The 144,179-nt window shown below is 46.5% G+C and overlaps 1 protein-coding gene across 1 annotated transcript; it reads left to right on the top strand.

The window, feature by feature from the left end:
* The first annotated feature begins 47,578 nt into the window (after positions 1 to 47,578).
* On the top strand, positions 47,579 to 106,258 carry LOC120980679 (solute carrier family 22 member 6-B-like). Its single transcript, XM_040409923.1, has 5 exons — positions 47,579 to 48,056; positions 96,741 to 96,844; positions 101,889 to 102,043; positions 102,778 to 102,946; positions 106,102 to 106,258. Exons 1-5 carry the CDS (start codon positions 47,682 to 47,684, stop codon positions 106,241 to 106,243), a joined length of 945 nt encoding a protein of 314 aa, XP_040265857.1. The 5' UTR covers positions 47,579 to 47,681; the 3' UTR covers positions 106,244 to 106,258.
* Positions 106,259 to 144,179: the final 37,921 nt, after the last annotated feature.

Below are 144,179 nucleotides of genomic sequence, written 5' to 3'. Positions count from 1 at the left end.
ATTTTCTAAACATTTTATTATGAAATGCATTCCATATATATTATAAAATTGGGTGTCTCCATGATCAATCTGCAGAGTGGGGGTCCCACATGGGTTCTACACACTTCCAAAATAAAGTGGGGCGAATAGATGACAGATGATCTTCCTAGGAGCTGCTTTTGGGAGCTGCGGTTCATTTCTGAGACTTCTGTGTGGGAATCCGAAGACCATCTCCGTGCACCACAGGATGTCCTCCTCCTCCTGTGTTAGGAAAAATGAAATTTTTATTATAAAATGTATTAAACATTTTATTATTAAATGTATTAAATATAATAAGGATGCCCTCCTTTCCATTCCATAATGACTGGGAACCCCTGACGAAGAGACTGAGCCCTGGTTGGTTTGAATCTTGATTAAATTTGAAACTCTCCCGGGCTCAAAGCAATCTTCAAGCTTTGTCTTAATCTCATTGTCAGTCGCTAGTAGAGGCCTAAGCCTAGCAGGCAGGTTCCCCCAGAAGTATCATGCTGGATGAGCAGCCAATACTGCACTTGCATCAATCTTGACAGGATTCGGCTCCAGGTGGAGAGTCATTTTTTTGTTGGAATGCTTTCTCGATCGCAATACCACATCGTTCAATAAACAGAAGACTGTCCGATTCTCTCCTGTCTTACGCAACATTTAATTTTTATTATTAAATTTATTAAATATTTTAACATTAATTTTATTAAACCAAAACTTGATTAAAATATAAGAAAGTATACTTAAATTTGACAAACCTGGCCTAATAACTCAAGTATGAACTCTGCCTTATAGGTCGATGTTAGTGTCAAGAAGAAGTGCACTCCTTTTACACCCTTGTGAGCTGATTCCACATAGATGTCTACAGAACCTGTTCTATTACACGCTTATACAAGTAGAGCCCCCCTGACAGAGTGGAGAGGATGTCAGCAGTTAATTTGTGTTGACATCACTGATTAATTTGCCCTTCCTCTGATCCGTCAGAACAATAACACACAAAAAACGGATCCTGTTTTTGGAGCATACGCCTTCACCCGGTCAGCATTTGCTCAGTATTGGTAATGTCACCGCCAGTTCTGTGCGAAGGTCTGACAGACGTCCTTCTCTACCTCTTGCATGATGTTCTTTGTTTTGGTTTCACTTTCTCATCTCATTTCCTTCTCCCAGGTGTCATCTATTTAGACTAATCCTCTTTCCTTTATATTCCCTCCCATACTGCCTCACTTTGCGGTTTATACTACTTCCTGGATTGAAGTGTTCACTGCTGGAGGCTTCTGCTGCTGCTTGTTCAGATAAGTCCTTTAATGTATTTTGTTTCCTTGCTGGCTTGATTCTAGGTGACCCTGACTCCCTCCGTATTAAGTGCAGGGAGCCGGTGGTCGTGTCCCCTCACTATTATAAGGTTTTCAGGTGTCACACAGTCTTAGGTACGTGGGCATACAATCGTCTACCTTTGAGACCCTTGTATGTGCTTAGCAGACAGGGTGAGCTCTTAGGGTTTTATAGGGGTCATCTATATGCTCCTTAGTTTGAGATCAAGCCAGTCAGACGTTTATTCATAGCTTCCAGCTATCTGCAACATCATCCGTGACATTATAAACCGCCATTACCGTCTTAAGCATGGATCCGGTTTCAGCCTTGATTGACCGCATGCAAGGTCTTTCACTGGAGGTAGCAGATCTCCGTAAAACTGTGTCTCAGTTTCAGGTGACCGGTTCTGCTTGCGTTCATGGAGTTTGTTCCGAGCCTAAGATCTCGCTTCCGGATACGTTCTCTGGGGGTAGTGAGAATTTTGTTCGCTTTAGAGAGGCTTGAAAACTCCATTTTCGCCTACTTCACCATTCCTCTGGTGATGAGGAGCACAGGGTGGTGATCATCATCTCGCTTCTCAGGGATAACGCTCAGTCTTGGGCCTTTTCCCTGCCGGTGGGGGCACGGCCCCTCCGATCGGTGGATTAATTTTTTGTAGCCCTGGGGCAGATATATGATGACCCGGATCGTATTGCTCTGGCTGAATCTAAACTGTGTCTTTTATGCCAGGGTAAACAGTCCGCAGAGATATATTGTTCTGATTTTCGGTGATGGGCAGCTGATTCTGGTTGGAACGATGCTGCACTCCGAAGTCAATTTTGCCATTGTCTTTCGGAGGGATTGAAAGATGCATTTGCTTTTCATGAGAGACCTGCCTCGTTGGAGTCAGCCATGTCTCTAGCTGTTCGTATTGACAGGCGTCTTAGAGAAAGAGGAGAGACCACTCCTTCCTGTCATATTCAGCCCAAGGACAGTGGGGCTGTCTCATTCAGTACGCAGAGGTCTCAGTCTCTCTCAATCCCCTTTGAGCAGGAGGCCATGCAGCTGGGTTTGCTTGCCTCTGATAGTAGAGGATTCAGCTCTCAGAGGAGGGTTTGTTTCTGTTGTGGGGGTATAAATCATTTGGCTAATGTTTTCCCCTCTAGGAGATTCATGGAGTTTTCTGAGGGTAATAAAAAAGAAACAAAAAGAAAAAAAACCTCTAAAAACTTTCCATTTGCTACTATTGGCAAGGTTGATGCGGAAATTGAAGGTTTGCCGTTTGCTTGTAGTTCCCGTTTTCTCCTACCTGCCAGGGTGGCGCTAGACAGCAAGAGCATTGTTTGTGAGATTTTTGTAGATAGTGGAGCAGCTGTCAATCTCATTGATAATCAATTTGCTATAACGCATGGTTTCCATGCACTTTGGAAAAGGATATACCTGTTTTTGCTATCGATTCCGCTCCACTTTCTCAAAGATCGTTAAATGGCATAGTTCACAATATCCGTTTGACTGTGGGTGATGCTCATGTTGAGGATATGTCATGTTTCGTCCTAAGCGGATTACCTACTACTCTAGTGTTGGGGCTACCCTGGCTCACTAAACATAACCCCACCATTGATTGGCAAGCAAGGCAAATAAATGGTTGGAGTGACTTTTGCAGAGAGAATTGCCTCACGGCGTCTCTTTCAGAGGTTTCTACCAAGACTGTACCATCTTTTCTCTCTGAATTTTCGGATGTGTTTTCCGAGAGTGGTGTCCAGGAGTTGCCCCCTCACCGGGAGTACGATTGCCCTATTAATCTCATCCCAGGCGCCAAGCTGCCAAAATCACATTTATACAATCTCTCCCAACCTGAAAGAGTCGCTATGCGTACTTATATCTCTGAGAGCCTGAGAAAGAGACACATCCGACCCTCGAAGTCACCTGTTGCCGCAGTTTTTTTTGTTGTTAAGAAATAAGATGGTTCTTTAAGACCTTGTCTGGATTTCAGGGAGCTGAACCGTATCACAATTTGTGACCCATATCCGCCTCCTCTGATCCCGGACCTGTTTAACCAGATTGTTGGGGCTAAAGTTTTTTCTAAGTTGGATTTAAGAGGGGCATACAACCTAGTCAGGGTAAGGCAAGGCAATGGAATTCTCGAAATGACCCTCAGGGGTATTGAAGGCAATGGAAGACGGCCTTCAATACCCCTGAGGGTCATTTCGAGAATTTGGTTATGCCCTTTGGTTTGATGAATGCTCCGGCCGTCTTCAATCATTTTGAGAACAGCATTTTTTATCATTTAATGGGGAAATTTGTACTGGTGTATCTAGATGACATTTAGATTTTTTCTCCTGATTTCAAAACTCATAGGGACCACCTACGTCAGGTCTTACTCATTCTGCGGAAGAATAAATTGTACGCTAAACTGGAAAAATGTGTGTTTGTGGTTCCGGAGATTCAATTTCTTGGTTTTCTTCTCTCCTCTTCTGGTTTTCGTATGGACCCTGAGAAGGTCCGCGCTGTGCTTGATTGGGAGCTTCCTGAGAATCAGAAGGCGCTGATGCGGTTTTTGGGTTTTGCCAATTATTACAGAAAGTTAATTTTGAATTATTCCTCTGTTGTTAAGCCACTCACTTATATGACTAAAAAGGGGGTAGATTTTTCCTCCTGGTCGGTAGATGCGCTTAAGACCTTTTCTAGTATCAAAGAGAGTTTTGCTTCCGCTCCAATTTTGGTACAACCTGATGTCTCTCTACCTTTTATTGTTGAGGTGGACGCTTCTGAGGTGGGTGTGGGTGCGGTCTTATCTCAGGGTCCCTCTCCTGCCAAATGGCGACCGTGTGCCTTTTTCTCAAGGAAACTCTCCTCTGCAGAGATAAAATAAGGATGTGGGAGATAGGGAGTTTCTGGCCATCAAATTAGCTTTTGAGGAATGGCGCCATTGGTTAGAGGGAGCCAGACACCCTATTACCGTGTTTACCGACCATAAGAATCTGGCCTACTTGGAATCAGCCAAGTGTCTGAACCCGAGACAGGCCAGATGGTCTTTGTTCTTTTCTAGGTTTAATTTTGTTGTCACATTCCGCCCTGGGGTTAAAAATGTGAAGGCGGATGCCCTGACACGTTGTTTTCCGGGAGGGGGGAACTTTGAAGACCCGGGTCCCATTTTGGCTGAAGGGGTGGTCGTCCTGATTTGGAGGCAGAGGTTCAGGCAGCCCAGGCAGAGGCTCCTGATCTTTGTCCTTCTGGGAGGTTGTTTGTGCCTCTCGCTTTACGACACAAGGTTTTTAAGGAGCACCACGATACTGTCATTGCTGGGCACCCGTGGAGTAGAGCCACAGTAGATCTCATTGCTCGGAGATTCTGGTGGCCAGCTCTTCGTAATGGTTGAGGGTTTTGTGGCAGCCTGCGAGACCTGCGCTCGTGCCAAGGTCCCTCATTCACGGCCATCGAGTTCTCTCCTCCCGTTACCCATTCCTTTTAGAAAAATGGCGAATTTTTTAGAAAAATGGCGCATTTCATTCCCTTTCCTGGGTTACCCAATGCTAAGACGTTGGCGCAAGCGTTTGTTGATCACATTGTTAAATTGCATGGCATTCCTTTTAGACATTGTTTCTGATAGGGGCACGCAATTTGTTTCCAGATTCTGGAAGGCCTTCTGTTCTCGCTTGGGGATTCAGTTGTCATTTTCTTCTGCTTTTCATCCGCAGTCGAATGGTCAGACCGAACGCGTCAATCAGAATCTGGAGACATAAAAAAGATTTTTGCGCATATCAGTGCAGCGCCTAACGCAGAATACAAGTTTTTTTCTGAAGTGAACGGGACGTAGCGGAGGAAGTAAGTCCGCGCTGGAAGAGCGAGGCGCGGACCTCGTGCGGTTTCTGTGCTGCAGAAAAGTCCCTGTAGTGTCCAGTAAGCAATACTATAGATAGTTGCGGGCTGGTGTGAATTATTCAATTGTATTGGTGCGCCGCTCTTATGGACGTCGTAACGTAAGTGCGCAACTTATGAAATGTAAATTCAAAATTTTAAAGCAACGTAATTCAGTCCATACCGCAAAAAGGACTTTCCTCACATATAACTGCAGCGCTGAACTCTGAATATATCTTGATTTTTGTACAGAAATACGCCACTAAAAGCTTTACCTCATATAACTGCAACAGTGAAAGCTGAATATATTTTTATTTTTCTACTGATATACGTCAATAAATGTTTTTCAAAATATAAGTGCAGCAGCGAATGGCAATTGCATATTTCTTCTTCTACTGCTATATGCCAGTAAAGGCTTTACCAGATATAACTGCAACAGTGAACTGAGAATATATGCTTTCACCAGAAATAACTGCAGAAGTGACCTGAGAATATATATTTCTTGTTGGACTCAAATAGGCCACTATACACTTTCAACAGAAATAACTGCAGCAGTGAACTGAAAATGTATGTTTTTTGTTGGACTGAAATAGGCCACTTTACGCTTTCACCAGCAGTACGTATGTATTTTTATTTTTTTAATTAAATAAGCCCCTATACTCTTTCACCAGAAATTAATGCAACCATGCAGTGCGTTTAAATGTTTTGTGTATTACTGAAATACCGCCCTATACTCTTTTACAAGAAATGACTGCAAATGATTTTAGCGTAAATAACACCCCTGCTTCAATCAATTTTTTTTTGGGGGGGGGCAACTGGTAAATCACACTAGTAGAAATTATTTGTTCCAATGGCGTTTGTCACTCTGTGTAGCTGCAGTATCGCAGCAGAACCGCAAATAAATGCTGCACTACCTAAATGCACTATATAGAAAGTATATTATTAGTATATCACACCCCTGTTTCAATCAGTTTTTTGGGGTGGCAACTGGTAAATCACACCAGTAGAAATTATTTGTTCCAATAGCGTTTGTCACTCTGTGTAGATACGGTAACGCAGCAAAACCGCAGACAAATGCTGCACTACCTGAATGCACTATATAGAATGTATATTATTGGTATATCACACCCCTGCTTCAATCAGTATTTTTTTTGGGGGGAGGCGACTGGCTAATCACACCAGTAGTAATTATTTGTTCCAATAGCATTTGTGACTCTGTGTAGATGCGGTAAAGCAGCAAAACCGCAAAAAAATGCTGCACTACCTAAATGCACTATATAGAAAGTACTGTATATTATTGGTATATAACACCCCTGCTTCAATCAGTTTTTTTGGGGGGCAACTGGTATATCACACCAGTAGAAAATATTTGTTCCAATAGCGTTTGGCACTCTGTGTGGCTGCAGTATCGCAGCAGAAACGCACACAACTGTTGCACAATACAATTGCACTATAATATACTTTCTATGTTAGAAAGTATATTATAAGTATATTACACCCCTCAGTAAGTCACACCTATCGATAGCACACCTATACCAGTCCTTAGAAAGACTTTTGTGGCCCTATTAGCTAGCGTTTTGTGTCCCTAACATCTGTCCCTGCTCCACACAGCAACCTCTCCCTACATTGGCAAAAGACTGAATGTAAAATGGCGCCCAGATCAGGTTTATTTATAAGGTAGGGGGTATTTCCATGTGCTGAAACGTCTCAATTGGCTGTCCTGTACCACCTGATGGATGTGTCATGAGTCAAAGTTCTTCACAATGTAAAAGAATATGGCGGGCGCGAATATCGCCATATGTTCGCCCGTTCGACCGCTAACCGAACGCCGGGCAAACCGCAAGACCATCTCTAATGTCCAGTTTCGTCCACTTCAAAGGACAGAGGATCAATAAAGATCCTCTGCCCTTTGATAACATCTCTGGCAGCGCCGGAGATCTTATGCATGACAGGGACAGAAGAACAAAGAGCTTCCCTGCCCCTGTGTGCCGCGTACCTCCGGCGCTGTAATTACAGCACTGGGGGTATGCGATATCTCCACAGCCGGGAGGATCAAAGGATCCCCCCGCCTGGGAGCGCACGCCAGGATGCGCGGGCTGGTGCGGTGATGTCATATCGCCGCGCCAGACCACGTTGATCTGGCTGCAGGCGTGCATGCGCAAGCCTGCAGTGCTGGAAATAAGAGCGAGCGCCGCAGGGTTTAAATACCACTGCGCTTAAACTCAGAACCCCTACACCCCCATCCTGAAGAGGAGAGCACAGCCTGCGCTGCGCCAGAAAGGTGAACGCAGGCAGCGCTCAGGCTGCAGTCCCTAAGAGCCTGGACACACCCCTGGACGATGAGCATTTGACCGGAATAAGTATAGCTATACCACCAACCCTATTAACCCCTGCATTGCCCTGTGATCCCTGTGCACTGCATTCCCACTGCCACCAGTCCCTGCCCATCCCTGCCTTGCAGAGCATCCCCTGTCCTGCAGGCCATTAACCCCTGCATTCCCACTGCCCCCTGCCATTATCCCAGCATTCCCTATCTTACCAACAGCCCCTGCATTAACCCTTGCATTGCTGGTATTGAATTTACCCCTTTACTGCTCCCTGCACCCCTTGACAGTGTGGGACAGTGTGTAGATAGGTTGGGTGGGTTGCTGATATGTGTAAGTGTAATGTTTAGGTAGATTTGTGGGGTGGAATTGTGTATTATATTGTACTGTGTGTAGTGTAGCTAGGTGTTTATTGTAGTGCTATTACTGTACTGTGGTGTGTGCGTCTATATGTATATATATTTATAACCATTTTATAACCATTGATATATAAATATATATACTGTATATAGTAGTAATTCGCACGTAGTTTAGTTCAGTGTAGAGACAACAGAGATAGTTTCTTTTAAGGTATAAATAGGCGGTGTCATCACTAGACGACTCACGCCTATTTATGAATATTAATCATTGAGATTAACCAAAATATCATAAATTAATATTTCCTTTTACAGCCACAATCTGCACCAGAAATACGCCTAATTTAGGCGTATTTCTGTTTATTAAATGACCCCATTAGACTTTGCCTCTGTGTATCTCAGAGATTGAATGTATAAGTATTCCATAATAAGGCCGAATGCACACGGCCGTGTTCCGCGGCTGAGAGCGGTCCGTGGTATGGCGGGCTGGATTCCTGTTCAGAGCAGGAGCGCACAGCGTCATTGGTTGCTATGACGCCGTGCGCTTCATGCCGCCACTGCTGTACAGTAATACACTATACGAGTGTATTACTGTACAGCAGCGGTGGCATGAAGCGTATGGCATCATAGCAACCAATGACGCTGTGCGCTCCTGCTCTGAACAGGAATCCAGCCCGCCATACCACGGACCGCTCTCGGCCGCGGAACACGGCCGTGTGCATTAGGCCTAAGGTATGTGATGGAACATGCAATGTTTCAGATGTATTTTACAATAGACGCACTACTTCTAGAGGGGAATACTGGGTTTAACGGAGGCACCATCATTAGGCACTGGAAGAATATATGTGTCCAGAACACTGATCTACAGTGATGAGCGGCAGGGGCAATTTTCGAATTTGCAATATTTCGCGAATATTTGGGCGAATATTTGTCATATATGAATTCGTGATCCTCAGTCATTATTTTCCTGATTGCTAAAATCGTCAATCGGAAAATTTGCGATAAAAATTCGCAATACGATAATTCGCAATCAACACTACTCCTAAAGTCAATGATATTGCAGACTTCTCATTGGCCTACAAGCAAGAAGCGGTGAGGAATTATGGATACTGATGAAAAAAAATGTAGAATATTCGCGATTACGAAGATATAGCACTATAGTCTAGATATTTGCGAATTCTCGAAGTGCCAATATTCGCTATAAAAATTTGCGACTAGAATAATCGCGATCAACACTAATGATGATGACAAGGGTATTTTACTGCTTGTGGATGTGGTGCTACACAGAAGACTAAGATAAGGATTTCTGCCCAGTTTTATTTTCCCACTGGATCTGGTGGTGACACCTCATGATACTGCAATAGAGCCATGGTGCCTATGTCTATGTTTGAATGCCCACAGCTTATTTTCATCCTGCAAATTTTGCACACGGCAGTGATTTTATCTTCCAGCACTCTGGAGAAAAAATGCCATATAGGGGATACTTGCACACAGTTAGTAGCATCCGAGCTTGGCCTAGATCTGGCATATTTTGATCCTGTGCCCATTGTATCAGCAGCATCACCAGTTCTGAGCTGACCACAATGAAAACAAATCTGGCCCTGGCAATTTTTTGGGAGATTCTGGCCATACATTGCCTCTGCTCCTATTAATGCCATCGCCACCATCCTCCTCCTCTGATGTAACCTCCTTCTGGGATCCCCTGTCGTGCTCCGAACTTGTGCTTAACACATCATAGTCCTTACCCTACCCTCCACTTTTATCACACTGTGATATGTCATCATGGTCTCCTCCTCTCAAGTCCCCCCTCTGTATTTGCCCCAAGTTTCACTGTCACCATTGGTATCACTGCTCCTATCATCACCACCGTGTCTATAAGTGGCACTACTACTGCTACCACCACCAACACAGCTATGGGTCCACCATCTCCGCCTGAACCTCCTCATGCGAGTCCAAACACTGACTGTTCTCACACAACTTATCAACAGGAAGACTATCTTTAATATGTTTGATAGCACATGATGTGTTGCCTCTTGCTAGGAAAAAGAAGGTGCCCCACTAGGATTGGGAACACATATATTATGCTAGTGAAAGGCTTTTTCTGGGCCGCAAGGAGGAAGAGCAGGAGGAATGCACTTACCCCTGGCTCAAATGGTGTCGGACTCAGAGGTGACATCGACATCATCCTGCTGTGAGAGCATGAGTGAGCCATCCAGTCCACAATATCATCCTCTTTGTCCTCAATCTGTAGTCTACCAGAAGGGAGGGAGAACTGTGGCCAGCTGGTCGGACAGGTGTTGCCTACTGTGCTGCTACTGCTGTTTGCACCATCACAGCCATCCACATTGTCACTAGATGAGAAGACACAGGCCTTTTGTTTTCCATTCTGCAAGAAAATGTAGACTAGCACATCCATAAAGCCAACATGCAGACATGGTAGGCACTACAGGCACAATTAAATGTACTCTGCAATGAACACACTGTACACTGCTATCAACAACCTAATCTGTGCTAAATTGCATAAGTACAGGTTTTAGGAAATAATATGCAGCAAAATTTACAGTTTCTCACAAAATTGAGTACACCCCTCACGTTTTTATAAATATTTTATTTTAGCTTTTCATTATACAACACTGAAGATATGACCCTTTGATGCAATGTAAAGTAGTCAGTGTACAGCTTGTATAACAGTGTAAATTTGGTGTACCCTCAAAATTACTTAGCACACAGCCATTAATGTCTAAACCGCTGACAACAAAAGTAAGTACACCCCTAAGTGAAAATGGCAAAATTGTGCTCAATTAGCCATTTTCCCTCCGTGGTGTCATGTGACTTGTTAGTGTTACAAGGTCTCAGGTGTGAATGAGGAGCAGGTGTGTTAAATTTGGTGTTATCGCTCTCATACTCTTTCATACTGGTCACTGGAAGTTCAACATGGCACCTCATGGCAAAGAACTCTCTGAGGATTTGAAAAAAAAAAGAATTGTTGCTCTACATAAAGATGGCCTAGGCCAGTGGTCGGCAAAGTGCGGCTCGCGAGCCACAAGCGGCTCTTTAGACCCTTGAATGTGGCTCTTTGGTGCGGGCTCCCAGGAAACCAACCCATCCTGCACTACAGAGGAATCTTGCCTGTGGGACGCATTTGCGTTCCACAAAGCAAGAGAGGGCGTGTTGCTCCTGCATTGGGTCCAGAGTCCTGCACTTGCACCTCTGTCACTGACCTGACATCAGTGACATTGCTCCGCCTCTCCCTCTCCTCAGTTGGACAGTGACCAGCAACCGGACGCACCGGCATGGGCGGAGCTATAATAGACCCGCCACCTTTTCTACCCGCGATTACTGCAGCCTGATTGAACCTTCCAATCTTCCATGCCCAGCAAGCTGAATATCAGGTGTATTGCCACAACTGCACCATTGATGTGAGTAGCAGGGGAATTACTGCGGTTATATTCAGCTTTCCCAGACTGTGCACATGTGACCTGCAGTACAGTAGGAAAGCTGGGTGAATTATATCATGAAATGTCATCCAGCTTCCCTGCTATCCTGCATGGCACAAGTGCAGAGGCATTAGAGTATGGGGGAGAGGCACAGCAGGAAAGCTGGGTGTCTATATATGTGTATTGTATATGTGTGTGTCCATGTATGTGGTGACTGTGTGTATGAGTGCGCCCTTGTATGTGAAGAGTATGTGTATGAGTGCGTCCATGTATATGGTGAGCACATGTATGAATGCATCCATGTATATGGTGAGTGCATGTATGAGTGCGTCCATGTATGTGTGGAGAGTGTGTGTATGAATGCATCTACAGTATGTAACATAACATAGTAACATAGTAACATAGTACATAAGGCCGAAAAAAGACATTTGTCCATCCAGTTCGGCCTGTTATCCAGCAAGTTGATCCAGAGGAAGGCAAAAAACCCTGTGAGGTAGAAGCCAATTTTCTCCACTTTAGGGGAATAAAAAATTCCTTCCCGACTCCAATCATGCAATCAGAATAACTCCCTGGATCAACGACCCCTCTCTAGTAGCTATAGCCTGTAATATTATTACGCTCTAGAAACACATCCAGGCCCCTCTTGAATTCCTTTATTGTACTCACCATCACCACCTCCTCAGGCAGAGAGTTCCATATTCTCACTGCTCTTACCGTAAAGAATCCTCTTCTATGTTTGTGTACAAACCTTCTTTCCTCCAGACGCAGAGGATGTCCCCTCGTCACAGTCACAGTCCTGGGGATAAATAGCTGATGGGATAGATCTCTGTACTGACCCCTGATATATTTATACATATTAATTAGATCTCCCCTCAGTAGTCTTTTTTCTAAAGTGAATAACCCTAATTTTGATAATCTTTCAGGGTACTGTAGTTGCCCCATTCCAGTTATTACTTTAGTTGCCCTCCTCTGAACCCTCTCTAGCTCTGCTATGTCTGCCTTGTTTACAGGAGCCCAGAACTGTACACAGTACTCCATGTGTGGTCTGACTAGCGATTTGTAAAGTGGTAGGACTATGTTCATATCACGGGAATCTATGCCCCTTTTGATGCAACCCATTATCTTGTTGGCCTTGGCAGCAGCTGCCTGACACTGGTTTTTGCTGCTTAGTTTGCTATTTATTAAAATTCCTAGATCCTTTTCCATGTCAGTGTTACCGAGTGTTTTACCATTTAGTATGTACGGGTGACTTGCATTTTTCCTTCCCATGTGCATAACCTTACATTTATCAGTGTTAAACCTCATCTGCCACTTATCTGCCCAAGCCTCCAATCTATCCAGATCCCTCTGTAGTAGTATACTGTCCTCATCAGTGTAAATTACTTTACACAGTTTAGTGTCATCTGCGAAAATTGATACTTTACTATGCAAGCCTTCTACAAGATCATTAATAAATATATTGAAGAGAATAGGGCCCAATACTGACCCCTGAGGTACTCCGCTAGTGACAGTGACCCAATCTGAGTGTGTACCGTTAATAACCACCCTCTGTTTTCTATCACTCAGCCAGTTACTTACCCACATACAGATGTTTTCTCCCAGTCCGAGCATTCTCATTTTATATACTAACCTTTTATGCGGTACATTGTCAAATGCTTTGGAGAAGTCCAGATATACGACATCCATTGATTCGCCGCTGTCAAGTCTAGAACTTACCTCCTCATAGAAACTGATTAAATTAGTTTGACATGACCGATCCCTCACGAAGCCATGCTGATATGGCGTTATTTGCTTATTTCCGTTGAGATGCTCTAATATAGCATCTCTCAGAAAACCTTCAAACAGTTTACCCACAACAGATGTTAAACTTACCGGCCTATAGTTTCCAGGCTCTGTTTTTGGCCCCTTTTTGAATATTGGCACCACATATGCCACGCGCCAATCCTGTGGGACATTCCCTGTCAGTATAGAGTCTGCAAATATCAGAAATAAGGGTCTGGCTATGACATTACTTAATTCCTTTAGGATACGGGGGTGTATGCCATCCGGTCCTGGCGATTTGTCTATTTTAATCTTTTTAAGCCGCTGATGTACTTCTTCCTGGGTCAGACAGGACACTTTTAATGGGGAATTTATTTTTGCATTCTGCATGTCATCTGACAATTTATTTTCCTCAGTGAATACATTGGAGAAAAAAATATTTAACAGCTTTGCTTTCTCCTCGTCGCTCTCTGCGACTCCCCCCTCATTACTCTTTAAAGGGCCAACACCTTCAGCTTTATACTTTTTAACATTTATATAATTGAAGAACATTTTAGGGTTAGTTTTACTCTCTTTGGCAATTAATCTCTCGGTCTCTAGTTTGGCCGCTTTTATTTGTTTTTTACATGTTCTATTTTTTTCCTTATAGTTTTTCAGTGCTTCCGTGCAACCCTCCTGTTTTAGTGTTTTATATGCTTTCTTTTTGTCATTTATTGCTTTCTTTACAGTTCTGTTTATCCACATTGGTTTCTTTTTGTTCCTTAACCTTTTATTACCATACGGTATGTACCTCTCACAATGAGTTTTTAGGATGTTTTTAAAGATATCCCATTTTGTGTCTGTATTTGTGAGGACTTTGTCCCAGTTAGTTTGGCCTATGGCCTCTCTTAGTTGGCTAAATTTAGCTTTTTTGAAGTTTGGTATTTTTGTTCCTCCCTGTAGAAACGCTCTTTTGAATGATAATTGGAAGGTTATTACTTTATGGTCACTATTTCCCAGGTGTCCCCCGACCTGCACGTCTGTTGTTCTGTCAGGTCTATTGGTTAATACTAAGTCCAGTATGGCCGTCCCTCTATTCGGGTCCTGAACCAGTTGGGAGAGGTAATTGTCTTTGGTTATAGCCACGAACCTGTTTCCCTTATGAGATATACAAGTTTCAGTTTCCCAGTCTATATCTGGGTAGTTGAAGTCCCCCATAATAACCACCTCATTATGATTTGCCGCCTCGTCTATCTCGTTTAGTAGTAGATTTTCTGTGGACTCTGGTATATTAGGTGGTTTATAGTAAACTCCTATTAGTAATTTATTGTTGTTTTTAGCTCCATGTATCTCTACCCATGTATCTCCCTCACTTATATCTTCTCGGACTGTGGGCTTTAGACAGGACTTTATATAAAGGCAGACCCCTCCCCCTCTCCGGTTTTGACGATCCTTTCTAAACAGACTGTAACCTTGTACATTAACTGCCTAGTCATAGCTATCATCCAGCCATGTCTCAGTTATTCCCACTATATCATAGTCCTCCTCACACATCACTAATTCCAGTTCACCAGTTTTATTAGTCAGGCTTCTGGCATTAGTATACATACATTTGAGAGGTTTATGTATATTTTTTACCCTACACCTTTCCTTCTGAATTGTTCTAGTCCCTCCTTCCATTCCTCCCCCATTCTTATTACCTTGCCCCCGGTCTCTATCTGCACTATCTTCCCCTCCTATAACGTAATTACCCTCCCCCCCAGTCCCTAGTTTAAACACTCCTCCAACCTTCTAGCCATCTTTCTCCCCAGCACAGCTGCCCCTTCCCCATTGAGGTGCAGCCCGTCCCTACGATAGAGCCTGTTGCCGATAGAAAAATCGGCCCAGTTCTCCAGGAACCCAAACCCCTCCTTCCTACACCAGTTCTTGAGCCACTTGTTAATCTCCCTAATCTGTATATGGTGAGTGCATGTATGAGTGCGTCCATGTATGTGGAGAGTGCGTGTATGAGTGCATCTATGTATATGGTGAGCACATGTATGAATGCATTTATGTATATGTTGAGTGTGTGTATGAATGCATCTATGTATGTGGAGAGTGGGTGTATGACTGCGTCCATATATGTGGAGAATGCGTGTATGACTGCGTCCATGTATGTGGAGAGTGGGTGTATGACTGCGTCCATGTATGTGGAGAGTGCGTGTATGACTGCGTCCATGTATGTGGAGAGTGCGTGTATGACCGCGTCCATGTATGTGGAGAGTGCGTGTATGACTGCGTCCATGTATGTGGAGAGTGCGTGTATGACCGCGTCCATGTATGTGGAGAGTGCGTTTATGACTGCATCCATGTATGTGGAGAGTGTGTGTATGACCACGTCCATGTATGTGGAGAGTGCGTGTATGACTGCGTCCATGTATGTGGAGAGTGTGTGTATGACCGCGTCCATGTATGTGGAGAGTGCGTGTATGACCGCGTCCATGTATGTGGAGAGTGCGTGTATGACTGCATCCATGTATGTGGAGAGTGCGTGTATGACCGCGTCCATGGCTGCAGTATGAAAGGTACAGAGGCTAAAATACTTGTGGATATGTAGAGGTAAATCAGACATGTCTATTACAATTGCAGCGCATGCACTGCTTTTTTGCGGTACAGAGGCACAGCCAGATGCACCACGGAAGCACTCTGTAGCACTCATATCCCGGATCCTGGACCCATTGAAGTGAATGGGTCCATGATGCGGGCTGCACATGGCCGTGTGCACCCAGCATCATAGACCCATTCACTTCAGCATGCGCTTCCTTCCTATATATTTTAGGTTTTAAAAATGTGTCTCTCCAAAAAAATTTCAATCGTGGTTTTGGCGATATTTGGCTCAGTTGACAAAAAAGTTTGCCCACCACTAGCCTAGGCTATAAGAATATTGCCAACACCCTGAAAATGAGCTGTAGAACGGTGGCCAAGACCATACAGCAGTTTAACAAGACGGATTCCACTCAGAACAGGCCTCGCCCAGTGGCGTCGCCAGGGGGGGGCCAGAGGGGGCCACGGCCCCCCTACATCATGCTGTGCCCCCCCAACTAAAATGCCCGTGCCCCCCCAAGTTAGCCGCCGCAGTCGGGCACAGCCAGGGAGATGAGCGCTTCCATTGCGCTCATCTCCATATTCATCTGCCGGCCTCTGTGCTGAGGCAGGGGAGGGAGAGGCGTGTCCCTTCCCCTTTCTCTGATAGGCTGCAGGCACTAGGCCGGCAGCCTATCAGAGGCCGCCGGCCGGCGCAGGCGGCGCGATGACGTCATCGCGCCGCCTGAGCCATACAGCGCGGGACACAGGCCGGAAGAAGAGGCCTGCATCGCATCGCTGACATGGAGGTAAGTGAGATTTTTATTTTTTATTTTTTTTACAACAGTGTTACTGGCACATTGGGGGGGGCAGCTTATTACTGGCACATTGGAGGGGGGGGGCAGCTTATTACTGGCACATTGGGGGGGCAGCTTATTACTGGCACATTGGGGGGGCAGCTTATTACTGGCACATTGGGGGGGGCAGCTTATTACTGGCACATTGGGGGGGGGCAGCTTATTACTGGCACATTGGGGGGGGCAGCTTATTACTGGCACATTGGGGGGGGGCAGCTTATTACTGGCACATTGGGGGGGCAGCTTATTACTGGCACATTGGGGGGGCAGCTTATTACTGGCACATTGGGGGGCAGCTTATTACTGGCACGTGATGGGGCTCTTGTTACTGGCACGTGATAGGGGACTCTTGTTACTGGAACGTGATGGGGGGCTCTTGTTACTGGCACGTGATGGGGGCTCTTGTTACTGGCACGTGATGGGGGCTCTTGTTACTGGCACGTGATGGGGGCTCTTGTTACTGGCACGTGATGGGGGGCTCTTGTTACTGGCACGTGATGGGGGGCTCTTGTTACTGGCACGTTATTGGTGGGCACTATAGGGGCATCTACTGAGGCCACAAAGAAGGGGTATTTTATATGGGGGGCTCTGTACAGTAGCATTTTATACTGGGACACATTATGGTGGGTACTATGGGGAAGGGGGGAGAGGAGTACTATGGAGTCATCTACGGGGGCACTAAGAAAGGGTATTTTATACTTGCAAATTATGGGGGACACTGAGGGCATCTACTGGGGCACTATATATGGGGCATTTTATACTGGTACTTTATGGGGGGCACTAGGAGGGAAGGGGGAGAGGAGCACTATGGGGGCATTTACTGGGGGCACTATATAGGGGTATTTTACACTGGCACATTATGGGGGACATTAGCTCAACTTGGGGCATTACAAGGGGGTATTTTTTGCACTGTCACATTATAAGGAGAATTATTTCTACTGGGGGGGCATTATGGTGGGCTTTATTACTCCCCCATGGTATGACCCCCTAGTAGCAGCACCAGTCTCTCCCTGCTCTGCTATCCCTCTGCCCCTTCTCCAAATCCTTATTATGAAATCTTTCTCATTAGGATGAAACAGAACATCTGCTCCGCTGAGCCCCCGGCCAATGTGGTGAAGTGGCGTCCGGGATCCCCACGGGCCAAGCCAAGTAATTGTAAGTTTTCATGTGAAATATGTTTGTTATACACATATAGCCTACACTGTGCCCCACAATATACAATATACCGCTACACTGTGCCACACAATGTACAGTATACCGCTACACTGTGCCACACAATGTACAGTATACCTCTACACTGTGCCACACAATATACAGTATACCTCTACACTGTGCCACACAATATACCATATACCTCTACACTGTGCCACACAATATACAACATACCTCTACACTGTGTAGTCTGTTCTATAAGCACCCTTGTTCTGTGGCGGTGGACAGAAAATAATCTGGAAGTGCTGCTCCCGAGACCAGGCTCTGGATCCGCCACTGGACCGCTCACAGGAGTGTACATTTCTTCTAAACTGTAATCCGTATCCTCTGACCTGCAGACATCAGCACTCGCTCAGTAACAACTAACAGGCAGTACCTGAAGGCTGTAGCCTGGCCCTGTTACCGAAGCTAGCCGAGTGGTCTAAGGTTAAGGTACTAGTAGAGATAAGGGGCCCTTGAATCCCGATTTAAAGTTAGTTACTGCAGGATATGGATTACAGTTTAGAAATGTCAAATGTACACTCCTGTGAGCGGCGGGGAGGGAGATCTGTGGATGACACTGTTATAGAGAGGGGGATCTGTGGATGACACTGTTATAGAGGGGGAAATGGGGATGACACTGTCATGGGGTGGATCTGTGGATGACACATATAGCATAAGATGCTATATACGGTATGTGTCATCCACAGATCCCCCCCATAGCAGTGTCATCCACAGATCCCCCTCCCTATAAAAGTGTCATCCACAGGCAGCTAGGACATGTTGAAATCTGAGTGATTTTTTATTTATTTATTTTTTAAACCACAGACAGCAGGACTTTTCTTCCCTGTTGCGGTTTTAGGTATTGGGTAAAGTATCGCAGCATTTCTAAGCATACTTGTGTAAATATATCGTTGTTATAGCTGCCCCCCTACTTTTGTCCTGGCCCCCAGTGTGCCCCCCCAAAATTTGAAAGCTAGAGACGCCACTGGCCTCCCCATGGTCAACCAAAGAAGTTGAGTGCATGTGCTCAGCGTCATATCTAGAGGATGTCTTTTCAAAATAGACAATAGATGAGTGCTGCCAGCATTGCTGCCGAGGTTAAAGGGGTGGCGGGTCAGACTGTCAGTGCTCAACCCATACCCCGCACATTGCATCAAATTGGTCTGCATGGCTGTCGTCTCAGAAGGAGGCCTCTTCTAAAGATGATGCACAAGAAAGTCCGCAGTTTGCTGAAGACAAGGAGACTAAGGAAATGGATTACTGGAACCATGTCCTGTGGTCTTATGAGACCAAAATAATCTAATTTGGTTCAGCCACAACCAAGTGAGGATTACAAAGACAAGTGTGTCTTGCCTACAGTCAAGCATCGTGGTTTCGGGCTGCATGAGTTCTGGCACCTGTGGTGAGCTACAGTTTATTGAGGAAACCATGAATGCCAACATGTACTGTGACATACTGATCCCTGCCCTGTAATGATCACCTCTGTGTATAGATAAGACAGGACTCACCATTCATAATAAGCGATTGTCAAAGCTTATCTATTCTTTCCTTGTACAATGATCTCTGCGCAGGGCACAGAGTATGCCCAGAAAACTCTCATATAGAAGTCAATGAGGTCCCCTCCAGACCATTGAGTCTATGGCTCGTGTGGCTGCCACTGGGGTAGATTGGGAACTAAAAGAGGCCCTGGGAGAAAAAAAAACATAATAGTGGCTCCCATGTTATAGGTAGGTCCAAACTGACAGAAGGCAACATAATTAGGCAGGGCCAGCAATACTTTAGTGTAGAGCAATATACCACCCCAGCTGAACCAAATACCACAGTGCAACACAAATTACACCCAGCTCAGGCAAGATGGCAGCTCCCATACTAATGTTCAGGAAATAGAATAAATAAATCTACAATCAGAAAATAAAAAAAGATTATTAAAAAATTAGATGTATCGTTAACTGGCAATAACATTTTGGTGACAAATTTCATTTAAATCTACTTAACTAAATATACCCCAACACTGTACCTGCAAGAGCTTAAGATTACTGGCTTGTGTCTGTAATGTTTCTGTCAGGTACATGGCAGATTTATCCTTTCACATTAGGGGCTATGCTCACAATGGCATCTGTGCTCAGGAGCTAGCACAAAGCCTAATAGAGCCTGATGGACCACCCAATATCCTCCCTCCTGGTTGTCTGTCAGGCTGCCCGCAAAGATTCGCTGGCAAGCCCACCAGCCATGGCCTTGCCCAGTGTCATGTGATCCTCTGTCTTCATCCTCCATTGCCATGTTTTCCTTGCTAGTGTACTGAATTTAAAAAATAAAATTGTGGGTGCCATTGTGACTGTTTCGTCATAAGCGAAATCTTTGGATTCATTTGGAAGAAGATTTTTTTGTGAAATTCCTGATGAATCAGATTCGTTTAGAGGGGGCGGAGACGGATGCGGAGCTAAGTGGAAGCAGCATAGCTGATCTCCAGCAGCCACATCCGAGTACAGCATTATAAAGCGCCCCAGAGGCACCCAAACTGTGTTGGAGCAGACCCCTCTCCACCCACTCACTCCTACGAAGACACTGGAGATGACGAGGATGAAGAAAAACCCCGGTTTCCCCACAAAACTTACCTCTTTCTTCACAGCATCACCAATCCAAGATGGCCCCCGGCATATGCAGAAGGAAGCACAGACACCAATGAACTCCAGCAACAAGCACACCACGAGGCAGAAGGTCCATGAGAAGCTGGTAGGACATATCTCTCCTGCAAATAAAACTAGTCATGTGAGTGGAGGGTCTGCCCAAAGCTCTCCAGAAGGGCCAAAGTCTGACTTTAACATGAGCCCCAATACAAGCTCTGAACATGATAGGATCACCCTGTTTGCTATGCAAGATTTAATGGCAGACCTGAAAACTTCTATACACTCAGATATTCAGTCAGCCTTAAACACTATAAGGGCAGACATCACGGCCATTGGGGATCGCAATGTGCACCTTGAGGAAAAGATGGAGGAATTTAAGGAAGCACACAACTCCCTAGTGGATTCCTGAAATTAGACACAGGATGAGGTTGTGTAACATCCCAGAGTATGTCACTAAAACTCTGGTCCCCTGCTTCATAATGTCAAGTGTTAAAGTGTTTCCATCTGATGTAATATAACTGTGCATTGCCATTTCTATGTCTGTATTGTATATATTTGCTGTGATTCCATGTACACCAGCAGGTGGCAGCAATATGAAGGCAAACCATGGTTAAAGTTAGACCTAGACTGGAATATACCATTCCAGGCTAGCTTCCCCCTATCTGAGGAGGAGTGGAATGTTCCCACATCCTACTTCAGAGGGAGGATAGAAAGTTCTAGCAGTGTACCAGCCACCCCCTGTTGGGGTAGGCTGTGTGAATAGGAGCTCCCAGAAACAGGGACCCCAACCCAGGGATCCAAGCCTCTGCTGAGGCCCAAGATCAACCTTCCCAGCCTGAGTCCCTTACCTCAGCTGGATGACCAAGGAAGCAGCCAACTTCAGAACTATCAGATCTCCAGGAAGAAACCACCATACCCTGCGAGCAGTCCTGTAAGTACAGATCCCAATACAAGGAGAATATAAGTACCTCCACAGTTAGTCAGGCCCGAATCAAGCAGACCTCAGACAGAGCAGAAGACAGATACCTTCCAGATTCTTAACCACCTCAGCCCCCAGAGCTTAAACACCCTTAAAGACCAGGCCACTTTTTACACTTCTGACCTACCCTACTTTCACCGTTTATTGCTCGGTCATGCAACTTACCACCCAAATGAATTTTACCTCCTTTTCTTCTCACTAATAGAGCTTTCATTTGGTGGTATTTCATTGCTGCTGACATTTTTACTTTTTTTGTTATTAATCGAAATTTAACGATTTTTTTGCAAAAAAATGACATTTTTCACTTTCGGTTGTAAAATTTTGCAAAAAAAAACGACATCCATATATAAATTTTGCTCTAAATTTGTTGTTCTACATGTCTTGGGTAAAAAAAAAAAATGGTTTGGGTAAAAGTTATAGCGTTTACAAACTATGGTACAAAAATGTGAATTTCCGCTTTTTGAAGCAGCTCTGACTTTCTGAGCACCTGTCATGTTTCCTGAGGTTCTACAATGGCCAGACAGTACAAACACCCCACAAATGACCCCATTTCGGAAAGTAGACACCCTAAGGTATTCGCTGATGGGCATAGTGAGTTCATAGAACTTTTTATTTTTTGTCACAAGTTAGCGGAAAATGATGATTTTTTTTTTTTTTTCTTACAAAGTCTCATATTCCGCTAATTTGTGACAAAAAATAAAAACTTCTATGAACTAACTATGCCCATCAGCGAATACCTTTGGGTGTCTTCTTTCCAAAATGGGGTCACTTGTGGGGTAGTTATACTGCCCTGGCATTCTAGGGGCCCAAATGCGTGGTAAGGAGTTTGAAATCAAATTCTGTAAAAAATGGCCGGTGAAATCCGAAAGGTGCTCTTTGGAATGTGGGCCCCTTTGCCCACCTAGGCTGCAAAAAAGTGTCACACATGTGGTATCTCCGTATTCAGGAGAAGTTGGGGAATGTGTTTTGGGGTGTCATTTTACATATACCCATGCTGGGTGAGATAAATATCTTGGTCAAATGCCAACTTTGTATAAAAAAATGGGAAAAGTTGTCTTTTGCCAAGATATTTCTCTCACCCAGCATGGGTATATGTAAAATGACACCCCAAAACACATTCCCCAACTTCTCCTGAATACGGAGATACCACATGTGTGACACTTTTTTGCAGCCTAGGTGGGCAAAGGGGCCCACATTCCAAAGAGAACCTTTCGGATTTCACCGGCCATTTTTTACAGAATTAGATTTCAAACTCCTTACCACACATTTGGGCCCCTAGAATGCCAGGGCAGTATAACTACCCCACAAGTGACCCCATTTTGGAAAGAAGACACCCCAAGGTATTCCGTGAGGGGCATGGTGAGTTCCTAGAATTTTTTATTTTTTGTCACAAGTTAGTGGAAAATGATGATTTTCTTTTTTTTTCTTACAAAGTCTCATATTCCACTAACTTGTGACAAAAAATAAAAACTTCCATGAACTTACTATGCCCATCAGCGAATACCTTGGGGTGTCTTCTTTCCAAAATGGGGTCACTTGTGGGGTAGTTAAACTGCCCTGGCATTCTAGGGGCCCAAATGTGTGGTAAGGAGTTTGAAATCAAATTCTGTAAAAAATGACCTGTGAAATCCGAAAGGTTCTCTTTGGAATGTGGGCCCCTTTGCCCACCTAAGCTGCAAAAAAGTGTCACACATGTGGTATCTCCGTATTCAGGAGAAGTTGGGGAATGTGTTTTGGGGTGTCATTTTACATATACCCATGCTGGGTGAGAGAAATATCTTGGCAAAAGACAACTTTTCCCATTTTTTTTATACAAAGTTGGCATTTGACCAAGATATTTCTCTCACCCAGCATGGGTATATGTAAAATGACACCCCAAAACACATTCCTCAACTTCTCCTGAGTACGGAGATACCACATGTGTGACACTTTTTTACAGCCTAGGTGGGCAAAGGGGCCCACATTCCAAAGAGCACCTTTCGGATTTCACCGGCCATTTTTTACAGAATTTGATTTCAAACTCCTTACCACACATTTGGGCCCCTAGAATGCCAGGGCAGTATAACTACCCCACAAGTGACCCCATTTTGGAAAGAAGACACCCCAAGGTATTCGCTGATGGGCATAGTGAGTTCATGGAAGTTTTTATTTTTTGTCACAAGTTAGTGGAATATGAGGTGAGAGAAATATCTTGGCAAAAGACAACTTTTCCCATTTTTTTATACAAAGTTGGCATTTGACCAAGATATTTATCTCACCCAGCATGGGTATATGTAAAATGACACCCCAAAACACATTCCCCAACTTCTCCTAAGTACGGCGATACCACATGTGTGACACTTTTTTGCAGCGTAGATGCGCAAAGGTGCCCAAATTCCTTTTAGGAGGGCATTTTTAGACATTTGGATACCAGACTTCTTCTCACGCTTTGGGGCCCCTAAAATGCCAGGGCAGTATAAATGCCCCACATGTGACCCCATTTTGGATAGAAGACACCCCAAGGTATTCAATGAGGGGCATGGCGAGTTCATAGAAAAAAAATTTTTTGGGCACAAGTTAGCGGAAATTGATTTTTTTGATTTTTTTCTCACAAAGTCTCCCTTTCCGCTAACTTGGGACAAAAATTTCAATCTTTCATGGACTCAATATGCCCCTCAGCGAATACCTTGGGGTGTCTTCTTTCCAAAATGGTGTTATTTGTGGGGTGTTTGTACTGCCCTGGCATTTGAAGGTCTCCGCAATCATTACATGTATGGCCAGCATTAGGAGTTTCTGCTATTCTCCTTATATTGAGCATACGGGTAATGAGATTTTTTTTTCCGTTCAGCCTCTGGGCTGAAAGAAAAAAATGTACGGCACAGATTTCTTCATTCGCATCGATCAATGTGGATGAAAAAATCTCTGCCAAAAAAAGAAAAAGGAGGGGAAAGGCGTCTGCCAGGACATAGGAGCTCCGCCTAACATCCATACCCACTTAGCTCGTATGCCCTGGCAAACCAGATTTCTCCATTCACATCAATCGATGTGGATGAATAAATCCTCAGCTCATATGCCTCGGCAAACGTATCTTTTACTGCAGAGGAGAAATCTCGTCTTGCAGCGCCGCATACACCGACTTGCGTGTAATCTGACAGCAGCGCAATGCTTCTGTCAGAATGCACATCAGTGCTGCAGCTAGTCGATCGGTTGGTCCTCCTGGAAGGTAAAAAAAAAAAAAAAAAAAATCAGGCCGCAACGCAATAAATTTATTAACTTTTGAACAGAACATAGAAACTTTTTTTTTACTTTTTTAACTGAACTTTAACTTTTTTACTTACCGGTAATTTTTTTTTTGTTTATTTTTTTTTTACCTTTATAGAACAAACCTCTCCTTCCCCATGGGACAATGTGCAAAGCGCAAATCGCCCAAAGATGTGGCGAAGTACGTTATGCACTTTATCCCAGGTGAAAGGAGAGGTTTGCAGCAGCTGTGAGTAAAAGGGCCCTAATAGCCCTGTGTGTTGTCCTGTCCTGTGAAATGCAATCCCTATGCTAAGTGTACCTGTGTGTGGTACTTCCGGAAACACTCTCCATAGCATAGGGCAGGGTGGTCAGGACAGTCAGGACAGAAATAGCGGGTGTCACGCCTTATTCCACTCCTGCTACAGACACGACATTTTTTTCGGGGTGGCGGTTGGGTTGAGGTACCAGCAACGACACTGGGGAAATGTCGCTCGTGTAGACGGCTAACTACACTGGTGGATGGGGCCACGGAACCTCCTGGATAAAAGAGGTTCTCGATGATCTCTTCCTGGAATTTGAGGAAGGATCCTGTTCTCCTAGCCTTACTGTAGAGAACAAAACTATTATAGGCAGCCAATTGAATTAAATATACAGATACCTTCTTATACCAGCGTCTGGTGCGTCGGGAAACTAAATAGGGAGCCAACATCTGGTCATTGAAGTCAACCCCTCCCATGAGCGCATTATAGTCGTGGACTGAGAGGGGCTATTCAATGACACGGGTTGCCCTTTCAATTTGGATTGTCGTGTCTGCGTGAATGGAGGAGAGCATGTAAACGTCACGCTTGTCTCTCCATTTCACCGCGAGCAGTTCTTCGTTACACAAGGCAGCCCTCTCCCCCCTTGCAAGACGGGTGGTAATGAGCCGTTGGGGGAAGCCCACGCGACTAGTTCGCACGGTGCCACAGGCGCAAATCCGTTCTAGAAACAAATGCCTAAAGAGGGCCACACTTGTGTAAAAATTGTCCACATAAAGATGGTACCCCTTGCCGAATAAGGGTGACACCAAGTCCCAGACTGTCTTCCCACTGCTCCCCAGGTAGTCAGGGCAACCGACCGGCTCCAGGGTCTGATCTTTTCCCTTATAGATCCTAAATTTGTGGGTATAGCCTGTGGCCCTTTCACAGAGCTTATACAATTTGACCCCATACCGGGCACGCTTGCTTGGGATGTATTGTTTGAAGCCAAGGCGCCCGGTAAAATGTATTAGGGACTCGTCTATGCAGATGTTTTGCTCGGGGGTATACAAATCTGCAAATTTCTGGTTGAAATGGTCTATGAGGGGCCGAATTTTGTGGAGCCGGTCAAAAGCTGGGTGGCCTCTGGGACGGGAGGTGGTGTTGTCGCTAAAATGCAGGAAACGCAGGATGGTCTCAAATCGTGTCCTGGACATAGCAGCAGAGAACATGGGCATGTGATGAATCGGGTTCGTGGACCAATATGACCGCAATTCATGCTTTTTAGTTAGACCCATGTTGAGGAGAAGGCCCAGAAAAAATGTAAGTTCGGAAACTTGGACTGGTTTCCACCGGAAAGACTGGGCATAAAAGCTTCCCGGGTTGGCGGATATAAATTGAGTGGCATACCGATTTGTTTCTGCCACGACTAAGTCCAAGAGCTCCGCAGTCAAGAACAGCTCAAAAAATCCCAGGGCCGAACCGATCTGAGCCGTCTCAACCCGAACTCCAGACTGGGCGGTGAAAGGGGGAACTAATGGTGCGGCTGAAGTTGGTGACTGCCAATCAGGGTTTGCCAGCACCTCAGGGATTCTAGGGGCTCTACGGGCCTGTCTGCACGGTGGCTGCGACAGGGTAACTACTGCACGTGCCACCGTACCAGCTTCAACTGCCCTTCTGGTGCTCGCCACGTCACCATGTTGTACGGCAGTGCTGGTACTAGGTCCAGGAAGGGCTGCGCTGCTGGTGTATGCCTCACCACGTGATCCGGCAGCGCCAGCCCCACTCTGCTGCTCTTGAAACGGATCCTGCACAACCTGTGGTCTAGCGACACGGGGCCGGGTATGCCTGGTTCTATCAGGGACCTCCACCTCCTCGTCCGAACTTTGGGTCAGAGAGCCACTGCTTTCTACAGGTTCATATTCTGACCCGCTAGATTCGTCAGATGAGGGTTCCCATTCCTCATCCGACTGGGTCAGAATCCTGTAGGCCTCTTCAGAAGAATACCCCCTGTTTGACATTTTGGACTACTAAATTTAGGGGTATTCCCTGAGACTACCCAAGAAAAAAAGCAAGCCTGTCTTACAAAGGGGAGGCTAGCGAAGTACCGGAGGCCGCTGCGGTTGATAAAAAATATCAAAACTGATTTTTTTATCGCCGCAGTGCGTGTAAAGTGATTGTGCAGTGATCAAAAAACTAAATTTTTTTGGTCACTGCGGCGGGGCGGGTGTGGGTGAATGCACGTGTGGGCCACCGATCAGGCCTGATCGGGCAAACACTGCGTTTTGGGTGGAGGGCGAACTAAAGTGACACTAATACTATTATAGATCTGACCGTGATCAGTTTTGATCACTTACAGATACTATAAAAGTACAAATGCTGATTAGCGATACGCTAATCAGCGAATCAGTGACTGCGGTGCGGTGGGCTGGGCGCTAACCGATCGCTAACTACCTAACCAAGGGGCCTAAACTATCCTAAAACCTAACAGCCAATACTAGTGAAAAAAATAAGTGACAGTTTACACTGATCACTTTTTGTCTTTCACTAAGTGATTGACAGGGGGCGATCAAGGGGTTAATTTGGATGATGGGGGTGATGGAGGGTGATCTGGGGCTAAGGGTAGTGTTTGGTGGGTACTCACAGTGATGTCTGCTCCTCTGCTGGAACCAACCGACGAAAAGGACCAGCAGAGGAGCAGACAAGCCATTTAACACATCATATTTACTAATATGATGCGTTATCTGGCTTTTGATTTGATTTTTTGAAAATCGCCAGCCTGCCAGCCACGATCATTGGCTGGCAGGCTGGTGACGAAATACTTCTTTAACTTTTGCCGGCCCGCGATGCGCATGCGCGGGCCGGCAATGCCCGAAATCTCGCGTCTTGCGAGAGGACGCACCGGCGAGTCCACCCAGAGAAACAGGACCGCCGCAAAGACGCAATCCTGCGTACGGCGGTCACGAGGAGGTTAAAGGCGTATGTACTAGATGCAGAATATATATATATAATTCCTGCCACATATTGCCAACACCTGCTGGGATCCTAGACTAAAGCTGTAACATTGTATGGATCAAGAGCTGCATTTATATAATAACATCAAGTAAAGACAAGTTGGACCCTATTTTCTGTGTGGAAATCCCATCATTCCTCAGTTACTCCTATTGACAACACTCAATTTTGATGCATGTGAGCCAGGATACAGGAGTCCAGCCGTACTACAGGTAGGAGACACCGTTGACACAATACAGAGACAATCTCCCCCTCTGGCATTCCTAACCTAGTACGTGTGCTCATACCATCTTAAAGGGCCCTTCTACAGTACCTGCGCAAGCTGCAACTGGCGTCACAAACTTATTTACATCTAAATCTGACCCACTGCATAGCAGCCCTAACTGACCCCGTGTCCTGCTCATTGCATCAAGTGGCGTCACGAACAGGATCGGATTGTATTGTGTGTCCATCCCTAACAACAGAACCGCATCTAATTGTGTGCAAAAACGGACTTTAAAAAAACGCATGTTTCATAGTATTGCAAGCGCTTGTACAAAAATCACTAGAAAAAGTGACTTTATTACTCATGTTGCTGTGCCAAGAAAGCGCTAGACGTGCGCTGCAGCACTTGAAGAGTTAATTTGATATTGTGGAGATTCGCCATATTTGTTTCAAGATGGTGCTGCATCTTCATGCCAAAGAACAAAGAAGTCAAGAAACGCCCTCCCAGGAGCGCGAAAATGCTGTCTACGCCCCCCAGAAGCAGTAAAATCTAGCGACACCCCCTCAAGAAAGGCGCGAAGATGTCGAATACGCCCCTTCAGTAGCGGGTAAAATAGAGAACGCCCTCCATGGACTTGTTACTGAACTGGCCCGAGGTGATAAAAGCTCCACCCTCTGCGGCCCTCCTCTAGTATTAGCAATCAGTGTATGCCGGACAGCAGCGAGAATGGCGCACCCGCGTCCAAAGTGGAACCAGATGGCCGTCGATGGAGAGGATGTTTACCCCGATCAGCCACTGAAGATCCGAGTCTCCCAACTCACACAAAGACGCGGCCCATCAAATTTTGGTACCGTATCAGAGGCTGTGGATACCTCTGCGCACAAAAGCTCTGCCGTATCTACCCTGTCTAACATACCGGAGATGCCAGAGAGGATGGCTGACGAAGTCCCGGTTCCAGCTATCGGTGTTCCGGGTCTGGTGATCAAGTTCGAGGAGGCTGCGGATCCCTCCGCCTCGTACGGTGCACCAGCGGAAGGCGACGTACCTACCCAGATGGAGGTGGATGAAGTGCCTGCTCCCACGGAGGACGCCGTTGATGTCACTGCACCAGCTGAGAAGAAGGCCGTGAACCAGATAGCGCTCAAATCCAGAGAGGACCAGGAGAGGACACCGGAACTGGCCGCCCGGCCGCGACAGCAGGTAGGAGCAACCCCGCTCCCTGAGGCCCAGGCCCGGTCCGTGTCCGTCCCTCCGCCACGTCCAGAGACCCCATCACCGGTCATCAACCTCAGGCCTACCAAGCCACAACCGCCTACTGGTGCGGTGGAGGCGGCTGGAGATTCCACTCCACCACCCAGCTATAGCCAGTTGAGCAGCCTAAACCCTGAAGTACCCCACGAAATCACAGAATTTGCCCAGACGGCCTGGGAATACAAGTCGGCTGTAGAGGAGTGGGTCAAGCAGGTTATTGACAGCCCCCAGTCCGGAGAACCTATCCTGACCCGGCGTACAGGAACTGTACTATGGTTTTCTGTGGAGCGCGGTTGTCACGAGGGTATCAAGAGCCACGTCTGACTCCGTTATACCCGGGGTCAGGAAGTCGCAGCGGGTGGCTGCGCGCTCTATATCTAAAGATCACGTTGTTTCTCAGTGATTGTTTTCTGTGTTTGCCTTGCTATTCTTTTTGTCTCTCTCAGGGATCCGTAGCTTCTCCTCCTCAGCTGTTTCTTGTCTGCCACTCCCTACCTTCTTATATTCTCCCCTCACACTTCTCTAGTTGCCAGTTATAGAGCTTCCTGCCTGGACATCTATACTGACCCACTGGAGTGGTTAATCCTGGTTGTCGTTCCTGAGTGCTACCCTCCGGATCCCTGTTGGGCTTATTGTTGTCTCCTGTTGTCGCCCACCTGGGAATATATGTTGAGTCTGTGTTGTCTGTCCTCCCCTTGGTGTTTTCCCTTAGAGTTAGTGGTGCGGACTAGTGTTCCCATCGCCCTGTTCACTACCTAGGGCTCAGCTCAGGGAAAGCCAGGGCTTTAGGCATGTGATCGGCGTACGGGTGAGGAACCCGTCTAGGGACGTCAGGGCAGCCAGGTGCCAGCCGCCAGGTGAGTCAGGGGTCACCATCTTCCCTCTCACTTGGGCAGGGCCTTCCTCGTTCCCTCCCTCTGTGTCACGTATGTGATAGCCACGCCGACCGTGATATTATAACTGGCCCTTACTTTTTGAGAAAAATAAAATAAAAATTTATATAATTTTTTGTTTGTTGTTTTTTTTTTTTCTCTCTCTACTTAGAATCCAATATGGATCCTATTGATGCCTTGGCAGAACAGCTTCAAAGCCTGTCTTTGGAGGTGGCAGGATTGAAGGCGTCTGTTCTCCAACAACAGCAGCAAATGCAGCAGACCGCACCCCCAGCGGTTGCTATGGGTAACCAGGTTGTCACTGAACCCAAGGTTGCTCTTCCCGACAGATTTTCTGGGGGAAGGGACAAATTTGCGACGTTCCGTGAGGCCTGCAAATTATATTTTAAGTTGCGCCCTTACTCCTCAGGTCATGAAGAACAGCGGGTAGGGATTGTCATTTCCCTGCTTCAGGGGGATCCGCAATCCTGGGCGTTCTCGTTACCCCCTGGTTCTCAGGCTCTTCGGTCAGTGGAGGGATTTTTTGGGGCTTTGGGTCTCATATATGATGACCCTGACCGAGTCGCCCTGGCTGAGTCGAAGTTACGGAGACTCCTACAGGGAGATCGGTCAGCAGAGGAATATTGCTCAGAGTTCCGTAGGTGGGCTACAGATACTCAGTGGAACGACCCGGCTCTCAGGAGTCAGTTCTGCTCTGGGTTATCTGAAAGGGTTAAGGATGCACTGGCGCTGTATGAGACCCCCCTTTCCCTTGATGCTGTTATGTCCCTCTCTATCAGAATAGATAGGCGTCTTAGGGAGAGATCGAAAATTCCGGAGCAATTGGTTACCTCTCCCAAGCAACAGTCAGCCTGTACTGACTTAGATGAGCCTATGCAGCTAGGCGGAACTTCTCGTCAGGTCCGTCCTCCCGAGGTTCGCCGTAGGGGGGGGGCTTGTTTTTTCTGTGGGGGAAGGGGTCATTTCATTAATGTCTGTCCCTCCTTTCTCAAAAACAAAAGACCGTCGGAAAACTACTAACCCCGGGCTGTGCGGAGGATGTCAGCCGGGGGGTTTACGTTTCCTCCATACGAACATCTCAATTTGTGTTACCAGCGGTCATTGTTTTTGGTGTTAAGACGGAGTCTATTTCTGTTTTTCTAGACAGTGGAGCAGGGGTAAACTTGATTGATGCCCATTTTGCCCGCACTATGGGTTTGTCTCTCTGTACGCTGCAGAGACCTATTCCCGTATTCGCTATAGATTCTGCTCCTCTGTCTCAGAGAAACCTCACCCACATTGTTCATAATTTACACCTTCGGGTAGGGGACCACCATAATGAGTGTCTTTCATGTTACGTTCTGGAGGGCCTTCCCTCTCCGGTGGTATTGGGTCTTCCCTGGTTGGTAGCGCACAATCCAGTGGTGGATTGGCAGGCCAGGGAGATATTGGAGTGGAGTGAGCATTGCAGAGAGAATTGCTTAAATAACAATTGCTTAATCGCCTCCATAGCTTCCCTACCTACATTTATTTCGGACATTGAGGACGTTTTTTCTGAAAAGGGTTGTCAGAAACTACCACCTCATCGTCCTTATGATTGCCCGGTTAACCTGATTCCCGGGGCAAAATTACCCAAGTCCAGGTTGTATAATCTTTCGGGTCCCGAGAGACAAGCCATGAAAGATTATATCTCCGAGAGTCTGGCTAAGGGACACATCAGACCCTCTTCTTCACCCGTGGCTGCAGGGTTTTTCTTTGTTAAAAAGAAAGATGGGGGCCTACGTCCTTGCTTAGATTTCCGTGAGTTAAACCAGATAACCATCCGTGACCCATACTCTCTTCCTCTCATTCCTGACCTTTTTAATCAGATTGCGGGTGCTAAGTGGTTCTCCAAACTTGATCTTAGGGGGGCCTACAATCTGATTCGTATCAGGGAAGGGGATGAGTGGAAGACAGCTTTTAACACCCCTGAGGGGCATTATGAAAATCTAGTTATGCCTTTCGGTCTGACCAATGCCCCTGCTGTCTTCCAACATTTCGTTAATGATATTTTTAGTCATCTCATCGGCAGGTTTGTAGTCATATACCTAGATGATATCTTAATTTATTCGGCTGATCTGAAAACACATGAGGTGCATGTCAGGCAAGTACAGCAGGTCCTACGGACGAATAAATTATATGCGAAAATTGAAAAATGTGTCTTCGCTGTTCAGGAATTACAGTTCCTGGGATATCTATTATCTGCTTCAGGTTTCCGCATGGATCCTGGGAAGGTCCAGGCAATTTTAGATTGGGATCTTCCTGAGAACCTTAAAGCCCTACAACGGTTTTTGGGTTTCGCTAATTTCTATAGAAAGTTCATTAAAAATTATTCAGTGATCGTTAAACCCCTTACCGACATGACTAGGAAGGGGACGGATTTTTCCAAATGGTCTGACGCCGCTAAAGATGCATTTTCCACCTGTTCTAATTCAACCTGATGTCTCCCAGCCTTTTATTGTCGAGGTAGATGCGTCAGAGGTGGGAGTGGGAGCTGTATTGTCTCAGGGTCCGTCTCCTGGCAAATGGCGTCCTTGCACTTTCTTTTCCAAAAAATTATCTTCTGCGGAGAAGAATTATGATATTGGAAATAGGGAACTGTTGGCGATTAAACTGGCGCTTGAAGAGTGGCGTCACTTCTTAGAGGGAGCAATCCACCTCGTCACGGTGATTACGGATCACAAGAACCTTCTGTACCTAGAATCGGCTAAGCGTCTCACCCCTAGACAAGCTAGGTGGTCGCTATTCTTTACCAGATTTAACTTTGTAATCACCTATCGTCCTGGGGCAAAAAATACCAAGGCAGATGCATTATCTCGTAGTTTCCCTGAAGGGGGTAATGTTTGTGATCCGGTACCTATTTTACAAAGAGGAGTGGTTGTCTCTGCTGTACACTCTGTTCTAGAGGGAAAGGTGTTAGAGGCTCAGGGGGACGCCCCGGCCTCTTGCCCCTCAGAGAAATTGTTTGTACCGTTAAACCTGCGTCTTGAATTATTAAAAGAACATCATAATTCGGCACTTGCTGGACACCCGGGTAGTAAAGCAACCTTGGAGCTTTTATCTCGTCGTTTTTGGTGGCCAAGGTTGCGTCAGGATGTAATGGATTTCGTGTCTACTTGTTCTACTTGTGCACGCGCGAAAGTCTCTCATACACGTCCAGCAGGGTCTTTATTGCCACTTTTCATCCCCAATAGGCCATGGACACATCTGTCAATGGATTTCATCACTGACTTACCGTTGTCGGCGGGTAAAACTGTTATCTTGGTAGTAGTAGACAGGTTTAGCAAAATGGTACACTTTATTGCGCTACCCGCACTTCCTAATGCTAAAACTCTCGCTCAGGTGTTTATCAGTGAAATCGTGAAGCTTCACGGGGTCCCTTCCGATGTGGTTTCGGATCGGGGAACCCAGTTTATTTCTAAGTTTTGGAAAGCTTTTTGTTCCCGTTTGGGGGTTCACTTGTCCTTTTCCTCAGCTTTCCATCCTCAGTCGAATGGACAGACTGAGCGTACCAACCAAAACCTAGAAACATATTTAAGGTGTTTTGTGTCTGAAAAGCAAGAGTTGTGGTCATCATATTTACCGTTAGCTGAGTTTGCCATAAATAATCATTATCGGGAGTCCACTGGCAAGTCACCATTCCTTGGTGCATACGGTTTTCATCCCCAATTTTGTACTTTCAAAGAGGGGGGGTCTTCTGGGGTTCCCGAAGAGGAAAGGTTTTCTTCATCTCTTTCATCGGTATGGCAGATGAGTGGTAAATATAAATGCATGGCCGATAAGAAACGGTCGCCAGGTCCGGACCTAGGAGTGAATGACTATGTGTGGTTGTCTACTAGGAATATTAAGTTGAAGGTTCCTTCTTGGAAACTGGGTCCTAGGTTCATTGGTCCCTATAAAATAGTAGCCGTCATTAACCCTGTGGCTTTTCGCCTGGAGCTACCTCAGACTTTTAAGATCCATAACGTCTTCCATAAATCGTTACTCAAGAAGTATGTTCCACCTCTAGAACCATCGCCGCTGCCACCTCCTCCTGTCATTGTGGCTGGTAATCTGGAGTTTCAAATAGCCAGAATTGTTGATTCTCGTCGGGTCCGCCGCTCTCTTCAGTATCTGGTGCATTGGAGGGGTTACGGTCCCAAGGAAAGAATGTGGGTTCCAGCGTCAGAGGTAAACGCCAACAGGTTAATTCAGACTTTCCATGACTCTCATCCGCAGAGACCTGGTCCTGAGTGTCCGGAGGCCCCTCATGAAAGGGGGGGTACTGTCACGAGGGTATCAAGAGCCACGTCTGACTCCGTTATACCCGGGGTCAGGAAGTCGCAGCGGGTGGCTGCGCGCTCTATATCTAAAGATCACGTTGTTTCTCAGTGATTGTTTTCTGTGTTTGCCTTGCTATCCTTTTTGTCTCTCTCGGTGATCCGTAGCTTCTCCTCCTCAGCTGTTTCTTGTCTGCCACTCCCTACCTCCTTATATTCTCCCCTCACACTTCTCTAGTTGCCAGTTATAGAGCTTCCTGCCTGGACATCTATACTGACCCACTGGAGTGGTTAATCCTGGTTGTCGTTCCTGAGTGCTACCCTCCGGATCCCTGTTGGGCTTATTGTTGTCTCCTGTTGTCGCCCACCTGGGAATATATGTTGAGTCTGTGTTGTCTGTCCTCCCCTTGGTGTTTTCCCTTAGAGTTAGTGGTGCGGACTAGTGTTCCCATCGCCCTGTTCACTACCTAGGGCTCAGCTCAGGGAAAGCCAGGGCTTTAGGCACGTGATCGGCGTACGGGTGAGGAACCCGTGTAGGGACGTCAGGGCAGCCAGGTGCCAGCCGCCAGGTGAGTCAGGGGTCACCATCTTCCCTCTCACTTGGGCAGGGCCTTCCTCGTTCCCTCACTCTGTGTCACGTATGTGATAGCCACGCCGACCGTGATAGCGGTGTGGGATTCCTCCAGGATAACCATTCAGGCACTGAAGTGTTCGTAGGCCGCAGGTCGGTAAAACGCCACTACTTGCCCCAGGAGAGGCACAACCTATACATTGGAGATCAGGTGGAATACACACCTATGCGGTCAATGCAAGGACTCTTTGTGGCTGGAGTCACCCTGCTGCAGAAACCACTCTCCCCTGCCATCACCCCAGAAACCTGGCAGGAGGATCCAGGCTCTGCGGCTAGGACCAGATGCCTGCAGGAAACTCCAGATGGCTGACTGGTTTTCAAAGAAAAGGCACAACCAGCCCCTGCACCTCTCATTCCTGACCTATCACCGCCACCAACCCTGAGGGTAGGACAAATTAACAATAGTGTCTTGACCTTCAACCCTAAGGTCCAGCCATGTTTCCTGCCTTCTTATATGCTCCCCTGGAAGCAGTCTGCACAATCTGCTCCAGCTCTCCCTGCACCAATGCAGCCAGAAGTTCTGCCCCTTCCTGGACCGGCTGTGGATCCCGGTCTGCAGCAAGCAACAGCCACATTCTCCAGGTTGGCTGTACAGCCAATACCTACTGTAACCGGTAGAGGGCGCTGACGCACCACCACCAACACCACCCTAAGCTACCAGCAGAGGCAGGAATTACCTCTCATGCATTTTAGTAGTTCCAGTAGTGATGAGGAGCTGGATACCTACCTGTAAGGTGTCCCCACTACAAGAAAAACCAACAAATGACATTGTTTGGGAGCCACGCCATGGACTGATTACCTGACGGGTGAGGACCTGTTGGCATTGTTGTGTGTTTTAACCCTTTTGTTCCAGGTTGCCATTGTTTGTCCTCATCCAGATGGTCATGTCAGTAAGGACTCCCCCCATCAGCACTTAACCCCTTATGTCCAAGTTAACCGTTTTATCCCCTTTCTCAGGTTACTTGATAGCCTGCTGCTATTCTTATAGGACATTTGACTTTTGCCCTGTGGATTGCAAAGGACTTTTCTGCAACTTCAAGCACTTCCAGGAATACGGACTCAAGGTATTGTTAAGCCTATCCTTGCACTTATAAAATTTGCACTAATTTATAAAATGTTCTATTGCAACATAAAAGCTTGCACTCAATTGTCATGCTATTTAATAATTGATGTCATTGTAACCAGTTTACAACCGTTTAGATATCCTGCCCATTGTGTGTATTATCCTTCTAGGTGCCACAATGTGAATTTATGCACTGTTCAAAATGATTGCACTTAACCATTGCACTTAACAAAAATGTCGCAATTTACTTAAAGTGTGCCTTTTTTACAGCTCTTGTTCTCTCCCCCTTCATACGGACTGTCATCATAGGGACGCTGAATACTAATGGCCTACACCCGGTGATATATACCTATAGGTACCCAGGGTAGGACCAAGTGGTAAGTCCTGACAGGTCTAGTAGTTACACAGGTACCCCTGCTGCTTCGGGAATCGTTAGAAGCCCTAGGCTGCTCCTTCCCGCTTGTTTTATGTTCCGGATTGTTCCCATCCGGAGGTGTCTCATTTCCAGGAGATCCATGGGACCGTACTGCCCTCCTCCTGTGACTTGCCAGAAGACACAGAGACGATAAATACCTCCCCTTCTGAGCTTTTGCCTAAGGTAAGGCACCTCAAACCTTAGCGCCATATATATTCTAGCTTCCTCATAGACATCATAGTGATCGTGCTACAAGCCAAATTTCTTCAGGCTATGATGCAGGGAAGGGAATACAGGATAAAGCCACCCTTTCATTTGCGGGCTTTGCATTACACAATGGTGGGATTACGGAGTAAAGACACCCCCATGCTCTCTTTGATGTTCATGGCTAGAACATACAAAGTCAGTCAGCGATGCATGCTTTATGCAGTTATAGGTTACCTGGTTTATACCAAGATAAGGAAACTGTGTGTTGGACACCTTATGCTAGCGGGCAGGAACCTCGAGGAAACCGTTATATGTTTTGTCTTTGTACGTCATTTTATGTGTAATTCATGCAGCACTTTGTATTAATTGGGTACCCAGAGCTGATTCTTTCTCACCCTCCTAAGCATACGCCGAGGACGGCTTCACTTAAAGTAAGCGGGTATGTAACATCCCAGAGTATGTCACTAAAACTCTGGTCCCCTGCTTCATAATGTCAAGTGTTAATGTGTTTCCATCTGATGTAATATAACTGTGCATTGCCATTTCTATGTCTGTATTGTATATATTTGCTGTGATTCCATGTACACCAGCAGGTGGCAGCAATATGAAGGCAAACCATGGTTAAAGTTAGACCTAGACTGGAATATACCATTCCAGGCTATCTTCCCCCTATCTAATGAGGAGTGGAATGTTCCAATATCCTACTTCAGAGGGAGGACAGAAAGTTCTAGCAGTGTACCAGAAGCTCCCAGAAACAGGGACCCCAACCAGGGATCCAAGCCTCTGCTGAGGCCCAAGATCAACCTTCCCAGCCTGAGTCCCTTACCTCAGCTGGATGACCAAGGAAGCAGCCAACTTCAGAACTATCAGATCTCCAGGAAGAAACCACCATACCCTGCGAGCAGTCCTGTAAGTACAGATCCCAATACAAGGAGAAGATAAGTACCTCCACAGTTAGTCAGGCCTGAATCAAGCAGACCTCAGACAGAACAGAAGACAGATACCTGCCAGATTCTTAAAGGCGTATGTACTAGATGCAAAATATATATATATATATATATATATATATATATAATTCCTGCCACATATTGCCAACACCTGCTGGGATCCTAGACTAAAGCTGTAACATTGTATGGATCAAGAGCTGCATATATATAATAACATCAAGTAAAGACAAGTTGGACCCTATTTTCTGTGTGGAAATCCCATCATTCCTCAGTTACTCCTATTGACAACACTCAATTTTGTTGCATGTGAGCCAGGATACAGGAGTCCAGCCGTACTACAGGTAGGAGACACCGTTGACACAATACAGAGACAATCTCCCCCTCTGCCATTCCTAACCTAGTACGTGTGCTCATACCATCTTAAAGGGCCCTTCTACAGTACCTACGCAAGCTGCAACTGGCGTCACAAACTTATTTACATCTAAATCTGACCCACTGCATAGCAGCCCCAACTGCTCATTGCAGTTGCTGCCATGAAACTGAAATTAGCAGACCTTGAGGATAGGTCTAGAAGGAATAACATCAGAATCAGAAGTATCCCTGAAGATATTACAGAGGACTTTCTCCAGGATTATCTGATAGAGCTCTTTACATCAATCCTGCCAGACACCCCAGAGGGGGATTTAGATAGGGTGCACAGGGTCCCTAAAGCCAAATCTATGCCGGCCAGCACGTCAAGGGATGTACTAGCTCGCCTTTACTTCTTCCATTTTAAAAACAAGCTTCTCAGGGAAGCAGGAAGAAAAAAAGTCATTCCTGAGCGTTTTAAACAAGTTTCTTTCTAAGCTGATCTCTCTCCAGCAACTCTAGACAGGAGGAGGGAGTTTGCTAAATATACCACAATCCTAAGAGAGAATGGAATCCCATATCGCTGGGGTTTACCAGTGAAACTTGTCAGTAGAAATGGCTCTAACTTTATTTTACTTTCTCCATCTCAAGCTTCAAACCTTCTGGAGAGGTGGTTCTTACTCCAGCCACAAGAGGGAACCAGATCTCTAGGGAAACAGAAGCCACCTACGCTGACCCAAGAATGGACTGTGGTGAAATCCACAAAGTGATAACCTCCATAGGTGCCAACCATGTAAGGTACCCCACCTGCCTGCATCATTCTACATTGGGTCTGCTTTCCTCCACTCTTGACCCATCTATATATCTCAAAACACACAAATGTATTGTTATAGTTCTTGACTTTCTCATCTACTTCAGAGACTCCCCCATATACGAGCTGTTGGTTGCCTGTTGGGACATTCAAAAAGGTATGTCTTGGCGGTGGCTGTTAGATAAAATTCAGATTTTTCTCCACATATTATTATTATTATTTTTTTTGCTGTTTTTGTTCTTTTTCTCAGCTGATGTAGTTGTTTTAACATCGCAAACTGGATCCCCCCCCTCTCTCTTCAACCCTACACATGGCAATTGTGACTGGGTTTGGCGATCTACTATAGACTGTATGGTTTCTTAAAAGTTTTACTTTCGTGTGTGCCCGAAGCTGTGTCACCTTTGTCCTTGTTAGGCTTCACCATATTAGGGGATAAAGTCGCCCGTTATGCCGAGAAATCAGCTGCGTCTGTGAGGAGCTCTGAGATCAGGCATCCATCTCGGCTCGCGGCTAGCTCCGCCCCCCGGGGAGGCCGTTCGCAAGGTCCTACAGGGCCACAACTCATCCATTACTTCTGCTCTTCTACATTTGGAAGATCAGGAGAATAGGAGTAGGCGGAAGAATGTCCGCATAAGAGGTGTACCTGAGGACGTTCCCCCTGGGGAAATCACAAATGCGGTCATCGCCATTTTTGCCTCGTTAGTGGGTGAAGTTAAAGCCTCCCAGATTATAATTGAGAGGGCCCATAGAGCCTTGAGGCCAAAACCATCTGGAAATAGTCCTCCTAGGGACATAATATGTGGTCTTTTGAATTACTTGGACACAGCCGCCATCTTAAAAGCAGCGAGGGAAACCAAGGAGGTCACATATAACGGGGCCCGCCTGCAATTTTACCAGGACTTAGCATCTAGCACTCTGGCAAAGAGACGTGCACTGAAACCCGTTACAGAAGCACTTAGAGCACATAATCTACCAGTTAGATGGCTTTTTCCTTTTGGCCTGGCCACTTCCAAAGCTGGCCAGCAGATTGTCATTAGATCACCACAGGACCTGGCGGATGCTTGGGATAAGCTGGGAATCGCTCCTGTGGAGGTCCAGCCATGGATGCCATTACCTGAGGATCTGGGTATACCTAACTTACCTGAAATACCAACATGGCAGGTGGTCAAGAAACCAAAATCTCCAAAGAATCGGAAGACCTGAAGATACTGGAGGACTTATCTGATACCTCCATAGAAGGGTCTATGAGTCAACTGATGATGCAGACCACAAAGGGTCATTTTATGACCATCTTTATGTAACTGTTCTATCCGTTCCAGCTTATCAGTTATATATACATACTCCACGCCATTGATATGTTCTCTTTTCAGGTTTCTTCTGTTGGCGTGCATTGCTTCCTGGATCGCTGGCCATCCACATTGATGGTGGGGATCCAGGGACCACATATGCGTCTTCCCTTGACGATATTCAATCTTATCTACCAGAGGCTGATAAGTATACATATTGCTTTTTTCCTTGAGGGTTTTACCTGTACTCACCTTCTTGTTCTCCTCGTCCGTTATGCAATGAGGTGTAATAATTGATTTATACAATATGCCTCCAGTCTTGATGCTAAAGGTTCTCCTTCTCCCCCGTAGGGGGTGTGGTGTTTCTGCGGGACGGGCATGCTCTTCTCCCTATTTTGTTGGGGGGGGCATGGTCGAACCCGGTGAGGCGCCAGCACATCATTTATTAATCATATCTTATGATAATGCAAACTCCTGTTTCTTTGTATTAGTTTTCTGTAAAAACTGTTTTTTCCCTGTTCTTAAGTTCTATAAGGCCTATGGTAAGGATATGTCCCCACTGGTCCTGATGAAGTATGGCTAATTTAAAGATATTATCTCATAATGTGAATGGGCTGAATGCCCCTCAGAAAAGAAGACAGATTCTAAATATGTTATACAAACAAAAGGCGGATATTGTCTTGTGGCAGGAGACACATTTTCGCCATAACCACATCCCCTCTTTACCCACAAACAAATACTCCCAATGGTTCCACGCTACACACTCTTCTGCCTCTAGGGGGGTATCCATTGCTATTAGTCCCTCGATTCCCTTCCGTTTGGTTAAATCCCACATTGATCCAGATGGTCGCTTTCTTATAATTCAGGGTACTATTTTTAATTTCAAGATCACTATTGCAAATATTTATGCCCCCAATTCTCGCCAAATCCCATGGTTGATTAAAACACTCAAAAGGATTAAGGACTTCTCTGAGGGTATGTTGATAGTAGGTGGTGATTTTAACATCTCATTGGACGTCTCCTCACACAAATCCACTAAAATAGCTAGAAAACAGATGGTGAGACTAATGCTGGCTATGGCAGAGTCACGCCTGATTGACGTTTGGAGGACTATACATCCCTCAGAGAAGGACTTCACATTCTTCTCACAGGTCCATAACACGTATAGCAGGATAGATTATTTATTCTTACCAGATTCCCACATACAATGTGTGAAAAGTGCAGAGATAGGAAACTTGGTAATATCAGATCATGCTCCCATCATGATGACTTTCTCCCTCCAATGCCTTCCGCATAAGGCCTGGTCATGGAGATTGAACACTACACTTTTGGAATGTCAGGGCCATATAGATTCAATTGGAGAAAAACTAGAGAATTACTTTAGGTTCAATACCAATCCTGAAACTACGAATCCAATAATTTGGGAGGCTCATAAGGCCTATATTATGGGTGAGCTGATAGCATTGGGCTCATATGTTAAAAAGAAATCTACTAAAGAGCTGATGTCGTTACTAGCCCAGATACAAACACAAGAAAAATTGCATAAACTATCACATGCTGAAGTCCATCAAGAAGCTCTGCTGGTTCTGAGACGTAAGGTTAAGGACCTCCTCAATCTTAAAGAGGCCAAATCCCTTTTACGCTTGAAGAGTAAGATCTATGAACATGGGGATAAGGGTAACAAAATGATGGCACGTCTAATTAAAAAGAGGAGGGAGAAAACCTTTATTTCCTCCATCAAACCTGAACCCTCCTTGAGAGTAACCTCCACTCCCCTCATTGCCAAAGCCTTCCAGTCATTCTATTCTAATCTCTATAACCTTCCTTCACCAGAGGCTGATTTAGATTCCCCAGGGAAGTCCAAGCTAGACCTCATTGAGGACTTTCTGTCCTCCATTAAGTCCCCTTCTCTTTCAGATGAGGATAGAAAGCTGCTCCTTAAGCCCTTTTCCATTTTAGAGGTAGACAAAGTTCTTAATACAATCCCCATAGGGAAAAGTCCAGGACCTGACGGTCTACCTATCATCTATTATAAGAAATTTAAAAAGCAATTACTTCCTCATTTCACTAACTTGTGCAATTCATTGCTGGAGGGATTGCCTTTGGCCCCCCAGGCCTTGAGGGCACATATTACTATCTTACATAAAGAAGGTAAGGACCCTGAGGATTGTGGGAGTTACAGGCCCATCTCATTACTTAATTGCGATTTAAAATGGTGGTCCAAATTATTAGCATATAGGATATCCCCATTGCTTAATAAATTAATTGACCCTGAACAAGTGGGGTTTGTCCCGGGAAGAGAGGGGAAACACAATATTTGGAGGATAATACACCTAATTCATCATGCACAAATTACAAACACGCCCATGTTATTATTAGGAACTGATGCGGAGAAGGCATTCGACAGAGTCAGCTGGGATTTTATGAAGGCCACTTTATTGAAGTTTGGTTTACCACCAGTATTTGTTTCAGCCATCTTCTCACTGTATTCTTGTCCGACAGCACAGGTTTTGGTGAATGGAACTCTGTCGGATGCCTTCCCCATCAGGAATGGGACTAGACAGGGATGCCCCCTCTCCCCCTCCCTTTTTATTTTGTGTCTAGAAATGTTTCTACTCAAAATTAGCCAATCTGACAAGATCAGAGGGGTTTCCCTGGGTAAATATCAGCATCGATCTGCAGCATTTGCTGATGATCTTTTAATTGTTATCTCCAACCCTGAAGAAGCCTTACCCACCATCATGTCCTTGTTATGATAAATATAGTAAAGTGTCCAACTTCAAGATCAATTTTTCCAAATCAGAGGCCCTCCCGATCAATGTCCCCAAAAAGGTCCTAGCCACTCTTAAAAGATCCTCTGCGTTTAAATGGCCTGACACCTCAATTACATTTTTAGGTGTTAATGTCTCTGCTAACCTAAACCTCTTGTTTAGACTCAACTATATTCCCCTATTAACTAAAATTAGGTCTTTTATCTCCTCTTTAAAAGTCCCCTATATGTCCTGGTTTGGGAGGAAGAATCTACTATCCACGTTTGTACTACCCCAACTGCTATATTTATTTCAGGCCCTCCCGATACATATACCTAATTCCTTCTATACTCAGATCAGAAGCATATTCACATCATTCCTATGGAATACTAAAAGGCCAAGATTAGCCTACTCACTCCTCTCTCAGAAAAAACATAATGGTGGTATATCCTTACCGGATATGGCATTATAGTAGAGCTATTCAACTAGCTAAATGGGCACTTCTAACAAATGACAAAATAGATGCTCCTTATTTGGATATAGAAAGGACCCTATTGGGAATTCATAGGAAAGCTATCCTGTGGTCCCAGGAGGCTCCTCTTTCTCTTTGTCCAGAGATGAGCTTGCTGACCAAAAGCATGCTTGTCAGTCACCGCAATTCTCCAGTGGCCCCACCCAAAGGGTTTAATGTATCTAAACTGGCCCCTTTAGATGTTCTCCCCTATCTCTTCAATGGGATTGGAGGGAGGGACGAGAGCTGGTGGCATTCCTTAAGAGGCATTAGAATAGGTGAGGTAATAGAGCTAAACCGTTTTCTTCCTCTGGAAGATATTCATGCCAAACTAGGTAAAAATCCTCCTACCCCAATTCAAATATGGGATTTCAGAAACATATGCAAAAAACTTGAAAAAAAACAGGAGTGTAAGTTTTCTGAACCCACGTGGCTAGAAAATATTTCTATATTACCGAAACCCTTGAAAAAGTCACTTTCTGTTTCATACAATAACCTTCTAAATAAGGCTAGTAACCCCAAACCTTATTTCCTACGACAATGGGAAAAAGAGATAGGAAGGGGCTTCTCTGATACTGAGACTTCTTATATTTTATCACATGCAGCTGGGTTCTCCACTTGTGTTCGCTTTCAGGAGAACTCTTTTAAAACTATCACGAGGTGGTATAGGACCCCAGAATATCTATTTTTCATAGGTCTTTCTCCCAATAACAAATGTTGGAGGTGTCAAGCAGAAGTGGGATCTATGATTCACATTTGGTGGTCATGCCCCCTATTAATACAATTTTGGAAAGATGTTGAGAAAACTATCAACTCAATATGCAACACTTCTATAACACTTACTCCGGAACTGGTATTGCTTTGGATCCCTACCGCTAATTTCCGTCCTTCAAAGATTAACCTCCCCACACACATGATAGCCATGGCAAAAATTCTAATCCCCACAAAATGGAGAGACTCTACTCCCCCTGACCTAAACATGTGGTATAACAAAATGCATCAACTTCATAGATTGGAGGAGGTGGTAGGATGGATCCATGGTAATAGAAATAAATACTTGGAGGTATGGTCTCCTTGGAAAAAAGCGCAAGGGGTAAGAGATGAAGGGATCCTAGATCAACTTGAGAATTAACAAGAAGATTGTATGTGATCAAAGATTAGACAACAGATTCATATATAATGGATAATGTCTTCCCCCTTCTCCTCCCCCCCCCCCCTCTCTCCTTAGTCATAATTAAGGGTATAATATTCCCGTCACATTTTGTGGATTTTCAGACGCAGACTTACTTTAGTTATACAACATTATACATTCTTCAAGGGATCTTTTATAATATCATGCCCTTACAGGGTTAACATTGTCTCTTTCACATAGTGCCTTATGTGTTTCTTCCCCCTTAGTGTTCACTTTCCTTCATGTTGTTCCCCCCCTCTTTCCTTTGTTTATCTAAATGTGACTTGGATACTTATTATGACTATGTTCATATGCGATTATTTTTGTACTCATTACACTGTACTATCATTGTAAGTCTTATGACAAAAATCGTATTATGGACTTCTTATGTGCCTTATTTGAAACAATAAAAAGAGATTTACAAAAAAAAAAAAAAAAGTTTTTACTTTCCTTATTGTTCATTTTTTATTTTATTTTTTAGGGTGACATGTCATTTCCAGCTTCTGATTTACTGACACATCTTTGCACTCTATTGTTCTATGTAGCACTGCACATTTTATATGGCATTACAGGGATTTATAGGCGTGTTCCTAGGTACCTGATATGGCATTGAAGATCTCATCCCTAAAGGTCTTGATTATTCTGGCTACAAGTAAGCTAAACAGCAGTACTCAATGTCAGGCAGCAGATGTAAAAGCAAATAAGATATTAGGGTTCGAGAGTTAGAAACTCACGATCCCACTGTAATATTACCCCTTTATAAATCCCTTTTAAGACCAATTCTTGAATGTGGGAATCAGTTTTTATAATTTGGAATGAAAGGTCTCTCTTATAAAAAGAGGCTTAAAGGGGTTTTTCAAGATTTTGATACAGATGACCTATCCTCTGGCTAGGTCATCAGTATCTCATCGGTGGGGGTCTGACACCCAGGACCCCAGCCAATCAGCTGTTTGAGAAAGCACTGGTTCTCGCAGAAGCACCACGGCCTTCTCTCTGCTCACCAAGCACAGCACCTTACATTGCATAGCCGCTGTGCTTGGTATTGTAGCTCAGGCCCATTCCCTTCAATAGGACTGAGCACACATGGCCTAGGGAAAGCTGAGAAAAGGCAGCGGCGCTACTGTGAGCCGTAAGAGTGACTGAACTGAAGACATCCTGATGCATAGTGAACGGAATGCTTTCCATTCAATACCGGAAAACTTTAACGCAAGTGTGAAAGTACCCTTAGGGTCCATTCACACGTCCGTTGTTTCTTTCCTGATCTGTTCCGTTTTTTGCGGAACAGATCTGGACCAGTTCTGTACCCACTCATTTTCAATGGGTCCTGAAAGAAAATCAGACATTGAGCTGTCCGATTTTTTTCAGGACCCATTGAAAATGAATAGGTACAGAACTGGTCCAGATCTGTTCCGCAAAAAACGGAACAGATCAGGAAAGAAACAACGGACGTGTGAATGAACCCTTAGAGGTGATCTTATTTAAATGTACAAATACATTTCTGGGGAATACAATGAACTGGTACATGATTTATTCATTTTAACTCCTTCTACTCCAGGCCACTTTTCACCTATTTTTGCAAATCTGACATGTGTCACTTTATGTGGTAATAACTTTGGAATGGTTTTAGTTATTTAACCGATTCTGAGATTATTTTCTGGTGACACATTGTTATTATTATTTCATGTTAGCTGTACATTTGGGTCAATATTTTTTTCTTCATTTAGTAAACAAATTTCAAATTGACAGCAAATTTTGAAAAATTCACAATTTTCAAAATTTGAATTTATTTACTTTTAATACAGATAGTAATACCTCATAAAATGGTTATCAGGCAACATTCCCCATATGTCTACTTTATGTTGGCATCATTTTGTTAATGTAATTTTATTTTTTTAGGTTGTTATAAGGCCTAGAATGTTAGACTTTTGGAAACTACACCCTTCAAGGAATTTAGTAAGGGGTGTACTGAGCCCTTTGACCCCACAGGTGTTTTATGGAGCTTAGAAACACTTGGTTGTGAAAATGAAAAATTGCAATTCTTCCAATAAAATGTTGCTTTAGCCTCAAAATTTTCATTTTCACAAGTGATAACAGGAAAAAAGCACCCCATAATTTGTTACCCATTTTCTTCTGAATATGGTAACAACCCAGATGTGGTCATAGAGATGAGAGAATATTTAAAAATTCGATTTGGCTGCTTCACTGAATTTTACAAAAAGATTCGCTGTGTCACAAATTACTTTGTCACAAAGCACATATCTTTGTAAGTAGTGGATACAATGACAGGGAGCGGCGATTGCGTCATTGTGCCCCTCAGATGCCGCGTTCATAGCTGATCGCAGCATCTAATAGAAATAATCGGGTGTAAAAAAAATAAAAAAATTTAAAAAAACATACTTACCTGATCCACTTGCTCACTACGGGCTTGAAGATCTGGTGTGAAATCTCCGGGCCTGTTGTGAGCAAATGGATCAGGTAAGTATGATTTTTTTTTCTTTACACTATTTCAGGTTAAATCAATTCGCTACCACGTAGCACAAGGAACTTCTGCTTCGTGGCAAATCAGATTTATCCTGAAATGGGGATGAAGAAGGTGCCGATACCCTCCTCAAATGTACATGTACGGCGCTGGGGCTTAAGTCTCTTCCCTCATCACCGTACAGCGCTGGTCGTCTACAGGTTAAGGACTTTACAAAAGACCAGGAGACATTGTTTAGGTGTGGAGGCATATCAATTTAGACATCAATACAGGAAAGGATTCTTCACAGTTAGAGTAGTCAAACAATAGAATGCCCTGCCCCAAGAGGAAATAATGGCAATTTTTAAAAAGGACTTATATTGTGGCAATTGGCATTCATTGTCATAATTAATCAAACAAACAGTGTCTTATAATTGATCTGAGAAAGGTTAAACTTGATGGACCTGTCTTTTTTCAACCCTAGTAACCATATAACTATGTATCAAGTTGGATTCCATCAGTCACCCTACATATTGCCCTTTATCCCTAATTCAGTAGAAAATACTTATTTTCTCCAAAGGTTAATTTTATTACCTGGTAAAAGTTTACCCATTGGTCAGGTGTTGTCACGCCTACAAATGCACTGCGCTCTTATATCTTGTCATTGTGCCATCCACTGACTATGTAAATAGTCATGCTTTTTGCATCAAAGCTTCAATGTTCCTGGTATTTTATGTGAAGATTGTGAACTGTGTGATCAGCCATGGCGTTTCAGGAGATCTTGGAGAGAACAGGTGGCATGGGACGATATCAGATCATTCATGTCATTCTTCTGTCCTTGCCATTTTTCATGTTGGCTAGCCACAATCTCATGCAAAACTTCACTGCTGCTATTCCAAAACATCGATGTAAACTTAATAAATCCTGGGAAGAAGGTAATTTTACTGGACCTTGGTTACATGCTCATATTCCGTTGCAGTCAAATGGGAAACTCTCTAGCTGCTCAAGATATACAAACCTCCAACTCAATTTACTTAATTATAGTCTTACAAGCAATACTAGTGACTTACAGACTGAGATATGTGCTGATGGCTACATGTATGATGACAGCGAATTTTCTTCAACTATTATAAACCAGGTGAGAACTTTAATTCTTTATTTATTGTCCTGTCAATTCTTCCTTCCAACCTTCCATTTTCTCAAAAAAAGAACAGGTTGTATTTATCAGTTTTACATTAGAAAAATACCTACTTGTGATTTACTTTTTGAACTGTTTAGTGAAACATAAGTAGAGATGGAATGAGACTAATCTGCCCCCTTCAGATAATAAGTTATATGCCCCTTACTTAACACTATAGCCATGAAACTGAGGGGCACTTATCACATTGGAGGAGCACATATTACATTATAGCGTGTTGTAACTTCCTGGCTTAGCTGAACATGCATGTTTTTTAATAAGGAGATTTATACACCTTGAGAACAAAGGATACTGAAATCCAACATGCCAGATCCTTTTTACCATGAATGACTACAATCAGGGAAGAGGCAGCAGAACTCGTACACTAGGAATTTAAAGTGGCCCTGGAAAAAAACAAAAATATAAGTGTCCCCACTGTGTAGTCTAGTCCAAACTGAAAAAAGTCAGGGCAACACAAGTAGGCGGGGCCAACAATAACATTGTGACACATTAAACCACCCCAGCAGAGCAAAATACCAAGTTATAAATGATGATCAGCTCACCAGTCCCGAGCGTTCCCATGTGCACGGATCTAGACTAAGCAGGTCCAGCAGACAACAAAGAAAGGAAATCCAGAATCTGAGGGGACTCCATTTCATAAAAGCTTCTTTTGTTGAAAAGTCCATAAAATACTCCATAGTCAAATTTCCCCTCATGGAACAACCGACACATTTCGGACTAGACATAGTTCTTACTCATGACTTACAAGACTGAATAACACATACCAGCCTCACTATTAGGGGCATCACATGATCACAGCTAGGAAAGAACAAAAATGTGGAACCGAATCATACCCTCCCTATATAGCAAACAATACTAGGATAAGAAATATTGTTGTACTTGCAGCTCAATGTCTTGGTGCTTGTCCAGACCCTTTGGGCACCTTGTCTGTGAAATTAACATTCAGTAAATTTTAGTAAAGTTCATAAGTTTAATTAATAGTTCTCAACGGACAAAAGACACATTCTATTCCCTAAAATGTAAAACTTGAAAAATCTCCTCATGCACTTTTTAAAAATGTTTAGTGAGGTAAGAAACATTTACCTTGTTATTAGTCTCATCAAAAATATGGCGTCATATGCGCACCTTAAAGGGGTTATCCTATGACCAATGTAAAAATTAAAATCAGACATCATTTAGTACAGGCATCCTCAAACTGCGGCCCTCCAGCTGTTGCAAAACTACAACTCCCAGCATTCCCGAACAGCCTACACATATCAGCCTACAGCAGGGAATTGTGGGAGTTGTAGTTTTACAACAGCTGCCTGATTTAGTACATGACAATCTCTTTCTAACAAAACTAGAACCAGCCCTGTACCTCACATGGGTCCACAGATTTCCCCATTCATTGCTCTGCAAGGTTTATATCAAGCTGACAGCTCAAGAGTAGTGTTAAGCATACCTGAACTGCAAAGTTCGGTCCGTACTGAATTTTGCGAGTTCAGGTACCCGGACCCGAACCTGAACTTTGCCGCAAAAGTTCAGGTTCGGTGTTCGGGCATTTAATAAAACTTGTTGAAACAAGCTTTTAAACTGTAGGCACTTCACAGCCATGCTTAGTAATGTATACAAAGGAAAAAAAGAGATAATCCCACGGCGCAAAGAACAAACCTTTGATGTCAACAGAAACTCGGTTTATTATTTTAGCAGATAGTACAACGCGTTTCGGGGGACAAGAACCCCTTCATCAGGTACAGCAGTCTGTACCTGATGAAGGGGTTTCTTGTCCCCCGAAATGCTTTGTACTATCTGCTAAAATAATAAACCGAGTTCCTGTTGACATCAAAAGCTGGTTCTTTGCGCCGTGGGATTATCTCTTTTTTTCCTTTGGATCCATTTGCCTTCTTGGGGACTCCAGGCATCCCTACGTGGAAGTGCTCATATCCCTGGCTGCATGACCACCCATCTCTGGGGTTTGCAATACTCTTCTTCAACCCCACAGTAGCGTTGTGCCTATTATATGCACAACATGATAAGGTGAGCCTCCTTTTGGAGTGATTCATGTACATTTTACCTGACTTTATTACCCTATGGTGCGCCTATTTTGTTTTTCATAGATAAACATCTCCTGTTCTACTAGTAATGTATACAAGCTGGGTCCCGTGTAGCGCCGCCCATCAGCTCTGAGCAGTGCAGGGACAGGACGCAGGCAGCTGAACTGACGGAGAGCGTTAGGAATTTCATCTGGCTATTGATTCTGTGGCTGACCTATAGTGATTATTTTGTGGGTGCAATACACCAGCTTTGTACCCCTGACACAGAAATATAATAATTAATCTAGCTGTTAATTCTGTGGGTGACCTATAGCAATTATTTTGTGGGTGCAAGCTGGTTCCCGCACAGGAAAATTGTAAGTGCACCCACATTAGTACGCCAAGGTTTCTGCAACTGGGCCCCATTGTTCAGACTGGACTTAATAGCAAGCTGAGTGCTAGGAGTTGATAGCTGGGAAGCCATACTGTATTTGTCTGTTAAAGGAGAGTGTGTGTGAATCACCATCACTGCTTACTGTTACAGCCCACCCCTTCACCTGTGCTCTGTTCTTTTTATTACATTATCTTTATGTTCTTCACCATTATATTGTTCACCTTTTCCATAATCCTGTTGATCAGTTAACTCCTTCCTGGGGTAAGTGTGTACTGAGCTGGGCAGGGGTTTCCCAAGTCGACTCCTGACAGAAGAGGAAGACCCTTATGCTATCCCATAGAACTCCAAGCAAGATTTGGGTGGAGGCACTGCGCCATAGTGGGGTGAGAACATACACCATACACCCCATCTACTGACTGCTGCCCAAAGGGGTGTTAACATGAAAGGACTTGGTTGTTTTTTCAGGTTTTTACAAGTATGGACGTCGGAAGTGTAAGGCATGCAGGAATGCTAGGGTTAATAATTATTTTCAAGCCTGTACCGCTATGTAGGAGTTTCAAATTTGGTTGTACATAATTTGCAATACCACACATATGATTTGCCTGGCAACCTACATGTCATGCAACTTGCAATATGTGGGGCAGACGTCTGGACCATTTAAGGTGCGCATATGACGCCATATTTCTGATGCGACTAATAACAAGCTAAATGTTTCTTACCTCACTAAACATTTTAGAGAAGAGCATGAGGGAGATTTTTCGAGTTTCATATGTCAGGGAATAGAATGTGTCTTTTGTCCGTTGAGAGGTGGTAATTATACTAGGAAACTTATAAGCAGAGAAATGTACTGAATGTTATAGACAAGGTGCCTAAAGGGTCTGAACTAGAGCCAAGTGATGTTTTTTTATTAAAACACTGGCAGAAGGACCCGGCTCTGCACTGATATATTTCATCTATTTCATTTAATGTTTGTGTGTGTTGTGTGTGATATTGACAGTATCCCCCATAACAGTGACCTCTACAGCACCCGCCCCTTTAACAGTGAGCTCCACAGTCCCCCACCCCTTAACACTGACCCCGCACAGTGCCCGCCACTTTAAAATGGGACCTTCACAGCAGCCCATCCCCTTAACTTTGACCTTCACAGCAGCCCACCCCTTTAACAGTGAGTTTCCCACTCCCTTGACAGTGATCTCCACAGTAGCGCACTGCCTTAACAGTGACCTGCACATCAGTTGCCTCTTTAATAGTGGCCCCTGCCCCCTTAACAGTGACCACAGTGCCCGCCCCTTTAACAGTGACCTCCACAGCGCCCTGCCCCTTTAATGCTAGGGCTACGCGACAACATGTGTCGCTCGACATTTTGTCTCAACAATTTTTATAATGATAGGCTATGGTGTCGCACTATAACATGTGACATGCTGCGACTGCGACACGACAGTTGCAAAAAATCCATCCAAGATGGATTTTTCTGCGATTATCTCATCTCAGTCACAGCATATCACATGTCGCAGTGCAACACCATAGACTATCATTCTAAAAATTGTTGCACGACATTGGTGTGACATCAATGTCGCGCGACACATGTCGCAGTGTAGTTGTGCCCTATGTGTCGTGCGACTTATTGTCGTGGTGTAGCCCTAGCCTAAAGCTGACCTACAGCAGTGAAGAAAAATGGCTGAGTTGTAATGGAAACCTGGAGTAAAACTGTGTGTATGTGGAGACTAAGGGCCTGCGAGCTTCTATTGGCTGATGAGGGACATGTGATCGTGTGTATGGCAGTTGGGATATGAAGAGAAAGACTTTCAGGTTTCTATTGGCTAATGCAGGTCATTTTTTGGGAATATCTCAGGAACGGTACGTCCTAGAGAGCTGTGAGCCCCACAAGATTTCTTTCCAGGTAGCAAGGGATGTGTATACCAAGTTTCGTTGAAAACGACGGTTGTCTTTTTTAATGATTGCGGAACATACACACATATACAGTATACGTCCTTCTTTATATATATAGATTGAGCTGCAAGTGCAACAATATTTATTATCCTAGTATTGTTTGCTACATATGGAGGGTATGATTCCATTCAATATTTTCTTTCCGTTCTACAGTGAAGTTACATTGTACTACAGCCGAGCCATTTACGGGGTGTATTAAAAGGAAATATACGTACGTCCTATTAGACGTTCTGCAGTGAATTGTTATATTTTTTTGGGGGGTGTATTAATAGGAAAAAGAATACGTCTTAATTGCTGTTCTGCGGTGAAGTTACATTGTACCTTCCTTATTTGGGGTGTATTACCGTATTTTTCGCCCTATGAGACGCACCGGCTCATAAGACGGGAGGAAAACAATAAAAATAATATTTTTAACCAAAAGGTGTGCTTTTGGTGGGTTTGGAACTAATGGTGGTCTGTGGATGGCACTATTACTGGGGATCTGTGGATGGCACTATTATGGGGGATCTGTGAAGGACACTGGTATGGGGGGATCTGTGAAGGACACTGTTATGGGGGGATCTGGGGATGGCACTGTTATGGGGGATCTGTGGATGATGCACTGCTATGGGGGATCTGTGGATGACCCACGGGGATCTGTGACGGACACTGTTATGGGGGGGGATCTGTGAAGGATACTGTTACAAGGGGGATATGTGGCTGACACTGTTATGGGGGATCTGTGGATGGCACTGTTATGGGGGATCTGTGGATGGCACTGTTATGGGGGATCTGTGGATGGCACTGCTATGGGGGATCTGTGGATGGCACTGTTATGAAGGATCTGTGGATGGCACTGTTATGGGGGATCTGTGGATGGCACTGTTATATATGTGCCATCCACAGACCCCCCCACCCCATAACAGTGCCCTCCACAGACCCCCCCCAGCCCATAACAGTGCCATCCACAGACCCCCCACCCCTTAACAGTGCCACCCACAGATGTCCCCCACAAAACTGTCATCCACAGTATCCCCCCCCCCCCTGCTCCAGTGCTGCCGTATACAAATATAAAATGTCTCATTCAATTAAAAGTGATTAAGCATGCCCCCTGACTCCTAATATTACCGTACACCCTAACAGCTTCTGGACAACGCAGGCAGACAGGCCGGGCGGCCGGCGCGTCACTCACTGACGTCACGTGCCTGTGCCGCCTGCTTCATTCATAAAGTAGGCGGCGCAGGCACGTGACATCAGGGAGTTACGCTGCCGCCCGCCCGGCCTGCCTGCCTTCTACAGAAGCTGTTAGGGTGTACGGTAATATTAAAAGTGGGGGGGCATGTTTAATCACTTTTAATTGAATGAGACATTTTATATTTGTATAGTCCAGCACTGGAGCGGCGGGGCCGGAGTACAGTGACTGCAGCTCCTCCTCCCAGTCTCTCCCTGCTCGCTCATACATGGCAGCCTGCGATGTAAAAATGTCAGCATTCGCCCCATAAGGCGCAGGGGCATTTCCCCCCCATTTTTTGGGGGGGAAAAGTGCGTCTTATGGGGCAAAAAATACGGTATTTTATTTTTTATTTAATTCTTTAATTATACAGTATGTCAGACAGACAGGTGACATGCCCCTCAACGGGAACGGGCAGTGGCCAAAATGTTTCTGTCGCAGGCAAAAGTATCAGCAGAGGAAGGGGGGGTGGCAGCAAGAGTCGCAGCGAGAGGCCTGAGCTCCCAGTGTCATCTAGCGGACGTGTCTTGACCAGCAACCCAGCAGTGCTTGAATGGTTGACTCAGTCTTTGAATTTGTCGCAAGTGACATCAGACACCCCCAGCCAAGAGTCGGTGTGTTCCTCTGACACGGCGCTTAGTGGGCATGACCCGGGAGCAGGCCCTGTGCTGAAACTACCTCTGTCATTTTCTGTTCCCTCAGCGCGAGAAGTATTATATGCCATAGGCTTGACTCTACTTTCAGCAAGCACTAGTGTTGGGCGAGCATGCTGAAATTTGACTCGAGCATCGCGATGCTTGGCAGATAGCGGTGTAGGCCGATTACCCCGTGTGCTCGAGCAGTGAAGCAGGTAAGTGCTGCCACTCACTGTAATGATGTAGCCATCTTGGCTTCTGGCAGTACAGTGATTGGCTGCCTGGAACGCGTCATCGGGTGCTGTATAGTACCCGATGACACGTGTTCGGCTCAGTCTTAGTCAGGGAGAGCTGGAGAGCAGAAGGGAGAGATAGTGTAGGAAGCAAAATAGGAATATTTTAGCTTTTATACTTGTTATAGACCCAAAAGTCCTTTTAAGGACTATTGTTGTGTGTGGCAGCAATATATATATTTTTTGTGCAACCTGCACTAAATTGCTAAAACTTGTTAGAGACCCAAAAGTCCTTTTAAGGACTATAGTTGTATCTGGCAGCAATATATATTTTTAGCGCAACCTGCACTAAATAGCTTGCAATTGTGTGGCTGCTGCAGACAGCGACATCTGAGCTACATCTCCTATATAACGTGTGCGCAGCCTAAAAATATCTGTGACATCCAATGTACTTTTTCTGTAGACAATGTCCGCTGCGGACAGTTACATTACCTGCACTACATCTCCAGTATAACGATTGCGTATCAGAAATATCAATGACATTCAGTCAAATTTTTTTGCTGCTGGTGGCACTGACATTACCTGCGCTACATCTCCAGTATAACATTAGCGCATCCGAAATATCAGTGACATTCAGTGTAATTTTTTTCACAGCTAGTGACAGCGACATTATCTGCACTACATCACCTGTGTAACGTGTGCGCAGTCTAAAAATATCTGTGACATCCAGTGTACTTTTTCTGTAGATGGTGTCCGCTGCGGACAGTTATATTACCTGCGCTACATCTCCTGTATAACATTTGCATATCTGAAATATCAGTGACATTCAGTCTAATTTTTTTGCTGCTGGTAGCAGCGACATTACCTGCACTACATCTCCTGTATAACGTTTTCCCATCTGTAGGCCTCATGCACACGTCCGTGAAGTTATTTGCGGTCCGCAAACCGCAGATCCGCAAACAACGGAAGCCGACCGTGTTGCCTTCCGCAATTTGCGGAATGGAACGGGCGCCGGCAATATAAATGCCTATTCTTGTCCGCAAAGCGGACAAGAATAGGACATGGTATATTTTTTTAGCGGGGCCGCGGAACGGAGCCACGGATGCGGACAGCACATGGAGTGCTGTCCGCATCTTTTGCGGCCCCATTGAAGTGAATGGGTCCGCATCCGAGCCGCCAAAACGCGGCTCGGATGAGGACCCAAACAACGGTCGAGTGCATGAGGCCTAAATATCAGTGACATTAATTCAGTGTAATTTTTTATTAGCCGCTGGTGACAGCGACATTACTTGCGCTATACCTCTTGTATAACGTTTGTGCATCCTAAATATCAGTGACATGAATTCAGTGTAATTTTTTATTATGCCGTGGTGACAGCGACATTACTTGCGCTATACCTCCTGTTTAACGTGTGCGCATCCTAAATATCAGTGACATTCTGTGTACTTTATTTGTGCATATGTGAGATTGTGGATAATCTCTGCCTGTATGATATTTATTTTAAATTGTATTAGAGCTGTAATTTGGCATTCCGGGCACTTGAGGCCACTGTTTTGCAGCACAATCAGCACACTCTGGGATCTGCATATGCAAAGCAGATGATGACTCATGCTTCTGTGTGAACCAGGAAGAGTTGATCTGACATGGTGGAAGGATTGTGCTATGAGGGACTGAATCCGATTCCATCCTGGCTTGCAGATGTCCGGCAGTGAATGGACACTCAAAGGAAGGAGAGTATCGGCTGTCCCCTGTCTGGATCCAGCTCTTTGAAAGAGAGGTTGTCCCAGGAAGACCAGTTCCAGTGTATGGGCAGAAAACCTTATCATCAAGCAAGGCCGCACGGTTGCTGAGAGCTTGGTGGCCATCCCGGGTAAGCGGCATCCTAGGGCCCAGAACGGACGCAGGTCAGTACACCTGATTACCAATTGTACTTTACTGTTTGGCGCCTAAAGTAACAGAGACTAGCCTAGGCCTTGTATTAGCTAGTTAGTTAAGGTTATAGCCTTGTTAGGCCTTACTGTACTGGACTGCAGCGCAGTAATTGACTTGCAGGCTCTGCTGCATCTGCCACCGGTTAGGTGTGTCCTCTATAGCGGCACTGTACGACTTGTAGGCTCTGCTGTGTACGCCAACGGGCTAGGCCTGTCCCTCGGACAGGGATGGTGACTGTGGGCCTGGGGTATTACTTATACTGTTTGTACTTGTGTTAATACTGTTTCCAAAGTAAAGTTTATATTCTTGCATATAAAGCTGATGTCAGTGTCGCTTTCCTTGTCTGTGACTTCGCTGTATTCTGGGGAGCCCACCCCGGTACATGGCTTACAACTTGGCGTAGTCGGCAGGATACAGCGACCGTTATGAACGGGAATGCGGCGGGAGATCGTCCCCCGGCGCCAGTGGTGCCGGATCAGGACCCAGCCCAGGGTGCACAGGCGCAAGTCCAGCTTGCCCCCAACAATATGGCTACCCCAGTAGGATACATCCGTGTAGGGGCACTGCTGCGTCATCTGCCCAAGTATGACGGTAGAAACATGACATTGCAGGACTGGACTGAAAGGGTGTGAAGTGCGGTTAAAATGTGTAACCTGACCCCTAAACTGCGGGCCGAGGTTGCATTGGGAGCCCTAGAGGGTGACGTCAGGCGGACAGTGATGGTAAGTCCTGACTCCGAGAGAGATACCCTAGAGAAGATATTCTACCTGCTAGAGAGAGCCCAAGGGGGGCGGGCCAAAGTGGTACAGTTACGGAGTCACTTCTTTAACCGACCCCAGCAAGAGGGCGAGACCCTGAAGCAATATTCCAATGCTCTACAGGAGACACTGAATGAGATACAACGACGAGACCCTGAGGCCATGGGCGCCTTCCGGGAGGTGGACCGGCTTCTACGAGATCAGTTCATAGTGGGGCTCTCCAATAAATTCTTACAAGATAAATTACAAGAGATGACCCGAACAATGGCCGATATAAAATTCTACAGTGTCTACTTAGCCGCCGTAGAGAGAGAGGAAGAGCCCATACCTGCGGCAGCGAGAGTGGTGAATAGCACGCATGTTACACCGGGGTCTGAAGAATCAGAGTCCTTAAAGGATGTGGTCCAGGCCCTGCGGGCGGAATTGAAAGAGCTCCGGCTGGAAGTGTCCCAGATGAAGGCAGAACCGTCCCGGCCTCTGGAAACGGTCCCCGCACCTCGTGCCACTCCACCCAGAACAACCCCGGTGAGGGCCCCTCTGTTGGGCTTGCCGAAAGTACGGCCATATGGCCAGAGAGTGCCCAGAACAGGAAGCGTCTGAGCCGACGTTAAACTTCCGACCGCTGCAGTAGCTGGGCGTCCTGCGGCGGTGCACCAGAAGTTAAGCCCTCTGTGTGAAGAACGTGATCTGTATGCCAGCAGCCCCATATTAGAAGCCGAGTTGGAAGGCCGAAAGGTCTGCTGCCTAGTTGATACAGGGTCAGAGTGCACCCTAATGCCTCTGGAGTTCTTTGAGAGACATTTCGGGCATATGATGGAGCCCGAAGATGGGAGCGTCATCAGGCTGACGGCTGCCGATAATAGAGAGATGGATGTTCGAGGGATAGTCTGGATGCGGGTCCGACTGTTTGGGCAAGACATCGGCAAGAAAGGGGTCGTGCTGGTGGACCATTCGTCCCGGAAAGGAATGGACGTGACCCTGGGCATGAATATACTGAGAGACCTAGACCATCAACTCTATGCCAAAGAAGAGCCGAAGTACTGGCAATGGGCCACCGCACACCGGCCTACCCAGAAGGTCCTACAACAAATGGTGAGGAGCTGTAGCCTGCAAAAGAGTAACCTGTCCGGGCGGGCCATTGGAGATGTGAGGGTGCTACGGAGGACTCCGTTGAAGATCCCACCTCGACAGGAGCGAATATTGATGCTGCCAGTGGGGGCTTCGGGAGGTGGACCGGCTTCTACGAGATCAGTTCATAGTGGGGCTCTCCAATAAATTCTTACAAGATAAATTAGAAGAGATGACCCGAACAATGGCCGATATAACATTCTACAGTGCCGCCGTAGAGAGAGAGGAAGAGCCCATACCTGCGGCAGCGAGAGTGGTGAATTGCACGCATGTTACACCGGGGTCTGAAGAATCAGAGTCCTTAAAGGATGTGGTCCAGGCCCTGCGGGCGGAATTGAAAGAGCTCCGGCTGGAAGTGTCCCAGATGAAGGCAGAACCGTCCCGGCCTCCGGAAACGGTCCCCGCACCTCGTGCCACTCCACCCAGAACAACCCCGGTGAGGGGGCCGGTCAGAAGAGGGCCCCTCTGTTGGGCTTGCCGAAAGTACGGCCATATGGCCAGAGAGTGCCCAGAACAGGAAGCGTCTGAGCCGACGTTAAACTTCCGACCGCTGCAGTAGCTGGGCGTCCTGCGGCGGTGCACCAGAAGTTAAGCCCTCTGCGTGAAGAACGTGATCTGTATGCCAGCAGCCCCGTATTAGAAGCCGAGTTGGAAGGCCGAAAGGTCTGCTGCCTAGTTGATACAGGGTCAGAGTGCACCCTAATGCCTCTGGAGTTCTTCGAGAGACATTTCGGGCATATGATGGAGCCCGAAGATGGGAGCGTCATCAGGCTGACGGCTGCTGATAATAGAGAGATGGATGTTCGAGGGATAGTCTGGATGCGGGTCCGACTGTTTGGGCAAGACATCGGCAAGAAAGGGGTCGTGCTGGTGGACCATTCGTCCCGGAAAGGAATGGACGTGACCCTGGGCATGAATATACTGAGAGACCTAGACCATCAACTCTATGCCAAAGAAGAGCCGAAGTACTGGCAATGGGCCACCGCACACCGGCCTACCCAGAAGGTCCTACAACAAATGGTGAGGAGCTGTAGCCTGCAAAAGAGTAACCTGTCCGGGCGGGCCATTGGAGATGTGAGGGTGCTACGGAGGACTCCGTTGAAGATCCCACCTCGACAGGAGCGAATATTGATGCTGCCAGTGGGGGCTTCGGGAGGTGGACCGGCTTCTACGAGATCAGTTCATAGTGGGGCTCTCCAATAAATTCTTACAAGATAAATTAGAAGAGATGACCCGAACAATGGCCGATATAACATTCTACAGTGCCGCCGTAGAGAGAGAGGAAGAGCCCATACCTGCGGCAGCGAGAGTGGTGAATAGCACGCATGTTACACCGGGGTCTGAAGAATCAGAGTCCTTAAAGGATGTGGTCCAGGCCCTGCAGGCGGAATTGAAAGAGCTCCGGCTGGAAGTGTCCCAGATGAAGGCAGAACTGTCCCGGCCTCCGGAAACGGTCCCCGCACCTCGTGCCACTCCACCCAGAACAACCCCGGTGAGGGGGCCGGTCAGAAGAGGGCCCCTCTGTTGGGCTTGCCGAAAGTACGGCCATATGGCCAGAGAGTGCCCAGAACAGGAAGCGTCTGAGCCGACGTTAAACTTCCGACCGCTGCAGTAGCTGGGCGTCCTGCGGCGGTGCACCAGAAGTTAAGCCCTCTGCGTGAAGAACGTGATCTGTATGCCAGCAGCCCCGTATTAGAAGCCAAGTTGGAAGGCCGAAAGGTCTGCTGCCTAGTTGATACAGGGTCAGAGTGCACCCTAATGCCTCTGGAGTTCTTCGAGAGACATTTCGGGCATATGATGGAGCCCGAAGATGGGAGCGTCATCAGGCTGACGGCTGCTGATAATAGAGAGATGGATGTTCGAGGGATAGTCTGGATGCGGGTCCGACTGTTTGGGCAAGACATCGGCAAGAAAGGGGTCGTGCTGGTGGACCATTCGTCCCGGAAAGGAATGGACGTGACCCTGGGCATGAATATACTGAGAGACCTAGACCATCAACTCTATGCCAAAGAAGAGCCGAAGTACTGGCAATGGGCCACCGCACACCGGCCTACCCAGAAGGTCCTACAACAAATGGTGAGGAGCTGTAGCCTGCAAAAGAGTAACCTGTCCGGGCGGGCCATTGGAGATGTGAGGGTGCTACGGAGGACTCCGTTGAAGATCCCACCTCGACAGGAGCGAATATTGATGCTGCCAGTGGGGGCTTCGGGAGGTGGACCGGCTTCTACGAGATCAGTTCATAGTGGGGCTCTCCAATAAATTCTTACAAGATAAATTAGAAGAGATGACCCGAACAATGGCCGATATAACATTCTACAGTGCCGCCGTAGAGAGAGAGGAAGAGCCCATACCTGCGGCAGCGAGAGTGGTGAATAGCACGCATGTTACACCGGGGTCTGAAGAATCAGAGTCCTTAAAGGATGTGGTCCAGGCCCTGCGGGCGGAATTGAAAGAGCTCCGGCTGGAAGTGTCCCAGATGAAGGCAGAACCGTCCCGGCCTCCGGAAACGGTCCCCGCACCTCGTGCCACTCCACCCAGAACAACCCCGGTGAGGGGGCCGGTCAGAAGAGGGCCCCTCTGTTGGGCTTGCCGAAAGTACGGCCATATGGCCAGAGAGTGCCCAGAACAGGAAGCGTCTGAGCCGACGTTAAACTTCCGACCGCTGCAGTAGCTGGGCGTCCTGCGGCGGTGCACCAGAAGTTAAGCCCTCTGCGTGAAGAACGTGATCTGTATGCCAGCAGCCCCGTATTAGAAGCCGAGTTGGAAGGCCGAAAGGTCTGCTGCCTAGTTGATACAGGGTCAGAGTGCACCCTAATGCCTCTGGAGTTCTTCGAGAGACATTTCGGGCATATGATGGAGCCCGAAGATGGGAGCGTCATCAGGCTGACGGCTGCTGATAATAGAGAGATGGATGTTCGAGGGATAGTCTGGATGCGGGTCCGACTGTTTGGGCAAGACATCGGCAAGAAAGGGGTCGTGCTGGTGGACCATTCGTCCCGGAAAGGAATGGACGTGACCCTGGGCATGAATATACTGAGAGACCTAGACCATCAACTCTATGCCAAAGAAGAGCCGAAGTACTGGCAATGGGCCACCGCACACCGGCCTACCCAGAAGGTCCTACAACAAATGGTGAGGAGCTGTAGCCTGCAAAAGAGTAACCTGTCCGGGCGGGCCATTGGAGATGTGAGGGTGCTACGGAGGACTCCGTTGAAGATCCCACCTCGACAGGAGCGAATATTGATGCTGCCAGTGGGGGCTTCGGGAGGTGGACCGGCTTCTACGAGATCAGTTCATAGTGGGGCTCTCCAATAAATTCTTACAAGATAAATTAGAAGAGATGACCCGAACAATGGCCGATATAACATTCTACAGTGCCGCCGTAGAGAGAGAGGAAGAGCCCATACCTGCGGCAGCGAGAGTGGTGAATAGCACGCATGTTACACCGGGGTCTGAAGAATCAGAGTCCTTAAAGGATGTGGTCCAGGCCCTGCAGGCGGAATTGAAAGAGCTCCGGCTGGAAGTGTCCCAGATGAAGGCAGAACTGTCCCGGCCTCCGGAAACGGTCCCCGCACCTCGTGCCACTCCACCCAGAACAACCCCGGTGAGGGGGCCGGTCAGAAGAGGGCCCCTCTGTTGGGCTTGCCGAAAGTACGGCCATATGGCCAGAGAGTGCCCAGAACAGGAAGCGTCTGAGCCGACGTTAAACTTCCGACCGCTGCAGTAGCTGGGCGTCCTGCGGCGGTGCACCAGAAGTTAAGCCCTCTGCGTGAAGAACGTGATCTGTATGCCAGCAGCCCCGTATTAGAAGCCAAGTTGGAAGGCCGAAAGGTCTGCTGCCTAGTTGATACAGGGTCAGAGTGCACCCTAATGCCTCTGGAGTTCTTCGAGAGACATTTCGGGCATATGATGGAGCCCGAAGATGGGAGCGTCATCAGGCTGACGGCTGCTGATAATAGAGAGATGGATGTTCGAGGGATAGTCTGGATGCGGGTCCGACTGTTTGGGCAAGACATCGGCAAGAAAGGGGTCGTGCTGGTGGACCATTCGTCCCGGAAAGGAATGGACGTGACCCTGGGCATGAATATACTGAGAGACCTAGACCATCAACTCTATGCCAAAGAAGAGCCGAAGTACTGGCAATGGGCCACCGCACACCGGCCTACCCAGAAGGTCCTACAACAAATGGTGAGGAGCTGTAGCCTGCAAAAGAGTAACCTGTCCGGGCGGGCCATTGGAGATGTGAGGGTGCTACGGAGGACTCCGTTGAAGATCCCACCTCGACAGGAGCGAATATTGATGCTGCCAGTGGGGGCTTCGGGAGGTGGACCGGCTTCTACGAGATCAGTTCATAGTGGGGCTCTCCAATAAATTCTTACAAGATAAATTAGAAGAGATGACCCGAACAATGGCCGATATAACATTCTACAGTGCCGCCGTAGAGAGAGAGGAAGAGCCCATACCTGCGGCAGCGAGAGTGGTGAATAGCACGCATGTTACACCGGGGTCTGAAGAATCAGAGTCCTTAAAGGATGTGGTCCAGGCCCTGCGGGCGGAATTGAAAGAGCTCCGGCTGGAAGTGTCCCAGATGAAGGCAGAACCGTCCCGGCCTCCGGAAACGGTCCCCGCACCTCGTGCCACTCCACCCAGAACAACCCCGGTGAGGGGGCCGGTCAGAAGAGGGCCCCTCTGTTGGGCTTGCCGAAAGTACGGCCATATGGCCAGAGAGTGCCCAGAACAGGAAGCGTCTGAGCCGACGTTAAACTTCCGACCGCTGCAGTAGCTGGGCGTCCTGCGGCGGTGCACCAGAAGTTAAGCCCTCTGCGTGAAGAACGTGATCTGTATGCCAGCAGCCCCGTATTAGAAGCCGAGTTGAAAGGCCGAAAGGTCTGCTGCCTAGTTGATACAGGGTCAGAGTGCACCCTAATGCCTCTGGAGTTCTTCGAGAGACATTTCGGGCATATGATGGAGCCCGAAGATGGGAGCGTCATCAGGCTGACGGCTGCTGATAATAGAGAGATGGATGTTCGAGGGATAGTCTGGATGCGGGTCCGACTGTTTGGGCAAGACATCGACAAGAAAGGGGTCGTGCTGGTGGACCATTCGTCCCGGAAAGGAATGGACGTGACCCTGGGCATGAATATACTGAGAGACCTAGACCATCAACTCTATGCCAAAGAAGAGCCGAAGTACTGGCAATGGGCCACCGCACACCGGCCTACCCAGAAGGTCCTACAACAAATGGTGAGGAGCTGTAGCCTGCAAAAGAGTAACCTGTCCGGGCGGGCCATTGGAGATGTGAGGGTGCTACGGAGGACTCCGTTGAAGATCCCACCTCGACAGGAGCGAATATTGATGCTGCCAGTGGGGGCTTCGGGAGGTGGACCGGCTTCTACGAGATCAGTTCATAGTGGGGCTCTCCAATAAATTCTTACAAGATAAATTAGAAGAGATGACCCGAACAATGGCCGATATAACATTCTACAGTGCCGCCGTAGAGAGAGAGGAAGAGCCCATACCTGCGGCAGCGAGAGTGGTGAATAGCACGCATGTTACACCGGGGTCTGAAGAATCAGAGTCCTTAAAGGATGTGGTCCAGGCCCTGCGGGCGGAATTGAAAGAGCTCCGGCTGGAAGTGTCCCAGATGAAGGCAGAACCGTCCCGGCCTCCGGAAACGGTCCCCGCACCTCGTGCCACTCCACCCAGAACAACCCCGGTGAGGGGGCCGGTCAGAAGAGGGCCCCTCTGTTGGGCTTGCCGAAAGTACGGCCATATGGCCAGAGAGTGCCCAGAACAGGAAGCGTCTGAGCCGACGTTAAACTTCCGACCGCTGCAGTAGCTGGGCGTCCTGCGGCGGTGCACCAGAAGTTAAGCCCTCTGCGTGAAGAACGTGATCTGTATGCCAGCAGCCCCGTATTAGAAGCCGAGTTGGAAGGCCGAAAGGTCTGCTGCCTAGTTGATACAGGGTCAGAGTGCACCCTAATGCCTCTGGAGTTCTTCGAGAGACATTTCGGGCATATGATGGAGCCCGAAGATGGGAGCGTTATCAGGCTGACGGCTGCCGATAATAGAGAGATGGATGTTCGAGGGATAGTCTGGATGCGGGTCCGACTGTTTGGGCAAGACATCGGCAAGAAAGGGGTCGTGCTGGTGGACCATTCGTCCCGGAAAGGAATGGACGTGACCCTGGGCATGAATATACTGAGAGACCTAGACCATCAACTCTATGCCAAAGAAGAGCCGAAGTACTGGCAATGGGCCACCGCACACCGGCCTACCCAGAAGGTCCTACAACAAATGGTGAGGAGCTGTAGCCTGCAAAAGAGTAACCTGTCCGGGCGGGCCATTGGAGATGTGAGGGTGCTACGGAGGACTCCGTTGAAGATCCCACCTCGACAGGAGCGAATATTGATGCTGCCAGTGGGGGCTTCGGGAGGTGGACCGGCTTCTACGAGATCAGTTCATAGTGGGGCTCTCCAATAAATTCTTACAAGATAAATTAGAAGAGATGACCCGAACAATGGCCGATATAACATTCTACAGTGCCGCCGTAGAGAGAGAGGAAGAGCCCATACCTGCGGCAGCGAGAGTGGTGAATAGCACGCATGTTACACCGGGGTCTGAAGAATCAGAGTCCTTAAAGGATGTGGTCCAGGCCCTGCGGGCGGAATTGAAAGAGCTCCGGCTGGAAGTGTCCCAGATGAAGGCAGAACCGTCCCGGCCTCTGGAAACGGTCCCCGCACCTCGTGCCACTCCACCCAGAACAACCCCAGTGAGGGGGGCGGTCAGAAGAGGGCCCCTCTGTTGGGCTTGCCGAAAGTATGGCCATATGGCCAGAGAGTGCCCAGAACAGGAAGCGTCTGAGCCGACGTTAAACTTCCGACCGCTGCAGTAGCTGGGCGTCCGTTGAAGATCCCACCTCGACAGGAGCGAATATTGATGCTGCCAGTGGGGGCTGGGCGACGACTGAAAGGACTGGAGGTCCTGATCGAGCACGCTTATCAAGAAGAAACGCAGATTCGCCCACTGGTAGCCCGGGCCCTCGCCGTTGTGAAGGACGGATGTGTGCCTATACGTTGCTGTAATGTTGAGGACTACGAATTAACCATCCCTGCAAACACCCTGCTGGCCAAAGTTTATGTATCCGAAGGGGGTATCGCTCGACGAAGGGGCTTCACGCTGCAGCCGGATAGGAGATCAGCCTGGACCTATGCTGTGGAGATCCATTCAAGGGAAACCCCGACAGCGGAGTGGAACGGTCGAGTGATCATGGCCCGTATGGGGTGGACTGCAGAACTCTGACCCCGGGGGAACAAAAGCTGCTGGAAGACACCCTCTGGGAATTTCAGGAGGCCTTTGGGTGTGCTACTGCCATCGAACATGAAATCCCAACCGGCGATGCCGCGCCGATCAGGGAACGTTACCCGCAGATCCCACCTAAGATGTATCGGGAGGTGAAAGACATGGTGGCCAGCATGTTGGAGAACCGGGTGATCCAGGAGAGTCAAAGTCCGTGGGCTGCTCCGGTAGTCTTGGTGCGGAAGAAAGACGGGAGTCTCCGGTTCTGCGTGGATTATCGGAAGCTGAATGCTCAGACCGTCCGGGATGTCTACCCCCTTCCACGGATTGAGGAGTCATTATCAGCCCTAAGCCTAGCAAAGTTCTTCTCAACTCTTGACCTGGCTAGTGGGTACTGGCAGGTGCCGGTGGCCAAGAAGGACAAAGCCAAGATGGCTTTCATTCTACCTATGGGACCCTAGCAAGGTAGAGGCCGTTCAGAAGTGGCCCCGGCCAAGTACGCTACGGGAGGTACGGGCGTTCGTGGGACTGGCTGGCTACTACAGGAGGTTTATACCCAAATTCGCTCATCTGGTGGGCCCGTTGAACGAGTTGCTAAGAGAGACAGCTGGAGGCCCGAAGGAACGCCCCGTCGACTGGGGGCCCCAACAACAAGAGGCCTTTGAAGCAGTGAAAGAGGCGCTGACTAATGCGCCGATCCTGGCGAATACTAAAACTCCTGACCTTGGTCGCTTACCTCTGTTCCCGGATGTGGCACATTCAAGTGGGGTGGCGTCTGGAATGACGTTGGTGCTGGGGAAAACGTTGACTGATTGGGAGAGAGTCCAGGATAGCTGCCGAGACTTGTGGAAAGGGAATGAATGGGTTCGGAGAAAGATCTGGCCTTGGCCAGAAGAACGAGCCTGCCTGACCCCAGAGAGTCAGAAGTTGTTGAGGCAGTGGGATAAGCTGACAATTACCCAGGGCATCCTGTGCAGTATCGTATACTTACAGTCAGAGCTGCAGTACCTGCAACAGATTGTCATTCCCATGTCATTGGGACCGGAGGCCGCCAGGGAAGCTCATGAAAAGGGAGCTCATTTTTGGAGTGACAAAACATTCAAGTGGCTCCAACTGCTGGTATACTGTCTTGATCTGGCCGACATGGTGGCCGCGGCATGTCTTAAGTGTCGATCCTGTGGGTTGAGTAAGAGTACTGAACAGCGGGCTCATAGTGCAGACCATCCGCACCTCAGCGCCCCTAGAACTTCTGATGATCGATTATGTACAGATTGGATACTCTACCTCGGGACACTCGTACTGTCTAGTTATGACAGATCACTTTACCAAGTATGTGGCGGCTGTGCCCACCAAAGACCAAACCGCAGAGTCGGCCGCCGAAGCTGTTTGTAAACACTTTATACAGGTGTTCGGGTGTCCACGGAGGATACATTCTGACCAGGGAGCATGCTTTCAGGGTACCCTAATGAACGAACTGTACCAACTGTATGGGATTGAACGTTCCCACACCACTCCGTATCACCCACAAGGAAACGGGGCGTGCAAACGCTTCAATCGCACCTCAAAAAGCCCAGTGGTCCGCGTACCTACCTGAGTTGATGTGAGCCTATAACAACAGAGTACACAGGACCACCGGATACTCTCCACATATGCTCATGTTTGGACGAGCCGGACGGGAGATTGAAGATCTCCACATGCCCAACACGATGGAGCCCCCACGAGAAGTACCACCGCATGGGTGCAGGAGCACCGCCGCCGGCTGAGAGCGGTCCACAAGGTTGTGGGGGAGCGCCTGGGACAGGTGGTACACCCTAACCCAAGACCAGTGCAGAAAGATGGGTATTTCCCTGGTGATCGGGTGATGGTCAAAGCCAAACGGCCATCAGGGAAGTTGGATGGACGGTGGGAGGCAGTTCCATACACGGTGAAGAGAAGGGTAGACCCCGCTATTCCGGTCTATGAGGTAGAGCCAGTAGGGACAGGGGGACCTTCACGGAACTTACACCGTAATATGTTGAGACGTTGCAATTTTGATGAGCCGGTGTGCGTGGAGGGGGTGCCTTCTCAGGCTCAGGGTTTAGAGGAAAGTCCCTCAGATGAGGAAGAGGAGGAATGGTGGGTCGTCCCCGCCCAAGTGTCCACAGAGGTTCCGGCCATGGCAGGTTTGCCACCCAGATGCAATGCTGAGCAATCAACAGCTCCTCTCTTGTCAAATATGCCTGATCCCCCCAGTATTTCTGAAACCCCCAATCTGAGAAGGTCAGCGAGGCCCAATGCTGGTGTGCCTTCACAGCGCTATGCCCAGGTTGAGTTTGTATGGGGAGAGTTGCGGAGGACGACAACTTCTAGTGGGGTGGCATGTGAGATTGTGGATAAGCTCTGCCTGTATGATATTTATGTTTAAATTGTATTAGAGCTGTAATTTGGCATTCCGGGCACTAGAGGCCACTGTTTTGCAGCACAGTCAGCACACTCTGGGATCCGCATATGCAAAGCAGATGATGACTCATGCTTCTGTGTGAACCAGGAAGTGTTGATCTGACATGGTGGAAGGATTGTGCTGTGAGGGACTGAATCCGATTCCATCCTGGCTTGCGGATGTCCGGCAGTGAATGGACACTCAAAGGAAGGAGAGTATCTGCTGTCCCCTGTCTGGATCCAGCTCTTTGAAAGAGAGGTTGTCCCAGGAAGACCAGTTCCAGTGTATGAGCAGAAAACCTTATCATCAAGCAAGGCCGCACGGTTGCTGAGAGCTTGGTGGCCATCCCGGGTAAGCGGCATCCTAGGGCCCAGAACGGACGCAGGTCAGTACACCTGATTACCAATCGTACTTTACTGTTTGGCGCCTAAAGTAACAGAGACTAGCCTAGGCCTTGTATTAGCTAGTTAGATAGGGTTATAGCCTTGTTAGGCCTTACTGTACTGGACTGCAGCGCAGTAATTGACTGGCAGGCTCTGCTGCGTCTGCCACCGGTTAGGTGTGTCCTCTATAGCGGCACAGTACGACTTGTAGGCTCTGCTGTGTACGCCAACGGGCTAGGCCTGTCCCTCGGACATGGTGACTGTGGGATGGTGACTGGTGATGGTGACTTTGGGCCTGGGGTATTACTTATACTGTTTGTACTTGTGTTAATACTGATTCCAAAGTAAAGTTTATATTCTTGCATATATAGCTGGTGTCAGTGTCGCTTTCCTTGTCTGTGACTTCGCTGTATTCTGGGAGCCCACCCCGGTACACGGCTTACACATACACTTACAAAACCTGCACGGCTGTACGTGTGACATACTTGCAAGCATTTATACCATTTAATATGCGCAAGGCAAGCAGTAAGGGACGGGTAAGTGGCCGTGCTGCTGATGGTGCACGCAGAGGCCGTGGCCCTGGGCGCGTTGAAACTGTGCCTGCTGCCAGAGCACAAGAAACACACTCATCCACGATACCTAGCTTCATGTCCCAGTTTGCAGGGTGGTGCAGGACACCACTCTTGAAGTCACACCAGTGTGACCAGGTGGTCAGTTGGATTGCAGCAGATAATGCTTCCAGTCGGTTAAGCAGCACCCTGTCTTCCACAAAGTCCAGTTTCAGTAGCCAAGAGTCTGGTCAATAGAATCCTCACCCTGATACTCCTTCCACCCACCATGGAGAGTCTTGGTAAACAAGAGATCCCACACTCGAATATTCCGAGGAGCTGTTTTCATCGTCATTCCTTTATTTGGGCCTCTCGCCAAGCCAGCTTAAAGAGGAACATGAGGAGATATTGTGCCCTGATTCCTGAACTCTGGAGCATCCACAGTTAGAAGAAGATGACCGTGGGAAATGGAAATTAGTGTTTCACAAGGTGGATGATGATGATGAGACACAATTGCCAATAAGTCAACCGGAATTAGTGTCTCAAGAGGTTCATTATGAGGATTAGACACAGTTGTTAATAACTGAGGTTGTTGTTAGGTCAACAAGTCAGGAGGATGACCAGAGTGAGGAAGTGGAAGAGGAGGTGCTGGACGATGAAGTCACTGACCCAACCTGGGAAGGTGGCAAGACGAGCAGGGACAGCGGAACGTCTCCATACTAGAATGTACTGTACTGTACTGTACCGATTAATTTAACTTGAATTAATCGCATTGCGATTTCAACTTAGACCTGGTTTACTACGGTTGGCTTGGGGGGGCGGAGCTTGCGCCGGTCTGAGATGGCCGCACTTCCCTGAGCTCTGTAACACCGATCTCTATATACAGCGATTTTAGCCATTATATTGCCTGAACACAGCTAAAAATGGTAAAGATCGGGAACGCTAAAGCTGGAGAACATCCTACCTCCAACAAAGTGCAAGTTACGTCAGGAGAAATGGACAAATTCTTAAAAAAAGCTGCCTCTGCATTTGTAGCACGGGATTCAAAGATGGCGCCTGCACACTCTCAGAAAAGCTTAGAGCGGTCGCTGGAAAGATCGGAGGAAGACAGCGACACGGAGGAACCGCAGAGCAAAGGTTCGCTTCCTATCACCAGGCACTATTTAAAGCATGCCCTCTGCAAGGCTATGGAGCCTGTGCTTGATGAAATCACCGCTCTACGTCAAGAAATGAGGCAGGTGGGGGACAGAGTAGAGGCACTTGAATCGCATCAGGCCTTAATTCTGGAACACCAGACGGCCACCTCTACCTCCTTCCAGAAGTGCAGCACTTACTTTAACGACCTGCACAACGCCCTAAAAGACCAGGAGAACAGGGGGCGCCGAAACAATCTGCGCTTTAGAGGGATCCCTGAGGCAACTCAGCCAGGTGATTGTGGGTCCTGATTTTGAGCATGAGATAATATTAGAGCGTGCTCACAGAGCACTTCGCCGCAAGCCCAAACCGGAAGAACCCCCCAGGGACATAATTTGCAAATTTTTAAATTTTCAAGTTAAAGCGGCGGTCCAAGAGGCGGCAAGAAATCGTCCCAAATTTTCCTATGAGGGATCACAGATCTCAGTCTTTCAAGACTTAGCTCCATCCACTCTCAGAAAGCGCAGAGCCATGAAGCCACTGACGGAGTGGTTGCGCTCTCACAAAATTCAATACAAGTGGAACTTTCCTTTTGGTATATCCTTTTCCCAGGAGGGACGACGCTACAACATCTCTACTTACTCTGATTTAGAAAACCTCTACGATCAGCTACAAATCCCCCCTTTGAAAAGTAGAAAACTGGGAACTGTTCCATGATCTCGCCGTGCTCCCCGAGGTTCCTACAATCGCTCCGTTCGTGCTGTAATGGACCCCCAAAGCGCAGAGATCCGGGAAAAGAGGTCGTCAGCTGACACCAAAAAGACTCTCCCAAGCCTAACGTGAAACCTATTTAGTAACCGCTAGTTATGTTCTCCTTTTTCCCATATTGCGGATTGCTTGTTATTAGAGTTGAGCGAACACCTGGATGTTCAGGTTCGAGAAGTTCGGCCGAACTTCCCGGAAATGTTCGGGTTCGGGATCCGAACTCGACCCGAATTTCGTCCCGAACCCGAACCCCATTGAAGTCAATGGGGACCCGAACTTTTCCGCACTAAAAAGGCTGTAAAAAAGCCCAGGAAAGGGCTAGAGGGCTGCAAAAGGCAGCAAAATGTAGTTAAATCCCCTGCAAACAAATGTGGATAGGGAAATGAATAAAAATAAAAATAAAATAAATAAAAATTAACCAATATCAATTGGAGAGAGGTCCCATAGCAGAGAATCAGGCTTCATGTCACCCACCACTGGAACAGGCCACTGTCAGATATTTAGACCCCGGCACCCAGACAGAGGAGAGAGGTCCCATTGCAGAGAATCAGGCTTCATGTCATAGCAGAGAATCAGGCTTCATGTCATAGAAGTGAATCAGGCTTCATGTCATAGCAGAGAATCATGCTTCATGTCACCCAACACTGGAACAGGCCACTGTCAGATATTTTTAGGCCCGGGCACCCAGACAGAGGAGAGAGGTCCCATAGCAGAGAATCAGGCTTCATGTCACCCACCACTGGAACAGGCCATTGTCAGATATTTTTAGGCCCCGGCACCCAGACAGAGGAGAGAGGTCCCATAGCAGAGAATCAGGCTTCATGTCATAGCAGAGAATCATGCTTCATGTCACCCAACACTGGAACAGGCCACTGTCAGATATTTTTAGGCCCCAGCACCCAGACAGAGGAGAGAGGTCCCATAGCAGAGAATCAGGCTTCATGTCATAGCAGAGAATCATGCTTCATGTCACCCACCACTGGAACAGGCCATTGTCAGATATTTTTAGGCCCCGGCACCCAGACAGAGGAGAGAGGTCCTGTAACGGACTATTTCAGCAGACAAGGGGTTAAAATCCATTTAGGCGATATGCCCCTTTTCTGAGAGACAGGCCCAGCTACTGCAGAACACCATACTCCCGAACTGGATACAAAATAGCACTCCAAACTGGAACCTCACGAATAGCTGCTAGCAGACGAACAGGAATCAGCTTACACTCCTGGCAATCAGTCTCTAACAGCATACAGCGGATCCCCCCAATAACGAGACAAGGCTCCGTGTTGAGGGTCAAGCTGTCACGACTGTGACTGATCCATACAGGTCTGGGAGGAGAAGGTCGCAGCGACTTGCTACTCGCGATAGCTTGTGAGTTTGCTCCGTGGTTCAGGGTATGTCATCTGGGTTTTGCCTTGTGAACCTTTTTGTCCTGACTGGGAGTTTGTAGGCATCCTTCTCAGGTGAGTCCTGTCTGCCACTCCCAGCTACTATATTAGTTTCAGTTTCACTTGCAGTCATTGCCAGATATAGTCCTTACTTCCAGTGCTACTCTGACCTTGGAAGGAGATCGTTTGATGGTGTTGCTGTGGAGCTCTTGTCCGGCGTGGACTGTCGTGTTTGGGATCGCCTTCTCTGCTCGTGACTGGATAAGTCTATCTCTGCTGTTGTTTGTTTGTTGTTGTCTTCCCCTGTTGTTTTCCTAGACGTGAGTGATGGTGACTAGCGCTCCCATCGGCCTTTCCCCAGTCCAGTGTTAGGGCGACTGAGGGTTTAGGCATCCTGCTCGCCGCACGGGTTCACACCCCGTCTAGGGTATCAGGGCAGCCAGGTGCCAGCTAAGGGTAACTCAGGGGTGGCCATTCTATTTCCCATCCGTAGATAAGGGTCCCCCTTCCCCTCCGTCTGGTGCGACACGACTGCTGCTGGGATAGCGGTCGTGACAGTATATCTGGCCCTTTAAAAAAAAAATAAAAAAAAATGTGACATTTCATTATTTTTTTTTTTGCTTGCTGTTTTGCTTTGTATTTTGTCTGTTCCACTATGGATCCGGTTTCGGTTTTGGCGAAACAATTACAGGGGTTATCCCTTAAAGTGGCAGGATTAAAAGCAACAGTGCTGCAGCAGCAATCCTTGGGTTCCACCGTTGCTACGGGAAACCAAGGTACTCCTGAGCCAAAAGTGGCTTTACCTGATAGGTTCTCAGGAGTGAGAGACCAATTTGTAACCTTCAAAGAAGCTTGCAAGTTGTTCTTCAGGTTACGCCCTAGATCCTCCGGCGGTGAGGAACAACGGGTGGGCATTGTAATTTCTCTCCTGCAAGGAGATCCGCAGGCTTGGGCTTTCTCCCTACCATCAGACTCTCCGGCCTTACGATCAGTGGAGGAGTTTTTTGAAGCCCTGGGTCTCGTATATGATGACCCGGACAGGGTCTCACTGGCTGAGTCTAAGCTACGTAGACTTCGGCAAGAGAACCGGTCTGCTGAACTATATTGTTCCGAATTCCGTAGGTGGGCTACTGATACGTTATGGAACGACTCGGCCCTTAGGAGTCAGTTCTGCCAGGGGTTGTCTGAAAAATTAAAAGATGCGCTGGCGGTATACGAGGTCCCTGGGTCTCTTGAGGCTGCTATGTCTCTGTCCATAAGAATCGACAGACGACTCAGGGAGAGACTATTAAATTTTACGGAGGCCTCTATAGGGCAGGGATCGGTCTGTTATGGTCCAGTCGAACCAATGCAAATAGGGGGCGCCACTAGACGGGTGAATCCTCCTAAATTCCGCTGTAGGTCAGAGGTTTGTTTTGTTGTGGGGGGAGGGGTCATTTTGTAAAGGTTTGTCCCTCAGAACCCAAGAGACCACAAACAAAGGAGCCGCCGGGAAAACTAGAGTCCCCAGATTGTGCGGAGGATAACAGTCTGGGCGTATTCGTTTCCTCCATACGCATGTCTCAGTTTTTGTTGTCCGCTACCGTTGAGGCGGGCAATAAAACTGAGATCTGTTCCGTCTTTTTGGACAGTGGGGCGGGGGTTAACTTGGTGGATTCACGGTTTGCTCAGGCTCTGGGTTTTACTCCGGAACCGGTATGCAGAACTATTCCTGTTTTTGCCATCGACTCCTCCCCTCTTACTCAGAGAGAGTTAACTCAGATCATCCATAATATCCATCTGCAGGTAGGGGACCTCCATAAAGAGCATATATCTTGTTATGTCCTGGACGGTCTTCCGGCTCCTATAGTATTGGGGCTTCCCTGGCTGGTGACTCACAATCCAGTGGTGGATTGGCAGGCCGGGGAGATTGTGGAGTGAACGTTGTAAGGACAACTGCTTGAGTAGTAGGTGCTCTACACTCTCTGTAACATCTTTACCTGCCTTTCTGTCAGATTTTATGGATGTGTTCTCTGAGAAGGGTTGTCAGGGGTTACCACCTCATCGTCCATATGATTGCCCGATTAATCTATTACCTGGGGGAAAACTACCTAAAACCCAGTTATACAATCTTTCCGGCCCGGAGAGGAAGGCTATGAAAGATTATATTTCGGAGAGTTTGGCTAAGGGACACATCAGACCCTCTTCTTCACCTGTGGCTGCAGGGTTTTTTTTCGTAAAAAGAAAGATGGGGGCCTACGTCCTTGCCTGGATTTCCGGGAATTAAACCGGATAACTATCCGAGATCCCTATGCTCTTCCTCTCATTCCCGACCTCTTTAATCAGGTTGCTGGTGCTAGATGGTTCTCCAAAATGGATCTCAGAGAAGCCTATAACCTGGTTCGCATCAAAGAGGGGGATGAGTGGAAGACGGCTTTTAATACTCCGGAAGGGCATTATGAAAATCTGGTCATGCCATTTGGTCTTACTAATGCGCCTGCGGTATTCCAACATTTTGTCAACGATATTTTTAGTCACCTTATCGGGAGATTTGTTGTGATATATCTTGATGACATCCTGGTCTATTCCCCGGATCTGGATACACATAAGATCCATGTGAGACAAGTGCTGCAGATATTAAGGGCCAACAAATTGTTTGCTAAGTTAGAAAAATGTGTGTTCGCCGTAAAAGAACTGCCATTTCTGGGGTATGTGTTGTCAGATTCAGGTTTCCGCATGGATCCAGAGAAAGTCCGGGCGATTATAGACTGGGATCTGCCTGAGAACCTGAAGGCATTGCAACGCTTCCTGGGGTTTGCCAATTTTTATAGAAAGTTTATAAAGAACTATTCCTTGGTGGTCAAACCACTGACGGACATGACCCGAAAGGGATCCGATTTTTCCAAATGGTCACATGCAGCCAAAACTGCCTTTGCGTCTCTGAAGGAGAGGTTCACCTCGGCCCCTATTCTCGTACAGCCAGATGTCTCGCTTCCTTTTATTGTAGAGGTTGACGCATCAGAGGTGGGGGTGGGAGCGGTACTATCTCAGGGCCCGTCCCCTGGTGAATGGCGTCCGTGTGCTTTCTTTTCGAAGAAATTGTCTACTGCAGAAAGGAACTATGATATTGGCAACAGGGAACTTTTGGCTATTAAGTTGGCCTTTGAGGAGTGGCGTCATTTTTTGGATGGGGCGGTTCATCCAGTCACGGTGATTACTGATCACAAAAACTTATTATATCTGGAGTCTGCTAAACGTCTCACCCCTAGACAGGCTCGGTGGTCGTTATTTTTTACTAGGTTTAATTTTGTAATAACCTATCGCCCGGGGGCAAAAAATACTAAGGCGGATGCATTGTCTCGAAGTTTTCCTGGAGGGGGTGATGTTGAGGTACCAGAGCCCATTTTGCAAAAGGGGGTGGTGGTCTCTGCATTACACTCAGGTTTGGAGGGGAGGGTGTTGGAAGCTCAGGGGGACGCCCCGGCCTCCTGCCCCTCGGGTAAACTGTTTGTGCCAGAAAATTTACGACTGGAGATACTAAAAGAACACCATAACTCCCCACTGGCAGGACACCCAGGTAGTAGGGCAACCTCTGAGTTAGTGTCTCGTCGGTTCTGGTGGCCTAAATGGCGCCAGGAGGTGTTGAATTTTGTGTCTGCATGTGCTACCTGTGCTCGTTCTAAGGTAGATCATACTCGTCCGGCAGGGCGTCTTTTACCTCTGGCCATCCCCAACAGGCCTTGGACACACCTGTCAATGGATTTCATTACGGATCTACCAGTATCAGCGGGGAAGACTGTTATTCTGGTAGTTGTTGACAGATTCAGTAAAATGGTGCACTTTATTGCTCTTGCTGCATTGCCTAATGCTAACACACTGGCTCAGGTTTTTATTGACCACATCGTGAAGCTTCACGGTGTTCCTTCCGATATTGTTTCGGATCGTGGTACCCAATTCGTTTCTAAATTTTGGAAAGCTTTTTGTTCTCGTTTAGGGGTTCATCTGTCGTTTTCTTCATCTTTCCATCCACAGTCCAACGGTCAGACTGAACGTACCAATCAAAACCTAGAGACATATTTGAGATGCTTTGTTTCCGAAAATCAGGAGGAATGGTCATCTTATTTACCGTTAGCTGAGTTTGCCATTAATAATCGTCGTCAAGAATCCACCGATAAGTCACCATTTTTTGGTGCGTATGGTTTGCATCCTCAGTTTTGTACGTTTAGTGAGGGGGGGCCGTCTGGGATTCCCGAGGAGGAACAATTTGCGTCTTCACTTTCTTCAGTGTGGCAGAGTGTGCAAGAAAGTTTGAAGAGAATTGGTGGTAGATACAAACGTGCGGCTGATAGGAAGCGCTCTGAAGGTCCGGACCTTGGGGTGAATGACTTGGTGTGGTTGTCTACCAGAAATATCAAGTTGAAGGTTCCCTCGTGGAAATTGGGTCCGAGATTTATTGGTCCTTATAGGGTAATTAAGATCATTAACCCGGTGGCTTTTCGTCTGGAGCTACCTCAGACTCTAAGGATCCATAATGTCTTCCACAGATCTCTGCTTAAGAGATATGTAGAACCTCCTGAACCATTGCCACTACCGCCTCCACCGGTGGTTGTTGATGGCAGTCTTGAGTTTCAGGTAGAAAAGATTGTTGATTCACGATTATGTTCGCCGCTCTCTTCAGTACCTGGTGCACTGGAAAGGTTATGGTTCCGAAGAGAGAATGTGGGTTCCAGCATCAGAGATAAAAGCGGACAGACTCATTCGGGCTTTTCATAGCTCCCATCCGGAGAGGCCTGGTCTTGAGGGTCCAGGGGCCCCTCGTAGAAATGGGGGTACTGTCACGACTGTTACTGATCCAGACAGGTCTGGGAGGAGAAGGTCGCAGCGACTTGCTACTCGCGATAGCTTGTGAGTTTGCTCCGTGGTTCAGGGTATGTCATCTGGGTTTTGCCTTGTGAACCTTTTTGTCCTGACTGGGAGTTTGTAGGCATCCTTCTCAGGTGAGTCCTGTCTGCCACTCCCAGCTACTATATTAGTTTCAGTTTCACTTGCAGTCATTGCCAGATATAGTCCTTACTTCCAGTGCTACTCTGACCTTGGAAGGAGATCGTTTGATGGTGTTGCTGTGGAGCTCTTGTCCGGCGTGGACTGTCGTGTTTGGGATCGCCTTCTCTGCTCGTGACTGGATAAGTCTATCTCTGCTGTTGTTTGTTTGTTGTTGTCTTCCCCTGTTGTTTTCCTAGACGTGAGTGATGGTGACTAGTGCTCCCATCGGCCTTTCCCCAGTCCAGTGTTAGGGCGACTGAGGGTTTAGGCATCCTGCTCGCCGCACGGGTTCACACCCCGTCTAGGGTATCAGGGCAGACAGGTGCCAGCTTAGGGTTACTCAGGGGTGGCCATTCTATTTCCCATCCGTAGATAAGGGTCCCCCTTCCCCTCCGTCTGGTGCGACACGACTGCTGCTGGGATAGCGGTCGTGACACAAGCAGTGGTCTGACTGTACTTCAAGTACAGCCTCTTTTATTCACAAAAAACAAACATAGTACTGCCCACAGGGTTTTAAAATACAACCAATCAGTATATTACAACACATACAATGTAAGTACAGCAACCAATCGTTCACGCCCCCAGAGGACCAGAAGGGAGACTGCGACACAGGACAGATACAACATATCCCCACAATGCATCATGGTTTCCACCTCTCTGTCCCGGAGACAACCGAGGAGCAATCCAATTATCTCTCAGGACAAAGGGAAATCGCCAATACACATGTGGGGACAACAGAACAGACATCACCATTTTAAACACACAATGGCACAATGGGACAATAGAAACACACCCAGCATATTCCTCCCAAGCTGACAAGTTACACTTATTATAAATTGTTACAACTTTGTCAGTTTACATTGTCCATACATATAACTTACATCAATTTAAACAGTATAACTTGGGGACAAACCTATCCAAAATTCACTTGAATAGGTTCAGGGGTTTAAAAGTTAGTATGGGCCATAATCCTGAGGCAAGAGGCTTTTAAACAGGCCTCTCCAAAACCCAGTGGCAAGGTTGGTTTCGCCACAGGTCCCATAGCAGAGAATCAGGCTTCATGTCATAGCAGAGAATCATGCTTCATGTCACCCAACACTGGAACAGGCCACTGTCAGATATTTTTAGGCCCCGGCACCCAGACACAGGAGAGAGGTCCAATAGCAGAGAATCAGGCTTCATGTCATAGCAGAGAATCAGGCTTCATGTCACCCAACACTGGAACAGGCCACTGTCAGATATTTTTAGGCCCCTGCACCCAGACAGAGGAGAGGTTCATTCAACTTTGGGTTGCCCCGCAATATAATGGTAAAATGAAAATAAAAATAGGATTGAATGAGGAAGTGCCCTGGAGTACAATAATATATGGTTAAGGGGAGGTAGTTATAAATGTCTAATCTGCACAAGGGATGGACAGGTCCTGTGGGATCCATGCCTGGTTCATTTTTATGAACGTCAGCTTGTCCACATTGGCTGTAGAGAGGCGGCTGCGTTTGTCTGTAATGACGCCCCCTGCCGTGCTGAATACATGTTCAGACAAAACGCTGGCCGCTGGGCAGGCCAGCACCTCCAAGGCATAAAAGGCTAGCTCTGGCCACGTGGACAATTTGGAGACCCAGAAGTTGAATGGGGCCGAACCATCAGTCAGTACGTGGAGGGGTGTGCACACGTACTGTTCCACCACGTTAGTGAAATGTTGCCTCCTGCTAACACGTTCCGTATTAGGTGGTGGTGCAGTTAGCTGTGGCGTGTTGACAAAACTTTTCCACATCTCTGCCATGCTAACCCTGCCCTCAGAGGAGCTGGCCGTGACACAGCTGCGTTGGCGACCTCTTGCTCCATCTCTGCCTTCGCCTTGGGCTTCCACTTGTTCCCCTGTGACATTTGGGAATGCTCTCAGTAGCGCGTCTACCAATGTGCGTTTGTACTCGCGCATCTTCCTATCACGCTCCAGTGCAGGAAGTAAGGTGGGCACATTGTCTTTGTACCGGGGATCCAGCAGGGTGGCAACCCAGTAGTCCGCACACGTTAAAATGTGGGCAACTCTGCTGTCATTGCGCAGGCACTGCAGCATGTAGTTGCTCATGTGTGCCAGGCTGCCCAGAGGTAAGCCACTGGCCATGTTGGTGGAGTACTCGAAACAGCGCAACAGGGCACACAGGTCTCGCATGAAGGCCCAGTCATTGGTGGTGAAGTGGTGCGACTGACCCGTGCGCGCTGCAGCTGAAACTCCACTATGGCCTGCTGCTGCTCACACTGTCTGTTCAGCATGTGCAAGGTGGAGTTCCACCTGGTGGACACGTCTCATATGAGGCGGTGAGTGGGAAGGCCGAAGTTACGCTGTAGCGCAGACAGGCGAGCAGCGGCAGGATGTGAATGCCGGAAGCGCGCACAGATGGCCCGCACTTTATGCAGCAGCTCTGACATGTCGGGGTAGTTGTGAATGAACTTCTGCACCACCAAATTCAGCACATGCGCCAGGCAAGGGATGTGCGTCAAACCGGCTAGTCCCAGAGCTGCAACGAGATTTCGCCCATTATCGCACACCACCAGGTCAGGCTTGAGGCTCACCAGCAGCAACCACTCGTCGGTCTGTTGTTCTATACCCCGCCACAACTCCTGTGCGGCCTGTCCCCCAAACATATTAGTTTCAGAATGGCCTGCTGACGTTTACCCCGGGCTGTGCTGAAGTTGGTGGTGAAGGTGTGTGGCTGACTGGATGAGCAGGTGGAAGAAGAGGAGGAGGAAGCCGAGTAGGAGGAGGAGGCAACAGGAGGCAAAGAATGTTGCCCTGCGATCCTTGGCGGCGGAAGGACGTGCGCCAAACAGCTCTTCGCCTGGGGCCCAGCCGCCACTACATTTACCCAGTGTGCAGTTAGGGAGATATAGCGTCCCTGGCCATACTTACTGGTCCACATATCTGTGGTTAGGTGGACCTTGCCACAGATGGCGTTGCGCAGTGCACACTTGATTTTATTGGATACTTGGTTGTGCAGGGAAGGCACGGCTCTCTTGGAGAAGTAGTGGCGGCTGGGAACAACATACTGTGGGACAGCAAGCGACATGAGCTGTTTGAAGCTGTCTGTGTCCACCAGCCTGAATGACAGCATTTCATAGGCCAGTAGTTTAGAAATGCTGGCATTCAGGGCCAGGGATCGAGGGTGGCTAGGTGGGAATTTACACTTTCTCTCAAATGTTTGTGAGATGGAGAGCTGAACGCTGCCGTGTGACATGGTTGAGATGCTTGGTGACGGAGGTGGTGGTGTTGGTGGTACATCCTCTGTTTGCTGGGCGGCAGGTGCCAACGTTCCTCCAGAGGCGGAGGAAGAGGCCGAGGCGGCGGCAGCAGCAGAAGAGGCCGAGGCGGCAGCAGCAAAAGAGCTAGCAGGGGGAGCCTGAGTGACTTCCTTGTTTTTAAGGTGTTTACTCTACTGCAGTTCATGCTTTGCATGCAGGTGCCTGGTCATGCAGGTTGTGCTAAGGTTCAGAACGTTAATGCCTCGCTTCAGGCTCTGATGGCACAGCGTGCAAACCACTCGGGTCTTGTCGTCAGCACATTGTTTGAAGAACTGCCACGCCAGGGAACTCCTTGAAGCTGCCTTTGGGGTGCTCGGTCCCAGATGGCTGTGGCCAGTAGCAGACGGACTCTCTTGGCGGCGGGTGTTCTGCTTTTGCTCACTGCTCCCTCTTTTGCTACGCTGTTGGCTCGGTCTCACCACTGCCTCTTCCTCCGAATTCTGAAAGTCAGTGGCACGACCTTCATTCCATGTGGGGTCTAGGACCTCATCGTCCCCTGCATCGTCTTCCACCCAGTCTGCACACTGCAGAAAGACGCAGCAGTTGGCACCTGTGTTTCGTCATCATCAGAGACGTGCTGAGGTGCTATTTCCATGTCCTCATCATTAGTAAACATAAGTGGTTGTGCGTTAGTGCATTCTATCTCTTCCACCCCTGGGGAAGGGCTAGGTGGATGCCCTTGGGAAACCCTGGCAGCAGAGTCTTCAAACAGCATAAGAGACTGCTGCATAACTTGAGGTTTAGACATTTTCTTTGATATGCATGGGGGTGATGTGACAGACTGATGGGCTTGGTTTTCATGCGCTATCTGTGCGCTTTCTGCAGAAGACTGGGTGGGAGATAATGTGAACGTGCTGGATCCACTGTCGGCCACCCAATTGACTAATGCCTGTACCTGCTCAGGCCTTACCATCCTTAGAACGGCATTGGGTCCCACCAAATATCGCTGTAAATTCTGGCGGCTACTGGGACCTGAGGTAGTTGGTTCACTAGGACGTGTGGCTGTGGCAGAACGGCCACGTCCTCTCCCATCACCAGAGGGTCCACTAACACCACCACGACCATGTCCGCGTCCCTTACCAGATATTTTCCTCATTGTTATCGTTCACCACAATAAGAAAACAATTATTTGGCCCAATGTATTGAATTCAAATTCAGGCCTTTTTTTACAGGCACCTAACACTATCTGGCTATCTATTTAGGTACCGTATTACACTAGTACAGGCACAGCAGTAACGACAGATTTAGCTGAATATAAATTGTAGGCCTAGTATTTAGGCGCTGGATGACAGGTATCCCTTTTACAGACAGAATTAGACTTGGAAATGCACGGTAGCGTGTGAAGTTATTGAGGATGACCCTTTCCGCACCTTCAATCTAATATACCCTTTTATGGATAGATTTAACCTTGGCCTGATCAGAAACCCCTGATTTAGGGAATTGCTAAGTTGGGAATTGTATTCAACCCAGAACAAAAACTGTGCTTCGGCAGACAGCAGACAGTATTACAATTGGCTAGCCACAGCTTGAAACACCAGATTTAGGGTACTGCTATTTTGGCAATTGTATTTTTACCCCTCAATAAAATAGCAAGCACAGCCAAGCCCCTGATGCAGGATATAGCAAAAAAAAAAAAAAAACACTATTGATGGTTAAAAATGGACTTGGTGGCAGCTTGTGCTGGCGCACCACAAGACACAAAATGGCCGCCGATCACCCCAGAAAAAAGTGACTGAAAAACGCTCTGGGCAGCCTTAAAACAGTGAGCAATTGAATAGCAGAGGTTGTATGATACACAGCTGTATATCGATCACTTCAGTAAATAAATCCCTGCCTAATCTCGCCCTAACAGCAGCAGCTGCATCCTATCCCTACACTGATCAGAGCAGAGTGACGTGCGGCGTTACGTGACTCCAGCTTAAATAGAGGCTGGGTCACATGCTGCACTGGCCAATCACAGCCATGCCAATAGTAGGCATGGCTGTGTTGGCCTCTTGGGGCAAGTAGTATGACGCTTGTTGATTGGCTGCTTTGCAGCCTTTCAAAAAGCGCCAAGAAAGCGGCGAACACCGAACCCGGACTTTTACGGTTCGAGTTCGCTCATCCCTACATGTTATAGTTTCTGTACTAAAAATCTACTCTGAAATGTGATGTTTTCCAACTTACCACATATCCTATCTTTTCTGTCCTCTCCAGCCTTACTATGGTTGGCTTGGTAGAATTAGCGAATATGACGAATGTATTCGTCATATTCCTCAAAACAAAGATAATGAAGTATTCTCCATCTTCGTTTTAGCTACCTATTCGTCAACTTCGCTAATTCTAGCAATCAAATAGGAAAGTTGACTATAGAGACAGCTGTGTTTAATTCGCTATGCGATTATATTACATTTTTTTTATTTTTATAAATAGAATAATTATAATAATTATCAAGTATTATAATTATTCTATTTATTTTAAAAAAAGCAAAGTAATATAATCGCATATCAAATAAAACACAGCTGTCTCTATAGTCAACTTTCCTATTTAATTGCTAGAATTAGCGAAGTTGACGAATAGGTAGCTAAAACGAAGATGGAGAATACTTCGTTATCTTCGTTTTGAGGAATATGACGAATACATTCGTCATATTCGTCATCTTCGCTAATTCTAGATATCAAACCAATAGGAAAGTAGCCTTAAGTTATAATCGCAATACGCGATTATTTAAATCGCATATTAATCGCGATAACTAGAATAATGACGAATATTCAATTTCGGCGAATATGAAACGAATATTCTAGCGAATATTCACGAATTTCGTCGAAATCGAATATGGCACCTCCCGCTCATCACTATTCAGCATGGATGAGTAGAAGAGGAGGAAGAGGATGAGGAGATTGAGAGTCACCCTCCTGATGAGGACAGCGAAGTCTTGTCTGTTGGGACACATGGCTGACTTTATGTTAGGCTGCCTATCCCATGACCCTCGCGTTGTACGCATTTTGGCCATCACCGATTACTGGTTGTTCACCCTTCTCGACCCCCGCTACAAAGAGAACTTCTCATCTCTCATTCCTGTGGTGGAGAGGATGAGCAAAATGGTGCAATACCAGAAGGTCCTTATGGAAAAATTGCTCCAAAAATTCCAGCTGACAACGCTGGCTGCACAGTACGTAGTTCCTTGGCCAACTGGGGAGGGGAGACAAGAGGAACACACAACAGTTCCAACAAAGGCAGGGCAACACTCTCCAAGGCCTGGGAAAGTTTTATGACACCCCGCCAGCACCCTCAACCTGATGCACGACCTAGTGTCACAAGGACGGAAACATTTTGGAATATAGCAGACCGTGTCAGCATTCTCAGTGATCCCTCTGTGCCTTACAACTATTGGGTGTCCAAGCTGGACACGTGGCACAAACTGGCGCTCTACGCCTTGGAGGTGCTGGCCCGTTTTGTCAGATCGTGTATTTAGTGCTGTTGGGGGTATAATAACTGATAAGCGCATCCGCCTGTCAACTGAAAATGCTGACCGGTTGACTCTTGAGCAAGGCCTGGATTGAACAAGGCCTGGATTGCCCTAGACTTCTCTACCCCATCAGAGGAAAGCATCTGAAAATAAAGGCACTCTAAATGTGGCTTTTATGGTGTCACCAGCAGGCCCTTGTTCTTAATGTTTTAGAGGGTCCTCAGCAGGCCCTCGCCCCTAATGTTTTAGATGGTCATATCAGCAGCAGGCACTCTCCCCTAATGTTTTAGATGGTCAGATCAGCAGCAGGCACTCGCCCCTAATGTTTTTGAGGGTCAGCTCAGGAGCAGGCCCTCGCCCCTAATGTTTTAGAAGGTCAGATCAGCAGCAGGCACTCTCCCCTAATGTTTTAGATGGTCAGATCAGCAGCAGGCACTCGCGCCTAATGTTTTAGAGGGTCAGCTCAGCAACAGGCCCTCGCCCATAATGTTTTAGAAGGTCAGATTAACAGCAGGCACTCGCCCCTAATGTTTTAGATGGTCAGCTCAGCAGCAGACCTTCACCGCGGATGATGATGATGTAGCCGATCGCTCTTGGGAGCCGGGTGAAGAAGGGGCTTCATCATCATCATCATCACGAGAAGAAGATGGCAGCCAACGTGTGAGGCAGCCGCTGAGCCAGCAAGGTGGTAATGTGGCCGTGAGTCAGCAGTGTGAGAGCAGTGGGAGGTTGGGAACTAAATGTTCCTGGGGTAGACCACCCACTTCGCAGGAGACTACCTGCCCAGAAAGTAGTGGTACAGGGGTTCACAGAAGCAGCGGTAGAAGGCAGTTAGCGTGAAGTGTTGGGGGAAAAATGCCATACTAAGAGGTGTGGCAATTTTTGTTAAGCCGCCAGAGGAGGTGAACATGGCCATTTTCTAAATTTGTGGTCAGAAGGTGAAGCGTGGCCAGGGTGCCAGTGTTGACACCACTGCCCCGCGTCAACATATGCAGCATTACCATAAAAGTGGCCACGGAAAACCGTGGCTCCGAGGTGGTGGTCCAGCCTGCCGCAGGAACTGCTGCATCAGCCAGTGGCATGCACCCAATTTCATGCAGTCAAGGCTCCACCACCTCAGCTGAAGGGGGCTGTCTGTCCTTCCCTTCCCATCATCTGTTGGTCCTGATGCTCCTGCTCCTCATCTTTGTACTCCTAGTATGTGTGCACTTATCCAACGGCTCAGAACCTGAACGTGCTCATGGACAAGTTGCTGGTGCTGCAGTCCCTCCCTTTTCAAGTGGTGGACTCTGCACCTTTCAGAGAACTGAAAGCTTGTGCCGAGCCGAGGTGGAGAGTCCCAAGCCATCATTTCTTTGCGAAAAAGGCAGTAATAGCCCTGCAAACATATGTAGAACAGAAGGTGGGCCAGTCCTTGAGCCTGTTGGTGTCTGGCAAAGATGTGTTGAGCTGTAACTACTGTCAAGGGCAATATATGTTCTTTACGGCCCACTGGGTAAATGTGGTTCCTGCCCAGCCACACCACCAACTTGGCCAGGTGACGCCGCTTCCGCCTCCACATTCTCACGCCGTTGGTTCTGCGACAATGTCCTCCTCTGCCTCCTCATCCTCCACCGTGTCCTCAGCCTCCACTGCAGGGACAATTTACGGTGCTCCTCCAGCATACCACATGTGCAGGGCACGGTGGTGTCATGCTGTCCTGCACATAGTTTGCCTGGGTGAATGGAGTCAGAAAAGTGGTGTTGCGTAGAAACGCTAAAAATGACATGGGGGGAGGTGCCAAAAACCCTTGGATACGGATTTAGATTTTAGTGGATCCCTTCAATGGAATCTATGGAGCCTGTGATGCTAACGTATTCTAAGAGAGTGTGTGCCCTCAGAATCAGGGAATATAAAATCAAGTGTTAAGGAAGATAATATAGTATATGATCACATATAAAATCTCAATCAGGAATCAAGTATTAAAAGACATTTCGACTCTCAAAGGGAACCGATCGCACAGCCTAATTCTATTGAACAATTTTGTGCAGGAGCCTCGTGTGCGGTCGGTCAGAAACAAGACCTCCAGGAAATTCCTTCTCTGATCTGGGTGATTTTTTGATATGTTGTTCAACCAGGTCAGGGCTATCAGGGGATGTCACATTTGTGGTGAAATTGTGGATTGTGGGGTACTTTTTACTGCTTTATAAAAAATTTGGTTTTACTGCCTGGAGATGATTAGGTTACATACAGTATCTGACCTAATTATCTCCCAGGCAGAGGGGAGGCATTGTGTGGCCTGTATGGGAGTGTCCCGGAATGTGTGGTTGTTTCCATTGGTCTGTGTGTTTGTTACCCAGTTCTCCATCAGGTCCAGAGGGGAGGTCCCCTTGCATAGGACCTTGCATATAAGGCCAAGTGTGGCACCAATAAAGATTTTTCTGCTTACCCTCAACTCTCAGTCTCGTCTCGTGTTGTAGGAAACAGCTATATCCTTACTAGCTCTTGTAAGAGCTGCACAGCTACTGGGAATCACCATTCGGCTTGGAAGGCTCTGGAGCAACTGTACAGTGCCACTCTGACAAGGGGAGAAGGACGTCGCCAACGGTTGATACCTTTACATTTGGTGGCAGCAGTGGGATGGTCCATCTACCTCAGGAGGCTCGCAGGTCGAATGGAAAGCCGATATGAGCAGCTAAAAAGGACAACCCTCAAGGATCTACTGAAAAACTGTGGAGGGAGTGCCAGCAACCGACCTAAGAGGGAGCTGATTGCGGACTTACAGCAGCTGGATCGGATTTCTGCCATGGCTGAAACCCCTACCCCGTCTGGATATGAAATGACTTGCATAGTGTGGGAGCGGTTGGCCATCTATGGGCCAAACCCCTCTGAGGAACGAATCGCACAGATTTTCGCCCAGGTAGCAGCGGAAGCTCGAGAACGGAGGGAATACGAGCTGCAACAAATTATTGCCCAGCGACCTCCAGAGCCCCCCCAGTCACCCTTGCTGCATCCCGTACCCCGGCTGTCCACAGCGTGGACACAGACACTCACCTTGAGAGATATCTGGGGGTATTGTACGAGGTCAATCCCATTCAGGCTGATTCCAGGGATAATAGACAGCAGCACTGACAAGAGGTCAAACTTGACGGACAGGTCGCCCAAGGATTACGGGACACTGGGGCTACCATTACACTGGTACAGAGGCACTTGGTTCCAGCCCATAAGTGTACAGGCCAACCCGTAGCTGTTCGAGTGGTTGGGGGAGCCGTATTTTACCTGCCTAAAGCCCGCGTTCACCTAGACTGGGGATCCGGTGTAGTAAAAGTGCATAATGGAAAACTTACCTGCAGAAGTCCTTCTGGGTAACGATTTGGGCCCCCCTCACTTCTGCCTACATCCCCACCTCTACAGCAGCTGCACACACCGTAATGCCCCGGGCACAAGCTAGAACCGAACGGACCAGTTCACCAACTCGGGAGACCCCGACATCTCAATGTTCGGACTGGGGGCAGTATTGAGCCAGGTGGGAGAAGATGGAGGAGAGCATCCTGTTGCCTACATTAGTAGAAAGCTTCTTCCCCGAGAGTTCAGCTATGCAGCGGTGGAGAAGGAGTGCTTAGCCCTGGTGTGGGCCTTAAAGAAATTGACTCCATATTTATACGGGCAGGAGTTCACACTTGTTACAGACTATAATCTGCTTGTGTGGCTAAACCGTGTTGCAGGGGACAATGGCCGGCTACTGAGATGGAGTCTGGCACTCCAACTCTACAACTTTACCATCCAGTACCGGCCCGGAAAACAGAACGGCAACGCGGATGGATTATCCCGGCAGACTGATCTCAACCCCGAATAACAATGACTGGACAGCCCCAAGTTGCCCTGAAAAAGCGTCAAACCGGGTCGCCAGCGTGTTCCACTAAGCCATGTAACAGAAGCCCTCTGTTTGTCTGTTGAGATATTTCATTTAATTATGTCAAATCCCCGAACGAGGTTTATGGACAAAATAAAGTTGCGAACAGTTAAGTATTAAAAGACATTTCGACTTTTGAAAGACCTCCAGGAAATTCTTTAGCCCCCTAAAGCATAGAAGACATGCAAAGATTCCATTCATGTCACATCTCTGTTTTGGATCCACTCCTGTTTTGTTTTTTTGCCTTTAGCAATACTGATGGATTATTGACCAAATGCTGACCGAGTGAAGGCGGATGCTCAACAGACAGGATACGTTTTTTGGGGGGTTATTGTTCTGATGGATCAGAGGAAGGGGAAAATAATCAGTGACATCCACACAAACTTACTGGTGACACCCTCTCCACTCTGTCAAGTGGGCTCTACTTGTATAAACGTTTAATAGAACAGGTTCTGTAGAAATCTATGTGAAATCAGCTGATGATGGTGTAAAAGGAGTGCACTCTTTCACGCTATAGTAGGATCTTGGGCCTCTGCACGATTCTTTATACCTGGCGCTAACATTGACCTGTAAGGCTGAGTTCACACTTGAGATATTTAGTCAGTTTTGGCCCCATAAGTGAAGTGTGCAGTGATTCTAAGAGTAATGCCTGTCATCTCCATGTCATACCGACTCACATTGTTGTATCTCTACCACAGCAGACTCCCTATGCGTGTTTCTGCAAGGCATAGTGTTCTAATCTACACCACTATACAGGCTCTCTGTAGCCAGGAAATAGCTGTTTTTTAACATGAGTCGCCAAAAATTCGGATTGAATCAAATCTTTTTTGAAAATTCGGTGAACTGACCAAATTAAATTTTTGAGAAATTCTCTCATTTCTAACGATTACAATAAAACAAAATTTTTATAGTTTTTTATGTTTTACTACTTTTTCTCCATAACATCACTTTTTTTTTATTACAAATCAATTGTTTTGTTTAGCCATATTCTAGGACCCATGTTTTTCTGTCTAAGACCCAGTTTTTCTGTGGAGGCAACTTTGGGGTTGTTTTTATTGGTACCATTGTTGGGGTACTTATACTTTTTTTTATTGCATTTTATACCAAATTTGGAAGGTAGATGACCAAAACTAGCATTGTTTTAATTTATTTAGAGTCTTTACCATGCGGCCCAAGTAACATTTGTGTTTTATGAACCAGGTGATTGCAAATGCAGCAATATCAATTATGTGCATTTTATTTTTTTCATTCTGTGTGTCAATAATAAAAGACTGGATAAGAGCAATAAAAACTTTTTACTGGAACGTTTTGATTTTAGATTTTTCAAAATTATATTTTTTTAACTTTTTTAAAATCATACTGGGAGAATGATTGTTGGTCCAATACACTGCAAAAGTTTAGTAGTGCCTTAGTAGGGCCTGCTAGGCATGACGAACTTGCTACTAACCATGACATATAAGGAATAAAACAGCCAGGAAAATAATTAGTTCCAATCTTAGCCATTTCAATGAGAGCATGGCTCTGTATTACAGCTTCTGTGCCTGCTCTATTCCAATTACGTAACTGTATGTCCATTTGCAGGAATACATCACAAAAATGGAAGTACAGTTACGTCCATTTGTGGAAAAGGGTTAATAACTATTGTCTGCTTTATATCACTGAGCCAGTTACTTACTAATTACATGCATTTTCCTCCAGTCCAAGCATTCTTATTTTATGTTCCAACATTTTATGTTGCACAGTATCAAATGCTTTGGAAAAATCAAGATATGCAACAAGATCCAATGACTCACCTAGTCCCAGTCTGTAATTTAACTCCCCATAGAAACTGATCAGATTAGTTTGACAGGACTGTTCCCTCACATAAAACCACGTTGATACAGCATTATACACTTGCTTTCATTAACTCACGGATAGCATCTCTTAGCAAACAGGCAACAGGCCTATAGTTTACGGTTTCATTTTTTGAACATTGACACCACTTGTGTCATAAACCAATCCTGTGGCGTAGGCCTTATCATTAGAGTTGAGCGAACACCTGGATGTTCGGGTTCGAGAAGTTCGGCTGAACTTCCCGAAAATGTTCGGGTTCCGAACTTGACCCGAACTTCGCCCCGAACCCCATTGAAGTCAATGGGGACCCGAACTTTTCGGGACTAAAAAGGCTGTAAAATAGCCCAGGAAAGGGCTAGAGGGCTGCAAAAGGCAGCAAAATGTAGGTAAATCCCCTGCAAACAAATGTGGATAGGGAAATGAATAAAAAAAAATAATAAAAAAATTAACCAATATCAATTGGAGAGAGGTCCCATAGCAGAGAATCAGGCTTCATGTCACCCACCACTGGAACAGGCCACTGTCAGATATTTAGGCCCCGTCACCCAGACAGAGGAGAGAGGTCCCATAGCAGAGAATAAGGCTTCATGTCATAACAGAGAATCAGGCTTCAATTATTTGTCAGTCACATTTTTGGTTGAAATTCAACAAGTTTTGGGTGTGATGTACCACTGCTATACCTAGTAGACAGGTACAAAAAAAAAATTGGCTGTTACATTTTCGGGTGAAAACTCTACCTAGTTGACAGCTTAATAAATTTCAATAAGTTTTCTTTTACATTTTCGGGTGACAATAAACAATTTTTTTCTGTCATAGACCCCTGCTCTACCAAGTAGACAGGTTAATAAATTTCTGTAATTTTTCTGTTGCATTCTTGGGTTGACATTTTACAATTTTGGACGTGAATAAACCCCTGCTCTGCATAGGTGACAGGGAATAAAATTTCAGAAATTCTTCTTAAATTGATGCGCGCCACCTCCTTTCATTCAATGCTTAAACTTTAACAAGTTGTACCACATTTGCGCATCAATAACTTTTCCCACATTTGCTCTTCAGTAATTTGTCCCACATTTGCGCCTCAATAACTTTTCCCACATTTGCGCTTCAGTAATTTGTCCCACATTTGCGCCTCAATAATTTTTCCCACATTTGCGCTTCAGTAATTTGTCCCACATTTGCGCCTCAATAACTTTTCCCACATTAGCGCTTCAGTAATTTGTCACACATTTGCGCCTCAATAACTTTTCCCACATTTGCGCTTCAGTAATTTGTCACACATTTGCGCCTCAATAGCTTCTCCCACATTTCCGCTTCATCCCATTGCAGCCATTGACCTCCCTTGGATGAGGTCTCTGTAACGGATCACCTGGCACCCCGACTGGGTACCTCCGTTGACGATGCTCCTAGCGTTTTCCTGAGGGTTCCAAGCACTCTGGCAGACACCACAATCACCGAACCGAAGCAACATATAAATCCTCTTCAAGCCTCTGAATGCTGTAGACAGTTGAATAGGAACCATACGAATAGGTTTTCACTCCTAGCAGTCAAACTGGAACAGCATACCATAAATCCTCCCCCCAAGAATGAGACAACACTTCACCTTGAGGGTTAAAACAGGAACTCTCTTTATTTTAACACACAAGCATTTTATACACATCTTCCAACAAAGTTACCAGGGTTTTGTAAAAACAGCCAATAACCACGTACAATACACTCAGACACTCCCACACAAAATCCTCCCCTCTGTCCGTGATAGAATTACCTCACACTGGGTTGATGCAATCATCACAGACAGACGAATACACAATATCCTCTGTCCTGGAGACAACCGAGAAGTAATTCAATTATCTCTCAGGACATAGGACATCGCCAATACACACAGAGAAACAACAGGACAGGAATCCCCACCCAAACACACAAAATCCTCCCTTCTGTCTGTGATATAATTATGGATTAACATAACTATCACAGACAGTAAAAATACAGTTTTTAAACATACTCTATAACTTTAAAACCATACATTCCATCTCCAAAAAAACTCAGCATACATCAAATATAACCACTTCCAAAAATCACACAAATCCCTCCAGCGGATCAAAAGTTAAGTGGAAGTCCTTTATGACCGACCGCAAGCACAATTTCCTGCCCAAAACAGTTCCATAGATTTGGGCTATGCGGTCGGTCAATTTCATGCAGAAAAACGACTAAGTCCCATCTTCGAACGGGACTTAGTCTCTGGAGCTGAAAGTTCCGTATGGAAGAAGGTAAGGGTTAGCAGTGTTCGTGTATTTGCGCATCCGATTTTAGTTCCACAGAATCTTTAGTATACACCGCTGACCGCGTTCGATCCTATTAACAGTCCAGACATGCGGCATAGTTCTGTTACACTGTTCTTGAAGGGTAATATGTCCCGGGGCCATAGTCGTAGGGCAAGAGGCTGGTAAACAGGCCTCTCCAAAACCCAGTGGCGAGGTTGGTTTCGCCACACATCTCCCCCTCCCAGGGAAGACTAACCAGATACCTGACCTCACGGTCAGTACCTGAGTTAGTCTGGCAGTCCAACCACAACCCAATACTGGACCTGTTGAATCTTGGGGCCTGGCTCTGTTCTGTATGTCCCCAGCTGTTGAGTGGGCATCTGCTACTCCTCGCTTCCTTGTGGTTCTCCAGCTTGGAGCTGTAGGTACTTGGTGGGCAGAGGCCGACTGCGCTCTGCCCAGATGCCAGCGCTTCCACTGGGGTAGCCTGTGGAAAGTCAGCCTCTGGAGAAGAGGATAGAGGAGGGCAGAGGCCGACTGCGCTCTGCCCAGATGCCAGCTCTTCCACTGGGATGTGGTCAGGGAATCCTACCCCCAGGACCTTGTTGCAGATCGGCTGTGGAGAGGAGGAATCGCTTACCTCCTCCTCCTGGCATTCCTGCAGGGCTGGTGGGGGATCTGAACCGGCCGTCCAGCATCCCGGTAGGCCTGGTGCAGAGACCGCGGTCCCATCTGCACCATCGGAGTTAGGGGTGCTGTCCCCCTGTGGTTGGGGAGAGAGATCAGTGGGTATCGCAGGCTCATCCCCTGCCCCCAGAACTCGGTTGGGAAGTACCTGGGAAGGGGAGGGCTCGCTTACCTCCTCCTCCTGGTATCCCTGCGGAGATGGCTGGAGATCTGGACCGACCGTCTAGCATCTCTGTAGGACTGGTAGAGAGACCTCGGTCCCATCTCCACCTGCCATCTGTGGGTCCTCCCAGGACCAGTCTGTGAGGTCCCTCAACATTTGCGAGTAAGGACCACCTGCGTCCACACCTGGCAACTCCGGCTGCTGTTGAGGGTCTGGGTCAGCTGCCCAGCATCCCGGTGGAGAGACCTCGGTTGTGGTTCCTCACAGGACCAGTCTATGAGGACTCCTACCTCTGTAGCTGGTACTGAAGCAGGGGATACTTCAGTCGGGTCTTCCCAGCTGTAGGGTTGTAGGTCTGGGACTGCCACCCAGCTCTCTGGCAGTGTATATTGGGACCGAATTGAGCTGAAGAAGTATTGGTAGTCCTGCTCCAGCTCCCACTCCTTTGTCACTAGAGATGCCAGGTCTTGTCTCACCTCTCTCGCTGTAGCCCAATCATGCATAGCCTCCCTGTAGTCATAGATATCCCAGAATCGGGACCCTTCAGCATCTCCGAACTCCGGTTCTGCGAAGGCCTTAAACAACAGGCCAGGGCCATCATAATTCTCACCCTCGGGTCTGTCGTGCTCAGCCATCCAGGGGGAGTGCCGAATCACATACCACCAGAGTGCCTGGTAGGCGTCATCTAGCCAAAGCTCCTTCCATACCAGGCTCTCCAGTTCTGTCACCCACTCATTCAGGGGCTTCTCTCCCAGAAGGGGCATTCGCAAGGCCACTCGCATCCGCAACTGCTGTTCCTCACTGGGGAGACACTCTCCCCGCCACCGCTGGGCATTTTCCAGGGCATCATACCAGACGCCTTTCCGGACTGCATCCCTCCAGTCCGGGTCATCCTCATCCTCGTAGTGGAACGCTGTTCGAAGACTAGCCGATTTCATCCTGCCGTAGCCAGGGGCGCTGTACGGATACTAGCGTTACCCTCAATTTAGTAAATCCACGAACGGTGTCTCCGAGCTGCTTCTCCTCACACTAGGACGCCATCCCACTGATTGCCACCAATGTAACGGAACGTTTCAGCAGACAAGGGGTTAAAATCCGTTCAGGCGATTTGCCCCTTTCTGAGAGACAGGCGCAGCTACTGCAGGATACACCAAACTCCCGAACTGGATACAAAGTAGCACTCCAAACTGGAACCTCATGAATAGCTGCTAGCAGATGAACAGGAATCAGCTTACACCCCTGGCAATCAGTCCCTAACAGCATACAGCGGATCCCCACAATAACGAGACAAGGCTCCGTGTTGAGGGTCAAGCAGTGGTCTGACTGTACTTCACGTACAGCCTCTTTTATTCATAAACCACAAACATAGTACTGCCCAAAGGGGTTTGAAATACAACCAATCAGTAATTTACAACACATACAATGTAACTACAGCAACCAATCGTTCACGCCCCCAGAGGACCAGAATGAAGACTGTGACATAGGACAGATACAACATATCCCCACAATGCATCATGGTTTCCTCCTCTCTGTCCCGGAGACAACCTGAGGAGCAATCCAATTATCTCTCAGGACAAAGAGAAATCACCAATACACATGTGAGGACAACAGGACAGACATCACCATTTAAACACACAATGGGACAATGGCACAATAGAAACACACCCAGCATTTTCCTCCCAAGCTGACAAGTTACACTTATAAATTGTTACAACTTTGTGAGTTTACATTGGCCATACATATAACTTACATCAATTTAAACAGTATAACTTGGGGACAAACCTATCCAAAATTCACTTGAATAGGTTCAGGGGTTTAAAAGTTAGTATGGGCCATAATCCTGAGGCAAGAGGCGGATAAACAGGCCTCTCCAAAACACTGTGGCGAGGTTGGTTTCGCCACAGTCTCCCTTTCTAACGCTCCCTCTCCGGCGTGGAACCCTGATTCGCCGATAACCGTGATCAACATGGTAGGCTCAGAAAAAAACATCGAAAGTTGATAGAGAAGATATCGAAATGAATGGTGGATGTCACTGGGGCACCTCTACATAGGTGACATGAACATAAATAAAATAAAAATCGTCTGTTACATTGTCAGGTGACATTTTTCAAATTTTGCCGGATAGAAACCCCTTTTCTGCATAGTTGACAGGGAATAAAATTTAAGAAATTCTTCATTAATTGATGGCGCCACATCCTTTCATTCAATGCTTAAACTTTCATTCAATGCTTAAACTTTCATTCAATGCTTAAACTTTCATTCAATGCTTAAACTTTAAAAAGTTAACCCACTTTTACGTTTTAATACTTTGTCCCATATTTCCGCTCTATAATTTTTAATTTAAAAAAATGTATCCTCCCTTGGATGTGGTCTCACGCTCCCTCTCCAGGGTGGAACCCTGATTCGCCGAAAACCGTGATCAACATGGTAGTCTCATAAAAAAACATCGAAAGTTGATAGAGCAGATATCAAATTGGATTGTGAACATCACAGGGACGTGTGACATGGTGGGGCAGTAAGTGTGCACACGCCTACACGAACTGACTGACAGGGGTCAGCCCCTGCAACTTCTGGGTCTCCAAATTGGGTACATGGCCTGAGCTTGCCCTTTACCCCTTGGAGGTGTTGACCTGCCCTGCAGACAGTGTATTGTCTGAACGTGTGTTTAGCACAACTGGAGGGAGTTATCACAGGTTATATTTCCCAATGTTTTGGGGTGTACCCTAATTAAAAAAATAAAAATAAATTTAAACCCAAAAAGCAGTGTAGGCTACCTCCTCCACCGCCGCTTCCACATCCACCGCCACATCCACCGCCTCCTCAACCTAGTCCTACTAGATCAAGATTATAATTTTTTTTTTTACGTATTTTATGTTATTTAAAGTCATTTCCTTATCCACATTTGTTTGCAGAGCACTTGTTATGCTCTTAACCACATTTTGATGCCATTTGCAGCCCTCTAGCCCTTTCCATGTCATTTTTACAGCCATTTTAGTGCTCAAAAGTTCGGGTCCCCTTTGACTTAAATGGGGTTCGGGTTCGGGATCCAGTTCCGGTCCCGAACTCGAAATTTTTTGTGAAGTTCGGCCGAACCCGTCGAACCCGAACATCCAGGTGTCCGCTCAACTCTAGTCCAGATCTAAATCCCATTGAACACCTGTGGAGAGATCTTAAAATTGCTGTTGGGAAAAGTCGCCCTTCCAATAAGAGACCTGGAGCAGTTTTCTAAGGAAGAGTGGTCCAAAATTCGGGGTGAGAGGTGTCAGAAGCTAATTGACACTGAGAGCATGCTACCCAGTACACCTTAAGGAACCAGATGATTACACTGGCAAAATGTGTATGAGGATAGGATTTTGTAGGGTACTATAATCAGGTTAGGGATTGAGTTCTTATTTTATTTATTTTTTAGTTCTAGTACCGGTTGGGGATGCTCTTTTCAGGGTGAGTGCTCCATTTTTAGGGCACAGTACATAGCGGTTTGTTACCCAAACTTTACAAGCCCAGAAGCGTATCCCATTCTATAACCTCTATATGCACTAAGAGAATTGATGCATAGAGGTTTTTATGTCTTTATAATACATGGTTTGACCACTAATAGGATACACTCGGTAAATGCATGTGTTTGGGATGTCTAATCAACCCATTAGACCCTTCAAATTATTTAGCTTTAGTGATATTGCATCTTATTAATAGTTCTGTAAAATATAGTGTTTGAGGTCTACCAATCAGCCAGAGAATAAAAAGACATTGGAAGTGACGAGGGTGACTGAAAGTAACTGAGTGTGATTCCTGAGGAAGAATGGCAACATGTTATCTTATTTACATTCTTCTATTTTTTACAGTGGGATTTGGTCTGTAATCGGAAGAAAATGAGGCAGCTCGCTCAATCCATTTACATGGCAGGAGTGCTGGTTGGAGCCATAATATTTGGTGGGCTATCAGACAAGTAAGATTTACTGCGCTGAAAATAAATCTTTTGATTATCAATGTATTTTCAAATGGGGATTACTTTCTGTAAGGCTGCTTTCATATCTATTTCTATTCTTCTGCACCATTATAGGAGCATAAGAATGAAAATAATGGAGGTGCCGGATCTGGCATAATTGACAGAAATGGAGCCTAACAGATCTCATTGACTATCTGTTAGGTTTCTGTTTGAGAAAACATCTTTTAGTAGAAAAAAGTTTTGCATGCTGGATGTCACAGTGCGGTTCACTGTGACACTGAGTTGGCATGTAGTCTGGCTGGCTGCTCTTCTGCATACTGGCTGCAGGCTGTTACCTATGTATACTGGTTGCTTGGGTATGTAATGATGTGCAGTTTACTGTGGCACTCTGTTGCTGTGTAGACTGCCTGCCTGTGCACTTTCATACTGGTGGCGGTTGTGATTCCCGTGTATGCTTGTTGCTTGTGTGGTGCATGCTGGCTACTGTCTTCTATAGTGTGAACTGTACCCTGTGAATTGTGTGTTCCCTGTGTCTATCTAGGGTTAATGTTTCCCTGTGTTTGTATCAGGTGCTCAGGTCCTTAATTGAACTGGCTATTTAAACCTGTGTGATGTATGCCCTGGGGGCTCAGTCTGTCTCCAGGAATGCTGTGTGTTTGTGACTCTCCCCTGACTTGTGTGGTCAGCCTGGTTATTCTTCAATGTCTTCATGTCCTAATGTCCCTGTCTGGGAATGCCATGCTCCCCATTCTGCATGGGTTTAAGGTTATGTACGACGTTTCTATATTACTATGTCTTTCTTTTTCCAGATCTGTCTGTGTGTGCCATGCATTGGTTCCGCATGGGTTCTAGGCAATGTATCATTGTTGTCTGATTATGTTCTTATCTGTCTATATTCCTTGTATCCTGATGTGCATGGGTTCCTGGCTATGTGGCTCTGTCCGTGATCCTGTATCCTGGTTGTGTGTCTGGACAGTGTTCTATATTGTTTGCCCAGATTGCTGGTGCCTTGCAGGTCAGCTGCCAAGTGTACCTGGACCATCTCAGGAAGTATCAGTCCGGTCGCCCCCCCTGCGGCTAAGACCAGATCCTTATATAGGGGTAAAAGGTGAGAACCAGGGGTCACTGGAATAAAGCCCTTAGGGTTTGGCCCAAAGTCAAACCGGTCACTTGGCACAGTGGTTACTTCTGCCACTTATCCACCTGATCCGTACAGCTTGCTCTGTTATTGAATCAGCTGTTGATCTTAATTGCAGTTCCTTCCGGGCCTGGTTTATTGTAGCGTACCTGAGTTAAAAAAATTAATAAATTGCAAATGGCTGAGCTTTTGTCTACAGTCATAACTATGAAGAAACACATGTTTTTGGGCTTCTCTAAAGTCTTTTTCAGCCATATTATTCCCTGTTTCAGCTGCACAGCAAGATTCATTCCACTCAGAAGCAGGGGGAATATCCTATCTGTGAAATCTGCCAGCACTGTACTGCTGTGACATCCTTTCCCTTACTTCCCACTATGTTTGTTTTAAGCTCCAGCGCTCACAGAACAGATAAGGAGGAGGCAATTACACTTACAGACACTCAGGAGGCTCCTATAATGTTCAAAACTGTACAGAAACAGTTCTTTTATCTCAGGATCTCAGCTAGCTCTGGCATGCCCCCATTTCCTCTCTGCTGTTTTCTGTGTCCCAGTTACTAGGGATGGATCTTGCCTGGCAACAGGCAGTTTACTGCAAATTAAGTGGAAGTAAGACCCCTAGTTGCCATGACTTTGCAGCTTTTTTTAAGGTGGATGCAGGCATATATTTTAAATTAAGTAATTTAGAAATTTGTTATTTACAACATTCTCTATTACGTGAAATGAAATTGTGTGAAAGTGCAGTGGTTCTTTAAAGATATTACAGATAATGAACTTTTCATTTTGAGTAGGAGGAAGCTTTTATATTTTTTAAATTATAGATATGTTTTTCTTATGATTTTCTTGATTACCAATCTGTGGGACTTTACTTCTGCCTTGGATGGTTGTAAGACTGGAGAGCATGTGGAAGTTGCTCTCAATGTTTGCTTTCAATTAAGACAATATTTTCAGCCCAGAGAGTAGACAACTTGAATGTGAAATATAGATTAAATGAAACTTTGATTGTAGTACACCAGACCTAGGGATACTACAAATTGTTTATTGTTATGCATTGTATTTCACTTTTTGATTCCTAGCTATTACTACCAGCAAGGAAGGTATGGCAAAGGTTGGCAGGAACAGGGTTAACCACCCTGCTACTCCCCTCTTAGTAGGTTGGTCCTGCTTCCTGCTAAAAAAGGGAGTAGCTGTGTAGCTACAGAGTGTAGAGGATGTAGACTACAGTGCTTCTTCTCCTACAGAGGATTCTCTGGAGATAACCATTACTAAATTGCCTCAAGTAAAGTCTTGTGAAGATAAAGACAGCAGAGTAAACTGCTATATTCTGCTGCTGTGAAATGAGGGAAGACACTGCTGTGAAATGAGGGAATACAGCTAAGCCACTCTTCACCAAACAACCACTAGGCCGGTATCACCTAAGTGCCGAATTGCCACCAAACAACCTGCATTGATATCCTTGCTGGTGCCAGAGAAGAATTGCACTAAAGTTCTACGTTGCACTTAGTAAAAAAGATTTTGTCATTTTTTACTTTGGTCTCATAACTTTCACTGCAGCGGACCCCAGGGAGCGACAGCCTGAGGTAGGACACTGTGATACTACTACAACACTACATCAGGGCCACTACCATGCCCATCCTCTACACCTGCTCCCACGGGGGCTTGCTGCACATACAGTAACCTTTTCAATGTACTCCAGTATGGATCACACAAGGCTAATGTTCTGTTGCAAAAATCTGTGTTATTTAGTTTTTAACTGGCTTGTTTTTGACTTGAGGATAAAGAATAAGAGCATCATGTACCATTTGAAATCAGCATTTCCATAGAAGGTCAAGGAAGTGTAAGCTAAATATGAGCTAGCAGAGTATTATATTGTAAAGATGGTGGTGACAATGTAATTTCTTCTTTTATCAGTAATCACGAAAGTATGATCACTGGGACTTAAATAACTGGGAACCCAGCGATCATGATAACAGGGTTCCCAGAGTCCCTTGTGTGAATGGAGCTGTGCTACACATTTGTAATCACCACTCCATTCCTTTCTATGAGAGTGACAGAGAAAGCAATAGACAGTAGTTGGCTGTTTTATAGAAATTAATAGAGATGTGGTCTCGCATATGGACCACCTCTCTATTCACAAAGGGTAGTGGACCCCCGTTCTTGTGAATGGTGGGCTTTCAGTAGCTTGACCCCCAGTTATCATACATTTATCAGCTATCCTGTGGGTTTTAGATAGATGTTGCTTGTGGACTAACCTTTCAAGTAGAGAACGGCTATGTTTGGACCTAATTAGTCCATAAAGGGGCACTTTTAGGCCACATACACATGACTGAATTCTGGCTTTGTAGTTCAGAGCTGTATGGAGCTGTAAATGGCATTCATTCAAATTGTTGGTTCATGCCTCCGGTTTCATTTGGAGAGAGGAACTTATGTTCTATGTCTCTATTATAGGTTCACTGAGATTCAGCAAACTTTTGGTATGTCATAGAGACATATAAAAAGTTTTGATGGGTTGGGGCCTGACTGCTAAGACCCACCAATCTACAGAATGAGGAGAAGCAAGTGCTCGTATATCGTGCTCCTGTTTCCTCTCTGCAGGAGACAAATCGAGACAGACTGAATAGAAAGTCTATGGTCCTGTCTTGATTCCATCCCCTCCAGTGAAGAAAGAAAGCACGATCTGCAAAAGTGCTTCTCTCTTCTCGTTCTAGGGATCAGTGGGAGTCTTTTCACACTTTTCTCAGCAGTCAAAACTTTTCCTATGTCTCTATAACATATCAAAAGTTTGCTAAAAACTTAGTGAACCTTTAAGAAATAGTAAAGTTGCATATAAACAATTGAACCGCAATTGCATTCAGTGAAGCGGTGTAGTGTAATAGAAAAATAAAATGTTAATGTGGTAGAATAACAACTATTGAAAACAATGTACAGTATTAAAGGAGTTGTCAATGATTTAAAAAAATGGTTCCGCTGTAGGATGTGTTGGATATATCAGCACAGCCCTATTGACTTGAATACTACTGAGCTATGATACCTCACACAACTTAGGTAGGTGTGCTACAGTTTTTTTTTTAAGTAAGCAGACATGTTTTCTAATTATATACAACCACTTTAAAGTTTTTTTTTTATGGTCAATTGCAAATGTGTCTAGGACAGTTTTGTGCCTAAAGGAAAAAAACACTCCCCTTCTCCCTGGTGCTCTGTTCCTGTGCCAAGGGCTCATTCAGCACTCCTTCCATTTCCGGCACTTCTACTCACTGGCCTCACTTTTGATGTGCTGCCAAACGGCACATGACCCAGCAATGTCATGCCACATCATCACTAAGGCCAGTGAACAGTTGCAATGGTAACTGTGACCACGTCCAGTAGTTTAAACCCCCGGGGTCTAGATGGAGCTCTCCGGGGAGCAGGTGTATGTGTTTTTTCTTTAGACAACACTGTCCTGGCCATATTTTACATGGATCTTAAAGCTGGAGAAGTCCTTTGAAGACTTCTTCATATCATTATTGGGAGCTCAGTTTGGAGCCTCAGTAGCAGATGCTATAAAAAACTGTAGACAGAATTGCACAGAATTCTATACTATTTTGTCCGCAAAAATCGCTAACATTATGTTGGAAACCCGGCAAACCACATTAGTCAATGGGGTACATCAGGTGTCATCGGTGTCTGTGATATGACAGATCTGGCATTGCCTTTATATTTGTTGTTCTGCTCCAACAGCAGAGGAAAACAACGGAAATAAGCAATGCCAATGTGAATGAAGCCTTGCACTAATCAATAGCTATTTGTGAAACACTGTCTATATTATATATCTAGATAATAAAATAGTCTGAAGCCTCCTACAGAGCAAAATTTGATCAATTTAAAATGTACGTATTCTAAAATATTATCTCTATATCTTTATTATTCAAAGGTTTGGGCGCAGACCACTGTACATTTGGTCAAACCTTCAGATGTTTGTGACTGGAATATGCGCAGCTTTTGCTCCTAACTACATTGTGTATTGTGTCTTTCGTTTCCTGACTGGAACTGCTCTCTCTGGGATTGTTCTCAATTCCTACTCTCTAAGCAAGTATAAAATCCAACACTCCAAGATTCTTTGTATTAAATAATGAAGGAATTATTATTTGGCAGGTGAATGAATGAATGAAATGTACAGTGTATTTGCTTCCAAATCCTCGCATATAATAATAAGTAATCACCTTAATTAAGAGAGATTTAAAGGGACATTAATCTTGGACATGATGTACTGTAGATGCTGTGACAAAGTGCTGCCCTGAAGCTTTATAATTGGAGTATTCCTGCATCTAGAGACTGTGGGTGGAATTTATCATTCCCCCTCCAATGTTTGGTGTAAATAAATTGCAAACCTTGTGTTTGCAACTTTTAAAATTCCATTGCGCTTAAATTTATATGCAAGTGGTACTTTTACGCCACCCTCGCCACTGTTTCGTTAAGCGGGTGCATGGAGGTGGGGACAGGCAAGGACAGTGAGCCTGATAAACGTATCATCTTTTATACCACTTTTCTGAAATCTACAGCAGTTCTGAGCTGCCATAGACTTCTGAGGATGCACCTAATTTATGACAAGGCGTGTGCCTCATCATAAATTAGTCACATCCTTAGGCAGCACAGAGGATGTCATAGAGCGGTGTAAAAAATCTGTCTATGATAAATTCCAATAATGACATAATATAAAACTTTTTAATGGTGATGAAAATTATAAGAATTTCAAAATATTAATTGGGTTTTATGCATTTTATCTTAAATTATCTTTGATTAACTGTGGTCTCTCTGTATAGTTGTGGAATGGATTCCCACAGAGTATCGGGCATTGACCAGTACAGCCACTGGGTACTGTTACACAATTGGCCAGCTGGTGTTAGTGGGCCTTGCATTTCTAATTCAAAACTGGCGTATGCTGCAGCTGGCTGCATCCCTTCCCTTCTTCGTCTACTTTTTATATGCATGGTAATGTATGCATTTTTTCAGTTATAGAAATTATGCCATGAATTAAGTAAAAAATGAAAGTCAGACATTATATAGTACTTAAAAGCCTCCCTAATAAAGCTAGGACCAGCCCTGTATCTCACATACATTCCGAGATTTTTTTCTACATTTTTTTAAATATTCTTTATGCTTTAATTACTCATCATTTTCAAGATATAAGTTTGCTGTAGCAGAGGATTACTGCTAAAAAATGAAATGTTGTGATTTGTTGCCTAAGCATTTTAATGGCAATGTGTTCTTGCTATACTTGAGCCCTATGTGGTTAGTTCAAACTGGCAGGTTTAGCTCAGTTGCCAGGGTGATTAACTAGTTCCAACCCCTGGTTAATGAGTCTTTGCTAAGCAGGCCTAGAGGAAAGACATGTATCTGTGAGCTCCTGAAAAGTATGCCTAAACAAAAGTTTAGTCCAGGGAATCTTCATCCCTGAGACTGAAAGTTGCAAGAGATCAAGTAAACAAAAAGAGAGGAAGAGAACAACCTTCAATGAAGGTAGAGAACCTCCAAGACCTTGTTGCAATGATAGTATGGTATTTGTTTGTTTATGTCAAAATACTTTACTACTTGTGGAAAGGTTATATCGCTTTGGTGCCCACCACAATTTGGAAATAGACTGGCCATCCGGATTTAGGATCTGCACCTTGCAGACTGGGAACTGCAGAAAGAACGGTATTGCACAGTTATTTGGAAATATTGCAACGTATACTGTGAACTGTTACACCTTCCTGCGGGGTTGCTTTGGGCAGAAACAGGAACACCGACACCTTTGTAGCTTGTGCGTCAGACTGTTGCTAGTTAATTTTGCAAGTTGCTCAAAATAACAAACAAAACCAAAACAAACAATGCCGTCTGTCTCCTGCCTATCTCACTCGGCAGCCCTAGCTAAACTCATAACACAAAACACAAAGAGCATTTTCAAGGGGAAAACAGAGCAACTTACAGTTCAATAATTAGGTAGAAAAGCCGACCGCTCTCAGAGCTTCTAGGCTTGCAGCTTCTCAAACAGACTGCCCAGACTCCCAGAGAGAAAGCTCCTGTGTCAGGCCTGCTGACCTTATTAGTACATCTGTGTGAGCAGTCCCCCCAGGCAGGTAAAACCCGGACTGGCTCCGGGTGGTCAGGGAACCCACCCAACTCTTCCCTGACCGGCTCCAGGACCCTAAACTGGCTTTCTTTTTCCCAGGAAGCTTCTAGAAACAAAGAAAACCAAGCCTTCCTGGAGCCTTTTAACACATGAAGTGCCGGAAACTTGGTGCAATGTAAACACCATCCAGCACTTTCTCTGCCAAACATTGTGACACCCTGTCACAGTACTTACAGTAAATGTCCGGGAAGATTACTACCATTGCTGCTACCTATAAACCTTTTTTGGAATAAGCCTACTCTGTAATATAACTCATAACTGTGCCCTTTGCTGATATATGTACTGCAACTCCTATAATCTACTTAATAAAAAGAGAACCTGTTTATTATAACCAAAATGGGCCAGGCCATTGCCTACACCATCTTTCTCTAGCCCAGCTCAGTGTGTGCCCGAGGGGAAGAATGGTTGTGCCCCTCCAACAACTGCACCCTTGACTTGGGGGGCAACTTCGAGAAGGACACGTCAATGTGAGTAACTACAACCACCCTTATTTCCGCCATCACCACTCTCCCCCTCTCTACTGCCTCCATCATGCCTCCCCCTGTGGTCCAAGTCACTGCATTATGTCAGTGAATAATAATACTCTTGTTTGCTACCAGACCCTGCAAACACATACCTACATGACTCCCCCCTTGGAAGAAGGCTATAGATGAGATTCTGAGCATTGGAGGTGTGAGGTATGAATATCCCCATCTGTATGGGACTGTGTGATGTACCTGTGCATCCCATTGTGCACACTAATAGCACACAGATAAAAATTACATTAGTGTGAATAGGTCCCAATGTGTAGGGCCAACTTTAGAAGGTCTCCCTGGTATGAAAGTTATTTATCCCATTCTCTTAGGTATTGTCTGTCTTCATAATATAAAGATTTCATTATTGATGACCTGCCCTAAGTCTAGGTTTTCAACATTAGATCAGCAGGCATCCAATACCTTACACCCATGCTGATCAGCTGTTTGAAGAGGCACTCATCCAAGGTTTCTTCTTAGGCCTGTGATGTCACATCTTCTCATCACATGAGCTTTGTGCAGTTTAGTCCTATTTAAGTGAATGGGATTGAGTTGTAATCCCCCCCCAAAAAAGCAGCTATATAATGTACCAGTGCTTGATATAGTATGAAGACGCCTCAGCGCTCATCCAAGTGCTGTGGTGCCTTTAAAACAGCTGATCGGTGGGGTGCCCGCAGTAGGACCACCACCAATCAGATATTGATGACTTATCCTGAGAATATTCTCTCAATATTTAAAAGCGCCAAAACCTCTTGAAAGGGGTTGTGCAGTGCTAAGATATTGAATAGGTAATCAATATTAGGTCAATGGGGGTCCGATTTGTGGAACCCTGCCGATCAGCTGTTCGAATGGGTAGTGGCGCTCATGCTCAGAATCTCCTTTGCAGCAGTAATAATAACTGCTCGTTCCATTCACTTGAATGGGATAAGCAGTTGTAATTACACTGCGCCAAAGCACAGGTGATTTTGAAGCGGAAGCCGCACTTTAGCAAGCCCCGTTACCATTTTAAAAAGTTGGAACCCCACCAATCTGATATTGATGACCTGTCCAGAATATAGATCATAAATATCTTAGCACTGTACCTTTAATGGTTAAGAAGACATAAACCAGCATGCTCAATGACTTTCACATCAAAATCCTGAGGGTCTGGAGACCATAGACTGGGTATGTCCTGATTTAGAAACTTTGATCATTTATGATCTTGATATGACATACCTAACTGAACTCCTGAAAACGTCTTGTTTGTTCCTACTGTATCTGATGTAGCATTCCTAGAGAATAACTATAAATCTGAAGGTGATCCATGTTCTTGACTCTAAATTCAATCACGTTGATCTCATTTGCAATTTGTTTTATGTTCTCTCTATGTATTCATGTGGATTGTTTACCAGGCTAGCATTTAGTAATTTTTCATGGTGGTGTTAGAGATTATAATTGATGTTATAACTGTTGGTGAACCACAGGTGGCTCCCTGAGTCCAGCCGTTGGCTTGTTCTACTTGGGAAATATGAACACGCTATCAAAGACCTAAAGAAGGTAGCCAGAATTAATGGGAGGATGGAAGAAGAAGAAAAACTTACAGTAGAGGTAAATGATACACAATGATTTCACATCGGTAGAAACGATCAGCTTTCACAATTTATAAGAGGTTTCCAAGGAAATAATCTAAAAATCTAATTTAAAAAAAGTAACAAAATGTGTATAAATGTAGAAGAATCATTATTCAACTCACCAATACCCCACCACTGTTATTCTGATGCTGCTCCATTGCCCGCTGTTCACCAGCTTCTGCTGCCAATCACAGCAATAACTTGGACTGCCCACTCAGCTAATCACTGGCTGCAGCGGTGACCTGCCTTAGCTAGTGATTGGCTGAGTGGTCAGTCCAAGCTATTTTCCTGTGTTTGGAGCTTGTGGACAAGATGTGGTACCTTATACCTACAAAGATTTTTGTCTATACAAATTGACAGTACCAATCTAAGTGCTACTGCACCAGTGGAATGTATTTAACCAATATCTAATATGCTGAATCTCTGTGATTAATATAGCATTGAGCAAAAATCATAGACATCCCCAGTCAAAATGGCCATTAAGTCATTCATTTTTAAGTTTCGTAAAATTATGAAGTAAATATTTATAACAGAATTAGACAAAATATTCTTGCAGAATGGCTTTCTGGCACATAGATGCGTCCCAAGCATAGGACCCCATTTACGATGTTCATATCTCCTAATAGGATATACAGTATAGACAGGGTTTGTTCTATTGGAATAAGCCCATTCTGATTTTATCTTTGAGATATAACAGCAAATAGAGCTCATTTTATCTTTTGAACCTAAAATAATCCAGCTCTGAAACATGGTGAGAAGGCAGCTCAATGCTATGAGTCTAAAGGTATGAGTACCTGTCAAAATGCTGTTAAAGGGGTTGTCTCATGTAGAGAAAGTTAATACAAGGCACTTATTAATGTATTGTTATTGACCATATTGCTTCCTTTGCTGGCTTGATTCATTTTTCCATTACATTATACGCTGTTGGTTTCCAGGGATTATGGCCACCTGTGCTTGCACACTATAGGAAAAAGAGCTGGCCTCTCTGGTGTCCTGAACTTTAATTTCCCCAAAAAAAAGAGTTGGAATTTTTCCACAGTTTATAATTGCGCAATTCAGCAAATTTTAGTTCATAGCGAGGGCACTTTTCATTGTCTCTTTGTTAATCCCCCCCCCCCCAAAAAAAAAAAAGTATTGCTACTTTCTATATTTGCAGAGTTCAGAGCATTTTGGTGTCAATACCAGTGTTTTCATAGCATGGCAAGTTTACATTGCACCTCTGTTAATTACAAAAACACAACATTGGCAATTTTGCTACCATAGTGCACAGCCAGCACCACTCATATCACCAGTAGTAGTAGCAGCAGGCCACAGTTCTTTCTTGCTTCTGGTAGCCACCAGAGAATTAATGAGGACAAAGAAGATGACATTGTGGACTGGATAGTTCACTCATCCTCTCAGTCACAGCACAATTATGTTGATGTCACCTTTGAGTCTGACACTGTGTTTTGCAGCCGGGGGTCTGCGGATTCCTCCTGCTCCTCCTCTCCTAGTGGGGAGCCTTCTTTTTTCCTAAGAAGAAACAACAATCCATGTACGTGAAAATACTCAAGATAGTTTTCATGTATTTCCTGTGTTTCATGAGTTGTCTGAGAACAGTCAGCATTTGGACTGCCGTGAGGAGGAGGCTTAGGCGGAGGCTGTGTTGGTGGTGGTAGTACAAGTAGTAGTGGCACTTGTAGCCAGAGTGGTGGCAGTAGTGACAGCAGTGAGTGTGGCTCTTGGGGGAAATCACAAGGGAGGCTAAGGACCCCATGAAGACATATCACAGTCTGATAAAAATTGAAAATTGCAGGGACTGTGAGTACTATAATGCTGCTTGTGTGTTGGACAGGACATGGGAGCCAGATCGGGGTGTTGAGAAGGAGGTGACATGAGAGAAGAGAGGTGGCTGCAGCGACAATAAAGAGCAGAGGCAACATATGGCCAAAAACCTCTAAACCTGTTAGAGCCAGATATGCTTCTACTGTGGTCAGCTTGGGAACTGGTGATGACACTGCCACTGTGGACATGGGCTCAAAATGTGCAAAACTTAAAGGGGTTGTCTCACTTGGCACAATAATTATTATGGGCTTATCTTGATGTTTCAGAGCTGGCTCCTCTCCTAGATAATCCTCATCTTGTAGTTAGAGTTGAGCTGACACCTGGATGTTCGGGTTCGACAAGTTGAAAAAAAAGTTCGGGTTCGGGACCCGAACTTGACCCGAACTTGACCCCGAACCCCATTGAAGTCAATGGGGACCCGAACTTTTGGGCACTAAAATGGCTCTAAAATAGTCCTGGAAAGGGCTAGAGGGCTGCAAAAGGCATAAAAATGTGCTTAATAGCATGGCAACTTTTCTGCAAACAAATGTGGATAGGGAAATGACTTAAAATAACATAAAATACAGAAAAATTAAAAATAACAATCTGGATCTAGGAGTAGGAGGTTGAGGAGGCGGTGGATGTGGCGGTGTAGGTTGACGTGGCGGTGTAGGTGGAAGCGGCGGTGAAGGAGGAATAGGTAGCCAACACTGATTTGTGTTATTTTTTATTTTTAAATTGGGGTATCCCCCAAAATATTTTGACATATTACAAAATAAAACAAAGAATAAGTGCACTTGAGTACAAGAATGGATGGTTGAGGCTGGTATAAATGTCTATTCTGCACAAGGTACGGACAAGTCCTGTGGGATCCATGCCTGGTTCATTTTAATAAACGTAAGCTTGTCCACATTGGCTGCGGCCTGTGATAATGCTCTCTACCGTGCTAAACATACGTTCACACTATACACTGGCTGCAGGGCAGGTCAGCACCTGATAAAGCTCTTTCACATTTTGGCCATGCTAACCCTGCCTTCTCAGGTGCTGGCGGTGCCCCAGCTGCGTTGGCGACCTCTTCCTCCTCCTCTGCCTTCGCCTTGTGCTTCCACTGTGCCCCCGCTGTCAGGTGGGAATGCCATCAGCAGCATGCACTTGTAGTCGCGCATCTTCCGATCGATAACAGATGTTTTCACTAAATTTAGTTCCCTGTCAGCAATGCAGACCAGGGGTTTATTCACGGCAAAAGGGGGTTCATGTCACCCAGCAATAGAACAGAGGATTTTGAGAGATTTAGGCCCCTGTCACCCAGGCACAGCAGGGGTTCATTCACGGCAAAAGGGGGTTCATGTCACCCAGGGTGAGGGTGCCAGGTAGCACTGTCACTCTAGAGGTGGATGAAGAGGCCGAGACTGCAGCAGAAGAGGAAGCAGGAGGAGCCAGAGACCTTTCTTTGTTTTTGAGGTGTCTACTCCACTGCAGCTCGTGCTTAGCACTTAAATGCCTCGTCATGCAGGTTGTGCTCAGGTTGAGAACGTTTATGCCTCGCTTCAGGCTCTGATTGCACAGCGTGCAAACCACTCGTGTCTTGTCGTCAGCACGTTGTCTGAAGAACTGCCACGCCAGGGAACTCCTTGGAGCTGGCTTTGGTGTGCTCGGTCCCTTGCTGCAGTGGGCAGTAGGAGGCTTCGCTTTTGCACCCTGCTCCCTCTTCTGCTGTGCTGGTGGCTCTGTGCGACCACCTCCTCTTCCTCCGAACTACATCGGTCACTCGCATGACCTTGATTCCATGTGGGGTCGAGGACCTCATCGTCCTCCACATCATCTTCCACCCAGTCTTCACCCCTGACTTCCTTGTCGGTCTGCACGCTTTCGAAAGCCCCAGCAGTTGGCACCTGTGTTTCGTCATCATCCGAGACGTGCTGCGATGGTCCTCCCATGTACTCATATTGAAAAATAAGTGGTGGTTGGGCATCGGTGCACTCAATCTCTTCCACTTCTGGGGCAGGGCTAGGTGGATGGCCCTGGGAAACCCTGCTAACAGAGTCATCAAAAAGCAGAAGTGACTGCTGCATGACTTGGGGCTCAGACTGCTTGGCTGATTTGCAAGGGGGTGAGGTGAAAGACTGATGGACATCGGCTGCAGGTGCCAACTGTGGTCTTTCAGCAGGAGACTGGGTGGGAGACAATGTGAAGGAACTGGATCCACTGTCAGCAACCCAATCTACTATCGCCTGTACTTGTTCAGGCCCCACCATTCGTAGAGCAGCATTAGGCCCGACCAAATACCGCTGCAGGTTTTGTCGCCTACTCGCACCTGAGGAAGAGGTTTCACTTGTGCGTGTAGCTGACACAGATGGACCACGTCCTCTCCCTGCAACAGGAGCTCCACCAGCAGCACCACGACCTGGGCCACGTCCCTTATTTGACGCTCTCCTCATATTTTGGGGATTTAGGATCTTGCCCTAAATGGGTGTTTAATTAATAGTAAAAAAGAACGACAGTATTTTGAGAGATGTTGTGACCCACATAGTGAGTGCCAGTCGCTCATTTACATTTTTCTTCACTTTACTCTGACTGATTGGGTGATCAGTCTCAGACTAGAGCACCTTTACCACATTGAGAAAGGTGGTGAGCTATCCACAACCACTTATTTCAATTTTTCTGTATCGCCCTATACGTGGATTTAGCTCCCATCAATCTCAATATGGATATGTGGAGCCACATCGAGGCAAAAAAACTAAAAGTGGATACCTTCCAGTTTGACACACCAGTAGTGGGAAACATGGAGACAAAATCTACCCATGAAATGTTTAGAGAACTGGAAAATCTTGTTAAACAATTGAGACAAAATTGGGAGATTAGATCTCTGCGCCAATATCTAGAATTAGACAGGATCCCAAAAGGACTACAACTATTGAAGACTCCAGCTCAGGACTTATATGGAGAGGAGTTCAACCTTGAATGGGAAAACCTTCTTCATATACAATCACGAGCATAATTCGAGTTGATTATAAAAAGGAGAGTCCAGATTTTAGGGACCATTACGGAAAATATCAATCGGATGAAAGTTAAAATAGATCTATTGCCCAAAGATAGTATTTTCAATTTATGGCAAGATAGAATATGTAGCAGTTTGGATAGGACGGAACTAGAGATAATTGCGAAAAAAAGTAAAAAACACAGATTTGTCCCCAGACCACAAAATAATGACTACAGTGAGATAGAAAATAGAGATACACTTACTCCTATAGAATTAACGAGACCCACTATTCCAACTAGAAATAGGCTGGAGACACTAGCACAGCAGCCTTTTTTAGACGGGACTCCACCACATCACTCACCAAGATTAAAACCCAGACATCCACGATCACCAGAACACAACAGAAGGGCACAAACTCCTCAGAAACACCAATACAATCTGAGACACCACAATCACCACAACAGACAGGAAGAATCACATTATTCACCTTACCAGACACGCTCTCTGAGACAGAGAGATTACCCGAGAACTCCACTAATACACAATCAGAGGGAAACCCAGAACCAGTTTTATCACAACCAACAAATAGGAACAATAAGACACGAAGGGGAAGGAAAAAGAAGGAACCACAGATAGACACAGTCACTACAGAACAGGATAACATTATAAATTTAAGTAACACCATTCTCACACCATCACAGAGTTCCCTGCTAAATAAAGGACTCAAATTTGCACCTAGCGTACAGCTAAATAAATTCAATACTTATATTGGGATTCAAAAATTCATTAGGAATATCTGCCTGAAAAAATACTTCATAAAAAATCCGATCTCCACAACTTTACAAACAGAAGACGGTTTTAAACACACTAATTTGAAAAAGAAATCAAAGAAATTCCCCAGAAGTGAAATAGGTCCAGAAATGGGTAGTTTTCAAAAAAACGTAGAAGCAGACCTTAGGAAAATAAAAGAGAAAAAATTCTATAGGAAAAACCTGTCTAATAGAGAAATATCAGCAATCAAGGAACTGCAGAAAAATGAGTCTATTACGATTCGCCCTGCCGACAAGGGTGGGGCGATTGTAATTCTTGAGACGGCGAAGTATATATAGGAGTGCTCCAGACAATTGTCTGATAGCACTACATATCAAAAACTTGAAGCTGACCCAACCCCAAAATTCTACGACAAGTTAGAAGAATACTGCCAGGGAGGAGCCGGAATGGGAATCCTGTCGAAACAGGAGTTAGAATTCATTATGGGGATGCCCGGAAGACTCCCGGTCTTTTACTGCCTCCCAAAGGTACATAAGGACATGGAGAGTCCTCCGGGCCGCCCCATAGTTTCAGGCATAGGCTCCCTAACATCTAATCTCTCAAGATATGTAGATACGTGGTTTCAACCGATGGTTAAAACCACGATGTCTTATTTGAGAGATACTACCCAAATTATTGAAATATTGGAAGGACTGAATGTGGGAAAGGACTGGATAATGACCACTTTAGATGTCCAGTCCCTCTACACGGTGATAGACCATGAAGCTGGCTTAAGAGCTATAAAAGCTCAACTGGAAAGAAATAAAGAAATGAAGATACAGCAAGCAGAATTTATTTTAGAGGGGATACAACATATTTTACAGCACAATTAGTTTTATTTTGAGGGAGGTTTTTATTTGCAGATCAGAGGAACCGCCGTAGGCACCAGGTTTGCCCCCAGCCATGCAAACCTGTTTCTTGCACAATGGGAACGGGGGGCCATAGACCCGCATAGAGGGGGCGACCTGGTGCTCTGACGACGTTACATAGACAACGTTATTGTAATTTGGAAAGGAGACCAAGAAAGTCTAAATAGGTTCATATCTGAACTAAACACAAATAACCTTAATTTGGTTTTTATTCAAAGCACTGAGAGTGCAGAGACTGAATTCTTGGATTTGTCAATCACAAAAATAGGGGAAAAATATGTCTGTAAGACCTTTCAGAAACCCTCTGCTAGAAACGCATTTATTTTACACTCAAGCTGCCACTTGCCGAATTGGCTCTTGAATGTGCCCTTCGGACAATTCCGTAGGCTAAAACGGAATTGTACCGAGGGGGCACAATTCGAAGTAGAAGCCATGCGCTTGAGAGACAAATTCCTGGCGAAACAATATCCTAGGAATATACTAGAGGGCCCATTAGAAAAAGTAAGAAGGCTACCGAGGAGTTCACTCTTGACAGTGAAAACAGCACAAAATAAAGAAGCAGACTCCCAATTTAGGATAATTCTCCCCTATACAATACAAAGGAGGAAAGTAGAAGAAATAGTCAAATGTCATTGGCATCATCTATTGCAGGACAAAATTATAGGTAGGCTAATACCACCAAAACCACAAATTACATACACGAAAGCACCCAATTTGGGTATTAACCACCTCAGCCCCCAGTGCTTAAACACCCTGAAAGACCAGGCCACTTTTTACACTTCTGACCTACACTACTTTCACCGTTTATTGCTCGGTCATGCAATTTACCACCCAAATGAATTTTACCTCCTTTTCTTCTCACTAATAGAGCTTTCATTTGGTGGTATTTCATTGCTGCTGACATTTTTACTTTTTTTGTTATTAATCGAAATTTAACGATTTTTTTGCAAAAAAATGACATTTTTCACTTTCAGTTGTAAAATTTTGCAAAAAAAACGACATCCATATAGAAATTTTGCTCTAAATTTATAGTTCTACATGTCTTTGATAAAAAAAAAATGTTTGGGTAAAAAAAAAATGGTTTGGGTAAAAGTTATAGCGTTTACAAACTATGGTACAAAAATGTGAATTTCCGCTTTTTGAAGCAGCTCTGACTTTCTGAGCACCTGTCATGTTTCCTGAGGTTCTACAATGCCCAGACAGTACAAACACCCCACAAATGACCCCATTTCTGAAAGTACACACCCTAAGGTATTCGCTGATGGGCATAGTGAGTTCATAGAACTTTTTATTTTTTGTCACAAGTTAGCGGAAAATGATGATTTTTTTTTTTTTTTTTTTTTTTCCTTACAAAGTCTCATATTCCACTAACTTGTGACAAAAAATAAAAAGTTCTATGAACTCACTATGCCCATCAGCGAATACCTTGGGGTCTCTTCTTTCCAAAATGGGGTCACTTGTGGGGTAGTTATACTGCCCTGGCATTCTAGGGGCCCAAATGTGTGGTAAGGAGTTTGAAATCAAATTCTGTAAAAAATGACCTGTGAAATCCGAAAGGTGCTCTTTGGAATATGGGCCCCTTTGCCCACCTAGGCTGCAAAAAAGTGTCACACATCTGGTATCTCCGTACTCAGGAGAAGGTGGGGAATGTGTTTTGGGGTGTCATTTTATATATACCCATGCTGGGTGAGAGAAATATCTTGGCAAAAGACAACTTTTCCCATTTTTTTATACAAAGTTGTCATTTGACCAAGATATTTATCTCACCCAGCATGGGTATATGTAAAAAGACACCCCAAAACACATTCCTCAACTTCTCCTGAGTACGGGGATACCAGATGTGTGACACTTTTTTGCAGCCTAGGTGGGCAAAGGGGCCCATATTCCAAAGAGCACCTTTCGGATTTCACTCCTCATTTTTTCCTGAATTTGATTTCAAACTCCTTACCACACATTTGGGCCCCTAGAATACCAGGGCAGTATAACTACCCCACAAGTGACCCCATTTTGGAAAGAAGACACCCCAAGGTATTCCGTGAGGGGCATGGCGAGTTCCTAGAATTTTTTATTTTTTGTCACAAGTTAGTGGAAAATGATGATTTTTTTTTTTTTTTTTTTTTTTCATACAAAGTCTCATATTCCACAAACTTGTGACAAAAAATAAAAACTTCCATGAACTCACTATGCCCATCAGCGAATACCTTGGGGTCTCTTCTTTCCAAAATGGGGTCACTTGTGGGGTAGTTATACTGCCCTGGCATTCTAGGGGCCCAAATGTGTGGTAAGTAGGTAAATGACCTGTGAAATCCGAAAGGTGCTCTTTGGAATGTGGGCCCCTTTGCCCACCTAGGCTGCAAAAAAGTGTCACACATCTGGTATCTCTGTATTCAGGAGAAGTTGAGGAATGTGTTTTGGGGTGTCTTTTTACATATACCCATGCTGGGTGAGATAAATATCTTGGTCAAATGCCAACTTTGTATAAAAAAATGGGAAAAGTTGTCTTTTGCCAAGATATTTCTCTCACCCAGCATGGGTATATGTAAAATGACACCCCAAAACACATTCCCCAACTTCTCCCGATTACGGAGATACCAGATGTGTGACACTTTTTTGCAGCCGAGGTGGGCAAAGGGGCCCATATTCAAAAGAGCACCTTTCGGATTTCACAGGTCATTTTTTACAGAATTTGATTTCAAACTCCTTACCACACATTTGGGCCCCTAGAATGCCAGGGCAGTATAACTACCCCACAAGTGACCCCATTTTGGAAAGAAGAGACCCCAAGGTATTCGCTGATGGGCAAAGTGAGTTCATGGAAGTTTTTATTTTTTGTCACAAGTTAGTGGAATATGAGACTTTGTATGAAAAAAAAAAAAAAAAAAAAAAAAAAAATAAGCATTTTCCACTAACTTGTGACAAAAAATAAAAAATTCTAGGAACTCGCCATGCCCCTCACGGAATACCTTGGGGTGTCTTCTTTCCAAAATGGGGTCACTTGTGGGGTAGTTATACTGCCCTGGCATTTTCCAGGGGCCCTAATGTGTGGTAAGTAGGTAAATGACCTGTGAAATCCTAAAGGTGCTCTTTGGAATATGGGCCCCTTTGCCCACCTAGGCTGCAAAAAAGTGTCACACATGTGGTATCGCCGTATTCAGGAGAAGTTGGGGAATGTGTTTTGGGGTGTCATTTTACATATGCCCATGCTGGGTGAGAGAAATATCTTGGCAAAAGACAACTTTTCCCATTTTTTTTATACAAAGTTGGCATTTGACCAAGATATTTCTCTCACCCAGCATGGGTATATGTAAAATGACACCCCAAAACACATTCCCCAACTTCTCCTGAGTACGGCGATACCAGATGTGTGACACTTTTTTGCAGCCTAGATGCGCAAAGGTGCCCAAATTCCTTTTAGGAGGGCATTTTTAGACATTTGGATACCAGACTTCTTCTCACGCTTTGGGGCCCCTAGAATGCCAGGGCAGTATAAATACCCCACATGTGACCCCATTTTGGAAAGAAGACACCCCAAGGTATTCAATGAGGGGCATGGCGAGTTCATAGAAATTTTTTTTTTTTGGCACAAGTTAGCGGAAATTGATATTATTAATTTTTTTCTCACAAAGTCTCCCGTTCCGCTAACTTGGGACAAAAATTTCAATCTTTCATGGACTCAATATGCCCCTCACGGAATACCTGGGGGTGTCTTCTTTCCGAAATGGGGTCACATGTGGGGTATTTATACTGCCCTGGCATTCTAGGGGCCCTAAAGCGTGAGAAGAAGTCTGGAATATAAATGTCTAAAAAATTTTACGCATTTGGATTCCGTGAGGGGTATGGTGAGTTCATGTGAGATTTTATTTTTTGACACAAGTTAGTGGAATATGAGACTTTGTAAGAAAAAAAAAAAAAAATTCCGCTAACTTGGGCCAAAAAAATATCTGAATGGAGCCTTACAGAGGGGTGATCAATGACAGGGGGGGGGTGATCAATGACAGGGGGGTGATCAATGACAGGGGGGTGATCAATGACAGGGGGGTGATCAATGACAGGGGGGTGATCAGGGAGTCTATATGGGGTGATAACCACAGTCATTGATCACGCCCGTGTAAGGCTTCATTCAGACGTCCGGATGCGTTTTGCGGATCCGATCCATCTATCAGTGCATCCGTAAAAATCATGCGGACATCTGAATGGAGCTTTACAGGGGGGTAATCAATGACAGGGGGGTGATCAATGACAGGGGGGTGATCAGGGAGTCTATATGGGGTGATCACCACAGTCATTGATCATGCCCCTGTAAGGCTTCATTCAGACGTCCGGATGCGTTTTGCGGATCGGATCCATCTATCAGTGCATCCGTAAAAATCATGCGGACATCTGAATGGAGCTTTACAGGGGGGTAATCAATGACAGGGGGGTGATCAATGACAGGGGGGTGATCAGGGAGTCTATATGGGGTGATCACCACAGTCATTGATCATGCCCCTGTAAGGCTTCATTCAGACGTCCGGATGCGTTTTGCGGATCGGATCCATCTATCAGTGCATCCGTAAAAATCATGCGGACATCTGAATGGAGCTTTACAGGGGGGTAATCAATGACAGGGGGGTGATCACCACAGTCATTGATCATGCCCCTGTAAGGCTTCATTCAGACGACCGGATGCGTTTTGCGGATCCGATCCATGTATCAGTGCATCCGTAAAAATCATGCGGACATCTGAATGGAGCTTTACAGGGGGGTGATCAGGGAGTCTATATGGGGTGATCACCACAGTCATTGATCATGCCCCTGTAAGGCTTCATTCAGACGTCCGGATGCGTTTTGCGGATCCGATCCATCTATCAGTGCATCCGTAAAAATCATGCGGACATCTGAATGGAGCTTTACAGGGGGGTAATCAATGACAGGGGGGTGATCAGGGAGTCTATATGGGGTGATCACCACAGTCATTGATCATGCCCCTGTAAGGCTTCATTCAGACGTCCGGATGCGTTTTGCGGATCCGATCCATCTATCAGTGCATCCGTAAAAATCATGCGGACATCTGAATGGAGCTTTACAGGGGGGTAATCAATGACAGGGGGGTGATCACCACAGTCATTGATCATGCCCCTGTAAGGCTTCATTCAGACGACCGGATGCGTTTTGCGGATCCGATCCATGTATCAGTGCATCCGTAAAAATCATGCGGACATCTGAATGGAGCTTTACAGGGGGGTAATCAATGACAGGGGGGTGATCAATGACAGGGGGGTGATCAGGGAGTCTATATGGGGTGATCACCACAGTCATTGATCACGCCCATGTAAGGCTTCATTCAGACGTCCGGATGCGTTTTGCGGATCCGATCCATCTATCAGTGGATCCGTAAAAATCATGCGGACGTCTGAATGGAGCTTTACAGGGGGTTGATCAATGACAGGGGGGTAATCAATGACAGGGGGGTGATCAGGGAGTCTATATGGGGTGATCAGGGGTGATTAGGGGTGATCAGGGGCTAATAAGGGGTTAATAAGTGACGGAGGGGGGGTGTAGTGTAGTGTAGTGGTGCTTGGTGCTACTTTACTGAGCTACCTGTGTCCTCTGGTGGTCGATCCAAACAAAGGGACCACCAGAGGACCAGGTAGCAGGTATATTAGACGCTGTTATCAAAACAGCGTCTAATATACCTGTTAGGGGTTAAAAAAAACACATCTCCAGCCTGCCAGCGAACGATCGCCGCTGGCAGGCTGGAGATCAACTCTCTTACCTTCCGTTCCTGTGAGCGCGCGCGCCTGTGTGCGCGCGTTCACAGGAAATCTCGCGTCTCGCGAGATGACGCGTATATGCGTGACTGTGCGCAGCGCTGCCACCTCCGGAACGCGATCCTGCGTTAGGCGGTCCGGAGGTGGTTAAAGTGGCCCCTTCCATCAAGACAAACCAAATTGAAGCACCAGGCCTTGGAGGGTGGATGAACTTGAGAGTTTTTTTCAAATGCGGACAATGCAGCTGCTGTAAAATAACGAAAACCCCAAGAAACACAAAGAAGGTTCTCTCTAGCCAAAACTCGTTTATATGAGAGATAGAACAGTTCCTGACGTGCAATACAGTCAGTGTGATCTACCTCGTCCAGTGCCCATGCTCTAGACAATATATCGGGCGAACTAAAAGAGCCTTGAGAGTGAGAATATCCGAACATATTGCTAACATCAAGAAAGGATACTTAAAACACTCACTCTCAAGGCACTTCAAAGAGGTCCACGGTCAAGACCCTACTGGGTTGACTTTTGTGGCCCTGGAGAAGATAGGTAAGCACTGGAGAGGTGGGAATCACATTGAGCGGATGTCAAGAGCAGAATCCAAACAGATTTACAATTTTGGAAGTATGATGCCAGTGGGTCTAAATGCAGAATTAGAGATTTTTGGCTTTCTATGAGGTTGGGCGGTGTGCCTCTCATCCAATGGGGGATCACATGTCTGGCCGTTTATCGGCGCTGTGACCCCCCCTTGGTGATAGGCCCACTTCCCCATATCTACCTATACAACATTAGACCAGTCTGAAAAGATACAGTTGTAAATGATGATAATGAAATTATAATGATGACTCTGCTATTTTAAGTTATTTTGAGTTATTGAAAGACCAGCTTTCTATATTGAAAAAGACCTCAGAAGCGAATAACCTTTCCCTCTAATATATTATATGCTGATTTTACAAGGTTCTATGTATTTTTTTATATATTTTTTATATATTTCTTATATATTTTTAAATTTATTATTGAAAAGCAACTTGGTAGCAACTTGTCCTTCACTGTCCATATTTATTATAACATTATGATGAAAATACAGAAAAAACGCATGTGTGACACAAAAAACGCATGCAAAACGCATCAATATCGCAATGTGTACAATACACATTCCAGTCCAGAGTTTACAATGGACTTGTGGGGATATAAAAGGGTGTGATGGAGAACAGGGATTTAGCCACTGAGGAAGGGGAGTGAAGTCCCCCGAAACGCGTCTGGCGTTAAATCCCTGTCCCGATTATTAATCCGGATATGATCAAGACCATCTAAACTATTTTTCAAATTTGGAGCATTTGAAACACCGTGATCTTTAGATATAGAGCGCGCAGCCACCCGCTGCGACTTCCTGACACCGGGTATAACGGAGTCAGACATGGCTCTTGATACCCTCGTGACAGTACCCCCCCTTTCACGAGGGGCCTCCGGACACTCAGGACCAGGTCTCTGCGGATGAGAGGCATGGAAAGTCTGAATTAACCTGTTGGCCTTTACCTCTGACGCTGGAACCCACATTCTTTCCTCGGGACCGTAACCCCTCCAATGCACCAGATACTGAAGAGAGCGGCGGACCCGACGAGAATCAACAATTCTGGCTATTTGAAACTCCAGATTACCAGCCACAATGACAGGAGGAGGTGGCAGCGGCGATGGTTCTAGAGGTGGAACATACTTCTTGAGTAACGATTTATGGAAGACGTTATGGATCTTAAAAGTCTGAGGTAGCTCCAGGCGAAAAGCCACAGGGTTAATGACGGCTACTATTTTATAGGGACCAATGAACCTAGGACCCAGTTTCCAAGAAGGAACCTTCAACTTAATATTCCTAGTAGACAACCACACATAGTCATTCACTCCTAGGTCCGGACCTGGCGACCGTTTCTTATCGGCCATGCATTTATATTTACCACTCATCTTTTTCAAGTTAACTTGCACCTTCTGCCATACCGATGAAAGAGATGAAGAAAACCTTTCCTCTTCGGGAACCCCAGAAGACCCCCCCTCTTTGAAAGTACAAAATTGGGGATGAAAACCGTATGCACCAAGGAATGGTGACTTGCCAGTGGACTCCTGATAATGATTATTTATGGCAAACTCAGCTAACAGTAAATATGATGACCACAACTCTTGGTTTTCAGACACAAAACACCTTAAATATGTTTCTAGGTTTTGGTTGGTACGCTCAGTCTGTCCATTCGACTGAGGATGGAAAGCTGAGGAAAAGGACAAGTGAACCCCCAAACGGGAACAAAAAGCTTTCCAAAACTTAGAAATAAACTGGGTTCCCCGATCCGAAAACACATCGGAAGGGACCCCGTGAAGCTTCACGATTTCACTGATAAACACCTGAGCGAGAGTTTTAGCATTAGGAAGTGCGGGTAGCGCAATAAAGTGTACCATTTTGCTAAACCTGTCTACTACTACCAAGATAACTGTTTTACCCGCCGACAACGGTAAGTCAGTGATGAAATCCATTGACAGATGTGTCCATGGCCTATTGGGGATGAAAAGTGGCAATAAAGACCCTGCTGGACGTGTATGAGAGACTCGAACAAGTAGACACGAAATCCATTACATCCTGACGCAACCTTGGCCACCAAAAACGACGAGATAAAAGCTCCAAGGTTGCTTTACTACCCGGGTGTCCAGCAAGTGCCGAATTATGATGTTCTTTTAATAATTCAAGACGCAGGTTTAACGGTACAAACAATTTCTCTGAGGGGCAAGAGGCCGGGGCGTCCCCCTGAGCCTCTAACACCTTTCCCTCTAGAACAGAGTGTACAGCAGAGACAACCACTCCTCTTTGTAAAATAGGTACCGGATCACTAACATTACCCCCTCCAGGGAAACTACGAGATAATGCATCTGCCTTGGTATTTTTTGCCCCAGGACGATAGGTGATTACAAAGTTAAATCTGGTAAAGAATAGCGACCACCTAGCTTGTCTAGGGGTGAGACGCTTAGCCGATTCTAGGTACAGAAGGTTCTTGTGATCCGTAATCACCGTGACGGGGTGGATTGCTCCCTCTAAGAAGTGACGCCACTCTTCAAGCGCCAGTTTAATCGCCAACAGTTCCCTATTTCCAATATCATAATTCTTCTCCGCAGAAGATAATTTTTTGGAAAAGAAAGCGCAAGGACGCCATTTGCCAGGAGACGGACCCTGAGACAATACAGCTCCCACCTCTGACGCATCTACCTCGACAATAAAAGGCTGGGAGACATCAGGTTGAATTAGAACAGGTGCCGAGGTAAACCTCTCCTTTAGAGAGGAAAATGCATCTTTAGCGGCGTCAGACCATTTGGAAAAATCCGTCCCCTTCCTAGTCATGTCGGTAAGGGGTTTAACGATCACTGAATAATTTTTAATGAACTTTCTATAGAAATTAGCGAAACCCAAAAACCGTTGTAGGGCTTTAAGGTTCTCAGGAAGATCCCAATCTAAAATTGCCTGGACCTTCCCAGGATCCATGCGGAAACCTGAAGCAGATAATAGATATCCCAGGAGCTGTAATTCCTGAACAGCGAAGACACATTTTTCAATTTTCGCATATAATTTATTCGTCCGTAGGACCTGCAGTACTTGCCTGACACGCACCTCATGTGTTTTCAGATCAGCCGAATAAATTAAGATATCATCTAGGTATATGACTACAAACCTGCCGATGAGATGACTAAAAATATCATTAACGAAATGTTGGAAGACAGCGGGGGCATTGGTCAGACCGAAAGGCATAACTAGATTTTCATAATGCCCCTCAGGGGTGTTAAAAGCTGTCTTCCACTCATCCCCTTCCCTGATACGAATCAGATTGTAGGCCCCCCTAAGATCAAGTTTGGAGAACCACTTAGCACCCGCAATCTGATTAAAAAGGTCAGGAATGAGAGGAAGAGGGTATGGGTCACGGATGGTTATCTGGTTTAACTCACGGAAATCTAAGCAAGGATGCAAGCCCCCATCTTTCTTTTTAACAAAGAAAAACCCTGCAGCCACGGGTGAAGAAGAGGGTCTGATGTGTCCCTTAGCCAGACTCTCGGAGATATAATCTTTCATGGCTTGTCTCTCGGGACCCGAAAGATTATACAACCTGGACTTGGGTAATTTTGCCCCGGGAATCAGGTTAACCGGGCAATCATAAGGACGATGAGGTGGTAGTTTCTGACAACCCTTTTCAGAAAAAACGTCCTCAAAGTCCGAAATAAATGTAGGTAGGGAAGCTATGGAGGCGATTAAGCAATTGTTATTTAAGCAATTCTCTCTGCAATGCTCACTCCACTCCAATATCTCCCTGGCCTGCCAATCCACCACTGGATTGTGCGCTACCAACCAGGGAAGACCCAATACCACCGGAGAGGGAAGGCCCTCCAGAACGTAACATGAAAGACACTCATTATGGTGGTCCCCTACCCGAAGGTGTAAATTACGAACAATGTGGGTGAGGTTTCTCTGAGACAGAGGAGCAGAATCTATAGCGAATACGGGAATAGGTCTCTGCAGCGTACAGAGAGACAAACCCATAGTGCGGGCAAAATGGGCATCAATCAAGTTTACCCCTGCTCCACTGTCTAGAAAAACAGAAATAGACTCCGTCTTAACACCAAAAACAATGACCGCTGGTAACACAAATTGAGATGTTCGTATGGAGGAAACGTATACCCCCCGGCTGACATCCTCCGCACAGCCCGGGGTTAGTAGTTTTCCGACGATCTTTTGTTTTTGAGAAAGGAGTGACAGACATTAATGAAATGACCCCTCCCCCCACAGAAAAAACAAGCCCCCCCCCAACGGCGAACCTCGGGAGGACGGACCTGACGAGAAGTTCCGCCTAGCTGCATAGGCTCATCTAAGTCAGTACAGGCTGACTGTTGCTTGGGAGAGGTAACCAATTGCTCCGGAATTTTCGATCTCTCCCTAAGACGTCTATCTATTCTGATAGAGAGGGACATAACAGCATCAAGGGAAAGGGGGGTCTCATACAGCGCCAGTGCATCCTTAACCCTTTCAGATAACCCAATGCAGAACTGACTCCTGAGAGCCGGGTCGTTCCACTGAGTATCCGTAGCCCACCTACGGAACTCTGAGCAATATTCCTCTGCTGACCGATCTCCCTGTAGGAGTCTCCGTAACTTCGACTCAGCCAGGGCGACTCGGTCAGGGTCATCATATATGAGACCCAAAGCCCCAAAAAATCCCTCCACTGACCGAAGAGCCTGAGAACCAGGGGGTAACGAGAACGCCCAGGATTGCGGATCCCCCTGAAGCAGGGAAATGACAATCCCTACCCGCTGTTCTTCATGACCTGAGGAGTAAGGGCGCAACTTAAAATATAATTTGCAGGCCTCACGGAACGTCGCAAATTTGTCCCTTCCCTCAGAAAATCTGTCGGGAAGAGCAACCTTGGGTTCAGTGACAACCTGGTTACCCATAGCAACCGCTGGGGGTGCGGTCTGCTGCATTTGCTGCTGTTGTTGGAGAACAGACGCCTTCAATCCTGCCACCTCCAAAGACAGGCTTTGAAGCTGTTCTGCCAAGGCATCAATAGGATCCATATTGGATTCTAAGTAGAGAGAGAAAAAAAAAAAATTAAGGGCCAGTTATAATATCACGGTCGGCGTGGCTATCACATACGTGACACAGAGGGAGGGAACGAGGAAGGCCCTGCCCAAGTGAGAGGGAAGATGGTGACCCCTGACTCACCTGGCGGCTGGCACCTGGCTGCCCTGACGTCCCTAGACGGGTTCCTCACCCGTACGCCGATCACGTGCCTAAAGCCCTGGCTTTCCCTGAGCTGAGCCCTAGGTAGTGAACAGGGCGATGGGAACACTAGTCCGCACCACTAACTCTAAGGGAAAACACCAAGGGGAGGACAGACAACACAGACTCAACATATATTCCCAGGTGGGCGACAACAGGAGACAACAATAAGCCCAACAGGGATCCGGAGGGTAGCACTCAGGAACGACAACCAGGATTAACCACTCCAGTGGGTCAGTATAGATGTCCAGGCAGGAAGCTCTATAACTGGCAACTAGAGAAGTGTGAGGGGAGAATATAAGGAGGTAGGGAGTGGCAGACAAGAAACAGCTGAGGAGGAGAAGCTACGGATCCCTGAGAGAGACAAAAAGGATAGCAAGGCAAACACAGAAAACAATCACTAAGAAACACCGTGATCTTTAGATATAGAGCGCGCAGCCACCCGCTGCGACTTCCTGACCCCGGGTATAACGGAGTCAGACGTGGCTCTTGATACCCTCGTGACAGTAAGACTGCCGACCTGACTGCTGTCCAGAAGGCCATCATTGACACCCTCAAGCAAGAGGGTAAGACACAGAAAGAAATTTCTGAACGAATAGGCTGTTCCCAGAGTGCTATATCAAGGCACCTCAGTGGGAAGTCTGTGGGAAGGAAAAAGTGTGGCAGAAAACGCTGCACAACGAGAAGAGGTGCCGGACCCTGAGGAAGATTGTGGAGAAGGACCGATTCCAGACCTTGTGGGACCTGCGGAAGCAGTGGACTGAGTCTGGAGTAGAAACATCCAGAGCCACCGTGTACAGGCGTGTGCAGGAAATGGGCTACAGGTGCCGCATTCCCCAGGTCAAGCCACTTTTGAACCAGAAACAGCGGCAGAAGCGCCTGACCTGGGCTACAGAGAAGCAGCACTGGACTGTTGCTCAGTGGTCCAAAGTACTTTTTTCGGATGAAAGCAAATTTTGCATGTAATTCGGAAATCAAGGTACCAGAGTCTGGAGGAAGACTGGGGAGAGGGAAATGCCAAAATGCCTGAAGTCCAGTGTCAAGTACCCACAGTCAGTGATGGTCTGGGGTGCCATGTCAGCTGCCGGTTTTGGTCCACTGTGTTTTATCAAGGGCAGGGTCAATGCAGATAGCTATCAGGAGATTTTGGAGCACTTCATGCTTCCATCTGCTGAAAATCTTTATGGAGATGAAGATTTCATTTTCCTGCTCACAGTGCCAAAACCACTGGTAAATGGTTTACTGACCATGGTATTACTGTGCTCAATTGGCCTGCCAACTCTCCTGACCTGAACCCCATAGAGAATCTGTGGGATATTGGGAAGAGAAAGTTGAGAGACGCAAGACCCAACACTCTGGATGAGCTTAAGGCCGCTATCGAAGCATCCTGGGCCTCCATAACACATCAGCAGTGCCACAGGCTGATTGCCTCCATTGAAGCAGTCATTACTGCAAAAGGATTCCCGACCAAGTATTGAGTGCATAACTGAACTTAATTATTTGAAGGTTGACTTTTTTTGTATTAAAAACACTTTTCTTTTATTGGTCGGATGAAATATGCTAATTTTTTGAGATAGGAATTTTGGGTTTTAATGAGCTGTATGCCAAAATCATCAATATTAAAACAAGAAAAGGCTTGAACTACTTCAGTTGTGTGTAATGAATCTAAAATATATGAAAGTCTAATGTTTATCAGTACATTACAGAAAATAATGAACTTTATCACAATATGCTAATTTTTTGAGAAGGACCTGTATATATTAAACTTGAATTTAACACTTAAACTTGAATTTAACTGACTAATCCAGATGTTGTAGTTTGCCCCCCAAAAATGGTGATTTGCAATGTCCCAAAAGCCCCCGCCGCCACCCACCTAACTAACAGAATTCGAAAAGTTAGTATTTTTGGTCAATGAGCTCAGGGCAGGGTAAAACGATAGTGCCCTGCACCCACACAACTATTTGTCTGTAGATCGCTGTTAGATTCTCTCCTATTCTCTCCCTGAAATCACAAGTCCAGCAGCATCCTCTCCCTACACTTGTAACAGCAGAGTGACGTGCAGCGCTACGTGACCCAAGCTTATAAAGAGCCTGGGTCACATGCTGCTCTGGCCAATCACAGCCATGCCATTAGTAGGCATGACTGTGATGGCCTCTTGGGGCAAGTAGTATGACGCTTGTTGATTGGCTGCTGTGCAGCCTTTCAAAAAGCGCCAAGAAAGCGCCGAACACCGAACGCGAACTTTTACGAAAATGTTCGGGTTCGGGGTCCAAAAATCCTAAAGTTCAGTAAGAACCCGAACTTTACAGTTTGGGTTCGCTCAACCCTACTTATAGTCCATTAGGGCATGCCCATTGTCAGGGGTTACGGCCACCGCTGCATTGTAGCAGCCGTGGCCGTCTCTGCTCATTAGAGAGTATAGCGCTCGCTTGGTGGCCAGGATCAGGGGAGCGAGCTCTCATATCTGCACATGCACATTAGCTCCCTCCTGCCCCAGCCACCTCCTATGTACTGTGTTGAACAGCTCCCGGCAATGTCAGAAGCCTTGGAGCTGTTCAATAGTGATGGACGAACATCGGTCGGGACAATTTGTGAATGTGCATTTGCGATCAAATATTCGCGAACCGTGCATTTGTGGCAGACCCTATTGACTTTAATAGCAGGCGAACCTGAAAAACCTTCAGGTCATATTTGCAGCCAGCAACTTAGAAAAAGGATTCTGGAGACAATAGAGGTCCTCTTTTCAGCTCGTCTTTATTGATATATTTCATAAAATCGACATGGTCACTGTCCCCACGGCATGGTCACTGACGCGTTGCAGCCACCAAATACTTACTTGAAGTGCACAAATAGTCCCACAACATTGACATACCAGAGGGCGATCAATGGCAAAAATTCCCACAAAAAATATATATTTTAATCAGGGAAAAATTTTATGCGACTTAAAGGGAAACTCTCAAAAATGTGCCCTGCTGGAGCCTAGAAAAATTTTACAGGCCCCAAAAATTTGGCATTCACCTGACAGAAAAGAACAAGTGATTATGTGGCTGGAGGTACATTAGGCGGTCACTGGATAACAATTTTACTGTAGGCCAGTACAGGCTTCAAAAATTAGGCATTCACCTGAGAGAAAAGAACAAGTGATTATGTGGCTGGAGGTACAGTAGGCGGTCACTGGATAACAATTTTACTGTAGGCCACTGAAATAAAGGCCCCAAAAATTAGGCATTCATCTGACAGAAAAGGCCTTTAATGCCGCTGTATATACAGTTGCAAGAAAAAGTATGTGGACCCTTTGGAATGATATGGATTTCTGCACAAATTGGTCATAAAATGTGATCTGATCTTCATCTAAGTCACAACAATAGACAATCACAGTCTGCTTAAACTAATAACACACAAAGAATTAAATGTTACCATGTTTTTATTGAACACACCATGTAAACATTCACAGTGCAGGTGGAAAAAGTATGTGAACCCTTGGATTTAATAACTGGTTGAACCTCCTTTGGCAGCAATAACTTCAACCAAACATTCCCTGTAGTTGCAGATCAGACGTACACAACGGTCAGGAGTAATCCTTGACCATTCCTCTTTACAGAACTGTTTCAGTTGAGCAATATTCTTGGGATGTCTGGTGTGAATCGCATTCTTGAGGTCATGCCACAGCATCTCAATCGGGTTGAGGTCAGGACACTGACTGGGCCACTCCAGAAGGCGTATTTTCTTCTGTTTAAGCCATTCTGTTGTTGATTTACTTCTATGCTTTGGGTCGTTTTCCTGTTGCAACACCCATCTTCTGTTGAGCTTCAGCTGGTGGACAGATGGCCTTAAGTTCTCCTGCAAAATGTCTTAATAAACTTGGGAATTCATTTTTCCTTCGATGATAGCAATCCGTCCAGGCCCTGACGCAGCAAAGCAGCCCCAAACCATGATGCCCCCACCACCATACTTCACAGTTGGGCTGAGGTTTTGATGTTGGTGTGCTGTGCCTCTTTTTCTCCACACATAGTGTTGTGTGTTTCTTCCAAAACAACTCAACCTTGGTTTCATCTGTCCATAGAATATTTTGCCAGTACTGCTATGGAACATCCAGATGCTCTTGTGCAAACTGTAAACGTGTAAAATGTTTTTTTTTGGACAGCAGTGGCTTCCTCTGTGGTATCCTCCCATGAAATCCATTCTTGTTTAGTGTTTTACGTATCGTAGATTCGCTAACAGGGATGGTAGCATATGCCAGAGACTTTTGTAAGTCTTTAGCTGACACTGTAGGATTCTTCACCTATCACGGTCGGCGTGACTATCACATACGTGACGCAGAGGGAGGGAACAAGGAAGGCCCTGCCCAAGTGAGAGGGAAGGTGGTGACCCCTGACTCACTTAGCGGCTGGCACCTGGCTGCCCTGACGTCCCTAGACGGGTTCCTCACCCGTACGCCGATCACGTGCCTAAAGCCCTGGCTTTCCCTAAGCTGAGCCCTAGATAGTGAACAGGGCGGTGGGAACACTAGTCCGCACCACTAGCTCTAAAGGAAAACACCAAGGGAAGGACAGACAAAACAAACTCAACATATAATCCCAGGTGGGCGACAACAGGAGACAACAAGAAGCCCAACAGGGATCCGGACGGTAGCACTCTGGAACGACAACCAGGATTCACAACTCCAGTGGGTCAGTATAGATGTCCAGGCAGGAAGCTCTATAACTGGCAACTAGAGAAGTGTGAGGGGAGAATATAAGGAGGTAGGGAGTGGCAGACAAGAAACAGCTGAGGAGGAGAAGCTACGGATCCCTGATTGAGACAAAAAGGATAGCAAGGCAAACACAGAAAACAATCACTAAGAAACAACGTGATCTTTAGATATAGAGCGCGCAGCCACCCGCTGCGACCTCCTGACCCCGGGTATAACGGAGTCAGACGTGGCTCTTGATACCCTCGTGACAGTACCCCCCCCTTTCACGAGGGGCCTCCGGACACTCAGGACCAGGTCTCTCTGGATGAGAGGTATGGAAAGCCTGAATTAACCTGTTGGCGTTTACCTCTGATGCTGGAACCCACATTCTTTCCTCGGGACCGTAACCCCTCCAATGCACCAGATACTGAAGAGAGCGGCGGACCCGACGAGAATCAACAATTCTGGCTATTTGAAACTCCAGATTACCATCCACAATAACAGGAGGAGGTGGCAGTGGTGATGGTTCTAGAGGTGGAACATACTTCTTGAGTAACGATTTATGGAAGACGTTATGGATCTTAAAAGTCTGAGGTAGCTCCAGGCGAAAAGCCACAGGGTTAATGATGGCTACTATTTTATAAGGACCAATGAACCTAGGGCCCAGTTTCCAAGAGTGAACCTTCAACTTAATATTCCTAGTAGACAACCACACATAGTCATTCACTCCTAGGTCCGGACCTGGCGACCGTTTCTTATCGGCCATGCATTTATATTTACCACTCATCTTTTTCAAGTTAACTTGCACCTTCTGCCATACCGATGAAAGAGATGAAGAAAACCTTTCCTCTTCGGGAACCCCAGAAGACCCCCCCTCTTTGAAAGTACAAAATTGGGGATGAAAACCGTATGCACCAAGGAATGGTGACTTGCCAGTGGACTCCTGATAATGATTATTTATGGCAAACTCAGCTAACGGTAAATATGATGACCACAACTCTTGGTTTTCAGACACAAAACACCTTAAATATGTTTCTAGGTTTTGGTTGGTACGCTCAGTCTGTCCATTCGACTGAGGATGGAAAGCTGAGGAAAAGGACAAGTGTACCCCCAAACGGGAACAAAAAGCTTTCCAAAACTTAGAAATAAACTGGGTTCCCCGATCCGAAACCACATCGGAAGGGACCCCGTGAAGCTTCACGATTTCACTGATAAACACCTGAGCAAGAGTTTTAGCATTAGGAAGTGCGGGTAGCGCAATAAAGTGTACCATTTTGCTAAACCTGTCTACTACTACCAAAATAACTGTTTTACCCGCAGACAACGGTAAGTCAGTGATGAAATCCATTGACAGATGTGTCCATGGCCTATTGGGGATAAAAAGTGGCAATAAAGACCCTGCTGGACGTGTATGAGAGACTTTCGCGCGTGCACAAGTAGAGCAAGTAGACACGAAATCCATTACATCCTGACGAAAACCACCAAAAACGACGAGATAATAGCTCCAAGGTTGCTTTACTACCCGGGTGCCCAGCAAGTGCCGAATTATGATGTTCTTTTAATAATTCAAGACGCAGGTTTAACGGTACAAACAATTTCTCTGAGGGGCAAGAGGCCGGGGCGTCCCCCTGGGCCTCTTACACCTTTCCCTCTAGAACAGAGTGTACAGCAGAGACAACCACTCCTCTTTGTAAAATAGGTACCGGATCACTAACATTACCCCCTCCAGGGAAACTACGAGATAACGCGTCTGCCTTGGTATTTTTTGCCCCAGGACGATAGGTGATTACAAAGTTAAATCTGGTAAAGAATAGCGACCACCTAGCTTGTCTAGGGGTGAGACGCTTAGCCGATTCTAGGTACAGAAGGTTTTTGTGATCCGTAATCACCGTGACGGGGTGGATTGCTCCCTCTAAGAAGTGACGCCACTCTTCAAGCGCCAGTTTAATCGCCAACAGTTCCCTATTTCCAATATCATAGTTCTTCTCTGCAGAAGATAATTTTTTGGAAAAGAAAGCGCAAGGGCGCCATTTGCCAGGAGACGGACCCTGAGACAATACAGCCCCCACTCCCACCTCTGACGCATCTACCTCAACAATAAAAGGCTGGGAGACATCAGGTTGAATTAGAACAGGTGCCGAGGTAAACCTCTCTTTTAGAGAGGAAAATGCATTTTTAGCGGCGTCCGACCATTTGGAAAAATCAGTCCCCTTCCTAGTCATGTCGGTAAGGGGTTTAACGATCACTGAATAATTTTTAATGAACTTTCTATAGAAATTTGCGAAACCCAAAAAACGTTGTAGGGCTTTAAGGTTCTCAGGAAGATCCCAATCTAAAATTGCCTGGACCTTCCCAGGATCCATACGGAAACCTGAAGCAGATAATAGATATCCCAGGAACTGTATTTCCTGAACGGCGAAGACACATTTTTCAATTTTCGCATATAATTTATTCGTCCGTAGGACCTGCAGTACTTGCCTGACATGCACCTCATGTGTTTTCAGATCAGCCGAATAAATTAGGATATCATCTAGGTATATGACTACAAACCTGCCGATGAGATGACTAAAAATATCATTAACGAAATGTTGGAAGACAGCGGGGGCATTGGTCAGACCGAAAGGCATAACTAGATTTTCATAATGCCCCTCAGGGGTGTTAAAAGCTGTCTTCCATTCATCCCCTTCCCTGATACGAATCAGATTGTAGGCCCCCCTAAGATCAAGTTTGGAGAACCACCTAGCACCCGCAATCTGATTAAAAAGGTCAGGAATGAGAGGAAGAGGGTATGGGTCTCGGATGGTTATCTGGTTTAGCTCACGGAAATCTAGGCAAGGACGCAGGCCCCCATCTTTCTTTTTAACAAAGAAAAACTCTGCAGCCACGGGTGAAGAAGAGGGTCTGATGTGTCCCTTAGCCAGACTCTCGGAGATATAATCTTTCATGGCTTGTCTCTCGGGACCCGAAAGATTATACAACCTGGACTTGGGTAATTTTGCACCGGGAATCAGGTTAACCGGGCAATCATAAGGACGATGAGGTGGTAGCTTCTGACAACCCTTTTCAGAAAAAACGTCCTCAAAGTCTGAAATAAATGTAGGTAGGGAAGCTATGGAGGCGATTAAGCAATTGTTATTTAAGCAATTCTCTCTGCAATGCTCACTCCACTCCAATATCTCCCTGGCCTGCCAATCCACCACTGGATTGTGCGCTACCAACCAGGGAAGACCCAATACCACAGGAGAGGGAAGGCCCTCCAGAACGTAACATGAAAGACACTCATTATGGTGGTCCCCTACCCGAAGGTGTAAATTATGAACAATGTGGGTGAGGTTTCTCTGAGACAGAGGAGCCGAGTCCAGGGCCGATCCTACATGGGGTGCAGTGGGTGCCCCGCACCCCAGCGCTGCGGCCCTGGTGACAAGTGGGGGCGGCCGCGGCCGGCGGCAGGGCAGAGCAGGAGATGAGCGCCTCCATTGCGGAAGCGCTCATCTCCATAGTCATCTGTATTGCGTCCTCAGGACGGCAATACAGATGCCTGTCTGTGCTGCGGCAGAGGAGGGAGAGGTGTGTCCCCTCCTGTTCCTCTGATAGGCTGCCGGCTTAGTGCTGGCAGCCTATCAGAGGCCGGTGATTGCGCAATGACGTCATCGCGTCGCCTGAGCCGTATAGCGAGGGACACAGACGGAAGAGGTGGCCTGCATCGCATCGCATTGCTGGAGGTAAGTATAAGTGTATTATTTTTTTTTATTTTTTTATATAGGTACAATACTGGGCTGGCACATGATAAGGGGGGCTACTGGGCTGGCACATAAGGGGGGACTACTGGGCTGGGCTGGCACATGATAAGGGGGGACTACTGGGCTGGCACATGATAAGGGGGGACTACTGGGCTGGCACATGATAAGGGGGGACTACTGGGCTGGCACATGATAAGGGGGGCTACTGGCACATGATATGGGGGGCTACTGGCACATAATATGGGGGCACTCTGGCTACTGGCACATGATATGGGGGCACTCTGGCTACTGGCACATGATAATGGGGGGGATCTGGCTACTGGCACATGATATGGGGGGGGGGGCTCTGGCTACTGGCACATGATAAGGGGGGGGGCTCTGGCTACTGGCACATGATATGGGGGGCTACTGGCACATGATAAGGGGGGCTACTGGCACATGATAAGGGGGCTACTGGCACATGATAAGGGGGTCTACTGGCACATGATAAGGGGGGCTACTGGCACATAGGGGGGCTACTGGCACATAAGGGGGGCTACTGGCACATGATATGGGGGGCTCTGGCTACTGGCACATGATATGGGGGGGCTCTGGCTACTGGCACATGATGGTGGGGGGGCTCTTATTTCTGGCACATGATTGGGGGCACTCTGGCTACTGGCACATGATATGGGGGGCTCTGGCTACTGACACATGATATGGGGGGGGCTCTGGCTACTGACATGATATGGGGGGGCTCTGGCTACTGGCACATAATGGTGGGGGGGCTCTTATTACTGGCACATGATTGGGGGCATCTATGGGGGCACATCTTACTGCAGATTATTGGGGGGCACTATAGGGGCATCTACTGAGGCTAAAAAAGAAGATATTTTATATGGGGGCTCTGTATAGGGGCATTTTATACTGGGACACATGGTGGGTACTATGGGGAAGGGGGGGGCACTATGGGGGTCATCTACGGGGGCACTGAGAAGGGGTATTTTATATTGGCACATTATGGGAACATTAGCTCAACTGGGGGCATTACAAATGTTTTGCATATTATAAGGAGAATTATTACTACTGGGGGGGCATTATGGTGGGCTTTATTACTCCCCCATGGTATGACCCCCTAGTAGCAGCACCAGCCTCTCCCTGCTCTGCTATCCCTCTGCCCTTTCTCCAAATCCTTATTATGAAATCTTTCTCATTAGGTTAAAGCACAACATCAGCTCCGCCGAGCCCCCGGCCAAAGTGTTGAAGTGGCGTCCGAGATCCCCAAGGGCCAAGTCAAGTAACTGTAAGTTTTTATGGGGGTTCTACAAAAGAGCTATCGTGGGGCAAAGTTCATATTCGTGTTTACACACGTGTTTTAAAATGAATGCTTTCTCCTATTATAAACAAGTAAATAATGACGCAATGCTGTGGGGCTGGTGTGCAACTTTTTCCAGGGCTGGTTTTTATCACCAGTCCGGCCCTGGCCGAGCGAGCCGCCGGGACTTTTTTTTTTTTGACTTTTTTTTTTTTTTAAGCCGAGCAGCCGAGCCGCCGATTCGTGGGGCTGAAGTTGTTGCCATAGAAACATTGTAAAGGGGAGGAGTTAGTAAGATAACCACGCCCATATGGGGGCGCCAGAAATATTTCTGCACCCAGGCGCCTGTGACCCTAGGATCGGCCCTGGCCGAGTCTATAGCGAATACGGGAATAGGTCTCTGCAGCGTGCAGAGAGACAAACCCATAGTGCGGGCAAAATGGGCATCTATCAAATTTACCCCTGCTCCACTGTCTAGAAAAAAAGAAATAGACTCCGTCTTAACACCAAAAACAATAACCGCTGGTAACACAAATTGAGATGTTCGTATGGAGGAAACGTATACCCCCCGGCTGACATCCTCCGCACAGCCTGGGGTTAGTAGTTTTCCGACGGTCTTTTGTTTTTGAGAAAGGAGGGACAGACATTAATGAAATGACCCTTCCCCCCACAGAAAAAACAAGCCCCCCCCCCTGCGGCGAACCTCAGGAGGACGGACCTGACAAGAAGTTCCGCCTAGCTGCATAGGCTCATCTAAGTCAGTACAGACTAATTGTTGTTTGGGAGAGGTAACCAATTGCTCAGGAATTTTCGATCTCTCCCTAAGACGCCTATCTATTCTGATAGAGAGGGACATAACAGCATCAAGGGAAAGGGGGGTCTCATACAGCGCCAGTGCATCCTTAACCCTTTCAGATAACCCAGAGCAGAACTGACTCCTGAGAGCCGGGTCGTTCCACTGAGTATCCGTAGCCCACCTACGGAACTCTGAGCAATATTCCTCTGCTGACCGATCTCCCTGTAGGAGTCTCCGTAACTTCGACTCAGCCAGGGCGACTCGGTCAGGGTCATCATATATGAGACCCAAAGCCCCAAAAAATCCCTCCACTGACCGGAGAGCCTGGGAACCAGGGGGTAACGAGAACGCCCAGGATTGTGGGTCCCCCTGAAGCAGGGAAATGACAATCCCTACCCGCTCTTCTTCATTACCTGAGGAGTAAGGGCGCAACTTAAAGTATAATTTGCAGGCCTCACGGAACGTCGCAAATTTGTCCCTTCCCCCAGAAAATCTGTCAGGAAGAACAACCTTGGGTTCTGTAACAACCTGGTTACCCATAGCAACCGCTGGGGGTGCGGTCTGCTGCATTTGCTGCTGTTGTTGGAGGACAGACGACTTCAATCCTGCCACCTCCAAAGACAGGCCTTGAAGCTGTTTTGCCAAGGCAGCAATAGGATCCATATTGGATTCTAAGTAGAGAAAAAAAACAACAAAAAAAATAATAATTATTTTTTATTTTTTATTTTTTTTCTCAAAAAGTAAAGGCCAGTTATAATATCACGGTCGGCGTGACTATCACATACGTGACGCAGAGGGAGGGAACAAGGAAGGCCCTGCCCAAGATGGAGAGGGAAGGTGGTGACCCCTGACTCACCTAGCGGCTGGCACCTGGCTGCCCTGACGTCCCTAGACGGGTTCCTCACCCGTACGCCGATCACGTGCCTAAAGCCCTGGCTTTCCCTAAGCTGAGCCCTAGATAGTGAACAGGGCGGTGGGAACACTAGTCCGCACCACTAGCTCTAAAGGAAAACACCAAGGGAAGGACAGACAATACAAACTCAACATATAATCCCAGGTGGGCGACAACAGGAGACAACAAGAAGCCCAACAGGGATCCGGAGGGTAGCACTCTGGAACGACAACCAGGATTCACAACTCCAGTGGGTCAGTATAGATGTCCAGGCAGGAAGCTCTATAACTGGCAACTAGAGAAGTGTGAGGGGAGAATATAAGGAGGTAGGGAGTGGCAGACAAGAAACAGCTGAGGAGGAGAAGCTACGGATCCCTGATTGAGACAAAAAGGATAGCAAGGCAAACACAGAAAACAATCACTAAGAAACAACGTGATCTTTAGATATAGAGCGCGCAGCCACCCGCTGCGACCTCCTGACCCCGGGTATAACGGAGTCAGACGTGGCTCTTGATACCCTCGTGACATCACCTCATTGAGCAGTCTGCGCTGTGCTCTTGCAGTCATCTTTACAGGACAGCACTCCTAGGGAGAGTAGCAGCAGTGCTGAACTTTCTCCATTTATAGACAATTTGTCTTACCGTGGACTGATGAACAGCAAGGCTTTTGGAGATACTTTTATAACTCTTTCCAGCTTTATGCAAGTCAACAATTCTTAATCGTAGGTCTTCTGAGAGCTCTTTTGTGCGAGGCATCATTCACATCGGGCAATGCTTCTTGTAAAAAGCAAACCCATAACTGGTGTGTGTTTTTTTTATAGGGCAGGGCAGCTGTAACCAACACCTCCAATCTCATCTCATTGATTGGACTCCAGTTGGGTGACACCTCACTCCAATTAGCTCTTGGAGATGTCATTTGTAGTGTTGATCACAAATATTCGAATTCGCGAATATTTAGAATATCGCAAAATATATTCGTAATCGCGTATATTCGATTTTATTTTAAAATAACAGTTCATGCAAATTTTAATGCGAATTCTTTAGGCAAATTTTATGCAATCAAGAAAATAATGCTTAGAGATCATGAATTCGCGAATTCTCGAATATATGGCGAATATTCTCCCAAATATTCGCAAAATATCGCAAATTCGAATATTGCCCCTGCCGCTCATCACTAGTCATTAGTCTAGGGGTTTGCACCCTTTTTCCACCTGCACTGTGAAAGTTTAAATGGTGTGTTCAATAAAAACCTGGTAACATTTAATTCTTCGTGTGTTATTAGTTTAAGCAGACTGTGATTGTCTATTGTTGTGACTTAAATGAAGATCAGATCACATTTTATGACCAATTTGTGCAGAAATCCATATCATTCCAAAGGGTTCACATACTTTTTCTTGCAACTGTACATACGGAAAGAACCATTCTTTGTTCTGGGTGTTGGCGGATATGTGTGGGCTGGCATGAGGAAATTCAATTACACGTGGTCGTCACAAGTGTTGAATTCCTCCGAGATCCATGCCTCGTTCAATTTTAGAAATGTGAGGTAGTCCACACTGTCGTGAGCTTATCGGTCACGATCCCCCCTGCTGCACTCAACATATTTTCGGACAGGACACTCGACAAGGGGCAAGCCAAAATTTCCATGGCAAATTGTGCCAGTTCCGGCCACAGGTCAAGCCTGCACACCCAGTAGTCCAGGGGTTCCTCGCTTCTCAGAGTGTCCACATCAGCCGTTAACCCGATGTAGTCGGACACCTGACAGTCTAGGCGTTCCCTGAGACTGGATCCTGAGGGTGGCTGTCGATGGGTTGGCTGCAAGAATTATCTCATATCCGAAGTGAACAACACATCTTTAAACCGCCCTCTTCTCGCAGGCACGGTAGGATTGGTACGCACACCTGTTTCACTGTGGGTGGAAATTCCTCCGCCAGCGCCCGCAACAGCAGAATGCAGCATCTCTTGCAGCAAGGGCTGTAAATATATAAATTCAGGACCTAACCTGGGTAAGGTTATTTCACAAGTTTATTTACAGATGCCTGAACAGGCAATAGAACCTATCTTGGCCCAGGTGAAAATTAATACTTCACTTTTATTACAAAAAATATTATTAAAACCTAACAATGAATGTGTGCGTGATACACTGCTTGATTAGTCACAGACAAGGAAACAAAAAAGCTACAGGAATGTTAAAAACACAGTCATCACTCCACTGGTGAATGTGTTTGTTAGTCAATTAGAGGGGGTAAAGAGATGTGCACAATCTCTCACCCTGGTGACTATGGAGGCAGATTCCTGCCGTACCGCATCTGCGGTGTTGTCGCCAAACTAATCAGGTTGTCAAACACCCATGGTGTCACCACTCCACTGTCACCACTCCACTGTTAAGCTGCCACCACTCCACTGTTAAGAGACAAATAGCAGTCCGGCTGGATTGCTTTGAATGGTTTGGTGTAACTATCAGTTGGTACACAGGAGTCATAGCTGTGTGTCAAGCCTGTATGTAGTGTTAGCTGCCAAACAATACGTCTAGTCTTTCTAGTGAGCTGACGTTTCAAGTCTCCCACTACCCTCCATGGGTGTTTGACAACCTGATTAGTTTGGCGACAACACCGCAGACGCGGTACGGCAGGAATCTGCCTCCATAGTCACCAGGGTGAGAGATTGTGCACATCTCTTTACCCCCTCTAATTGACTAACAAACACATTCACCAGTGGAGTGATGACTGTGTTTTTAACATTCCTGTAGCTTTTTTGTTTCCTTGTCTGTGACTAATCAAGCAGTGTATCACTCACACATTCATTGTTAGGTTAGGTTTTAATAATATTTTTTGTAATAAAAGTGAAGTATTAATTTTCACCTGGGCCAAGATAGGTTCTATTGCCTATAGGTTCAGGCATCTGTAAATAAAAAAGGGCTGTAAATGCTGCATTCTGACAGCCCTTTGTGATGCTGGTAACATGTCCGCCATTTTATGTTTGTACCTGGGGTCTAAGTACATTGCCACCCAGTACTGGTCCTTTCCCTTTATGCTTTTTATACGGGGGTCTCTCTTCAAACACTGGAGCATGAAGGCCCCCATTTGCACTAAATTGGAAGCGGTGGAGCGCCCTTGCTCCTGCTCATCGCCCAGGAGAATGTCATCCTCGGTCTCCTCCCCCCAGCTACGAACAACACCAGGGTTCTCCGAAAAGTTTAAACTCCCCCTCAAAGCCTGCTCTTCTTGCTCCTCCTCCTCCTCCCCCTAGCCACCATCCTCCTCTGACTCCTCTTCAGAATCCTGCTGACTTGTCTCAGATGGAGTAGCCCCCCCTGGGAATTTATTCAGCATTGTGACTTCCTCATCTTCCAGCTCCTGCTCCTCGATGGCTTGATCAATGACATGCTCCAGAAAGAAGGTGTAAGGTACGATGTCACTGATGGTGCCCTGTCTGCGACTGACCAGTTTGGTGATCTCTTCAAATGACTGCAGAAGTCTGCATGCGTCGCGCATGAGCAGCCACTGGAGCGGTGAAAAGAAACCAAGCTCCCCAGTACTTGTCCTGCCGCAGAGTTCGTACAGGTAGTCGTTAATGGCACATTTCTGCTGGAGCAGCCTATCAAGCATATACAAGGTGGAGTTCCAGCACGTCGGGCTGTCACAAATCAGATGACTTACGGGGAGCTGGTGTCGCCGTTGAACGTTAGCAATGCGAGCCATGGCCGTGTAAGATCTTCTAAAATGGCCAGAGATTTTCCTGGCATGCCGCAAGACGGGCTCAGGGTATTTGGCAAAGTTCAGGACGTGTGAAATGCATGGCACGTGTGTCATTTTCCCCTGTTTCAGCGCGCTCAGCAGATTGGCACCGTTGTCGCATACCACTTTACCAATTGTCAAATTGTGCAGGGTTTGCTACTGATCGGCCTATGACCGTAGAACTGAAAGCAGTGCAGGACCGTTGTGGAACTTGGCTTGCAGGCACAACAGCCACAGCACACCATGGCAACATCTGACCTGGTACGTTGAATAGGTTCTGGGGAGCTTGGGGGTAGAGGAAGAGGTGGTAGCAGTGGAAAAGGAGGAGTCAGCCGAGGAGGAGATGGAGGATGGAATAGGAGGAGAAGAAGAGGCAGGCCTGCATGCAATCCATGGCAGTAACACCAAATCCACACTGGTGCCACGGGTTACATGCTTGACGGCCGTCAGAAGGTTCACCCAGTGGGCAGTAAAAGTTATGTACCTTCACTGCCCGTGTTTGCTAGACCACGTGTCTGTGGTCAGATGTATCTTGGCACCAACACTGTGTGCCAGAGATATATTCACTTGCCACTGAACGTGGCCATTTAGCCTTGGAATGCTCTTCTGGGAGAACTATTTCCTTCTGGGGACTTTCCACTGCATTGTGCCAATGACCTCAAATTTTCTAAAGGCCTCCAAGTCCACCAGTTTATATGGCAGTAGTTGGCGGGCTAGCAGTTCCGACAAGCCAGCGGTCAGCCGTTGGGCAAGAGGGTTATCCTGCATTATCAACTTTCTTTACTTGAACAATTGGGCCACGGAAACCTGCCTTCTGCCAGATGAACGCGACAACGGCACGGTGGAAGGTGGAGTGGATGACAAATGGCAGGAGAGAGGAGAAGGTGAAAGAGAAGAGGCAGGACGTGGAGTTCCGGGAGTGTGGCTTTGTGGGTTCTGACGGCGTTCCTCCCACTGGGCTAGATGATGTGAGGCCAGGTGCCTTCTTAAGGCGGTCGTGTAACATCCCAGAGTATGTCACTAAACTCTTTCTCCCCGCTACAACATGTTAAGTGTGAATGTATTGTCATCTAGTGTAACATAACTGTGCATTTGCCTTTATATATATTTCTATGTCTGTATTTTATATATTTGCTGTAATTCCCAATGTACACCAGCAGGTGGCAGCAGTATGCAGCAGGTCAAAGGTAGTATCTAGACTGGAATAGTTCATTCCAGGCTAGCTCCCCCCTCTTTGAGGAGGAGTGGAATGTTCCCACATCCTGCCTCATGGGGAGGAAGGAAAGTTCTAGTTAGTGTGTACCAGCCCCCTCCTTGGGCAAGGCTGTGTTAGCTGGAGCTCCCAGACACAGGGATCCCAACCTCGGCTGAGGCCCAGGTGTCATGGTCTTACCTTCTTGCTGTTCTCCTTCGTTTGACATGTGCTGGCGGCCATCTTGGTTTCTGGGTTCCTTGTAGCCTCCCACCCTGCGGCTCCTCCTTCCCACTGGGAGGAGCTGGATGCCTAGCTCATATATATAGGAGGTCTGTGGCTTCAGTTCCTTGCTTGGTCCTCCTGTGTTCACATGCTTCTAGACTGCTGCTGCTTCTGGTTCCTGATCCTGGTTTCGTCCGACTACCCTGCTGGTTCCTGATCCTGGTTTCGTCCGACTACCCTGCTGGTTCCTGATCCTGGCTTCGTCTGACTACCCTTCTGGTTCCTGACCTCTGGCTTCGCAAAGACTCTGCTTCGGTTTCGCCATCCGTTTGGACTTTTGCTTTACAGCTTTATTTTCAATAAAGCCTTCTTATTTTCACTTATCTCTTGTTGTACGTCTGGTTCATGGTTCCGTGACATTAGGACCAAGCCATGAATTCTGACGGTACAGGGCCATCCTCGCTACCCACGCTGGTTGCCAGACTTGATCAGCAGGACCACCTGTTGGGTCGGTTCGCTGTGGCGTTGCAAACCCTGCTTGAACGCACGGCTCATTTCGCTCCCGTTGCCGATGGGTCGGTTGTCGCTCCTGGGCCCGCTCCTACTGCCGCTCCGGTTGTTGCGCCAGAGTCTACCCCGACACCTGTTGTTGCACCTGCGGTGTTTCGGGGTATGACCGGTTCTGCCCCTCTTCCACAGCGCTTTGGGGGAGAGCCAACTCAGTGCCGAGGTTTCCTTAACCAGGTGGGCATTTATTTCGAGTTGCTGCCACATGCCTTTCCTACTGAGAGATCAAAGGTGGGCTTCTTGATCTCGCTGCTCTCGGACAAGGCCTTGGCCAGCCCTTTATGGGAGAACAACAATCCGGTGGTTGCCGAGTTTTCCGGTTTTGTTGCTTCTCTTCGGAAGGTATTCGATGTGCCGGCTCGTGCTGCCTCTGCTGCGAAGCTCCTTATGTCCATCAGACAGGGTTCACGATCCGTAGCTGAATACGCCATTGAGTTTCGTACCCTGGCAGCAGAGGTGGGCTGGAATAATGAGGCTCTGGTCGCTGCTTTCTCTCATGGTCTCTCGGATGCCTTGAAGGATGAGGTTGCAGCTAAGGACCTACCAGTGGAGCTCGAGTCTCTTATTTCTTTCCTGATTTTGATTGACACCAGACTCAGGGAGAGACCTTCCTTTAAGGAGAGCCTGCGGAGGTTTTCTAACAGATTGGCGCCCACGTTTGCTGTCCCACCCGTGCCTCCCTCTCCTCCCACGCCTCCTGGGGATGACTTGTCTGGGGGTGAACCCATGCAGCTGGGGTTTGCTCGCCTGTCCGAGGGGGAGAGAGTACTCCGGAGACGCGAGGGCCGATGCATGTACTGTGGTCTCGGTGGGCATTTTCGGTTGGCATGTCCGAACCGTCCGGGAAACGCTCGCACCTGAGATCCTGTCGGGGGCAGATTTTGGACGGAGTCTCCTCGTCCCCGGTTTCCCGTGTTGACAAACCACTGATCACTGTTGTCCTCTCCTGGGTCGGGGGCTCGGTGACGACCCAGGCGTTGGTGGACTCTGGTGCTGGTGGTTTGTTCATTGATAATGTGTTCGCTGCCGCCAATTCCATTCCTCTGCAGGCTCGAGGTTCCCCACTGGCTCTTGAGGCGATAGACGGCAGACCCCTTCTGCCGCCACACGTGACTCATGAGACCCTTCCAGTGGGGATAGCCATTGGTGCCGTTCACAGAGAGTCAGTCTGCCTCCAGGTTATTTCGTCTCCACACTACTCGGTGGTCTTGGGGTACCCCTGGCTCCGGAAGCATAATCCGACTTTCGATTGGAGATCGGCCGAGATCCTCTCGTGGTCACCGCAGTGTGGGGCTAGTTGCATCCATGGGTCTGTCAAGTTGCTGTGTACTTCCTCGGACTCTCTGTTGCCTCCTGAATACGAGGAGTACCGGGATGTATTCGATAAGGTGCGCGCGGTTGCCCTACCTCCGCACCGCCCATACGATTGTGCCATAGAGTTACAATCTGGTGCCGTTCCTCCTCGTGGCAAAGTCTATCCACTGTCGGTAGCGGAGAATGAGGCCATGGAGGAGTACGTGAGGGAGGCGCTTTCACGCGGACACATTCGCAAATCCTCGTCCCCGGCAGGGGCTGGATTTTTCTTTGTGAAAAAGAAGGGCGGTGAGTTGAGGCCTTGCATCGATTACAGGGGTCTCAATCGCATCACGATCAAGAACGCTTACCCGATACCCTTGATTTCTGAGCTGTTCGATCGCCTTAAAGGGGCCACGGTCTTTACCAAACTCGACCTGAGGGCGGCATATAACCTGGTAAGGATCAAGGCGGGCGATGAGTGGAAGACCGCGTTTAACACCAGGACCGGTCATTATGAATCCTTGGTTATGCCCTTTGGGTTGTGCAATGCGCCCGCAGTCTTTCAGGAATTCATCAACGATGTTTTCCGTGACCTGTTGCAGCAGTGTGTGGTGGTCTATTTGGATGACATCTTGGTATATTCTGAATCCATGGAGGCCCACATTCTGGATGTCAGACGAGTGTTGCAACGGTTACGAGAGAACAAGCTGTTCGGTAAGCTTGAGAAATGCGAATTTCACCGATCCCAGGTAACCTTCTTAGGTTACATCATTTCCGCTGAGGGGTTCTCTATGGATCCTGAGAAGGTTTCGGCTGTCTTACAGTGGCCCCAGCCCAGTGGTCTTCGTTCCCTGCAGCGCTTTTTGGGCTTCGCCAATTATTATCGGAAGTTCATCAGGGACTTTTCCATGCTAGCCAAGCCTCTCACGGATCTGACCAGGAAGGGCAGTAATTCCCAGGTCTGGCCGCTCGAGGCCATCCGAGCTTTTGAGGCTCTAAAGTCCGCCTTTGTGTCGGCTCCGATTCTGTCGCATCCCAACCCTGGGTTGCCCTTTGTCCTCGAGGTGGACGCGTCTGAGACGGGAGTAGGCGCCCTTCTGTCTCAGCGTAGAACACCAGAGGGTCCTCTGCTTCCTTGTGGGTTTTACTCCCGGAAACTGTCTTCCGCGGAGTGCAACTATCAGATTGGTGACAGGGAGTTATTGGCCATCGTGCAGGCCCTTAAAGAATGGAGGCACTTGCTCGAGGGTTCGGTGGTTCCGGTCCTCATCCTGACGGACCACAAGAATCTGACCTACCTTTCTGAGGCCAAGAGATTGACACCACGTCAGGCCAGATGGGCTCTGTTCTTGTCACGTTTTAATTACGTGGTCTCCTACCTACCCGGTTCCAAGAACATCAGGGCGGATGCCTTATCACGGCAGTACTCCGAGCTGTCCAGGGAGGAGTCGATTCCGACTTCGGTCATACCTCCGAATCAGATCTTGGCCGCCATTCGCACCAGCCTGACGTCTCCCCTGG

The sequence above is a fragment of the Bufo bufo genome, chromosome 10 (genome assembly GCF_905171765.1).
Source record: "Bufo bufo chromosome 10, aBufBuf1.1, whole genome shotgun sequence".
In the NCBI taxonomy this organism is placed as follows: domain Eukaryota; kingdom Metazoa; phylum Chordata; class Amphibia; order Anura; family Bufonidae; genus Bufo; species Bufo bufo.
The sequence above is the reverse complement of the archived record's forward strand: the minus strand, read 5'-3'. Positions and strand labels throughout refer to the sequence as shown.

What these genes read in the sequence shown, in the direction of transcription:
- LOC120980679 (XM_040409923.1), top strand. Translation starts at nt 47,682, where the DNA reads ATGGCGTTTCAGGAGATCTTGGAGAGAACAGGTGGCATGGGACGATAT. An exon ending in TCTCAATTCCTACTCTCTAA is followed by an intron (nt 102,044 to 102,777) that starts GCAAGTATAAAA and finishes CTCTCTGTATAG; the next exon opens with TTGTGGAATGGATTCCCACA. An exon ending in GTCTACTTTTTATATGCATG is followed by an intron (nt 102,947 to 106,101) that starts GTAATGTATGCA and finishes GGTGAACCACAG; the next exon opens with GTGGCTCCCTGAGTCCAGCC.